The 133,072-nt window shown below is 36.7% G+C and overlaps 6 protein-coding genes across 6 annotated transcripts; 2 read left to right on the forward strand and 4 right to left on the reverse strand.

Moving 5' to 3' along the window:
- Positions 1–5,043: 5,043 nt before the first annotated feature.
- On the reverse strand, positions 5,044–12,201 carry LOC134755018 (lipase 1-like). Its single transcript, XM_063691496.1, has 2 exons — positions 12,130–12,201; positions 5,044–6,222 (listed from the first exon to the last, which is right to left on the reverse strand). The coding sequence occupies exons 1-2, from the start codon at positions 12,199–12,201 to the stop codon at positions 5,044–5,046; spliced, it is 1,251 nt and encodes a 416-aa protein (XP_063547566.1).
- Positions 12,202–18,710: 6,509 nt separating this feature from the next.
- On the forward strand, positions 18,711–38,263 carry LOC134755199 (protein obstructor-E). Its single transcript, XM_063691721.1, has 5 exons — positions 18,711–18,856; positions 31,942–32,151; positions 33,721–33,909; positions 34,258–34,468; positions 37,243–38,263. Exons 1-5 carry the CDS (start codon positions 18,814–18,816, stop codon positions 37,295–37,297), a joined length of 708 nt encoding a protein of 235 aa, XP_063547791.1. The 5' UTR covers positions 18,711–18,813; the 3' UTR covers positions 37,298–38,263.
- A 1,410-nt stretch (positions 38,264–39,673) lies between these two features.
- LOC134755019 (probable endochitinase) lies at positions 39,674–47,020 on the reverse strand. The gene is made up of 4 exons (XM_063691497.1): positions 46,744–47,020; positions 42,404–42,543; positions 41,789–41,942; positions 39,674–39,765 (listed from the first exon to the last, which is right to left on the reverse strand). The coding sequence occupies exons 1-4, from the start codon at positions 47,018–47,020 to the stop codon at positions 39,674–39,676; spliced, it is 663 nt and encodes a 220-aa protein (XP_063547567.1).
- Positions 47,021–63,720: 16,700 nt separating this feature from the next.
- Positions 63,721–74,733, forward strand: LOC134755269 (protein obstructor-E). The gene is made up of 6 exons (XM_063691783.1): positions 63,721–63,878; positions 69,059–69,221; positions 70,071–70,189; positions 72,547–72,747; positions 73,442–73,637; positions 74,553–74,733. The coding sequence occupies exons 1-6, from the start codon at positions 63,830–63,832 to the stop codon at positions 74,695–74,697; spliced, it is 873 nt and encodes a 290-aa protein (XP_063547853.1). The 5' UTR covers positions 63,721–63,829; the 3' UTR covers positions 74,698–74,733.
- A 4,075-nt stretch (positions 74,734–78,808) lies between these two features.
- Positions 78,809–99,736, reverse strand: LOC134755200 (protein obstructor-E). The gene is made up of 5 exons (XM_063691722.1): positions 99,590–99,736; positions 82,544–82,602; positions 81,569–81,731; positions 80,644–80,838; positions 78,809–79,856 (listed from the first exon to the last, which is right to left on the reverse strand). Exons 1-5 carry the CDS (start codon positions 99,636–99,638, stop codon positions 79,636–79,638), a joined length of 687 nt encoding a protein of 228 aa, XP_063547792.1. The 5' UTR covers positions 99,639–99,736; the 3' UTR covers positions 78,809–79,635.
- A 7,146-nt stretch (positions 99,737–106,882) lies between these two features.
- LOC134755197 (protein obstructor-E-like) lies at positions 106,883–121,201 on the reverse strand. Its single transcript, XM_063691719.1, has 7 exons — positions 121,117–121,201; positions 112,403–112,483; positions 109,335–109,448; positions 108,810–108,874; positions 108,386–108,524; positions 107,839–108,052; positions 106,883–106,993 (listed from the first exon to the last, which is right to left on the reverse strand). Exons 1-7 carry the CDS (start codon positions 121,160–121,162, stop codon positions 106,936–106,938), a joined length of 717 nt encoding a protein of 238 aa, XP_063547789.1. The 5' UTR covers positions 121,163–121,201; the 3' UTR covers positions 106,883–106,935.
- Positions 121,202–133,072: the final 11,871 nt, after the last annotated feature.

Genomic DNA, 133,072 nt, shown 5'->3' on the forward strand with positions numbered 1-133,072 from the left:
CATCAAAACTTGAAACATGTATACTGAGAAATGCGTCATTATACCATTACTTTTAAAAAGTTCCTTACAGTGATGCATAGGTTTAACTCCAGCCAGTAAACGGATCGCACGTTTTTGGAGAATTATATAGTACTCTCCTGGCATCTGTGGAATTTCCCCAAATCAGTGTACCGTATGACATCAATGAGTGAAAGTGCGAAAAATATACGGCTTTAAGTGATTTCTTCGATATCAGAGGTTGTAGTTTTTTTAAAGCATATATAGAACTGCTTAGCCTGTTACAAAGCTGGTCAACATGGCACTTCCAGTTAAGATTCGAGTCAAGTATGAAACCTAGAAATTTTGTTTCATTACATAATGGCATTGGACCGTTAGTAATACATGGAGGCGCTGTGGTACTGCGACCCGAGAACATCATCACACTGGATTTCGTTATATTCAGCAGTAGGCCATTTGATGAAAACCATGTTTGTAGCTGGTCACAAGCCTCATGTATTTCCTCGGCTAACTGCGCATGTGTTTTTGCCCTCACGACAACAGTTGTGTCGTCTGCAAATAACACAGATAGCCCATTTATGATTGCAGAGGGTAGGTCGTTCATAAATAATAAAAACAATGTATTACCGGCCGCTGACCCTTGAGGAATGCCCAAATTTATGTAACCAGTGTCTGAAACATGTTTTTTGCCATTGAGTGACATTTTCACTACTTGTTGACGGTCAGACAAGAATGATGCAAACAATTTGTGTGCGGAACCATTTATGCCATACAGATTTAATTTATTTAAGAGCAAATTATGGCTAATAATGTCAAAAGCCTTAGACAAATCGCACAGTATGGCGGCCATCTTGTACCTGTCGTCTAGACCAGTCAAAATGCATTCGACGATTTTGTGTGCTAATTAAGAAAGAAATGATAATTAAGAAATTTTGAGCTATAATAGTCTGAGTCTTTGCTAAGTTAACTATAAGTCCACTAATTCTAGATATTCTATAAGTCTCAAAAAAACATGCGAGTAAATCTGAAGAACATTGGCATAAAGGTGATGATACTGTAGATAAAGTGTTGAAGTAGGTATTTAATCGAATAAATTAAAATAAAAAAACAACAAAGGAGACAACACGCCGGTTGCGGAACGCCGGCCAATGTGTTGCACCCAGAAGAAAGGAAATCATCCACCTTTATACGCTGCCGATGACCAACTAAGTATCTACGAAAACATCCAACAGTATACTGCAGGAGGTTATATATTTCTTAACGTAATTGTTGCTAAATAGATAATAAATAATTTTTGTAGTGTTATTGACTTAAAATATGTTTACTGCAACTGAATCAATTAGCAATCATCTTACTGCAATTAAGTATTAACTTAGTATATACATACATTCCTCATTGCAATAAATTATTGAAGTTGATGACTAGCGACGTCCGTTGTGTAAATCCGTTAATAAGTCAAAGTCAAAACACACATGCAAAGACTTTACACTCGAAAAGAGTCGAATCGATACTTAGATTCGATGTTCGTTAAGACTAGATCTACATATATGAAAATGCTATCTCATGGTCACTGTATATGGAATCTATTGAGTCGTTTCTATTGCTCTTGACTGTATTCGCCACACAACTATAATCTGAAAAACTAAGGATTCGGCTGAAGAAAATTGATGTGATTTAAACAGGGCAAAAGAAACGAATGATATTAATGTAGAAGTTAGTTAACTACTGGTTATTTTGATTCTAAATATAACTAACATTTATGTGGAGTGCATGGTTTTTTACTGCGGTTCAATGCCAATAATAGCTTAACTCTGCTTAAAGTTTGTAGTAATATTCCGTTTATCTTAAAGGCCATTACACCAGTCAGAACCAACTTATTACCTTACGCCATAATACTCGTACAAATGAAGCCATATAAGAATTAAATGCCATCGAACTGACTCCGATTAGCTAACTGCCCAACGCCTTTGTGAAATTTGGGACGAATTTTTGAATATTTATGTACTCAAGGTCCTGCATAGATTTATATTCGCGTCCACGTGTGGCAAATAGTGGTATTCCTCGTACATCATATATTATGTAAATATCATTACGAAAATGCGGACGCGTCGCGAATCCTTTGACGAAGTTACGGTATACTTTTAACGGTTTTCCATACAATATCCTTAAAACACTTACCCCCTTATTAATAAAACTACGGGCCTAATTTAGTTAAAATATGTTTTATCGCTTTCTTACAAATACATGTCAAAATGACAGATAAAGAAAAACGATTCATAGCTAATTCAGGCCAGTAACGCGTTTATGAAAAATCACCATATTACGTGCAGTCGATATCATCAATCATTTTACTATGGAAATTGACAATAACACCGACGCGTTCAGGCCGCTGCAGTAGTGTCGGAGCAGTAACGCAGCTGCGGTTGCAAATGGACTGTCACCTTAACTCCATTATTACTATTATTAGACATGGTTTTATAACGGTAGCATGTTATATAGGAAAATCCGCTTTCCCGAATTTTCTGTCAAAATGAGAATAAACATATTCTTTTACTGTAGAATATTTTTTAGTTTTATTATTACGAGTATATAAGAAGGAAAGAATTTGCTTTAATTAAAAAAAAATGTTTCAATAAGACGAAAGTAGAGGGGTGCACAAAGTCGCCTTTTCATAAAAACGTAGTCCTCATTTTTCCTCTGGATATTAAGAGGATATACCAGCCGAACCGCTTCTCAGATTTTAGAATTTTAGGTAAATTCCTCCGTCGCGCTGACGGAGACGGCTCCTAAAATTAGAGCGACAAGGACAACCTGCAGCTTAGGCGAAATATCTCAGCAATCGAGTTTTCAATCTCGACAATATCCTCCTCCAAAACTTAATCAATCGTAATGAAATTTTGGGAACAGATTGGGAATGAAGTTATCTGTGTCGGACCGTTTTGATTTTTGCGTTTATTGTTGACAATTTTGTATGCTAGGCGTCTGTTTACGGCGCATTTATTTGGTCGTTTTTATCGCTGTTTGAAGTAACCTAGTTCTTATAAAAACAAGAATATCACAAAAATCAAAGCGTACACACAGATATATTGAACCAGTAATATTGAACTCATATAAAAAAAAAACACCTAGGGCCAAAATCCAGAGAGGAAAATGTCTAGAACGTTTGTATGGAAAAATGACCACTAATGTTAGGACACATTTAGTTGTATATCAACCACAGCTACAATAATTAAAAAAAAACACGGGTTTGCTTTTTTGTTAAACAATTATTATAAGTTAGGAGTATTTAAAAAATTGTATGAATACAGTTTTTCGCTCCAATTTTTTACAATAGTCAAAAAATCGAAAAAAGTCAAACGTCCCGGCATGATTAATATACATCAAATTATGAAAAAATATTTTCCATTATGCTAAATAATAATATTCAGAAAGGAAAATGAGGACTACGTTTGTATGAAGAAGCGACCGTCCCCTATCTTCTTAAACAAAAACTATTCTGGTATAAGAACTTCATAAACAGCTTATATAGTTATTTACACAAGTCTGGTGTTTTTAATCAAATGTTGTGTTAGTTTCATTCCACTCGTATAGCATCTGAAGATATGCACCTAATGGTTATGTTAATCTATGCACTATGCAGTATGTGCTAAACCAAAGAAGTTATAGTCTGCATCTTCTCAAATGATTTTTTCGCCTAAGACGGTAATCTGTTAAATAAAAGCCATTGTTCCTTTTCTGCGAGTGGTCGCCCATTGTGTACTATTGTCTCTGACAATGGCACGCGCCGTAGCACGCACTCAGACTTAATGGTACACAAAAGGAACAATATCTTTTGGTTAACAGATTACCGACTTAGGTGAAAAAGTTATTTGAGAAGATGCAGACTATAGTACCTCCGTGGTTTGTTTGTATTTAATTACGTCGTCTCTACGCTTGGTAAAGTAGATCATGAACGGTCACAGCCGTGTATAGCGGTTTGATCATGAACGATTAAATTTTGTACTCGTTTGAAGGTCAGACCAAAGGATCTGGCGTAGCGTTCGAGACTCGTCAGATATTTCTACGAGTAGGTACATATACTAAATTCCAGATACGATTAGATAGAAGGAAAATGCCTCTTTATTAGGGCGATATTTTTGGTACATGTCAATCAAGAAGCAATTTGCCGCATTTTTAAAGCCGGTACTCGTGTTTGACATAATAGTGGGTATTACTGCAATGTTCTGCCGCCAGACTGCGGCACTAGCACCAACAGTAAATCATAGAGTAATTTATACATACTGTGCCTTTAACAGTTTTTTAACAAGTTTTCAGAGATTTTTATGTCATTGATGCATCAAGGCGGTTTGTTTACAGAGGACCTACCGGGAAACGTAAATCCAAAAATTCGCTATCTGCCCCTTTATCGCTCGAATATGCCAGAGTGATAGAGATGTTAGATAACGAAATTACTGTTTTTTTGTTTAAGTAAGTAAGTAAGTAAATCTTTATTGCAAACCATGGTATGTAAATAGATGTTACAAATTATGTAGTTTCACATGGACCCCGGTGGGGTGTAGCAATTTTTTTATAACTAGCTTATACATAATTATACAAAACTAAACTTAACTTCTATCATAATGAAAGCGCTAGGTAGGTGTTTCGCGGTAGACCCCTAAAATTGTGGTTGTGGCGCCCCCTACACAGAGTTTTGCGTAATATTCCCTATTGTATCTAAATTAATCTCAGAAGAGTCACCAAATAATTTGCGATGTTAAAATAGATATCCTTATTAAAAGCTCCGTATATTATTATTTACTAACGTATAGAACCGGCATCGGCACAGAGAACCAGAGAACTATTATAAATACTATTTTGGCATCAAACCATATAATAGAAGCGGAGCGGGAATCTCGCGACCTAAACGCGTAAGCGCAATGAATTTTACAGATTGTGATTGCGACAATTTTATTGTTTGTATGTCGTCTAGTAATAATAACTCAGTGGCGTGGCCCCGTAATTTAAGGATTTATTAATAAAAACTAGTTTCCAGAGAAACATGAAACACTAAGAATTAAAATTCCTTATACACTCTAAAATCTTAGGAAATTCAAATTTCCAAACATCCTTTCCCCACAAATGATTATTATGACTCCACGTTTTATTAGGAATAATAACATTTTCTACTAAATTTGGTAGTTTTGAAGCCAGTTCATTAACGTCCTCCAATGGAGAAAGAAAATCATTTTGTCCTGTCATCAAAAGCACTGGTGATGTCACTTTAGACAAATCATACGCAGGTGGCCGAGGTATGCCATATCTTTCGAGGTTCCCTGGCGTTCCTTCATCGTATCGCTGGAAATTTTGCGAGGCTATCAGCTGTCCTAAATGCGCCAGACTTTTAGTCGATACTCCTGAGAAAAGATGACCTCCTGCAACGGACAATGTTCTTGACGCTATAGTACCGCTTTTATATCCTGTAGTGACATAAAGGCCAGTCCCGCAAATAGCATCAGGAGCAAAACGGCAGGAGTATTCCATGATGGCGTGAGCTAACTGGTGCTTGGCTAGGACCTCACTGAGGCCGGCTTTGTCTAAAGCATCCTTTAAACTATTCACAGAAGGTGCTAGCAACTTTAATAATGGTATGCCGAAGTTTTTTAAGTAAACAACAGGGGCTAGATGTACTGAGAGCTGTATCTTGGCATTATAATCTGGTTTTAGAGAGGCCATCGAGAAGAAATCCGTAGTTCCTTGGGAATGTCCGATGTAGTTCACTTTCGGAAGACCAGTACTTTTCATTACGTAGTCTATTACGGCCGGAAGATCGTAGAAACCATGTTCGTCAAACGAGTAGTTCCAGTATTCGGGGTCTTTGTTTGGATTAAGAGCTAGATGGTTCCTAGAGTAAACGTTACCTCTATGGTTAGCGGCCCACACGTCGTAACAATTCTCGGTCAAAACATAACCTAACCCATTCTGCGGTCCGGCTAGAATGAACACGTCAGAGCTGTCGAAGATGCCATGAAGCAATATTATTGGATATCCGGTAACGTTTCGACATTTTGGCAAAATTCTGAATACGGTCAGAATGTACCCGTCTTCGGTGATGACGTGGTGCTCCTCTGTTGCGTATTTGTATTTGTTGGCTAATTCTGTAAAATTGAGATAAATGTCTTCATCAAATCTCAGCGATTTCTTCAACGACCGCGCGTCTGGTATAGCAAAGTTTAACAATCCAGGTACCTTAGACGTTTCAGTTCCACAAGTTACAATTCCAACATGTAATAAATAAACAACTGTAAAAATTATTTTTTCCATCTGACGAGGCACGAATTACTAGTACCTATAGAGGTTCTACTCAAACAAAGTTGGTTCACACCTATCCATCCGCTTTTATAACATCAGTCCGACCTCAAAGTAAGGCCTCAAAAAATCCCTGAAAACTAGAATATAAATAAAATACAATAATTATTCATAAGTGTCTTATGGTAAATTGTTGAATAAAAAAACTGTTTACAAGCAAATAAATATTCACTAAAACGAAAGCGCATCAGACCTGTCAATATTACATAACCAGCTTCTTTCAATGACGATTTGTTGCAGTAATACTATCGTAAATAAAAATTAAATATTTTGCTCATATTTATTCATACATGCATTGGCGCGAGCGAGACGCACAATGACAAATGATAACAAAAAGACATTATTTTGACATCAAAGTGTAAGCTCAAATTGGCCTCCTAGTAACTAAGCTACTACGAATTTATACAAGTTTAGCTATAATTTTTTACGTAGACCAACCACCACCAATCTATATTATTAATTGTGCGTATTCATATCTTACGTTTGGGAGGCGTGTGTGGGGCTAAAGCTAACAGCCCAGAGGCCCTGCGATACACGTGGCGGATACTCCATTATTCATGACAAAACTGTGAATTTTTCGCAGGTTGTTGACGTTTAATTTGTTTATATTTATTAAAAGTAGCCATTATTAGATAATAAAACATTAAGTAAACATACGCAGACTAAGTCGCTGCTAGTTTTGATTGAATGCTACAATTCTCTTCTATATGATACAACATACCTACAATTACTTAGAGGTAGTGGGTCTTTCTGTCTAATATAAGTAGGTACCGATCACTCGTACAGTAATTTAATTAGCTATACTAATGTTAAAAAACCAGAACTATTAAGGAAATCGAAACTTGAATGTAAGTATTTGACAACGTCGGGAATTTGTTGGTCACGACTAATCACTGATTGCAGCTTTATTACGTTAGCTACTAACTTGAGTCTATTAGTGTTTTTTTACATTAACTATCATCCTACAAAAATATCATTCCCTCGGCAATACCTATTCGCAAATTCCCAGGAAATTCCGCTTTATTAGCATCTCATTTTTGGTAACTGTGTAATCGTGCCAAGTTCCATCTACAACAAAAACAGCTAAGCGGAGTCTCTTAGGAATTTCGAATAAGTATAGCCTGAGGTCTGAGATTTCAGGGGAATGAGAGTAGAATGACCCACCTAATGGTTTATGGATTGCATTGTATGATGCCTTGCTAAGTTACCACACAGTGGGATGCGGCCCTCTAAGTTCAACTTTACTTCGTGCGGGAAAAGGATAAGCAAAAGTAATGCAGTTGATGATGATGAAGGTCATTTGAAGCATTTGAATATTTACAAATCCATATATAGGTATAATATTTTTTAAACGTACCTAGTGTTGCTCAATTTAACAGTGAAAATAATTGATTTTATGACAGTCCGACTCGTACAGATGTAGTGAATAATTATTTTCCATCGTGTTTTCACGGAAACGTACGAACGTGTCTTGCTATTGCAGTCAGTCTCGGTACATAAAGTACTGAGGTTGACTGAAGTAGCATGACAAATACGAACGTTCCCGAGAAAATACGATGGAAAACAATTATGCACTACATCTGTAAGCTCAAAGTTTAACTTTCCAAACGAAACAAAGCATATTTACAACTTAGTATGTATGTAGCCCTTGTAGGTAAGAAAAATAATAGAAGGCGAAGCAATTTGTCAAGTGGGTTTTTCTTACTCTTTTTCTATAAACATTTAAAAACTGAAAAATGGAACACAAAAGTCTCAACAAGTAGCTTTCCCTTCTATTTTTACCTGCATAAGCTACATACATGCATGCCAAGTTTCATGCTTTCTTCCGGAAATTAGGGAAATGAGCATGACTATGATACACAAATTAGGGAAATGAGCATGACTATGATACACAAAGTATAAATAGTATAACTATTAGCGCGACTGAAGTCCTTTTTAGGATTCCGTGCCCAAAACTTCGCACTTGGCCGGTTTTTTCCCTCTGGCGAGGCGATCCTCGCGCAACACAACAACAAGACAAGATGCGCTAGACATGGCCACATACTCATACCTATTACGATATTACTTTCAAATTTTGCTAGTGACATTCTCATCCATCACGTCAAAACTTGTCAAATTAATTTTGTATTAAGCAGAAACATCTGCAAACGATACCACTTAATGCTTAGAAATAAAGGAACCAACGGACCCTGACGCGTCCTGACGATATGGAAGTCCCGGTAGCTCATTTGGTAGAGCGGCGGGCTGGGAGACTCACGAGTTTGACTCAAAACTTGAATTTTCTTTCAACAGAAGTCTCATTAATCCTCCTAGCTTTGTCCCGTACTGTGACGGGGTCCGCTTTCCTGCTTATCTCTCTTCACTTCACTCTATGCTGGACATCGGTTTCCGCTAACCCACAGGCGCTTACATCTTTGGCGACGACATTGCGTCACCGCTGCCTTGGTTTGCCCCTCCTGTTTGGGCCTGGTAAGGCAAAGTCTAACTGGGAGTTACGATTTCTAATAATTAGAAATAAAAAGTAACTTGCAGAAACCGCATGCAAGTTGCATCTCAGCCGCTGCAGTAACAATTGCGCAAGCGTTACGGCGATTGTTAGTTATTGATTTGACCTCAGAATGTCTGATGTGACGGGCACTTAAGCATCGGATTGAGTTAACGAGATGCAATGATTGGTGTCATGGGGGATTATCGAGGAAGAAATGGTACTTACATATTATTATGATTTAGCGACGAAAAAAGTCCAAAACTATTTTAATTTCGAATTTGTAAGAAAATTTAGACCTCGGCACACCCAACACCCGGACGTCTACACTGCTAACAGGACAAAAATATTTTTTAGGCAATATGGTATGGTATAATTGTGTGCATGGAAAACAGCACAAATGATACTATTGCTAGCTGGCAGCGTAGCTAACTTTGTCCATTACTGGTACATGTTTGCACTCAGCCGGCCAACAAGCATGTCCTGGCCTTATCGACCTTATAGAAAAAAACTTTATCGAGATCGGTTATCAAGGAGTTATTCATGTGAAGACTGTCGTGCATTTCGATCGCCTGTGCCACCTTGAATAATAAATAACTAGTACCGTTCCGAAGCGTTATTAGGCGCATTAATTTGAATTTAATTTATTTAATACCGAAATCATTTCACGGCACAGACCACAGTTTAATTTAAATTATGTTTCCGTTGAATTATTCGCATTGAAAGGCGTATTGTTTTATTGGTCACGGCGAGACAGTGAAGAAGCGTTATAATTTTATAATTAGCGAACAAAATTGTCGTATTCAGGAAGCTTATAATTTAAAAATCGTGAAGTAACGTTTAGAATATAGGTTTATTTAGTTATTGCTATAAAAAAAATAACTATTTTTTAATTTATAATATTATTTGATTATACTCACTTTCTCCAAATCTATTCTCAGCAGGTGAGATTGAGGTCAAATGCTTAGGTTTGTCAATTAAAAAAAAATTGGTTGGCATTTTACTCATTATACACCTAGGTATTATTTATATTATAACAAAACAAAATATTGTAATAAAAACTTATTACGAGTAGTATTGTATTCGTAAATTCAGTCTATAATATTCATTAATATTTACGAGCTAGCAATAACATTAAATTTTACAATGCCCTCAGCAAAACATACTATTATACCCGTCATACTACAGAATAAAATGTGTCGTTTCCAAGCAAAAAGTCCCACTTCGTCGCTTACCATGCGTACGCTCTGACAGATTATTCGTATAAAGATACAAGCAAATCTCGTCCTAATGGTAAGCGGCAAAGTGAAACCTTTGACTAGACTTCGACACAAATATAGATGACTATTACTTATACCTATATATATAGTCAATACACTCGGGGGTATACACACCGTTTTTTAACGCGAATATCGATGCAAACAAGTTTTCGCCCAAAATTTTATATCACAAAGTAATAACATAATTTAAATGAATCCAAACTGTATCTATACAGAAATTTTAAAAAAGCTAAATTATGGCACCATGGGTACTCTAGAACAGGGTTAAATTAGACAGGAAGACCTGGCAGACAGACACCACGGCAAGTAAAAGCTTGTACTGAATGACTCACACGAACACTTAAGATATATAGTTTGTCAAAGGACTGTCTCATTTCAAACATAGACAGAGAGAATCATACTAACTTTTTCTTACAATAGTACTAGCAACCAAAAGAAAAGGATGAGTATAGTTTTTAGGGTTCCGTTCCTCAAAAGGAAAAAACGGAACCCTTATAGGGCTTATAGGATCACTCGTGCGTCTGTCTGTCTGTCTGCCACAGCCTATTTTCTCCGAAACTACTGGACCAATTAAGTTGAAATTTGGTATACATATGTAAGTTTGTGACCCAAAGATGGACATGTAACGTAAACAATAGTTATTTGTTATACAAGGGTGCAAAGTTGTATTTTACCCGCGAGTGTAGAATTGAAACACACGAGAAGTAAAATACATTTGCACCCGTGTGTAACACAAAACTTTTTACCTCCACAGGCGTTAGATCATCTTCATCACTGGAATCACTAATTTTTTTACGATATTATAACAGAAAACTCTGAAGTTGTGTATTTTTACGCGAGTCGGTGAGAAAAGTTTTTAAGTAAAAAATTTGTTGACAATGTTGACATTTCTGACGTATGAAATGACAACGATGCGTTTTAAAATTGCATCGACTCAACTTGTGCGTTCAGAATTATATTTAACATCATTATAAAAAAAACAACGTTTCTTATGGAATTTTAAGGTGTATGACTTAAAATCATTAAATAAAGCTAAATTTGGTGTTTTTTATTAGATTCTCAAACCATTTATTTAATGATAATTAATATCGAACGAACCATTATAACGAGCGTTTTACGTTTTGTTATCTTCGACCCATCCAAGGTCAAATCACTTTCCCCACTAGTGGATAAAACGCGTTTTCCCCGCTTGTTTTGAAGGATAAAAGACAACTTTCCGAGCTAGTGAGGGGAAAATGGGACCACTTTTAAAAGTAAATGAGAAAATTAAAAAATAAAGTTTCTCAAACTATATCTTGTTACATATCAAATGAAAGAGCTCATTGTGAGAAACTCAAATATATTTTTTTATAATTTTAGGATAAACAGTTTAGAAGTTATTCAAGAAAATATACAAAAAATTACCATTCCCCCCTCCCCTTTATCTTCGAAACTACTGGGTCTAAAATTTTGAAAAGAATACACAAAATAGTTCTTCACAGGAAAACCTATTAGAAATGTGTAGTCAAGCGTAAGTCGGACTTAATTACTTAGTTTTGATCCGACCCCTACAGGGTTTTTAAAGACAAAAAATACACGATGTACGGAACCCTTAGAACGCGAGTCCGACTCGCACTTGGCCGGCTTTTTTTATTCTTATTTACTGACAATTTGGTTTGACCAACTATACTAAGACTTAGACAAATGATATGGGTAGGTAATTGCATCTTGTACGCCACATTGTAACCCTCACACCTCACACCTTCGGAAAAACCTCGTATCGTGCTGGCAAAAAAACCAATGTAATATTAACTATGTTTGTGATACGAGATATTCCAAATAAGTGACAAATATCTTACATGATTTTTTTACAGAGACTTGTATCTATTTCTAGAACTAGACCATACACGAATATATAGAGAATAAGAATGGTGCGACTATGCAACGCGCCGGAAAACTGCTCAGTGTGTGTGAAGCCCAATCTACAAGGGTGCGTCCGAGTCGAAACCGTCCCCGTCTAGGTTATGGTTCGCGTCAACTAACGAGCTTCCGCATACTGGTCATTGCGCCGCGCACCGGCGCGTACGCACCGCCAATAAAATTAACCATAAGCATTGTGATTGGCTGCTACTTTACTATTTTTTTATTTTTTATACTGAGCGCATCACTACAGGACTCAAATATGAATAATATATAAGTAAAGCCTTGGTAAAGCCTAACCAGAAATAGGCCGCCATGTTGCGGAATTTCATTAAAACTAATTTCTTACACTGGCAATAATTTTAATGATAGGTTGTCACTTTTGTCAGTGTCGTTGTGGCGGTTTACTTGAATAATGCTTAAGTGTTGAATATTAAATAATAAATGACAAAAATGCGCAAAACTGTTCATAGTGCGGAACATTGTTAATAATGTAAATAATAAACTACTGAAGAATAGTTCGGGAAATTAAACTATTTCGCTACGAAACATTTCCAGATTAACATCAGAGCTGACAGGTATACAAATCAAAATGTCATTATGGTCTGGTTATTACGAATTAGTTATTGTAGTGTGTAGTGTGTAGTTGTGTATTATACAAGCGAGGAAACCAAATATTAACACAAGCGATTGACCATTGACCATCAACCCCCATTGAAGTAAGTGCCAATCGTAGCTATGATGAACGTTTTGCTATGTTTCCCCTCGATTGTCTTCCCTCGGATAAACAGGCCGACCTAAGACAACCTTATTGAAATATTTTTATTAAAAGGCAAAGCATATACGCAGTGTAGATAAAATAAGACGACTAATTATACGGCGTAGGTGTAAATAACAAGCTGTACTCTTGTTGCTACAAGAGCTTAATGAGATCATTAATCGGCGACAAGCTCGCTCGGAACGGGGAAAATCCTCTGCGCACGATCATGGTCGAGGCCGCTTACTATATGTATATGATTGGCTTGTATCCGTCTCAATGGCTCAGTGCGATCACTGCGATCTGTAGGTACTGTTATATTCTTCTAGAAAGTTTCAGCCACAGAGACTTGGACTTTAATTTGCCTTTTCTGTTTCCGACGGATAGTGAAATTAATGCCCAAAAATTTGCTACAAATTAAACCGGTTTAATGTGGCCTAATTTAGTATGCTTGTAAGGCGCCATCGCTGAATTCAACCTAAGACCAACTGAGCCGCAGCTGAAATCCGAGCCAAACTTGATCATTTGGTGATCTAAGTAATATCTAAAGATTTTTTGACCTTTATAACTTATTAATGATATATTGGCTGATAGCGTACTTACATACGCTGCTAACTAACATTAATACAGGTCTTTCAAACTTTTTAACCCGCGTACCCCTAATCAATATCCCGTATGACTGAGAACCACGTGACGAAAAAATAACAGCACTGTAATTATGAGTCTGTTAAACTTGTCGCTTGATGGCCTTTACCATCGCAGGTGATAAAACTTGCGCTGGCTCACGTACCACACTTTGACAGCCCCTGCTCTTAAGTAAAGGTAAATTGCATCTTATTTCAATTCAAAGCAATTGACAAATCACGTTAGAGTTCACGTTTGCGATTAGCGTTACGAAGTTGAGATAACTATGAAGTGCTAACGAATTCGAACGAGTAACGAGTGGGTGTGTTCATTCCTTGCATCAATGTCTTGCCATTCCTATCACCGACAGGCCACCGGAGGTATATTTTGGTGGTAATACAGGTTATGAATTTGTTTTGGATATGATCTATCAATGTCAAAAGAGAATTTTTTTACCCGATTTATTTAGACACTTTTAGTGCATAATGTCTACATAATTAACTAGTCGTAAGGTGGCAGATGGAGTAAATAATTCCTATCAAAATAAGGGCTCCTTGCGCGTACCAGTATTAGCCAACTAACTCGGAATTAACTCAGAGTTAACAGTACAGTGTAACTAATACTATTACTTATTCTGTGGTTTCAGCCTGTATAATCGGTTAACTCGGAGTTAGTTGGCTAGCCCTGGAACTTGCAAGTGGCCCTAATGTGATTTAACCAATAGGGACAATTAGTACCAATAATAATTGATAAGACTACGTCGTAAACATATCTACCACCACTAGCTAAAAAGCTCTAATAGTGAAAAAGCACGAAGATATATTATGTCTCTATATGAAGAACAATTTGACTGTGGCAGACACCATAGAGTAACTTATACTAGAGCGGTACTGTCATAGTAAATTTTGTAACCCCAGTTAATTCACTGCCATCTGTCGACACACTTTAAAACTAAAAATGAAGATTTATAAAAATACGATAGAATGTATTTAAATATAGATAAATGATTTTTTTTATTTGCATTAATTATTTTTATGATTTTGACCCATGTTCTTTCACTGATATGCGTTAAAATTGTTAAATAACAAACGAAACCGTCAACGCCATCTATACGACTGTAGGCCAAAACTAGTAGCACCCTCTGAACGAGAATCAAATTTTCTTGATTTTCGAGGCACGTTTTTTCCTTAGACTATATTCATTTATTACGGAGTTATATCTATCTTTGCAGACACTTATGGACGTGAACTGTGTATATCTCTATTTGTTTGCAGATTTGATCTCTATTAGTGTCTAATACTTTTAATGCTGATATATCGATGCTGACTGCTGTATTCTCTATCTCGGGTCCTCGTTTCCCTGGCTCGACGGAGACCCCAACTCGCCTGCTCTCGCGCAACCAAACAGAATACGCGGTCAGGTCATCCATCCCACACACATCAGCTGTTGTAATACTATTAACACGGCTTACTTTCTTATCTTCCGAACACCGTAAGGGTCTATAACGTATGACGCTTTAAGGTTTATAAGCCTATACGGTTCTGAATGACGTTGCTGGCGTAATTAGAACTAAGTTCAACAATCTACAAATGCACTTATCCTGCGTAATAAATATTCCTGGTTAACTTTCGGCTTCTCAAATAAGTATAAGCGGACGCATGAAATAAAATCGTAAATTATTATTTTGCACCAAATGCACCATTGAAAATAACATGTTGTTTCTGGTATTAATGACGTCTATGAAACAATTATCTTAAAATAGTTATATAAATTACCTACTGATACAGGCTGTAACAAAAATAGTGGGGATCCGTGCCTAACAAATAATTATTACCACGCGGATTGTGTGTGGAAATAGCGGGAAATAGGAGAGGTATTTGGACACTACTAAATAAATGGATATACGACCCTATAGCCAAATGGCTTCAATTGGGCGCAGCACTTATGGGGGATTCCTGAAGCTTTGTTGGGACAGATCTCCTGCCTCTAGCTTGCCTTAACATCTCATACTGAGTGGTCTCAAAGGCTGCTTCTCGAAAACATAAGTGGCGAGTTCCTATATGTTTAAAGTCCAATGACACCTCTCTAACTCCAGCCTTCTGTACCGGTGATCCATCTTAGATTTCACTTTTTATGGAAGCAAAGATAGATATAACTCCGTAATAGATGGATACAGTCTAAGGAAAAAACGTGCCTCGAAAATCACGAAAATTTGATTCTCGATCAGAGGGCGCCACTAGTTTTGGCCTACACTCGTATAGAGGGCGTTGACGGTTTCGTTTGTCATTTATCATTTTAACGCATATCAGTGAAAGAACATGGGTCAAAATCATAAAAATAATTAATGCAAATAAAAAAAAAACATTTATCCATATTTAAATACATTTTATCGTTTTTTTATAAATATTTATTTTTAGTTTTAAAGTATGTCGACAGATGGCAGTGAATTTACTGGGGTTACAAAATTTACTATGACAGTACCGCTCTAGTATAAGTTACTCTATGATGGAAGCCTACCTTGTGACGGCAGTTCATTTGAAATTGAAATATTTTTTGCAGACTGTGGCCCATATTTTGTAAGTATTATTTTAGGTACAATATTTTCATACAATGTGATATTTATATTACGGTTAGTTAATTTAAAAATGACACTAAAATTATTCAACAAAAATTACAATTAAAATATATATGCTCGATAGCCGCTCTAAGATGAAGCTGCATCCAGTGCTTCTGAAAAGGCCAGTCTAGCCTACTGCTCATAACGGACAGTATGGCATTGGTAGGGAATAGGGAACCATTATAACGGCTATCAAAGACCTAACCAAACATCAGAAAGAATGGGACAGTCTGACGGGTCTAACTAAAGTACTCAAAGCTCTTTATACAAGGAGTAGATTACGGTTGGAGCTAACAGCTTTGGAAACTTAGCAAAAGACTCTAAATAATAACAGGGGTGTTTACTGGCCATTACGGGGTCAAAGGAATCCTGGCCAAGATGGGACACGCTGACAACACCGATTGTCGTATGTGTCGCGAAGAGCAAGAGACAGCAGAACACCTGATGTGTGAATGTCACGCCCTCGCCAGACAAAGAATAAAGGACTTTGGAGCAGGCTATCTGGAGCCAAAGGAATTCAAAACGCTACCCATAAGCTTCATCATCTGGCACATGGAGATGGTGGAAAAAGCTCTTGAGTAGTTGACGGATCTTTCCTAGCAGGTAACTGCACAAAAGATCCTATGGGTCGAAGTGTATCCGCAAGGGCCCTCGAAAACTATAAGATAAGATAAGATGGCATTGGTACTGCCGCAAAAACGCTGCGCCAGGCAGTAGGTATATGCCATAGATAGTTGTACAAAGAAGTTTAGATGATAAGCTTGAGCCAGATGGGCCAAATTGTCTGTGATCGAAGAGAATACATCGCGGCCACGCGAAAACGCCTTTTCATACAAGCTTAGTCTTCAATTTCCTCTCTCAATATTGACTCAGTTTATCTACCACATCTATGCCCCTATGTTTGATTCTTTTTTTCGAATCTTTAATTATTATAAGAGTTAGTAGCATTTATAAATTTGTATGAAATCTTTTTTTCTCTCCTAATTTTTACACAAATATAAAGAAACTAAAGAAGTCAAACATAGGGGCATAAATATGTTAAAATGTTTTCCATAATGTCAATATCTAGAGAGGAAAATGACGACTACGTTTGTATGGAGAAGCGGCCGCAGTGTATCCTCTTAAGACATTCGCTAAATTCTTTAGGATGGGAAATTTCATAACGCACACCTAATTTTACATTATTCGGGCTTATTCCACTGCCCGACCGTCTGACTGGAAGCCACATTTCCATTGTTTTTGTGATAGTGACTATTATTTCAGATGCAATAAAAAAAGTATGTAAGCGTGAGTTAAAATAGTGTCATGGTGCGGAATCCTCCATTAGGGTGGTTAACGTTTGTATAGGAAAAATTCAAACGCTAGCTAGAAGAAGCGGCACCCCCTTATTTTGTTTCACTTATTATGTTGATAAAATACGCCAAGTTTTGTAACCTTATCTCAACTACAAGGTGGTGCTTAAACATTTTGAAATATTTCAATGTTGTATTAAAATGAAAAAAATATATATAATTGTCATTTTTTGGATTTTTATGTAAGTACTTGTTTTCACATTATTTGAAAGTGTGATTTAAAAGTTACTAAGTAAAAAAACATTTTTATTTCTATTTTTATGACTCTTTAAGGTGAAATTCAAAAAATCTAACGAAAAAAAAAAAGAAAAAAAATGTTTTTCTGCTTCAAAACTTATAAATCACATGTTCAAATAGTGTGAAAACAGATAGGAAGATAGATTTTTTTTTGGGTTTATGCAACAAAAATTTCAGTGGATGAGCACCCCCTTGTAGTTGAGATAAAGTTACGAAAAATGGTGTATTTTATCAGCATAATAAGTGTAACAAAATAACACTAGGCATCTATTTATGCGTACTAACCCATAAATAATACAAGCTTTGCTTGTGCGGGGCTAGGTTGAGCTGTGTAACATTTTCCCCGTATATTACTTATATTCGTATAATATTTATATATTTTTTTATATTATAGGACATTCTTACACAGATTGACTAAGTCCCACGTAAGCCCAAGGAGTCTTGTGTTATGGGTACTCAGACAACGATATATATAATATATAAATACTTAAATACATAGAAAACACCCATGACTCAGGAACAAATATCTGTGCTCATCACACAAATAAATGCCCTTACCGGGATTCGAACCCAGAACCATCGGCTTCACAGGCAGGGTCACTACCCACTAGGCCAGACCGGTCGCCATCGTAACTTGTAATGAAGACCTGCCATTAATGTCTTCAATGTATAATACATAACAGTAAAAATATATATTTCAATTCGCGCGTATCTCTAAATCTTTGACATCATTGCGCATTATGTCCAAAAACCAAAAAAATATATAGGTAAGTAAATATAAAGATTACATCATAATAATTCTATTGTTTTAGTATTACAATGACATTTTTAACTTGTCAAGTTACCGAATGGTATTCATATCTCATTAGCAATACCGCTGTAGTGACAATTACGAGTAAAACTGACTCTTAGGACGTGCGAATATGAATAACTGATAAAAATAACATTGGTATGTTTTTACAACGAATCAATGTTAGATAGGTCATTAGAAATTGACCTTTAGGGCATGAATAAACAGATGGGTCGTAAGGATAAGTTCGGTGTGTCATCTTTTCGGGTATGGGGTGTGGAGGGTGCGAGGGGCGCGCGCGGGCGCCGCTTTTCACCGCGCGGCGGCGCGCGCGCAGACACCCGGTATAAATGCCTCAGGTTGCCATTCTCCCGCTCGCAGTGTGTGCTTGATCGTTAGTGTGACCACAACCGTGCAAGGACTTACAAAGATGTATTCAAGGTGTTTAATAGTGCTTGCTGCCATTGGCGTGGGTACGTACTAGCTACCGACGCGGCCTAAAGGAAATCTAAGGGTTTTCTTTGGGTCCGAGGACCTCTGTTGTGGCGATGCGAGCGGTTTTCACTGCCGGCGACTTTTCTTTTTAACGTGCTGTCACGTTTGCTATCGCGATTTTAGCGGCAGTGGAACCGTTTTCTGATTCCACAATGCGATGCGATTGTGTGCAATGGAACAGTTCCAAATATCCTATTTGAATACCTATATATAATGAAACAGTTAAAAAGGGTTCAAGTACTTAGATAAACAAAAAAGGTATGGGATATTTGAAATTGCAATTATCTTATGATATTTTTTGTCCTTATACAGGTGACTTGCTTGATTGCAAAATTTTCCTGAGTATTGGAGTTATACGATTTAAGAACAGTTTTTGTATGGCTGCTAAAATGTTTATTCATAGACGAAATGTGAGAAAATTACACAAGAAAAGAAGTTTATTATGCGTCTTTTAACCCTTTTCTTGGCAAATAAATGAAAATACAAAGTTCAAGCTTCTTATGCAACTAAAATACCTAATCTAAAATCTAAAATAAAAGAAAATACATTGCCAAGGAAACGGTTATAACTTTTTTGACTTGGGTTGAGTGACTGAAGTCTGACTCACGCTTGAACCGCTGCGCTGAACGTTTTCCGAATCGAAAGCTGTTCGAGCGCCACGAGCTTTACTCCATATCACTTTCACTCACTTATCATTTTATCACAACTGGTTCGCAGTTGTATTTCAATAACGGATCAAGTCTCATAGTTGATGCAAATTACGTTTTAAGTTTCGCGGGTTTTGTAACAAGGCGCTTTTATTATGTCGTTGGGATGAATAACTAAATGCAGTTACGTCATATAAACGTTTGTGACTTGGAGGAGATCCAGGAAGAACATTCAACTGTATATATTCAGTCGTTGACTTGAATTATGCGTAATGCTACGTATATTGAATGTAAAATATATGATCTAGTCTAGAACAGTCTAAAGCAGGAATATTCCGTTTCAATTCTTTTAAAATGTCATTGTACAACTTTATACTAGAAAAAGGTTTAGGAAACTCATAGCCTCCTAAGTCCCAGCTTTTTTTAAACGTCATAGTCCTAGAGGCCTCTAGTTCATTTTTTTGCACATAATAAATATTTGCTGTCAGTCCTGAACAGACTATTTAACAACTCTATGGACTGTCAGAATACTCCCGCGAACATTCAAATTTGAAAGCGGGGGGCATCTAAATATTTTGTACCGAAATATGTACAGTCGCCATCAGATATATCGGAGCGGCCAAGGTGCTCACAAATATCTGAACACGCCTCTATTGTCAAGGCGCTAGGTGTGTGTTCAGATATTTTTGAGCACCTCGGCCGCTCCGATATATCTGATGGCGACTGTACTATTGGTGTTTATTACTATAGCAATTTACTTAATGCTGGGACTGAAGGGTGACTTTTATTAAGTACAAAATTTGGTACCGCAGGACTTAGGAGGATAGTAAACTTGATCATTAAGAAAAATGTGGTACATCCATCTTTCAAACTGTTATTACCTACTTATTACCCATTTCCGTTATCCTTTACCATTTCATAGAAACCACTCTTATAACATCAATTTGATCAGGGGTTGAGGGTTAGAAAGCCAGTAAAGCAACATATTTCCTCATTTCAAGTTGCGGTCATTGTCCAGGATGATTTAACCAACAGGACTTCCTGTTACTGTCAATGTTTTGCTCTGTACGTGTGACACGTTCATAGTTCCCACGCCGTGTTGCGCAAACGCGTGATTTACTTTCCAGACTGTAACAATTATCTAAAAAGTATAAAACATAGAACTCTATCACCTAATTACATCGACCGATCGCATACAATGGTGTCTTCTTCTATTTGCCATGTCCCGTTATTTAGGGTCGGCCCTCCTCGTTCGAAGGCGCCAGGTTTTTCTGTCCTGGGTTGTCGATGTGTTGATCTGCTCCCGCTCCATGTCTTTGGTTTTGGTAACATCGCATACAATGGCGTAATATATTATTAGCACTTTGAATGCATGTGATAGTTATTTTCTCAAGCGAAAATACAAGAATGATCCTCAAGTTCACTTATTCATCAAAATGCATACTCGTATAACGTTTTAATAAGAATATAAAGCTAAAGTGTAAGGTAAGGTGGGGTAAGACTAAAGGATGACTCACGTTAGACCGGGCCGTGTCCGGGCCGGAACTTCCGGCGCCTCGTTTTCTATGGAAAGAATCACGTGATCACCTGTCATGTCATAGAAAAGTAAGCGCCGGAAGCTCCGGCCCGGACTCGGCCCGGTCTAACGTGAGTCGTCCTTAACATAGTTTATTTTGCTCGGGGCAAGACTAAGAGTACCGTAAAACCTCCCAACTATGGTCCAAATTTAACTCTAATATCATCGTTCAGGTGTAACTTTTATTTGATTTTATAAGTTGTAAGGCAAAATAGTTTTACAACGAGGATTCCATACAAGTGATATTCTTACCCCGGTGATAGTCTTACCTTATGTATTTTCATATCAAGTTAAAGAAAACCAGAAAATAGTATTACAATTTGAATCACAGAGTTCATAATAATTCACTAAACCCACTAAATTTATTGGTATTTTTTCATCGGAAATAACAAACTTTTTATTAACAAACCAAGTATCTGGATTACAGTACATGTTTTTAGTATCAAATATTTGTCAAATTGTGTGAACGCCGGCGACGGTCAACCGGTGACGTTAAAATGTAATACATAGTACCATCAATATAGAGTTAGACCAAGACAAGTCTGCAACGATTTTTATAGAACACGCAGTGTAAGTGTTATTTTAAACGTTAAACTTCTTTGAAATTGTGACGCATAAATAACACTTGCACCGCGTGTGCTAACAAAATCGTCGCAGACTTACCTATCTAGGTCTAACTCTACCAACTCATTTCCTAAATTAGCTAGATCTACGATCCCATAATAAACTATTACCTACCACAAATAATATTATTAATAGCGATAAGTACAAACTGATACGATCGCAGATTAAGTTTCTAAGAGCTGATTTATTCAAGTGGCGTGTAGGCATTCAATTAGTTCGTGTATCGGTGCGTACGCATTCCACTAATAAAGAAAACTGGTGAAAATGATTCATCTGCATGAGTGCGCGCGTGCCGATCAAACGATAGATCGATTCACTCTCTTGAGGTGCATCTCGGTTTTTATGGAGAGGGGTAGGGCACAGCGAAATGCCTATCTAAGATATACATACTCCTATATTCCATCCTCCCGCGGACGCTCCGGCAGTGGAATGAGCTCCCCATGCCGAGGTTTTCTCGAAGGATAGTATGGGGCTGTTCAAAAAAGGACTGTACAAGTTCTTAAAGGTTCAACAACGCGCGACTAACACCATTGGCTACGGTCATTGCTTACCATCAGGCGGGTCGTATGCTTGCTTACTACCGACGTGGTATAAACAATAGTTACATAAACCCAATGAAAAAAGAATTCGATCGACGCAAAGTGCAGATTTGCGCATACTGCATCAATTGTCTCCTGGCAACCTTTATGAGGTTCTTTAAGTTTTTCCACCTTACTGAGGACCGTTCTGTGCAGCGATTTTGAGTCCACTCGCTAAAACCGTGAATAGTCCATTTGGTTACCTCCTTCTTACAGTAGGTCTCGGTCATAATAAATTATTACCTTTAGATCTCCCGAGAATACGCTGTGACCTGTGAGGTGCATACAGTATTAGTAGTAGTAGTAAATCACTTTATTGTACAAAACAAAAATTATTAACATGAAATTCATATAAATTTAGGTACAAAGGCGAGCTTATCCCTATTTTTGTTACAGTTTAGCCTTATTAATGTCAGGCTGAACAACACATAATTAATTGACAGTTTATTTAATTATGTAGCCACCTTATCACGAAATTGCCCACGTTAACAGAGTATGACTCATTCAGAGTACCTAGAATTCAGAATATTATTAATTACTTAACAATATTTTAAAAAGTTGTAGTCATCAAAAATGCACTTTACGTAATGATAACTTAATTACCTACCCACTGCAAATTATATTACCAGTTAATATCTGCAAAATGTATTCCACCTCGAACAACAAAATGTATACCCATTAAACCTTTTCAACACGGTATTATGTTTATTATATCATAACGTGCTATCTGAGATTCACGAAATTAGATTTCGTGCTCTTTTCTTAGTTAACAACCTATTTTTGTTACTTAAAGTGACGCTCATCCCTTAACCTTTTCTGGCAATCATTATCATACAATTTTTTTCGTATTTTTTCTTATATTTTTTTATCTAAGCTTAATCTCGCCGTTATTTTATTCAACAATTTAGTTGAACATTGCGTGGTTTGAGAAAGTGTCATACATCTTGTATAGACGCCATCCATAAACCCAGCCATAAAATGCGTAAAAAACGCGGAAGAGTTTCATGTCAACCTTCCATTGCATTATTAGTTTTCTTTAACACAAGGTGACCGGATCTGGCATACGGCACAATGCAACGGAAACAATCGCCAGTTCCCAGGACTCGTGATACTCACGCCGAAACCAGCCTGTAATCGTCACTTATTCATTTTTGAACTTGTGATTACGTTTATAGTTAATAAAATTATCAAACGGCACTAACTGATTGTTTGATAAAGTTTGTCTTCAATTTTTATTGCAGGAAAAATTTTCGTGTCTATAACCACCTTAAGAATTTTTATTATGAAATAGAATTTTATAACTACAGTAAGTATAACTTTTTGTATTGTATTTTTAATCAGTAAAAATGTATCGGAAGAATGTCCTTTATAATTAATAAAATATTAAAGAAATAAAATTTACTTACTTAATTTGTAGAAAGATTACGCGCAATATCATTGTATTCAAAACAAAGCGCTGGAATAACTATAGAGACATTCCACGTATTTACTTATCATTGGATCTCCCGTGTACACTTGCCCTTTTGTCTAGATAGTCCCACAGTCTCGGTGATTGTCTGTCCTTCGACTATAAATAACCTCACACAAGGCGTTCCTTTTTCAAAACTACAGGCTAGGTTCTTTTCCGTGCTGTGTTTGGTTGTGAACTCGCTACCGGTTTCTCGAGGAAATGTGGTTTATTTTTACGCAAACGTTTCTATTTACATGTATGAGGAAAAGTAATTCAGTGCGGTTACGAATATTATTTAGTGCTGGCACAACTTAATGTACATCGATTATAACTAGTAGAGCTTTAGTGTAGAAGACATCAACGCGCGGAAGTTAAAAGCATTTTCCTCTTTTTGTTTTTGTTACAAATACAATGTTGTTTTCTGAGTTTATATCTTACTTTAAATCCATATTTGCTAGTTGTTAATAGCTCTATCATAAGAAATTTCAGGAAAATATGATTTACCTACATTTTATAACGTAATCTGTTGATGCAATTGTTAATTAAACCTTAACACTTAACCAAAAGCCGCAGTATGAGATTAACTTTACCTAACGATTACCCAACTTGGGCCCTTCATCATTAAAATGTCTTACGACATTAGTGAATAGAAATATACCGCATGGATTGCTGTAGTAATATTTGGTTTCATGATGCCAACTACATCATGGGAGCCCAAGAGACATGCTGGTGGGAGAGTTCAACCGTGTTTCAAGTTAAGAATTATTTGAGCTATTAAAACAATGATTACCTAATGCCTCATTTTTGTGACGAATTATTGTACAGTCGAGTGTAAAAATACGGGTGCATACAACTTACTCAAAAATCGGCCATGTGCGAGTCGGACTCGCGTTCCAAGGGTTCCGTACAGTAAAACGTGAGTTTTTAAAAACCCGTAGGGTCGGATCAAAAATTAAGTAATTAAGTCCGACTCACGCTTGACTGCACATTTCTAATAGGTTTTCCTGTCATCTATAGGTAAAGAACTATTTTGTGTATTTTTTTCAAAATTTTGGACCCAGTAGTTTCGGAGATAACGAGGGAATGGTCATTTTTTAGCTATTTTCTCATATAACTTCTAAACTATTTATTTTAAAATTACAAAAAATATATATTTGAGATTCTCAAAATAAGCTCTTTTATTTGATATGTAACACGATATAGTTTGAAAACTTTATTTTTTATTTTTCCCATTTACCCCCCAAAACTGGCCCCATATTGAAAATTCATTTGTTTACGTTACATGTCCGTCTTTGGGTTACAAACTTACATATGTGTACCAAATTTCAACTTAATTAGTGTAGTAGTTATGGAGAAAATGGGCTGTGACAGACGGACAGACAGACAGACAGACGCACGAGTGATCCTATAAGGGTTCCGTTTATTCCTTTTGAGGTACGGAACCCTAAAAATATGACTCATAGTTATTAATTCGCTGACATAAGAGCTATGGGACATATTTTTGAGTATGATGAATGATGAGTGCACCCATATTTTTACACTTGACTGTACTAGGGTTTATTTAGTGAACATTTAAAATCATTTTAAAGATGGTTCAACGGCATAACATATTATATACCTATACGTGCTCGTATATGCCTTCGGTATAGGTTTTCTAGTGGTTATAAACTCTAGTGCTTTTGCGAAATTTACGATCTTACGATCGATTCTCCATACAAACGTAGTCCTCATTTTCCTCCCTGTACATTGGCATTAAGAAAAATATTTTTACAGATTTTTATGTATTTTAGTCATAGCTATGCTCGACCGTTTCATTTTTTTTTTAAATTATTATAAAAGTTAGGAGCTCAAAATAGGTGTCATACAATTTTTTTAATGCTCCTAACTCTTATAATAATGAAAAAATCCAAAAAAAGTCAAACGGTTGAGTCAAATAGCTGTAATTATAATACCTACATCAAATTGTTTAATTTTTTTTTCAATAATGTTAATATCCAGAGAGGAAAATGGGGACTACGTTTGTATGGAAAGGCGGTTTCGGGGCGGCCGTCCCCTTTCATCTTAAAGCTTTAAATACTAACAATAAAGGATGACTCACGCTAGACCGGGCCGGGTCGGGGCCGAGGCGTCCGACACGTTAATTTCTATGACGGCTGATCGGTGATCACGTGATGCTTTCCATAGAAAACGAAGCGCCAGAAGCTCCGGCCCGGCCCCGGCCCGTTCCAGCGTGAGTCATCCTTAATTTAGGTATAAATAATTGGGCTATGTTGATATAATCATCTTATCGAATACCTACAATTGCCGACATTTGTGATACAAAAATACCAAAGTTAGAGATGCAACCAGAGAAATAAGAAAAAGAAAATGGAGGTGGACATGTCACATATCAAGATCGAAAATAGACAAATGGACACAAAAAATAACCAACTGCCATGGTTCCCTACATACAGCAAGAGAGGTCAGGGACACCCGAAAATTAGATGGGAGGACGATTTCCCACCAAAGTGGATGAGAACCGCTCGACACAGACTGACTGGAAAAATGGAAGAGAAATAACTGGAAGGCTTTAGAGGAGGCTTTTGTCGGAAACCCCAAAAACATGACTGTGAAAATTCATAATCAATTATAAAGAAACTAATGATACCCTTAAATGAGTCAGTGATTAAAGGCTAATTGTATTGTATTGTGATACAAAAACATATACCCACTAAAATACGCGTCGAATTCTAATATTATAATAGATAGGTATTACTGACAGGATCAAACAAGGGTTACTTTTCGGTTGATTTAGACATAATTAGGAATTAAGAAAGAGCTGACACAGACCGACAGACTATCTATATTTGCTATAGACCAGTCATTGATACCTAAAGTCTTAATATTTTTTTAAATTTATATTATACTTTATTTTATGCTGCATATCTACATTACTTATACGGTTTTGCTATTCGTATAAATTAAATATATAGTCTACATTTAGTTTTTACTTAGTTGACATATATGAAAAGCTAAATGCTGTTAAATGATATTAAATACTGATATTAAACTCACGTAATACAAGTACATATAGTGATTTGACTTTAGGTCACAAATCAAGAAAAATATGAAATCAATTGCTGGCATTCATACGTCGGTAATGTTGGCAAATAACATGCATACGATACTAACATATTATTTTAATGACACGTCTTTAAAACCATAAATGCTTAGAGCTTTAGTAATTTTTTTAGTCATTTATTCAATATTGCATTGTCATGTACATAATACATTTACAGTCTAACACAACAATACCGCGTCAATCACCAGGCTCCAGTATACATCACAAACTGACAGACAGACGAACCAACGCCGGCTAGAACCCAAATATGACGGCCGCGACTTTCACCGCCAACAATAGTTATCTAATGTTATATCATATTACATCATTTCGGATACAATCATTTCTCTCTCAATTAGTTAAATAAATTACCTTAGAAAGCACAGACATTTTTTGTTACTGTAGAAGAACAAATCTAATTACAATGACTTATCTTTTTATGTTACCAAAATACCATACCTTTTTTTTGCGTTCCTCTAAATTTGTCCATGAGTATAGTTTGTCAAAGGACTGTCTCATTTCAAACATAGACAGAGAGAATCATATTATCTTTGTCTTACACTAGTACTAGCACCAGAAACAAAAGGATGAGTGTTGTTTTTTTTGTTCTTATTTACTGACAATCTGGTTGGACCAACTATAATAAAGGGGTCCACTGACTATCAGTCCGCCGGACGATATCGGCCTGTCAGTTGTTCGGAACTGTCAAGTTTTTGTTCTGACAGGCCGATTTCGTCCGGCGGACTGATAGTCAGTGGGCCCCTTAAGGAACTAACGAAGTTATAATTTGGACTTATATTTCGCTGGTCAAACTTCTTCAATGATGTATATCAACTTGTAGTAGGCACGCTGATAGCGCCTACTACAAGTTGATATACATCATTTCGAAGTTTGTACAGCTCATATAATTAGAATCGAACTTCACTTACAGGTAAGTTCGTTTAATTCCTAAGTATAGTTTACTTTGTGGGCCATCTTGTAGACAACGACACCGAAAAAATACTGTTCAAAATTACCTAGGCTGTGATATTTTTGTATAGCCCCAATTAATCCGCTTTTCCGTAAATGGTTTGACATCAAATATCAAAATGTTTGAAGAAACGTCCGACACGTAGGTATCTATTAGAACTCTCAAAACGCGTCATACCAAATGTACGGAAAACAAGCAAATATGTGTTATAATACAGACCTTATTTTGTCAAAAACAAGAAGCTAAGGGTTTACAAACAAGAAGACATTCTAATTGGTTCAACGGCAACGTATGCTAAGTTCAAATATAATTCGAACTAGTTCTCAAAGGTCACATTACTCAACGCATCAAACGAAACCGAGAGTGCCGCCTCTGGGTCAGCTTTGGGCTTTCACCCGCGTTGCTCAACGTTACACGTATTAAATAACATGCGATAATGTGGCTTTTAACGCTTGCTGAGGCGTTTTCGGGTTAAGTATTCTCGAATTTGCAGGTTGATGCGCGAGATTTGTATCTGTCAATGTTTTGGTGCTGGTGAATTTTTAAATTTTAAGATACCGTAAAATGGGGTGAGTAGGGTTCGCGGGGAGAGTTGGTTTATGAATGGGGAGAGAAGAGATGAAAGGGGGGTGAGATGGGATTTAAAGGCTACTGCTACAAAAATAATGTATTCCAATTTAAAATGGAGCTATAGTAATACTCAACAATCTTCCAAAATCACCTTTGTATGAAAACCCATCTCACCCCAATTACGAGGGTCTACGGGATAAGGTGGGTTTTCCTGTTTGTCGTCAAAGATATGAAATGGAACTACCCAAAATGAAATAAAAACTAAAATACAAACGTCCGGAACACTTATTATATACACCATTCAGTTTGCATATGTAAAAATAAAATGTTATCGAGGTTTGAATGTCAGTTTTGCTCCTACTCACCCCATTTTACGGTACTAGACAAGTTTTTTTTTTTTTCGCTAAGTATATTATGATATTTTTGATGCAGCGGTTGTTTGGTCCATAACTAGTAGAAATCAAAAGTTTTTGTATTGCATGTGCTTATAATTATAACAAGTGCGTAATACGATAAACTTAACCTACAACCTAACTTAGGTACCGTGTTTAAATTGTGTTAAACATGTACACTCAAAAAGGGGCTCTAAGAAGTGATTATAAAAGCTACAAGTCAATCGGCGAACATAATTATTATTGTTTGATTGAACACACATCTCGGTTACGCAATGGCCGAGTGGGTAGGCAGATCAATATTATGTCACCGCCGACGGCGACGGCAGGGCTCTAATGTTCATTGCGCCACCTTCACACCCGGCCGGCTGCCCCACATTACTCGTATGACACCCATTCTTTGCACCCACTGAGCTAAAGAAATAAGGAGCCATTTTAACGAGCCCGCGCGTATTCACTACTTGTAAGTAAAACGTCGTTAGGCTTTAGACTTCTAGGGATCCAGTTACTAGGACAAAACCATTAGTTCAAAATTCACGTGGCTTGTGGAAATATGTTTGTAAATCTAATTTCATTATGGGCACCTATTAAAAGTGACTTGTTTAACAGTAGTCAATTTGACTTCATGATTATTTTCTAAGACGATAAATTTTGCCGCCACAAAAAATAGCTTGCTAAAACTTGTGCTGTAAAACTGTTTCTTTTCTCGGCACTTTGTAATACTTTGTCACGGCCAATTACGCGTTTCTGTGCATGATAAGCGTTGCAGAATATAAAGCGTAGAAAGTAGACGAGTGTCTAATAGAGTTCAAGCAATTAAGTAACAATTATCTTATCATTGGGGGTAATCGGCGTGAAACGAGCAAATTAAGCGAAACAAAACACGCGAGTAATATTGTTTTTTTTATTATTAAATATTGCAGTAAAACACAAAGTAAATTATGAAGGAATTTGAGTACGCTAACCTGGATCGCCTTGACGAGTCCGATACAGAGAAAAGTTGTCTAGACTGTTAATGTTTATGCGGATCGCTACGGTGTTTATTGAGCACATTGCATCTGCGTAGCCATTTAGAACTGTTAAAGTCGGACAGTTTATACCGTATTTTAAGAATGTATTAAGGAGATGAAGGACCACCTATATGTGGTCATATAGTCAATACAATTTTGTATATTTGAATTAAAGCCAATAATAATAACGTGTAGAAACATTGTTATGGCAGGTGTCTCAGCAATATTATTATTATAAACCTTCTTTATTCCTTAGGTAAACTCAGTCTATTGTTACATATTTTCATAAACAGTTGTTATTAAACTTTGTTGAAGATAATAATAGTTGTTTATTTTATTTTATTTAAGGTCTCTTTCGGGTAAAGGTCTCCTCCAACTTTATCCAGCAACTTCGGTCTTTGGCTGCCTCCATCCAGTTTTTACCGGCCACTTTCAATATTTCGTCTGCCCACCGTTCTTTTGATCTTCCTGCTCCCCTTTTGCCTAGTGGGCCTTTCCAAGTTGTAGCTTTAATTGTCCACCTATTGTCTGTGTAGCGGGCTATCTCAGCAATAACCCAATCTTATTAAGACCAGCCAAACTTCAACACCATAACCGGCACTCTTCTCTACTGTATTTACAATAGCTCCTATGCCAGCTGGAACCGATTTACGGGTATCTATTTGTACCCGTGAATGGGTTCTAGCTGGTGTGTTGGCTTCGGCCCCACGCATGCCTCCTAAAGGTCCGGGACCCCATGGTCCTGAGATATGGAAAGACATAAAAATAATAATTATTATTATGAGAATCCCTAATTAGCTAAAGATAATTTGGTAATTAGTATCAAAACACTAGAACAAATCGCGTTTTGCAATAAACCTAAATAATAGCTCATCACGACCTGGAATGTCGATCTATTACATAAAGTAATTAACAGTTTTCATCACACGCTTAAAAATTTTGTAACGGCCAGCCACTTTTTATACGGGCGTGTTTTCGTAAAACAATCAATGAATTCTCACTCAAAAAATTGCTGGTCCATAAAGGATGACTCACGGCAGACCGGGCCGTGTCCGGGCCGGAGCTTCCGGCCACCCTTAAAACGATCGAGAGCTTTGTAATCACGTTCAACGGAAGCACATGCCAATCACATTGTTGACTGAACCTACATAGCGTTGCGTCTTCACCAGAATATTACAAGTTTTTAATAGTTTAGTAATCGTTTAAATTCACTTAAAAACTTATAAGCGAGCGGCAAACTTAGGTAATCTCTGCATGAATAACATTTGCAGAGGCCGGCGAGAAGCGCATTGAGAAACTTCCTAGATGCCTCCGGTATCAAATGTCAACCGATGCACGGCGCGTGACGTAACGTGACCTGCGCCCGCGCACACATATTACGAAAATGACGTGTTAAGATGCACGCTATTTAACTTATTGTTAATTTTAATACTTCTATTTTATTTTATTTTGTTATTCATCCTTTAGATAGCAGGTCAATATTTTTTATCTACACATATGAACCCTGCTCTTAAACCTAGACAGCATAATAGTATGTAAAGTTAATTCTTTTTCACCATTTTGAAAGCAAGCACAACGCAGTGCAGCCGACAAGCGCTGTCTCAAAACACACACTTGCTCCTCCGTGGACCAATTGTCACAACGATTAGTCGCGTTGCTACATCGTCATCTCGCACAAAGGCGAACACGTGGACACGGCGACAATCGTGTTGCAAGTAACAAACAGTGATAACAGCCTCCTTGCGCAACCCACCGGGTCGCATTCCTCAGAGAGAGTGGCCCTGCCCGCGCGTTGCAAAATGACTCCATAATCGCTGGCGCAAACTGTGGTTTATTTTGAAATTTCAATTAAAATTCAAGAGGATTCGTGTTGATACGTTTCCTCATTGCAATGACAGTTTGACAAATGTTGAAAATCTTCCAAACGGATAAAGAGAAGCGAGTATCTCACCTTTTGATAATGCTGGCGTCTTTCTATTGTACTTAGATCGCACATTAAATTTATGCTGGGAACAAATCGACCTCTTGAAATAACTCCTATAAATTATGTAATCGTCACATAACAACTTCAAATTCCATTGCACACAATTCATATTCGTTAAACTTGCCGACCAACCAGGTTCCTAACTTTATTTTCCTTTCACAGCGATGGGCCAAGAATCCTTTAAATGTCCCGACGATTTCGGCTTCTACCCTCACCACGTATCATGCGACAAATACTGGAAGTGCGACAACGGTGTAGCTGAGCTGAAAACATGCGGAAACGGTCTCGCCTTTGACGCCACCGACTCCAAGTACCTCACCGAGAACTGCGACTACCTCCACAATGTTGAGTGCGGAGAGAGGACACAGCTTGGTGAGTATATGAAACGAATTACATACTGTGTCACATATGACACATATGAACAGATCTATAGTATAAATTATCTCAGATGATTTTTTCGGGCTCGGGCACTAATCTGTTAAACAAAAGCCACTTTTAAGAGCAGTCTTCAGCACGTGCCAAAGCAACCATGACATTTAAAAAGCAACTATCGTGATAGTATTAAGGTTCAAATTTATGTGACAGCTCATTCAGAGAACAATCAGGGCTGTCTCTTCTTTGGAGATAACAAAACGTGTTCCCTCCGAATGGGCTGTTTCATGAATGTGTACCATATAAATGTGACTTTCAAACGGGCTTGTGCAGTGTTACTTATGTCGGGGCTATTAGCAGTAAGCAGTGTAACCACTGCATAAAGGAAACAATACCTTTTGTTTAACAGATTAGGGCCCGACCCGAAAAAATCATCTGAGATAATTCATACTTAAATAATTATATAATTAAATTCAGAATTACAATTTAAATAATTATATGGATCATCCCAGTTTTTTTTACTTTATTAAAAACTGATTAGCGATTGACCCTAGTCTCAACTCAGACTTTTGCTTTAAACCTAGTTCGTATCCATCAGGGAAGGGAGTACAGATGACGGGAGCGAATTACATTGCTTAGTTAGCAGTTCGCACTAGAATTAATGACGAGGGTATTTATTCATGTGAATACCTGAGTAGGTATGTCGGCAGCGAAACGACACATTTGCCCTCACGCCTAGAGGGCCGGTAATGGAACCGGGAAGGTGGAATTAGGTCGTGACATTCCTGAGAAAACCTTGATTAACTTATAAGTGGATAACTGTTTGTGTCTTACTGGAATTTATCCAAGTGGAAAATAGCAAAGTAAATAGTAGGTATAGTAGTTTGAGTAATTTATTTTGGAATGATACGAGCAGAGCAACAAAGCATGTACCATGTATCACATCAGTAGGTACCTACCTAATAAGTAAAAAAAACAGATTTACTGTATTTGACCATATTGACTAAAACTAAATGAGTTCCAGTAGCTATTTGGCAAACATATATTTCGTTTAGAATTGCAAATAAAGACACCTGTGCTGAATTATTTACCCGGTAACGCGACGATCCGAGCTAATTTTAGGTCAAGGTTACAATTTAAATTATGTACACTTTAATATACATGTTTTTTTCGCACACGACCAGACCAGGATGTCGTGAAGGTCGACGAGATGTGGACAATGCGGTCTGACATTTTATTTTATTCTCAAGATTATAAGTTAAATGTTTTTTCGTCGACCTTGAACAAGTTATGGTGATTTTTGACGCCCGCGATTCATTTACATGAAAATGTCGATTTATTGACCTGCAAATTGTAGGTATCTTGACTTTATCATGTTGCCAAATTGATTGTCTAATTTTATAAATGATTTTATTATTAACAGTTTTAATATAGACAATAGCGTCTAGATGTTCGAAATCTTGGAATCAGTTAGCTTAAGCTGTAATTGGGATAGTCTAAGATGTGAAAAGCAATGGTGACCACCAATGCTTGCAAATTTCTGCGTCCTAACCCAGCAATATCTTGCAGAGCCCCCAATCGGGACGCCCCACTGCCAGAGACTGTACGGTATCTTCCCGGACGAGCAGAAATGCGACGTTTTCTGGAACTGCTGGAACGGCGAGGCTTCTCGCTACCAGTGCAGCCCTGGACTCGCCTACGACAGGGAGGCCCGTGTGTGCATGTGGGCTGATCAGGTCCCTGAATGCAGGAACGAGGGTGAGCTAAACAATTTTCTATTTGAACAACCGCAAAAATATGCTAGTTTCCTACCCATGTTTTAAATTCCACTGAAATAGTTGTAGTCAAAGTCAAATTACAGCATGAAAATGGAAAATACCTAGTTTAAAGGGTGGGTTTTACAGTTGAAACATACTCAATTGACCAGGAGAATGGTGTATTTTTTGTTATTATAAAATTAGTAAATAAGAATCATTCAGAAATCAGAAATAATTCATTGTTTTACAATTCATGTATCTAGCTTGCAAATGTCACTTTAAAATTTGTATTCATCTCCAGGCCTTAAAAAAACATATTTCGCGACTAACCGTATCCATCATTCCTCAGAGGTCGCGAACGGTTTCGCTTGCCCCAACCCCGGCGAGGTCTCCAACGCCGGCTCCTTCAGCCGTCACGCGCACCCCGAAGACTGCCGCAAGTACTACATCTGCCTCGAGGGCGTTGCCCGCGAGTACGGCTGCCCCATTGGCACGGTGTTCAAGATCGGTGATGCCGACGGCACCGGCAACTGCGAAGACCCCGAGGATGTTCCCGGATGGTGAGTTCAACTGTTCTATCAACGCATACCCTCCAACTCACCCGGTTGAAGGTATAATAATAGACTTCCAATTAACACCTGATAAAACAAAGTAAGGTGACAATAGTTGAGTTTATGCGTTGGTTAAGAGGCTAAGTTTTTAAATTATGTCCGAGCTAAAGCTTAATTAACTGAGCAACTTGGACACTTATCCCGGTGATCACTTAATGGATACTTGATCAGTTGAGACTCTGTGTGATTACTGTCACAGAGATATTAATGCTATATTAACCAGTAACCGTCATCCCTGTGACTAACTACTTCTTCTGCACTTAAATTAGAGGTTACGCATTATTTGGATTGTATTGGTAGATTTGGTAGGCCGGTATAGGTAGGCCGCCCGGTTAAATTCCTTCCATCAAATATGCGGTTTGGAGCCTCGCATAGTTATTACGGGACATATTTAGGACAGTCTTGAAATTAACATGACTTAAGACTTAACCGTTTGTGCATAGGCAATGTTTGGAGGGCCGCAGTCAATGCCGCCAGCTGTAACGGCGCGCATGACAATGACCGCCTGTTCATGCTGTAACTATATACATTCATACATGGCCCAACAAAGCCATTTACGTTGACAAAAATATTGAATACTTAAATTTCACACCGAACAAGTCGGACAGTGGACGATGATTAATTATATACACGATTAAAGAACTGTACGACTGGTGCCATTCAGTTAAATAGGTTGAGCCAAAAGTCATATCGATAAAGTAAACGCTTCGTCTCGGTATGCAAAAGGACACGACCCATCCTTAAGAAAATGTTTTGAGGACAATGAAACCTTTCAAACTCAGTTCATGGTCCGACTGTGTCGAACAATCGCTTCGATCGAAGATGCGCCGCGCCGGCACGAACGGTCAAGTCAAGGTCGAAACTAGTTTTTTTTCGTTTTGCGAGTTCCGAACTACATTGCCGGTCAAGAAAAACAAGTGTTAGATAACGTTACTTAGAAAAGCGAACGGGTACTATTCTTGTTGGCGTTTCAAGGCGGTTTACTCTAACGACAGGAATTTGTTACACAATTCTCTCGGCGACCGGCCACTCATACATTACACTGTTAACTTGTAGAAATTTAGATAGCTTTTTGTAATTTACTAGTAAATGGCCAGTTAGGTTAAGCAATGGAAATGCCGAAACGTCTAGCAGTAAGGTGCGCGTCCATTTTCAGCGAGGACTACTACGGAGACCTGGATCTGAAGGCCATCCGCAAGAGCGAGCTGCTGGCCGGTCTGCAGAGCGACGGCCAGACCCGCGTCACCCACAAGACCCTCAAACCCCGCCCCCAGAAGGAGAACTAAACACTCTCACCCACCAATATTCTTAAATACTCACATCCTCTAAGCCCACGGCGCGCATATCAAAACGAACGCAACTTCCTTTTGGTATGCGCAGCCGCGTACCAGGTTCAAAATTAAAATTTAATAAGTGTTCCGTGAACAAAGTTTTGTACGGAACACTAAAAAATCGAATGTGTAGTGAGTTATGCCAATTGATTTGTATTCATTTCTAGTTGCCAAATACTTTTCTCGTTGGAGCCTTTCTTAACAGTTTCAGAGGCAGGTTAGGAAATTATTTTAGTTGATCATATCGCGGTAGAAATATTTATTTTTTATTGTATTTTAGTATTGATAGTCCTGTAAAATCATACATTTTGATGTTATCGTATAGTATTACAATGATAGCTGTTCCGAGAATACCTCCGGGAGGAAGCTTGCATTTACAACTCCGTAGTTCTGTTTAACAAGACCGGATATTCTTTATTAAAAATCATGACCTTGTAAATATATCTTTTTTTTTACTTTTGTACTGAATTTCACTGCGACTGAGTGTTGTTGTTTAATAGAAACTGTAATACCTAAGTTTTATTTTTAGTGATAAAATAAAAAAAATATGAAAAAGATTTGTTTGTTCTTTACTTTACTTGTTTACTAGGAAGTAGTGTACACTTACACTTACACTACTTCCTAGTGACAACACACACGGTTGTTACTTTCACGATGTCTATTCCTAATGCACTAAACACTTTCTATGGAATAACATTAATACCCACTCATACTCACTCCACTTCCAGCTCTTAATTGTTTCTTCTGTGTAAAGTACTGGTAACAGTTGACCTAACCAGTGTTTCTTAGACCTTTCCTTGGTTATCCAGGTATGTTTAAATTTTACCATTAATCATAACTGTGTACTAGTTTAACATTGCTGTTGTTCTTGTAAACGTTTAAGTTATTTATCAGTAATGATTAAGACACGCTTTCTAACTGGAGATCTCCACTGGACTGTGATGCGCACGTAGATTTACTTTCAGTTGATGAATAAAACGTTAAACTTGCGTCAACTCTTACTCGTTTAAAAGGTATTCTTTTTTAATCTTTGATTTATCACATACCTTATAATATTGAAGAAAAAAGATTTAGATACGGCTAAGGATGGTTGTATGACCAAGTCGACATACATCTCATGATTGAATGATTGAGTATAGGTACTAAGAAATTGGGACAAAGGACCGTGTGCAAGTTCAAATCCAACCTCGGGCAAAGGTCATAGTAACTACAATTCTTATAATTTCAGTAAATAAATAATAACATTTAAATTAAGCATATATTTCTGTATGTCCTCCAGGACTTCTAGGATTGATTCTTTCTGGTGCGATTTCAAAGTCCATTGGAGACTATTTTCACTTTTTATCCTAATTATTATGTTTACTAGACCTTATTAAAACTGTACCGTTTCAGCGAGGACTATTATGGAGACGTGGACCTGAAAGCGCTGAAGAAACTGGGATTCTGAATGATGAGAAGCGGCTCCAAAGACAGACTTAAATTCAATCTCTTCGACTTGTTATGATATGCCTCTTCAGTTAGTTGACAGTTACTTAGGCTGATAGGCACTCAAGATTTAAAGCTGGCATTTAGGTATTGGGCTCAAAGGGGTTTAGCTACAGTATTGATTACTTAGTGCTTCACACTCGGAATATACTTGGATATTGTAATTTGAGCTACCTAATATGCCTGCGTAACTCTCGTTTGCGAAACATGTTATAGAAAGAAATATAACATTAAATAGTGTTATTATTTAGTTTAAGGGAACTTAATGGCACTTATTTAAGCTTTCAAAATTACCTCCGAGGTTTCGTGGTCTCGGAGAAGTCTTCTGCGTTAAAATAAAGAATAATGTGTGAAAATGGTGAAAGTTTAAATCAGTGAACACAACATATTTGACAAAGTTTTCTTCTTGGGGCAAATGTTTGAAACGAACTTAAAACTTCACTAAAGGTTCGAATTGTTGAATTTGGCAACTGCCATGATGGTACTTAACTAATATATACATTTAATTGTGGAGAGAAGCCACACACACAACAGCCTGGTATATACCTAGGTACATGAGACTGTCGCCGTTGTTTAGAATCAAGAATGCTTATCTCTATTACTTTAATGTGTGTTATTCGCTCATTCGTCTTGTGTTTCATATGCTTCTGTTTAAATTAAAGATCATGTACCCGTCTGTCTGAAGAGGCGCGCAAATCATTATGTTTTCAAACTAGTTTTTAATTGTGTATACTCATTTACACGGATTTTTTGACAATAATTTTATCATCTGGAAGATTTATAATTGTTGCCAAAAAAATTACTTGCATTGCAATGTTTTGATTCTGACGCCTAAAGTCGGATTTTAGTCATATCTTAGTTTACGGTTAGTTTAGGCTAGATTTACGAGTGAAATTGGTACTGTAAATAAACTTTCTATTTTCTATAACACCGCTGTGTTATTACCTCAGATTGACATAAAAGTGATTTCTCTGTATCATTATTGTCTGTTTCCACTGTTATTGGCAATAAAACAAATTACCATGGACACTAAATGAGTTTATTGACGGTAAAGATTGAAGAACATTAAAAAGTTATAGAGATATTTCTTTAGGTTGAAAAAGGTACAGTCAGACGCAGAGGGAGGTGACCCTCCCTGCATACAATCAGTCCATGCAGTAAAATCAGTCACCTCTCTCTGCATCTGAACGTACATAAAGTACAAGTTCTTGTCGCTAAGTATATTCTAACATATCGCTGCATAAAATTTTCTTAGATTATACAATATCTTAACATTATGTCTTAAACCCTCGCGGCAAGAAAATGTTGATACAATTCCTCGCCAGTCTGCCTGTGACCATGAACGTAACGTCACGTTCGAAACGTCAGGCCATAAATAAACGTAAGTTTGTACGCGATTAAGTCCCGTATTAGTTTTAAATTATTATGTCTTAAGGTAATGTACATTGTTTATACACAATTTTGACCAATGGTTCACATCAAACTTTTAATCATACGTACTACAAAAGTAAGTAGATACCTAATCAGTTAATATTTAGACAGTTCTTTGAACTACTTAATTTTTTTTATTGCGAGTGTCAAGTTCAAATTTATAAGAAGAAACCCTGTTATAAATAGTGCTTACAGTACTTATCAGATTACTCAAACGCATACGTGATTAAGGATGACTCACGTTAGACCGGGCCGTGTTCGGGCCGGAGCGTCCGGCGCTTACTTTTCTATGACATGACAGGTGATCAGATCACGTGATGCTTTCCATAGAAAACGAAGCGCCGGAAGCTCCGGCCCGGACACGGCCCGGTCTAACGTGAGTCATTCTTTAGTTTAAAGACACGTTGAAAGAGAGTCCCTTATAGATAACTTAGTATCGCTAACTAATATTAACTTACCCACTCTAAGTATATAAAATACCTAGATGTACTACATAGATAATAGTCGTTTAACGAGACTTCACAAAGAAAAGTAAGACGGCAATAAAAACTACAGTTAAATGCAGATATTGACCCGAAGTTTTTAGCTGTACAGCGGCCCACACACAGTGTGTCGCTCAGTGTGCTGCACCGGTTGTCGTCATGGGAATCACAAATCACTATCATAAAGTAGGGATGCCACTGACGCATCGTCCACAAAACACGGCGAGCACGCTTAAGGCTTATGCTGAGACGCAGGTGACGCAGTTCCACGCAGTGCAGGACAGTTTTTGTAAAGTATGGAACCTCCTTTAGCTACGCACGCTGCGGCACAAGGCGGGCAAACAAAGTTAAAGTGCATTAAAAATTATCTTTTTTGTCAGAGTCGCTAAGGGTGTTTTGTAAGGGTAAGTATGTAGATAGCCTAATTAAGCTGTGTTGACGTTTGCGATGCGACCGAGCTGCAGCTGGCGGACGGCGTCTTGGCGCGACAACGCAACGTGCGAGTGAGACGACCAGCCTGGAACAGTTATAATACAATAAAAAAACCGGACAAGTGCGAGTCGGACTCGTTTACCAAGGGTTTCGTACTTTTTAGTATTTGTTGTTATAGCGGCAACAAAAATACATTATCTGTGAAAATTTTAACTGTCTAGCTATCACGGGTCATGAGATAAAGCCTGATGGTGACAGACAGACAGACGGAGAGTGGAGTATTAGTCAGTAATAGGGTCCCGTTTTTACCCTTTGGGTACCCACGGAATAATAAAAACTTTAAAAAATCTGCCTATATCGTCACCTGTGACTATGACTGTCACTTTCGCACTTACATACATGGAGACTGTATAAAGGAGACAAATCTCTATGTATGAAAAGTGTCCATCAAAAAACAGTAATTAGGCGGCGCCACCATACACCGAAATACTACCAAAAACAACCTACGTAATTTGGTCGGGTTATTTGTTGCCTTATATGGTTCATGTTATACTCATGTCCCAGAGCCTAACTAGCGCCGCCGGAGAGATTAGGAACTATTATTTAAAGCTTAACGCGGTCACTTTTACAACAATTCTGCCATAAGAGATTGCGATCCTTTCTATACCATCCATACTTACATACTTGTAAGAACGTGACAGGCTTGGTGACAGGCGATAAAAATGCTACCGTGCTAAGCCCCTGGCCTCCTTTCGTATTAAACGCCACACGTATTAAACAAGAAGCATATGGATGGAACTAATCACGAAGGATACTAAGAAAACATACAGTATAATAATTATATTAATAATACATTTACAGATACAAATGAAAAAGTACGGAATTAAGAACTAAATAGCGCAGCTACGGAATTCCATGGAGAAATTATGAATGCATTCAAATTCATAAAGACGAATTAACTAAGTCCCACAGTAAGTTCAATTAGGCTTGTGTAACTTGTGTTGTGGGTACTTAGACAACGATATATATAATATACAAATATTTATAAATACTCAAATACATAGAAAACACCCATGACTCAGGAGCAAATATCTGTGCTCATCACCATCACACAAATAAATGCCCTTACCAGGGTTTGAACCCGGGACCATTGGCTTCATAGGCAGGGTCAGTCACTACACTACCCACAGTACCCACTAGGCCAGACAGGTCGTCAATATAAAATAAATCATAATCATAATCGTTATTATCATTGTGATTGACGTTGCCTGTCACACCTTCTTGGAAAACGTCTTGGAAAAAACTTTAAACTGTATTAAAAATCAAAACACAAGTTATTTTTAAAAGTCGCTGAACAAATGTTGGTCGGTATGAGGAGTACAGCCTACTGTTCAATTTTTTGCTCCTATTACAGGCCACACATTTTATAGTAGTAGTGTATTGACTGTATAGCCAGCATCAATAGGAGCGGACTATACGTACGACTCGCAGTTATTTCTAAGCACCGTTCATTCCTTTAATATCCATAGTAATCATAATAATATAAATCAGCTCAACGTTCTCAAACATAATATATCTGCCAAATGAAAAACGATAAGTAACTTTAGATCTGTCTCTTTTTCAATATTGACCATAATTCACCGAAGCGTAAACACCTAGTCTACGCTTTCTCGATGGGTTCAAAAACTGCATTGCCATATAATCTAGAACTTTCTAAACAACTCCTAGCACTACGCTATTGCAAAAGTCAAGTCATAGATCATTGCTACTCTTATTCCTTAAGCACCGGGTAGGCAATGGAGTAAAAACAAAATGGTACGTTCTAGGTATATGAGTTGTAGACGTTATTGACAATCCTGACTGAAGTACAAATGTAATGCTTTTTCAAAATTTAATCGATCCGTCCATGTTTGACGGTCTTCAATCTATAATCTTGAGGCTGCATTGCGATTATATCAAGGTTCGTTACCTTGATATAATCGTAAGATATAACATATAAGACCTATTTTTATAAGCCAACGCTAGCATTTGATATTACTTGTATTTATATGGTTTCTTTTCTAGGTTTTAAAGCTTGGAGTTAGCGTCATAACTCATTAGATGCTCACTCTGAGTGTTGTAGATGGAACTCTTCATGAGTACAGTCTTGCCGTCCGTGGAAGCGGTACCTCCTGCAACAGGAGCTTGGATCTCAGCGGCTCCGGACAAGTTCACTGATGCAGAGCAGTTCACGCGCGCCGGGTAGTCGCAGATACCCAGCTCCTAGAAATATGAGATGGACATTTACAAAAGGAACGTGAAATAAGGGCAACGTTTTTTTCGTTTGGTTTTTGCCACTGTGTTATGATAATATCTAATTAATGTTTAAAATGAGAAGATTAAAAACACGGCTTTTCCTCATACATTCAAAATTGATAAAAGTTTTTTGGAGACAGACAACAACGGAAAGAAGTTTGACCCATATACCAGATATAAACTGTATGAATTTTGGAAATACCAAGCAGCTGAGTTTTGGTTAGAGGGGCCATACCTAACAGGGATATTTTTGTATTGGAGGGTTTCAGACGACTTTAGATTACTAAAATTATTGAGATATCAGTACGTATGGCTTGACCTGTGTGTTGAAGGCTCGGTCCTTGGGTCAGCTAATGTGATGATATTGAAGACATGCTCCTCGCAGTCTCCTTGTCGTTAGTAATCGTTACGTCATAATGATAGCTTACCATATTAAATACTAGGTCGTTCGGGCACTGGAAGCGCACGGGCAAACGGTTGACGCAGACGAAGAATTCACCGCAGCTCCACTCGCTGCGGAACGCTTTGAAGTCGCCCGCGCATCGGATCGGCGCCGGCACAGGGCGCTCTATAACAAACCAGAACAATGTTATTAATAATATGTAATGAAGACTATTTTATTTAACCTCTAGCCGTCCAGAGGAGGAATTTAAAAAGTGATATTTTTTACGCTAGATGTCACTACACTACATGTAAATAAAGAAGAAAGTCATGGAGAGATTCGTTTAATCTAAAGTAGGACAAAAGTAGGGTAAACTAAAGTAACACAAGGAGGATTATTCTGTTTGTAATAACAGGTTGTGAATTTAAATAATCTGTATTTGCTATGGATATTACCTGTTATTTAGTGTCCAAAGTCGTTTCTTCGACCAGCGGGGCTAAGATGGACGGCTGCCTATCATTTGTCACCAAACCTGTCACGCTCTAACAAGTACGTAAGTGCGAAAGTGACGCATGATATGACAAGTGACAAAAGGGTGACCATGATACCGCTGCAGGAACATCTTTTTTGACATTGACAGATCATCCAGATCAAATTCATAACCTGTTATTGCATTTATTAAAATGGTTTAACGATTTAGTGTCATATAAGATCGAGAGTTCGGATCTCGCAAAAGACGGTAAATGTTGACTTTAATCTAAAGTTATGTTATTAGCGGACGCTTCTGCTTATCAATTTCAAAGGTAAATTCCACATTATTCTTATAAATAGCCATGATTAGCAAAGCCTCATTTAGGTCTATTTCGTACTTCGGTTGTTTAAAACCCCTTTACATCATAATGCCATTTCCATTTGTAATATGATCGCTGGTCTAAATTCTAAATTACCTTTCAAGGTAGACAATTAATTGAGCGGTTTTGGTATAATACAGCGTTATTCGTAGCGAAGAAAATATTTTTAAGTTTTGGAAACAGAATATTTTAGTACAGTCAAAGAGGATATAATAAGATAGCGGTACTGTCATAGTAAATTTTGTAACCACTGTAAATTCACTGCCATCTATCGACATACTTTAAAACTAAAAATGAAGATTTATAAAAATACGTTAAAATGTATTTAAATATGTATAAATGTTTTTTTATTTGCATTTTTTATTTATAAAAAATTTTGACCCATGCTCTTTCACTAATATGCGATAAAATTATAAATAACAAACGAAACCGTCAACGCCCTCTATACGAGAGTAGGCCAAACCTAGTGGCGCCATCTTTCGTGATTTTCGAGGCACGTTTTTTCCTTAGACTGTATCCATCTATTACGGAGTTATATCTATCTATGGTACAGTCGAATGACTTTATAAACGAAGTCGTAATGTAAAATCAATTACTCTTTGAATTTATAAGAAAATGTGCCATCTTTTATAGCAGATAATAAAAGATAAAGATTAGTTAATGTAGATGTTATTGACACGCGTTCTGTTGCGCAATCAACCTGTTCATTACTTAACGTGGTTTCCACAGTTGACGACACCTGCTAAGCTTAGTTCACAATTTCATTTCCTTACACAATACACAATTACGTGTGTACCAGGTGTCGCTAACCTTTGACAAGAAATTATATTACTAGGTAAACTATGAACCAATATTCTAAGAGCTATGAAAACAGATCACATTGTATTAAATTTCAAAGAATAGACCCGGGGTTAACCGGTTAAACCTGGGGTTACCATAGTTACCAGTACACTTTGACACTGGGTTAACGGTTTAACCGGTTAACCCCGGGTTATATATTGTTGATAATTGACATAAGTACGTATTCTGTAGAAATATGTGATAAAACACCCTATTAAGGTGGTTCGACTAGGTTACCCAAAGCTTAAACCCCGCTAGATGGCGTCACTTTCGCAAATTTTCAGGTTTTATTTTTTTGTGGAATAGTGTTGGTATCTGTATACTTAAAAGTATGTTTAGCGCACTCTTTACATAAATATTGAACTATTATAATAAACATTGAATACTTCATTAGTGCAAAAAACACTTTTAAAGTCGACAGAGTGTTTCTGTCATGCTATTTCCTACTATTACTCACACATGCAAAAAGTGTTTCCGTGATGCTTGTAGTAGACAATTTCATGCAGTGTAACTATGCTGCAATGGCGTTGCGGTATGTTCGTGGAAATACGTGCAAGAGGATTTGGGTTCGAGACTGGTACGTCAGGGGTACTTTTTTTTGTCCTTTTTGTATTATCTTATACCTTTTATTCTTCGAATTCTTGTCCGATTCCGATATAACCGAAATATATTTCAGTGATATCGGAAACGGCTCTAACGATTTCGATGAAATTTGCTGTAAGGGGTTCGATCTAGCTAGGTCTTATCTCTGGGAAAACGAGCATTTTTGAGTTTTTACTTATGTTTTCTTATTCTCCCAGATATTCAGTATTATTAATAAATTAGTTTATAACGTTTTATAAAAATATGTGACGTTTTGAACTAAAAGGTACCACATTGTCGGTTGTCGATTAGGTTGATTTCATTTTGAAGCTTTATGGAAATATGACAACAATAAGTAGGTACCCGTTTGGTTGAAAACGCCACATATATTGAAAACCTGACTTTCACAAATCTCACCTTTTTGGGTTCTTCCAACTCAGAAAGGATGGAGAATACTGACGATTCTTAGTAGCACTAGCCCAAGGAAGTCCAGGTTTGTAAGTGTTAGGTATCAGTTTTTTTTAAAGGGCTAAATATAGTTCTACAAGTAAAGCAATCCCTTACTGCCCAGCCTCTATAGTATTTTTCAAACTGGAAGGGTACGATGATAGATTTCATCTCCATACAATTTTTAACCTAATAATGCCAAATGTTGCAAAATTATATTGAATTGAGATCTATCATCGTACCCTTGCAGTTTGAAATAGTTATTTACGATACAAGTGCGGAAAAGAGAAAATTCGCAACTCGTGTCGATTAAATCACTTCCTTCGGTCGTGTTTCAATTTATCGCCACTCGTTGCCAATTTCCTACTTTTCGCACTTGTATCGTAATGTACTAATAATAAAGTAGTAATTGTAAAATAAAATTAAAACTTTTTTTATATATTTTTTTTGGATTTAAGTAGGTACAGTGAGTAACAACATTGCATGGCCTTCTAATTATAACTATTATAGAAAACGGGATATTTATCATGTTTATTTATATTATTTATTTCTCGATATTTTGGCCGGTCTTGCAAGACCAGTCGTTGTGGAGATCCCTGGGGAGGTCTATGTCCAGCAGTGGATGTCTTGTTGGTGTAGATGGATTCACACAACAAATGAAATAACATTTTTTCATATTTGTTATCCGTAGTTGTCCCTGTACCTGAAAGAAAAATAATATCATGATAGCACAAAATCTCTAATGTTATAGGAAGAAAGATGATGCAACAATATGGATTCTAATAAAGTTATCATTTACTTACCTAGTAATAATTGTGTTTTTCATTCATAGACAAAATTCCATAATTTTCATCCCCAGGAAATGTTTTATTTTACTTTATTGCAGTGAGGATGTCCTGATTTTTTCTGGCTAATGAAGGAAAACATTTTATTTCCAAGAATGCCTCTTCATTTTGCACAATACCTAAAAAAAACCTAGAGTTAGTGACACATTGACTATTCGGCAACCAAAACAGTAATAATTACATTATATAGGTATTGTTCACTGATTATATCTACCATTACGGAAGAAGTGAGAATTATTTTCTAAAAAGATCGGCACGAGAAAATTACAATGTACAATGAAGGAATGAAACTGTACCTACCTTACGAAACTTCACCATCATGAATTCCGCTTCAATTGAGTCTGAATTTTTCTGGATTTTCGCGGACCAGAACACCGATGATTTTTGTAACTTGATTTAGACGTTGCTATCATTTTCAATTTATACCAACAAATTGACACAATATACATGACCCTATGTGTCAGTGTCAACACTGTCAAATAAAAATGCACTAAACATGACGGCACTGCAAATCCTGCCAGGTCGGCCAGGCAACGTCGCCAACGTCATAGAGTGGCAACGCCGCACGCAACGTATTTGTACACGACATTTGTGACACACACATACGTAAAATTGATGAAAAAATTACGTTGATTTATGTATGATTTCTGTATGAAACAAAGTTTTTCTATTAATTTAGCGCAAACGAATATTCAAAAGTAGATAAATGAGCAAATATTTGTGTAGTAATAGTGTGTAGTGCCTTAATTAAAGCAGATTGAATTTTGTATGAAAATCGAACCACCTTAACATTATGAATTAGTCCGAGTAGGTATATTTACCAATTATTCTCCTATTATTACAATCCACCCTCCGCGGGTAGTCGCAGTACCCTTCACTAGAGAACAGCAAGCCGCTCGGGCACTCCTGCTCAAAAGCGAAACCGTCCCAGCAGTTCAAAAATGCGCTGCATAGCTTCGGCGAAGGAATCTGAGCTCTCTTCCCAAGGCATAGATCATTCTGTTCAACGACTGGGTCTCTCGGCAGGAGCAACAGCTTGTTTTGCATGATCGGGTCTTGGGCAATCTGGTGTATTACTTCATCTGATACTGGGATCATGTAGGTCATCGGACGACCGCCGTACTGTATTGGCTATAAAGTAAAGAGCACGTGTGAGTGTTTTAAAAAGGGATTCTAACGCCATTTTCGCACTTGTATTTAACTAGCGACCCGCCCCGGCTTCGCACGGGTGCAAAGCTGATGTATTATACATATAAACCTTCCTCTTGAATCACTCTATTTAAAAAAAACGCATCAAAATCTGTTGCGTAGTTTTAAAGATCTAAGCATAATAGGGGACATCCACCAAGACAGCGGAAGCGACTTTGTTTTATACTATGTAGTGATGATTTAAAATATTTTGTAAGTTTTAGGTAAAATAAAGATTGAACAGCTTCTAATTCTAGCACAGCATAAATGCATAGCTTTTTGGATTCGAAAATTTAGGCAGGTACTAAGTAATTTATTTTATATGGCATATTAATACTTACACGAATAAAGTTATGAAATGGTTGGAAAAACGATCCAAAAAAGGGGAACTTGTCCATTTGTTCCGGAAAGTCACGAAGAGGATTGTTGTAAGTTTGGATCAAGTTGCCCTGTTCGTCGTAAACTGAAACAAAATTAATGGTAAGTGCCTAGGTTTGGCTGATCTAATGCTCTACTTAAAGGTCCTGGTGCTCGGCATGTTAAGGATGACTCACGTTAGACCGGGCCGCGTCCGGGCCGGAGCTTCCGGCGCTTCGTTTTCTATGGAAAGCACCACGTGATCACCTGTCATGTCATAGAAAAGTAATCGCCGGAAGCTCCGGCCCGGACACGGCCCGGTCTAACGTGAGTCATCCTTTAGGGTCAACAGCGCCATACAAATGGCTGTATAGTGGCAAATGTCGATATTTATTTAAGCGTCCATAAATATAACTACACTATAAAAAGCAGTGATACTTTGTACACTATATTTTTAGGGTTCCGTACCAAAAAGGTACAAAAGGAACCCTTATGGTGCGACTCTGTCCGTCCGTCTGTCTGTCACACACATAGCTAAATATCTCGAGAACTACTTAGCTTATTTTATTTGATTTGAAATTTGGAATAGTAATGAAGAATACTAACCCAAACATATTGAAAGTGTAATTTTTAAATATTTTTTTTAATAATTATGGAAAATGCCCTATTTAAAGAGGGGGCAAAATTTCAAAGTCTAGTTGCTAGGTCGAGTGGGATATCATTTGAAAGAGCTCAAACTGAATATTACAAAACAAACTGAATATAAAAAGTCTATCGTGATTATAATTACATGAGAAAATTTAAAGTTTTTACGGAACCCTCGGTGCGCGAGTTAAACGAACGGTATTTTTATTGTTAAAATTCCTTCTTACACAATCATTACGAATCCAATTTTACAAAAAATACAAAAAGCCATACAAATGTGGAATAAAACACTCTTCATAAATTGACCCGTAAATGCTTGCGTACACGTGCAAGTTGCGGAAATATTCCAACATGTTGGAAAACTTCTTGGAAATATTCGCAGGAAATAAATGACACTTTATTGTGAAAATGGAAAATTTCGATTCGCATACAAAAATATGCGAAGTCCGAAAATCTTCCATGTGGAAATTTAGCAATTATGAAAACTTTCCGACATAGCATCGTCAGTAATGCTCAATAGAAGACACCTTGGGTTTTGAACTTGAACATCCAAAACAGGCCTTAAAAAGTTGAAACATTCCATAAAGTTCATTGAATTACGTCCTCGAACCTATAGACCTATCCAATTCATCAAACACAAAGTCATCCTCGCAGCATGTTCGTACCACCAACAATATAAATCAAGCATAAAGCTGCAAATCATCCTTTATACACCGCACCACACCGCACCGCACCGCACCGCGTCCTGTCGTGTTCTGGCAGTGCGATAAAATGTGTAATTACACAGGGCGAAACTAAATTCTGCTCTAAAATTATCAAAATCAAAATTTTATACTTAACCTCTGCCAATAGGGTATTTGACTACTAGTCAAATCAGTTTCTTTTTCGAACTGTCAAAACGATTTTGCTACTATGGAATTTATTTGAAACACCGCATGTGACGTCATAATCCAATTACCTACTCGTATTCTTTGTAGTTTTATGCGGGTTTTAAAATATAAATTGTGTCTAAAAATAACTCCTGTCTACGTTTCTCTCTTTATTTCATGCATGGTGTTAAGTAAATAATTTATTTTAAATATAACACTTCGTTGCAGACTTTTCTTAGTCTAACTTTACACACGTTTTATTGCTTGTAGTCAAAAGGAAAGAACGTGAAGTACATTAACGTACACTAGTTTATTTATATAATATACCTATCCTTTACTGAATTATACTTAAAAGCTACAACATGAACTGAAAACAATATAAAGAACTGTCTGCCTTTTAATAATCTTACTAAACTGTCGAGTATCATCTCAACGATTATGTTCTTCTCAGATGTTGATGCTCACACCCTGTATACTCTCGACTACAACCTGAACACCCCGTTCAAATGGACAGCGGATAATGAATAGTGAATTTTTAATCCTACACCATTACTCATAAAGGACATAATGTAAACGTCCGAGTGCTCGACGCGGTACTAGTATATGTCATGGGCACTCCATGTCAAAGTGACATGGCTTAAATTCTAACTAAGAGGATTTTTCTTTATTCGTTTAAGCCATGTCACTTTGACATAGTGCCCATGCCATATACTAGTACCGCGTCGAGCACTCGGACGTTTACCTTAATATGTGCCATTTTCAACCAAAAGGTACCAAATTGTCGCTGGTTAATAAGGTTGATTTCTAATTGAAGCTAAATGGAAATAGCGCCTTACTGACAAGCGATAATAAGTACCCTTTTGGTTGAAAATGGCACATATTTACATAATTAATTTACCATAGGACTGCCTCCGGTTGACTTTTTTTTAGATTCTTTGATTTTTATAAGAATTAATAGCTAAAAACTACCTATTCCATACAATTTTTTAAATGCTCCTCTTACAATAATTATAAATTCGAAAAAAAAACAAACGAAGGGGTATAGCTATGGTTGATAGATATAAAATTGTGTCAAAATATTTTATATAATATTAATATCCAGAGTGGCAACTAATGACTACGTTTGTATCATAGAGTAACTTATACTAGAGCGGTACTGTCATAGTAAATTTTGTAACCCCAGTAAATTCACTGCCATCTGTCGACACACTTTAAAACTAAAAATTAAGATTTATAAAATACGATAAAATGTATTTAAATATAGATAAATGATTTTGTTTTATTTGCATTAATTATTTTTATGATTTTGACCCATGTTCTTTCACTGATATGCGTTAAAATTGGTAAATAACAAACGAAACCGTCAACGCCATCTATACGACAGTAGGCCAAAGCTAGTAGCGCCCTCTGAACGAGAATCAAATTTTCTTGATTTTCGAGGCACGTTTTTTCCTTAGACTGTATCCATCTATTACGGAGTTATATCTATCTTTGGTTTGTATGAAAGGGCGATATCGGCTAGTGGCCTGGCCCCCTTTTGTCTTAACGTAAATAAATACGTGGCAGTTCAAATGCAGCAAAACATTGTTATTTTATTTAAGAGGTATTCTATACTTTAATTGTCTTTACTGGTCCAGTAATTCAATTCAATTTCTATTTTTTTAATTAATATAATTACATATACAAGTAGGCACTTTTATTAAATATTTATCATTCAACGCCGTTGTTTAAAAGTTGATGCATTCATGAAATGCCAACTTATTAGTGATTTTTTATGCCAGTCTTCAAATACCCATGCACCTTTACCTTGTTGAACAAAGTATTGTTTTTAGAAAAAAAGAGATATACAACATAATTTCGGCCTCGTATCCAATTCGTAATTAGACATAAATCGATATAACATTTTTGAATTTCCCAAAATTTTGAGATTTCCCGGGAATTTGTTCACCAGTTCCGGTACTGGATGAAAGTGCCCGGTCCCGGGAATTCTCGGGAAAAATCAGTCTCGGGAATTCCTTTTATTTCCGAGCTGCATACGTATACATGTATATCCTCGGAAAGGTCAGAAATGTTCAATAAATAAATTACATAAGCGGGCGATCAAAGCGACTAATTACTCATTTAAAATAAATATTTAAAAAATAAAAGGATACTCACAAAGCAACCTCTTATGACGATTCCCATTCGATGTTTTTTCCAGCAAGGGATTCGCACAGACCAAATGGACCAACGCAACTAGCACAACTATTTTCATCATGATGACAATGTACAATCAGGGCCTAAGGGTCCAAACGCAGCCTGGACAATGTCAGGGACAACTCGAGATCCTAGCTTTTATAGCATCGCCAGTACAAACATGTACCAGTATATGAACATACGTGGGCTCTAGTTTAAGCCAGGATGAAAGTTTATAAGGATACGACGTTTACGATATTTTTATAGTTCTCATACTTTTATAGGCAGAAGATAACTTTAGGCATATTATTGTTACGATTACTGTCAATTGGTGTAAAAATGTTTATTTACATAAAATCTTCTAAGCATTCAATTTCTTGTGTATCCTTTTTACGTACCTATATAAGCGTACAGTCATAACCATAATAACTGTAGGTAGATATTGTACTTTTCCTTTCTGAATTAAAACTCTGCTCATATTTTCATTTCTGTATTTATTTTGAAAAAAGGCAAAAATAATGAGTTCTTTTACGGTGCTTCTTTACTAATCACAAAATAATTATTTATTCATAATACTATATTTTTTTTCATAGAATATACTAGGGAAGCAAACGTTATTGTATTTATTATGTATGAAAATTAAAAAATAAATAAAAAAGCATAATTCGACCTTGGTCCATATAACATTTATTACTCCTTATGACCCCAGGAATGCGTGGTTCAATTTTTTCCCTTTCCTCATGGGCACCGTGTATACAATTTTGGTGTAGTTGTTTTTTGGTATAGAACAGCATATTCTGCCAACCGCCAGTTATATATTAACAAATATATCAATATGGAATACATTAACTACAAGTATTTTGTATAACTTAACATAAACAAACAATAGTAAAATATTGTGTATTATTGTTATCGACATGTTTTAATTCTTTTATCAACACATCAATATACTCGTACTTCAAAAACAGTAAATTTCTATCAACATAATGACGAACTGTTTTGTTAGAGGAAAACTCTTACCTACCCTTGAAAATGTTATTATTGCATAACAGCTTGTTAAGATTTATTCATAATAAAACGTAGGTACACTATTATAAAGATAACTATATTTTTCAGACTTATTTAGGGTGTTTTATTTCTATAAATGTACAATTTATTAGAGAAAACAAAAATAAATAAATAAAATTATAAAGATTATTATTGCATAGTTATAATATCAATATCGATTTTATGATTACTTTCATTCAAATTTCAAACAACTCTGATAAATAAAGCAATTTGATTTTCTATTCTAATATCAGTCAAGAGGACGTTTTTATCAATTATAACTAAAATCTGGGACACCGAGCTTCGCTCGGCGAACATATAAAAGCACAAAAGTGCGCATTTTACCAGAGATAAGACCTAGCTGTAGATTTTTCGCCCCCGAAAATCCCCATATAGCAAATTTCATCGAAATCATTAGTCGTTTCCGAGATCCCCGAAATATATATATATAAGAATTAATTGTTCGTTTAAAGGTAAGTATACATATAGGTATGATTCCACACAGACGAAGTCGCGAGCAGAAGTTGTTTATATTTCCAATTCAATGAAATTGTTATTTGAAGTTAGTACCTACAATCACACACATTGTATGCACCACAAATACACATTTATAGGTTTTTATGGAGTTTACTTATCAGTTACTACAGTACAAATATGTTCAATATAATTTAACCCCGTTTTTCTTATCTTTAGCAAGTCAAGTTACTCCTAAAAACTACTTTTACGAATGCCTTATTCTGAACCCCTAGTGTAAATTTCATTAGGAAGCATGACGTCAGTAGGTACGCGTTTGCGTTGTCTCATTTTTTGTATGGGATTTTAAATAGCGCGCCAAGCGGGACGTTTTGGAAACTCAAAATCCCATACAAAAGGAGACCTAACGCAAACGCGTACCGTAAAATGGGCTGAGTAGGGTTCGCGGGGAGAGCTGGGTTATGAATGGGGAGAGAAGGTTTGAAAGGGGGGTGAGATGGGTTTTAAAATGGGTAAGGAAAATAATGTATTCCAATTTAAAATGTAATACTCATAAAAAAAAGATCCAACAATCTTCCAAAATCACCTTTGTATGAAAACCCATCTCACCCCAATTACGAAGGACTACGGGGTGAGGTGGTTTTTCCCGTTTATCGTCAGTTATGAAATGGAACTCCCCAAAATAAATGTTATCGAGGTTTGAATGTCAGTTTTGCTCCTACTCACCCCATTTTACGGTACGTCACGTCATGCTATCGAATTAAATTTACACTATGGGATTGGATTGCTAGGTTTACTTGTAAATGAAGAATTATATCAAACACATAACATGGCTACTTAATACATACCTTGGGCTATACGCTCCTCACGCCAGCCCAATGCGGATCCTTTGAATTTCTTCGCAGATATATGCAGGTTTCCTCACGATGTTTTCCTTCAACAAGTGGTAAAAATCAAATGATATACCGTACATAAGTTCCGATAAACTCATTGGTACGAGCCAGGATTTGGACGTCATATATCCACTCGGCCACCACCGCTTATACCATACCCTTCTTCTTGGGATGTATACCATAAAATATATTCAATACATGTTTTCCAGATAAACATCGTGTATTTCTTCAATAGCATGTATTTTAGAAAGATATCTGGAGTTCTATCGCGAGTCTATAGAACGAATCAGGTACTAAGCATCCTGCTACACGATAAGACAGTGTAATCGCGTATTCTCTTTGATTTTTGCTTGGACGAGTCAAGTTCTCTAACGAACCACTTTAACGTAGGGGATGAACCCGTCACACGTTTAAGGGGCGGGAGGGGGGTCAAGAAAATGTGACATGTTGTGACTAGGGGGATAAGGAGTCACAAACTTTGTGGCGTCACTTTAACTTCACCTGTAACCGAAAATTGTTTTGAGTTTTGTCGCAGTACAGTTTAATAACTAGTTTTTGTATCGTAAATAATCATTTCTACCGTGTCATAAAATGTCTAATATTGCTTTTTTTTAACTTATTCGAATTGTTGATTCGATGAAAATTTACAAAATATGTGAAGTCACACCAGGGGCGTGGAAGTTGCCAAATGTGACCGCGACCGTAGCACGGTCGCATTTTTATCACCTGTCACCATGCCTGTCACGTTCTAACAAGTATGTAAGGCATAGTGACATTCGATAAAAATGGAACCTCATGATGACACCGCTGGTGTGACAAGGAGGGGAGACCCATTTTATGAAAAAAAAGTCAAAGTATTTATTTTATCAGCAATTCAGCACTCCATTATCACCGAAACGACACCTATTCGGGCGTGACAAAAAATAAATGCCTCGATTCGATTTCATATCCACTGTAGATTTGTTATACTCCGTTCACATTTTCTTATATCACTGCTCCTGCCGAATGTATAATTCTAAGAATAAATAATTCATCAGGGGACCGATTTTAGAATTACGAGCGTTCGATTTCGTGTGGCTCCCTTCAATATATCTCCACTACTAGGCATTTAAATTCTACTAATATAGTTGAAAACAAGTGGCCAATACCAGTAGATTCCCAATGTTTATTGCTCGTATTTCAAAAATAACAATTCGCCGTTTTCCACAGATTTTCGAGTGAATAATCGAGCGCTAAGAAATTCAAAAATCGGCCCCCAGGTATTAATTGCTCTCCTCGCTGTTCCTGAGCTCCTGACGCTGCCAGTCCTGTGACTAGCACAGAAAAATACACCTGTCCTCTGGCATTATCCTCGGATATTTCTGCTACTTGTCCTGCTCACTGGCCTACTCACAGCGGCATAGTGTACATGTAATAATACTAGTTAAGGATGACTCACGTTAGACCGGGCCGTGTCCGGGCCGGAGCTTCCGGCGCTTCGTTTTCTATGGAAAGCATCATGTGTCGTGATCACCTGTCATGTCATAGAAAAGTAAGCGCCGGAAGCTCCGGCCCAGACACGGCCCGGTCTAACGTGAGTCATCCTTTGCCTAAAAGGCTCCAAATCAAGCTTATTTTAGGAAAATCTCGCTGTGAAAAGGAAAAAAAAACATAACACGATTCAAGATCAGATAGGTACCTATGTAAGCACTTTGACAAATTTTTAGGGTCGCCTTAAGGTATACACACTTGTGTTCTCCAAGCAATTGGAATTTCACTTAAGATCTTTCTGTACAACAGTGCTGTATCGCAAATCACTGCAAAGTACGATTTGTATCTTGATGGAGAGCACAAGAATGCCATTATTCACTTTTATCAGAGGGAAATTGTTTTTTTTTTTTATTCAAATCTGGCGGGTCTATTATGGTCGTATATTAATAATTTATCACTGTCGATAAAACAGTCGTCGTGTTCTGATAGGTAAGTGTAATTTATAGCGATAAGTGAAAAGCGCAATCAGTAATTTCCCGCTGCGTCAGATATTTGTAATAAAAATAAAAGTTTATTATAATTGTACTTAAATACCGAAATAATATTGATTTGCGGCTTAACTGTTGCCTGATAGCTATAGATGTTACCAAAAAGTGAAACAATTGACGTGTTTTCCTCTGTTCTATTCAGTTTTGTATCATTATATATATCTTGATGATACATTTTTAAAATATTTATATGAGCAATGCATCCTACTCGTTAATATCTATAAATATTCTAGACGTAGATTCGTAGCTACATAAAAATAAAAGAACCGAGGCACGTCACTTATATTAATATTGCTTTAAAACAAAACATAAGTTCTAGCCACATAAAGTCCATTTTAGCATGGATGACACAATCGCTTGCTACGAGTAGGTAGTTAGTGTTTCCTAGAACGCTGTGGGCGAACAGTGGGTGCTATGTTAGAATGCTCTTATTAAGGGATCCTCGGATTTGTAAAAAAGGGTCTAAGTGACTTGAGTTTTACTGTAACATTTGTCGTTTTGTCTACTAAACGAAGATGTTCACTTAATTATACTAACGCCTACGAAGCCCTTCATTAGTACTGTTAATTGCGATTGAATTCTCATCCCTTTAGAGAAATCTATTTCTGGTACAACCCCGCACGGTTGCAAATTTACGTACCTACACGATTGTTAGTCTATAGGTAAACGGTGCGTATAGGATTTTCTTTAATTTACACAGCCTTTAATTTGCTACTACGGCTACTAGGTATTGCAGCAAATTTTTTGCAGCTGATTGTTGAAACCAAAATAAATATTTGTTTACCTAATGTCAAGGAAGTCTACGAGAGCCAGGGGCCTGACACTCTTTGATAGAGAAAGATAGCCTCATCGCGATTCCTATAAGAGGAAAGGGTAAATAGTGCCATGGTTTGTCCTTATCACCGACCGGGTGCCATCATAGGTAGGAGGCGATGGCGAAATACCGAAATTTATAAGAGTGAAAGAGAAAAAATCCTATGCTGCCCAAATTTTATATGAATATTCTTTCTCTTACCCCCGGTCGCTCGGTGGCGCATCTATAACTACTTGGATATACTATGTCTATGACGAGAGCCTAAAATAACTTGACATAATATGGCAGTTTATGGTTGGTAAAATTGAGCAATGCGTTTTTATTGTTGTTGGGTATTTGACTGTATTTAAAATAAATTATTTTACACCATGCATAAAAAAAGCACCAGAAGATTATTAGAGAAACGTAGACAGCAGTTATTTTTAGACACAATTTCTATTTTAAATCCCGTAATAAAATTATAAAGAGTAGGTAATTTGATCGTGCGTCACATGCTAGCGTTTCATATAAATTCCATAGTAGCATATTGTTTTGACAGTTCGAAAAAGAATCTGATTTGACCAGTAGTCAAATACAATATTGTATTGTCCAAAAATTGTTTTTAAAACACACCAGATTATTGTATTGTTATCTGTATCATTTAAACAAGTTGTAGTTTCAAAATGATACGGCTATTAGAAGTAGGTTAAAGTTATTACGATAATAATTATATTGTTACAGTTAACAAGTAAAATTAATGTACATATTTTAATAATAGGCAATTTGTTTTTGGTAGCGACTGAACTGAGCACTAATTCAAAGCGGAAAGTCTTGATATATGAAAGTGTGATTTTTGCTCATGCTATGCCTATTCTACACAACATGTAATCCTGTCCTGCATTCCCTATACAGATAGGTACATAATGTACGATCAAAATAATAAAATAAAAAAATATATTTATTGACAGAAGCAAGTACAAAATAGGTTTTGAAGTCCCTGACTTCTGAGCTAGGTAAAAACCTGTGTTACAGAAGTCAGTGTCCTCTCCCAGACAATGGAAACTGTATAGAACAAAGGAAATAATATATTATGGCTTATTAACTACATTTACATTTTCAATTTTTACTTTTTAAATTTAAAGTAAATAGTTTTATTATAAGGATTGTTTCTATGCTAAAAACAATACCTTTCTATTTAATATACAGATCATAATAATATTAATATTTCAAGGAACAAATGGGTACTATTTAATTTACATCTTGCATATTTTTTGTCAAACCATTCAGTAACTAACTTCATTCACAACTTCATACGTGTTATGGCTACCATATAGCCAGCCAGCCCATATAGGTAACTGATATAACCATGTGACGTCAACACGTGTCACTTTCTCAAGTTAATTTTGCCCCAGTTGTTTACGTCAACATTATAAATTCGCGAGAAACATCTATATTTCGCTAAGTACAAACAGAATTACATTTTTACTTTAAAATGCAGTATTTGCGTTATGTATACTTTCCAACATGTGCATAGTAAATAAGTTTTACTGTAATTTGATCGTCATTAAATAGTCAAGTGTGATCGTTTTCTACATAATGTAAAACAAAACAATATTGAGATATCCAGTCAATGCATTAGTGTCTAAATGTTTCCTTTTCTACATAAGTGCTTTCCGGGTTGCATTGCGTCGTATAGGAGCCTGGGGTCCCCTAGAAAACTTATACTGGTAATAAAATGTCACTTTTGACAGCTGATATATCAAATCCTTCAGAACAAGAAATTAAAATGAAAATCAGGCTGATGTTTACTAAATATTTTTTACTACCTCAAAACATATACATTTATTATAAATCTAATTCCTTTAACGTATCTATTTATGACCTAAAGTAACAAATTTGAAATCGTTCTTGCTTGACACGTTAAATGTGTATGAAGTTATTGTTAGTTTATACAAAACATAATAATAAATAAATAAGTATTATAGGACATTTTTTACACAGATTGACCAAGTCTCACAGTAAGCTCAAGAAGGCTTGTGTTGTGGGTACACAGACAACGATATATATAATATACAAATAGAAAACACCTAAGACTCAGGAACAAATATCTGTGCTCATCACACAAATAAATGCCCTTACCGGGATTCGAACCCAGGACCATCGGCTTCACAGGCAGGGTCACTACCCACTAGGCCAGACTAGTCGTCGAAACATTTGTATACAAAACCCTAACAAAAGTTACAAAGTTTCCAGGTGCTTATTCAACTTTGTAAAACTATGAGATCGCTCTCGACTTTTATATCAAACGCTTATACGTTTACATGAAGGCCAATTTGAACAACATTCCGATATCAAAATGATGTCTATTTATTACCATTAGCGCGTGCGTTCCTACATTATTATTATTATTTATTTATTTAATAAAACAAAGAGTATTCTTAATAGTTATAATCATAGCCGCGCAAAACTCGATTAGGAGTTTGACTGTGGGGTCATCAGTCTCTTACATATGTACTTAACTTGTTAAATAACTTAATTATAGTATAGGCGCGAGCGAGACGCACTGGCGAAAAATAACAAAATGTCCTCATTTTAACATCAAAATCTAAGTTCCAATTGGCGTCTTGGTCTCATTAGCCCAGTCTTCAAATATGCCTAGAAATAAAATATTAATTGACTTTAGAGGTGATCAGTTTTTTCACAAGCCAACGGATCGCTGAAAGTAGAGTATTTGAACAAACGATTCGCGGAGTGAAACCGACTCCAGATGTACACTTTCTCGCACGCTCGACGAAAGCAAGATTTGCGTGCACGCAACATTGCCTAGTGCCCACTGCTGGGCCTAATGCAACAACATTGCCCAATTGGGCCAATTTTAAAGGCGATTAAAAAAAACATTATGAAGTGTTTGGAAAATATGACACTTCTAAATTATGTTACGCGTGGTTTCCGTTTTGATTTGGAGGGACAGATTTCAAATTGTAGTCGCTTTCGTAAAATATATAGTACCTGCATTATGTAGTTAGGGTAACTATATGGGCAAATTGTTAATGATAGCCATTAGACAAAATAGAGAGATAATTTTAAGATATATTAATAATTATAATATTTTCCATCACACCTGCGAAGATCAAAATAAAATTTTAAACAAAATAAATGTTTATTATCTACGGTAAAATTACAGAAGCGTTTTGCGCATCTCTAATTTGATCTGTCAGGTCATCAGCTGTCAATACAATGTCAGTACAATATAACCCTGAGTTAACGGTTAACTCCGAGTTAGGGCCACTTGCACTTGCTTGGGTTAAACCGTTAACCCAGAGTCAAATTGTACTGGTAACCATGATAACACCAGGTTTAACCCGTTAACCCCGGGTTAGTGGAATGGTGCAAGTGGGCCTAGTGGCTAACTCAGGATGGTGCAAGAGTCCCTAAATGATATTAATGAGGGACTCGTCCCAATATACTCATTTTGATTTGACTTCAAGAAAAAGTAGAGAATTTCAATTCATCGGAATGTTATATTTTTATATGTGACATGTTAATTGGGTGACATTTGTTAAAAAAAACGGCCAAGAGCATATCGGGCCTTGTTCCGTGTAGGGTTTCGTAGTTACCCATCCACCATAACAGGCTGCCTTGAACGGGGGCTATAAGTAAGAAGTTTCAATGAATGTCTTTATTATTATGCTCTACTTTCACGATTTTTTCCATATTTAGTAGAACGCGAAAATATTGACATCATTAAACATAGAACCAGGGCTCGGAACCGGTATTTTTTAAAAACCCCGAAATAGCCCAATATTTTGAATTTTTTTATGCTCATTACGTAGGACTGAATCATGTATTTAGAAAACAATTTTGAGTTATTAAAACGTCCTATTAAAAAGGAAATTATAAACAAAAGAACGAAAAAGAACGTAATAATGATAGAACTGTATGTAATATAAAGAATGTACACGATATTATCCGGCCATGCATGATTTGATTTGGTAATTATATTTTGACCGAATGGACATATTCAAGCAGTTATTTTATTTTAATAATCTGTGTTTATAGTACTATGTAACAAAAATACAATCATTTATTACAATGTGTGTTTTCGCCGAATACATTCCATCATATTTATCTTGAATTTTTTGTCCAGGGTTTTTTGATAATCTTCACTCGCTTCCTGCTACAAAGCCACAATTGTGTTTATATTTATCTTTACAAGTTTTTTTGCACAATAGGATGTCATCTTACCAAAAAATATTTCTACTTGAGGTAGTCAGGAATCCTTTCTACTCCAAGCACTGAAAGGCGTTTTTGTATGGGAGGCAGTTTTCTGTCAAAAACTGAAATTCACCAAAGTCAAAACACCTCAGAACTATCTCAATCCGAATACAAATAGATTTTTTTGTAGCTTTTGTGTAAAGACAATTTAATAAGGTATAATTTGGCTTATCTAATTAAAAATAATAAAATGTTTTTAACAGGAGAATTTGGTAAAGCCTATCAGAAGACCGTAGACAAAAAAAATAGGTACTGTGGAATATTATAATACGCAAAATCACAGACAACCTAATTAAAAAAAAGTGCTGCTTGAAAATGCACATTCATTTAAAAGACTTGCCACATCATGCGTGGCCGGGTTTTATCGTTTACAGTCTTTAACTTTTACTGGTTTCTAAATAATGGAATAGGCCATTTTGCGTGCAACAAACTCATTAAAAATGCAATAAAAACGTAATCATTCCTATAAATAGCCTATTAATTAATACGAACTCACAACCCAGATAACAAGTTGCTTAATTACCACACACATTTGTTTGTTATCTGTATTCTTTAAACTCGTTGTATTTAATGTTAATAACTTATGTTTTGGAGAAAACTTCAAAAATTAAAGGCGAAATTTTCATGTCGAGTAGGTACCTATCAGTTAGTAAAGTACAGTCAGCATCGAAATTAGCGAATGAAACAACGCACTAAAAGTATCTGCCTCTCTGGACTACTTTTCCGAATAGTGATAAATGGTATATATATATCTACAGTTTGTGCAGTCACATCTACAGATATAGGTATCTATTTTTGTCAAGCTATTAGAGAATGGTAGATACTCTCGACGCATAGTCCAATAGCTTACGATGCTGGCTGTACCCAATACAACAACAATGGTAATGTCAGATAGCCTACTGCGAATATAGAAGTTCGTAAATTTCGGGCATCTCATTTTTACTCCAATTAAGGCCTAATTATAGTGACGGAGATAGTTGCTCGTTTACGAACTTCGAGTTTCGCGGTTATAACCCTGAACTTGCCCTGAACTCCGAAGTACTGCGGACACATAAGAAATCGACAACAACTGATTAAAAGATCTAAAAAGTGTTTGATAATCGAGAAAATTTATTCATTTCGCTTAACACATTTGACGGCAGTTGAAAGGGTTATAAATTTGAAGAATTTGAGGTGTTACATTTATTCCGATTTGTCTCAACGTTTCTTCAATCAAAAACGTCACTTGACACAGAGATCGGTATCATATCGCTGTGACATCTTATAAGCATTGTTCGAATTGGGCCGTATGTTAATGATAGGTTGGGTTGGGTATAAAGTATATGTATATGTTAATGTCATGTGTTTCAATGTATTTGGTGTTGACTCGCGTTCGCCACACACAGGCGTAGGCGCTACGATACTAATTTTTTAATACAGTTGCTCAAAAAGTGTTACTTTTCGTGGCTGTCTAGCGTGCGGAAAGTTGGTTTTCGTGAACTATATAGTACTTTTTACTTTCCAATTTTTTTAAATTTTTACTTGTTCCAATTCATGACTACTTATTGATGAGTGATAATATTAGTTACCTATAAACGTCGTAATCAACATAAAAACCTACTGTTAACGTAAGAATACGAAAAATATGCATATTTCATATTTTATTACTTACCTCTTCATCATTATAAGTATTATAACACGTTTATTTTTTAATGTTGAAAAACCGTTCTTAATAAGTTGTCTGAATTTCCGCACTAGCATCGAAATGTACTATTATATTGAAAGCGCGACTGCTCATTTCAGTTACGTCCACGTTCGCCGCTTGTGTATTCTTATAAAACTGGTTTGAGTATTTTTTAGGGTTCCGTACCCAAAGGGTAAAAACGGGACCCTATTACTAAGACTCCGCTGTCCGTCTGTCTGTCTGTCACCAGGCTGTATCTCATGAACCGTGATAGCTAGACAGTTGAAATTTTCACAGATGTATTTCTGTTGCCGCTATAACAACAAATACTAAAAAGTACGGAAACCTCGGTGCGCGAGTCCGATTTGCACTTGGCCGGTTTTTTAATGTATTTAAGTGCTTGTATTTTGTATATATATCGTAACCTAATCCCACAGCACAGATCTTATTGGGGCAGAAATATAGGATATGAAAATACGACGAAAACGGCGATTGTTTCCATAGACCCTAGTTATTTAGTTCAATAGACCCTATCTTAATATTTCGTATTCACTCTGTAGGCATTATTTATCTTCGTTTATCAGTGTTCTGGTCAAACTACACAAATTAGCGGCGCAGAAGGCGAAGTATTAAAAAAACGGACCATTTAACATTGACTATTTAACTGATTTTAGTGGTTATAAAAAGAATGGTTATTATCAATGCCAGTATTAATTCCAAAATCCATTTCCATACAGGTAATGATAATGGCCCGATATTGGATGCCCTGTCCACTACACGGACTTTGTACAGCGGAGTCTGCGAGTGGTACATACCTAATACTCTTTGCCATTGGTTTTTCTGAAAGCTACAAAACGTAAGAATTAGGAGAAAAATGTCCTAAGTGCAAGAAAGCTTAGCGTGTATATACAAATGAAGAAAAAGAAGAAGGTGTGTGAAGAAGGTGCGGAAATCAGTTAGACCACCGGAAAAGTTACAAGGCGGACAAGGCGGCGCGGAAAGTTTTGCGTTACTAAGGGTGGCTCCACACAAAAAAGGTTTAGAGCCTTTGTGTTGCTCTGTGTCTGCGGATTCTTTGGTCTGCGGCTGCTAATAAAAAGTAAAAACACTTGTTGAATAAAAAATATTTTTTTTTTATTCAACAAGTGTATAATTTTGATTAAGTATCATCATGATTAGGGAGACCTCTCAACGCAATGTCATTACAAATCAATTAAGTACAATAAGCACATTCTTTCCATCCTAATTTCCTTGCTGAACACGTCTGACAATAACAGGATCTAAAGTGTTCCGACTTCATTGGACTGAAGAGTGCCGCTTCATACCGAAGCTGCTGAGAGGGTACGGGACAGCAACACAAGCCAGCCTTTCGCCGAGACGCTCACTTGCTAAGAATCAAAGACAAAAACTGTTATGTTCAGTGCGCGGGAGTGCGGTGCCGGCGTCTGTTCAACACACTCATATAAAAAGTGTCATTTTATTACATAATAGTGTATTTTAATATCAAAAGATGGCGTTTAAATTGAGTATAGGGCTAGTCTTCCTCGGGTGTCTAGTTGGTAAGTTTTATGTTGCATTTGCGTTGCGAATTGTTGCTGCTTATGCTTTTGTTTTTATGCGTATTTTTGTAACGGTTAGTGACCGTTATTTTATATAAGATGGGGATTACGAAACTTGAATATCGTATGTGTGTGTGTAACTATACATATATTTAGAACTATTGTGCCGAGCACTATCTTCCCGATTAAAGATCGCTGCATTCGTAACTTGATTGTTACCGTTCCGGACAATATTGGCATTTTTAATAAGAATGTAACAGGAAAATGTCTTTCAAGGCATTTCCATCAATCCTGCGATCGTCATACAGGTGTACACTATTTCCGCGATCCGCCCTAATAGAATTCGGGGCGTTTATCTGTTCTAATACACTTTCATGGACTTGGACACGTGGTAAATCCGTCAAGAATGTGTCTACGTTTAATCAGCTGACATGATATAGGTAAATTAGCTAGAACAGGTTACGTCTGTATACAATCAGCATCGAAACGGATCAGATTACGCGTCGAACGTATACTACCATTCTCCAGCACCATAACACCAAGATATATGTCTAAATTAATACTCGTATGTGGAACAATAAGACTGTAACAGATATCTACTTTTGATCACGAACTGTAAGATTTATCTGTACTTAGTTGAAAAAGTATTCCAGACCCTTTACATCTCTAGATAATTTGATGATCTTTTTTATTATTATATACATTTTATCTCTGACACCTAGAGACTTTTACATCTCTAAACAATGTTAGTACTTCTGTTGTTTGTATATTTTTTTATTAGCTTTTTTTGTGTAATTTGTCATTTATATTTATGTAATTGTTTTTTCTTGTAATATTGGGTTAATTTTATTGTTTGTAAAAATTGACATGCAAAAGTGCCCCTGTGGCCTAGTTGCTGAATAAATGTTTGATGTTTGACTTGTGGCGCGTTGTTTCATCCGCTACTATTGCGTAATACAAATGTGTCAATCCATTTTCCCAATTCAACTATGACCTATTACTTACGCGACCTTTATTTTGCTTTATATGCACGCCGTCCGTTCGAAAAGATATTGACCTTGTATTCTAGATATGCAATTCCTAGAATGGCCACAGCATTCAGCTACGAATACTAATTAAAGGCCATTAAATACCTACATATTTATAAAACTAGTTTTGTATTTAGACGCTAACGGACGTAAGTCACTGCAGCTCGGTGGTTATATACGTTCTTTTATAATCTCGAATGAAAGTTATATTGTATTTAAAATTTTAATATAAGTAAATTAAGAACCATTGCCGAAGTAATGACATTCACGAATCGTTAAGTATTGAGCAAGTCTTTTTATTACCATGTTTGTGGACTACATGTACGTACTAGACTTCGGTAATAAGGCTCAGTGTGATCAGCAGTGAGCCATAGTAGAAAAATATTGAATGTTGAACGAATCGGAATTAAGGATGACTCACGTTAGAACGGGCGGTGTCCGGGCCGGAGCTTCCGGCGCTTACTTTTCTATGACATGACAGGTGAGCCTTATTGGGATTAGTCCGGTTTCCTCCCGATATTTTCTTTAAGGGGCCCAATGACTATCAGTCCGCCGGACGATATCGGCCTGTCAGTTGTTCGGAACTGTCAAATTTTTGTTCTAACTGACAGGCCTATATCTTCCGGCCGACTGATAGTCAGTGGACCCCTTTACGTAAGCGAACAACACGCGAATGCGAAGCGGCGCGGCGGACCCACGATGTTTCCGTTCGCAACGAGATCGCCCACGTAGGACACTTTTATAGGTATCAAAGGATTGATTCACCCCGCACCGCATCGCATCGCTTCGAGTTCGCGTGTTGTTCGCCTAGGAAAAGAAAGCGACAAATAATATATCGTCCTCGAGAACAATCATTGATCTAACTACTTATGACTAGTGTAGATAATTTGATGTATTCAGTGATACTCGAATTAAGGATGACTCACGTTAGACCGGGCCGTGACCGGGCCGGAGCTTCCGGCGCTTACTTTTCTATGACATGACAGGTGATCACGTGATACTTTCCATAGAAAACGAAGCTCCGGAAGCTCCGGCCCGGTCACGGCCCGGTCTAATGTGAGTCATCCTTTATTCGGTAAGTATTTCACCAAACATACATTGAATAAAGATGTAAATTCTCGGGTGTAAATTTTTAACATCTATTTACATTTTTTTCTAAAACTTGTATTTAGTTATTAATAAAGGAAATGGCATTTTGTTTTTGGTTGCTTTGCACTTCCTATCGGATGTAAAAGTAACAGTTGTTTATTAAATAAATAGTACCTACCTAATTTGAAGTAGTAGTACTTAATTAACACTATAAAACTATACATTTATTCTCGTTTAAAGTTAGGAAGAGGACACGATCGATAAACGCCCTCAAAACTAAAGTTTCTATACATATATCTCACACATCCTCTTAACAGGCACAGTTTTAAAGAATACTTTCGACGTACGTAGTGCGTCTGTCGACTTAGTTCTGGGAGGTTAGGTAACAGAGAAATCAGCGCAAATATGTTGCCTCACCCTCATTGTTGCCTACAATGCTCTTACGTTTGGCAATAGATTAATACCTATTAGCACCCACTCAATACCGGGCTTCGATAATATCTGGCGGAATTATTATGGTTGCATTTTAATCACTTGTCGCTGTGGAGAAGACATCAGCGGGCGCGTGATGGATACAGTTATTACAGTCGCCATTAGATATATCGGAGCGGCCAATGCGCTCACGAATATCTGAACACGCCTCTATTGTCAAGGCGTTAGAGTGCGTGTTCAGATATTTTTGAGCACCTCGGCCGCTCCGATATATCTGATGGCGACTGTACATGATAGCGCAAATATTATAATATATATTGTCACTAATGGAAGCTTTATCGCTTTATCTAACGAAAGCTTTTTAGTTTTCGGAACGTGATGCCGTTTTTAGGGTTCCGTACCCAAAGGGTAAAAACGGGACCCTATTACTAAGACTCCGATGTCCGTCTGTCCGTCTGTCCGTCTGTTCGTCTGTCCGTCTGTCCGTCTGTCCGTCTGTCCGTCTGTCCGTCTGTCCGTCTGTCCGTCTGTCCGTCTGTCCGTCTGTCCGTCTGTCCGTCTGTCCATCTGTCTGTCTGTCACCAGGCTGTATCTCATGAACCGTGATAGCTAGACAGTTGAAATTTTCACAGATGGTCTATTTCTGTTGCCGCTATAACAACAAATACTAAAAACAGAATAATATAAATATTTAAATGGTGCTCCCATACAACAAACGTGATTTTTTGCTGTTTTTTTCCGTAATGGTACGGAACCCTTCGTGCGCGAGTGCGACTCGCACTTGGCCTGTTTTTTACATTATTTACGGCGCACGGCGACGTAATTATGATAAAGTCGCATCAGACATGACACATGACTCAATTACTTTTGATCTATAACTTTTAAAATTACCTACTTATCTAATACTGTCATTTATAGAGTTAAACATTTATTCTCGCAACTCGCAAGCAATGCATTCAATTTGCGACAAATTATTATAGAATTATCATAAGCGCTACAAAACACTATTTATGAAAACTAAATATATATTTATTTACTAATAGATTAAATACAGACATCATAACAATGACCTTCAAAACTGTCAAACCAATCGTCAAGTAAAAAAAAACTATCGACATTTTACATTAGTGCTAGCGGTAGGTACGCCAAAAAACGCTGCAAATGGTGTTAAAAGTATGAAAATCGGTACGATTGATCTACCTATAGGCCATTTGAATCAATGTGACCCGTAGCATAAAAAAAAGGAGAGCAGTTATGACATCGTTTTTTTTTGTATGGGAAAAAAATTGTTCAGAAACCTATTGTGTGTGGTATCAAATGAAAGGCTTTTTAAGCCGATTCTAAAAATATATCACATCATAACATTTCAGTTTTTTTTTAATTAGAATAAAAATAATTTTCAAAACATAATAAGTTTGGGCTTCTCCAGATACGATACCGTCCAATTTTTTTTTGTAAAATATACCTCAAATTATACCTAATATCCTCAAATCTAACCCTAAGAAAGCAATTTGAATTATTTTACATTTAGTTTCTTTTTTTTCAATTTTTCATGAAACTTATTTTTAATCTTATTTAATAACTTACTGAAATGTATTGATGTGATATATTTTTTGAATCGGCTTAAAAACCTTTCATTTTTCCATACAAAAAAAACGATGTCATAACTCCTCTCCTTTTTTTGATGCTACGGGTCAAATTGATTCAAATGGCCTATAGATCAATCGTACCGATTTTCATACTTTTTAACACCATTTGCAGCATTTTAGAGAATTTCGGGGTGTACCGCTAGGACTACATCGTTCTGCACCGATTGCCTTCGTTTTAAGAGAAAGGCTTATTAGAAAATGGCCGACCTTTAGCTGTCTCATTGTCACCGAGCAGGAAGTCCGAAGTTTCAATGTAAGCCGCTTTTAACATTAAACTGAAGAAATCAATGTTTTATGGACTGTAAATAACACACATAGTCTGACCAATTATTTAAATGTCGGTAAAACTACACTTTAAAACTTTAATTACACTTTACCTATGTTCATAATTAATTAATTTAACTAGATTTAAAACAAAATATATAGTTTATCTATAATAATATGATAAATATACGATACACTTTTTTATTTTATTTCATTTAAATATACTTATAAGTACGAAATTTAACATAATTCCCGTTTTCATAAAGATTCAACGATTGTTAATGTACATTGTACAGTCACCATCAGATATATCGGAGCGGCCAAGGTGTTTACAATATCTGAACCCGCACTCTAACGCCTTGACAATACAGGCGTGTTCAGATATTTGTGAGAGCCTCGGCCGCTCCGATATATCTGATGGCGACTGTACCACTGCTGACTGGGAAAATTCCGTTTAGCATAATGGCCAGTTGCACCATCCGCACTCGACAGACTGATCAACGTCACCCGGCGCGCCGCGGCGGTTTACTATGAAACTTTCCATACAATATTTAGCGAACTCTTGAACGATGACAAACAGTTTGGTGATTTGATATGGGGCTGTAGCCGCGCGCGTTAGTTAATGTCTTTGGTGGTGAAAGGGTTAATATTTATGCGCTTTGTACATTATATTTAGGATCTAGGTACAAAAACTTACCACGTCCATTTTGTCATACAGTACTAGCATCATCCGCTCTACCAAAGAAACAGAACCGCAAGCCAGCAAACGCGCCGGCGCGCGCGCCGGCCGAGGCAGACCGCGACGCGGAGATAACCAACTCCTGCCCAGACGACGGCTTCTTCGCCGACGCCGAGCAGTGCGACAAATACTATGAATGCAGGTAATGCTTCCTCTACACTATCGGCGATGATCGTTGATAGTATCATCGGCGAGATCATCGTACAAGCATCCACACGATGATTTCCTTTGATGCGTGCCTAAAAACCGACAACTCACGGGTCGCAGGCGATGATAGACGATGACTGGCGGGGACTGCCGAGTATGCCCTTTAAACTACCGTGCCCGCCAGTCATCGTCTTTCATCGCCGATAGTGTAGAGGATAGCACTTGCGACAGTTGTAACTGGCAACATCAGACGTGATGTCTACTATGTGCCCCTACGGTCATCTTCTCTTGATCAAATCGATCCACCTCGTAAGAGCGTTTCATCACTTCGTCTTAACTCCGATGAGCATCGAAATATAGTATTATATAATCTGTGGTATTCACTACTCTATACTACACCTATTCCTACATCCTTGGGTTGGACCAAACTAAATCTGCACAGAATTTTCAATTACAAAGTGTGAAAGACACTTCCACACTTTGTCGCGTCAAAGCCGGCGCAAGCAAAGTTGGCATGGTAACGATGGTAAGCTGCAAGCCGCAACCTATACAAACCCATCCAAGTAAAGTAACTGTATGAGCCAAAGGAAGTTCTTTCTGGAAATTGCCTATAGAAAGTGGTTGTTTTATAATGTATATTACCTACCTAAGTATTTTTCCTGAGCAGGGTATATTTAATAAGCATTAACTAAATTACTCGTGAGATTTACGAAACCAAAACAAAAACAGTTAATTAGCAATTACGCATACGGATCCATTTGGCGTGTTGGAATGCAGTCATCACATCAAAAAGAGTAACGTTGGCAATACAAGTTTGGCTCAATTCTCTCTTATAACTTTACAGACGTGGTGAGATCATCGAAAAGCTGTGCCCCGACGGCATGGTCTTCAATGACTACAACCCAGATGATGAGAAATGCGATCTGCCTTTTAACTTGGACTGCTCTCAGAGGCCCAAACTACGTAAGTTATTTATATAAACTAATAATTGCAAAACGTTGACACAGACCTTGTAAGGGTGGATGTTTTTTTTATATATCATAGGACAATTTACACATCAATCTAATCTCATAGTAAGCTCAGTAAAGGCTTGTGTTTGTGGGTACTAGACGACAATATATATAGTATTTTCGTATATATTGTATATATAATATTTATATAGTTACATAAAAACATCCATAATTCAGGAACAAATAATAATGATATTAGTTCCTGAGTTATGGAGGATATACGATACGGGTAAAGAGTTGGTTAATTTCAAAGCCTTCTTATAGTTACGGATCACCCGGTATTGTATTGTCCTAGCTCTAAGTATACTGTCTTGCATAGTAGGTTTTAATTAATTGTACTGTATAACATAAGTATTTAAGTTTTAGTTACTAACACTTCTATGGGTCATGCCTAAAATAAATAATTATTTAATTTAATTTATAGTGTGGTCACTAACCGATTTAAAGCAGAGATATATTTTGTTTTTTTTATGCTTATTCCTAAACGCCTAAATAATTACCTAAATATAGTTTGTGCCGCCACTGAAGTGCATTGACTTTCGGTTGAACTCAAGCTTTGACCTAACATAAGTTAAAATAAGTTTAATGAACTGTTTTGCATTTGCACGCTTGATTTTTTTTCTGTTGGTATGTGTAACTTGAGAAAAGCTAAATATAGTCAGATTTTTTGCGGTATCGAATATTGGTTTTAAAATGCAGTGTCGTTCGATTTAATTTATATTTTTAGGAACATTTAAGTTTTATTTATAATTATGAATATTATTAATTAATATCCTTATTCCAGCCATAGATAACTCGATTTAAAACACGCTTTACATCATAACAAAATGTACATCTCAAAATTAGTGCCCTGTTGATTTAATTTTACTACTCATTTAATACGTGGTTGAAGTTAGTAGTGTCATTTAGACCCAAGGGTGTATAGCGGAAAAAATAATGTGTGTTCTATAACACGTGCCATCTGGTTTTCCCCAACGTCGGGACGCATCACAGAATACAGATTATGGCATCACGTGGGGGTCGCCTGCTCGGAGCAACTTTCACATCTCAAGGGGAGCCGCTCCATTGTACATGCCCGCTATTAATAGATTACCTTTTAATTATTAGTCGGTTGAGAATCGTTTGACATTTCTGAGTTGGGCTACTTGGGCTTAACAACCTACGATTTTCTCACTGTGAACTACGTAGCTTCATTTAATTTCATCTTTCTTTTTGTCTTAACAAATCTTATTGGTAGGGTAGGGGCATAGAGTAACTTATACTAGAGCGGTACTGTCATAGTAAATTTTGTAACCCCAGTAAATTCACTGCCATCTGTCGACACACTTTAAAACTAAAAATTAAGATTTATAAAAATACGATAGAATGTATTTAAATATAGATAAATGATTTTTTTTATTTGCATTAATTATTTTTATGATTTTGACCCATGTTCTTTCACGGATATGCGTTAAAATTGTTAAATAACAAACGAAACCGTCAACGCCATCTATACGACTGTAGGCCAAAACTAGTAGCGCCATCTGAACGAGAATCAAATTTTCTTGATTTTCGAGGCACGTTTTTTCCTTAGACTGTATCCATCTATTACGGAGTTATATCTATCTTTGGTAGGGGTATAAACCTAATGACAGCTCATACGTTGAAATCCGTCAAACTATAAAGGTTGTAGAGCGTGACAAAGAATTGGATACACATCATACATTCATACACGCGCAAAACATTTTTCTGCTTTGGCAGTCAGACAGTAAATAGCAAATGATCTATAGCTAATGGAAATCCATTTCTAAAGAATGCATATGCCTCTTGATCTAACGAATTAAGAATGTCACGACCACTTTGTCTATATGTCACTTTTTTTAAATATGTTTTTAATACACAACACATACAACAATACATTTAGGTTGACATAAAACTAGAGGTAAATTGCTAAGTAAGCATATTGATATAGTTTAGTTATTTAAAAAAATACATATATTATATTCTTACAGGCAACAAAAAAAACCTAAGAATAATCCATATAATGGAGGACTGGTAAACTACATATAAATCCTACATAATAAATTGAAAGAATAGAGGTCGGCTATGTTTTATGATACAATAATTTTATAACATCAACGCAAATACTGGCAATCCCTCGAGTTTAGGTTCGTTATGCTCGCACACGACAAAAACCCTCCGAGGGCTTTTAAACGAAGTTATATACGAAAGTATGTAAGAAATTCTGATAGGCCATATAATTAAACTTGTTTACTTGTTTCACAGACATTTGTTTACAAATACTGACCTACCTATTTATATTCTCAACAGAGGAGCCAAAACCCATGCTGCACTGCCAGCGCCTCAACGGCTACTTCTCCCACGAGGATCCGAAGGAGTGCGGCAAGTTCTACTACTGCGTGGACGGCAAGTTCAACATGATCACGTGCCCCGACGGCCTGGTCTACAACGAGAAGACCGGCATCTGCACCTGGCCTGATGAGGCTAAGAAGAAGGGATGCGGTGCCGCTGGTAATTGAACTGTACTAATTACATACCGTTTTTAGGGTTCCGTAGTCAACTAGGAACCTTTATAGTTTCCTCATATCTGTCCGTTTGTCTGTACTCGGAGGTGCAGTTGAATTTTTTTTTTTGCTTTAACCCTATGGTGTAGGGTATCGTTGGATAGCTTTTTCACAACGATTACGGGTTCTTAAGAATTGAATAAAGTAAATATTTTTGGAAATAATTGGTTCAAAATATAAAAAAATTTTAGAACAGGAAATAAAGATTCGAACCTAAACTTTTATAGGACCCTTACTTTTATATTTAAGTTTTCGGCAAACGAAAATATCACTAGGAAACCTGCTTAGGTACATCTGCAAAGAAATTTAATACTGAATGTGAAATCCTCGACCTCTGAAAAATAATTACGGTCTGGTTACCGCCACCCGATACATTCTTATGTTTCGGTCAGTGATGATTGTGATGAACTATAAACGATAGAGGTTTTGGCTTCATAGCAGTATAGCTAAGCTAAAGTGGTCCTCAGATATATTTTCTGAGAAGTCAATCCCTAGTTTGCACTAGTCTACCAAAAAGGCTGTAGTTAAACTGAAACTTTAACCCGGAAAGAACCCGGATTTCCATATGAGTTTCATTTTCATTTTAATTTCTAGCTTGCTTTTAGCACAGATGTCTTCATAACCCCACTTACCTTACGCAGATGTGTTCCAATTCGACTGCCCGCCCGTGAACGAGACCTTCGGCCTCACGCACCCTCGCTACGCCGACCCTGATGACTGCCAGTTCTTCTACGTGTGCATCAACGGCAACACGCCCCGCCGGTCCGGCTGCAAGCTTGGCCAGGCCTTCGACGATGTTAGCAAGAAGTGCGAGTGGGCGAGAAAGGTCCCGGAGTGGTAAGTACCTGCCGGGCTAGCACATGATTGGCGCGAGAGTATCTCGCCGCGTCATAGACTACCAGTCTCCTTTTAATTCATACAATTAGTTAAAGACGGGTAGTCTATCTCGCGGCGAGATACTGTCGCGTCTTTCATGTCCCTACTGCCCATATTAGCTAAAGTTCTTAAATGCGACAGGCGCTACGAAGACCTACCAATTTCAGTTCAGTTTCATTACAATTTATACGTTTGAACCCACTGCTATTTTACTTTATACATTTAGCGTTTGCTTCATATCCGGTAATTCTGATTTTTTGCAGACTTGTTTATGATGTTGGCCCAATGAATAATCCAAGTTTGAGACCGCGAGCGCCGAACGCAACTTTGTCGAAAATCGAAAAAACCACAAAAAAATCGTATTTTATTTTAGATTTGGGTGATTATAACCCTAAAGGTCAAATTTTTGATAGTACCTTCTCAAGCGTTTTTATGTACTACTTTATGCACACCTCCACATAAAGTAGTACATAAAACGACGACGACGTATAAGTATTAGCTTTACTTGAGTCTAGTCTACTAGCAGGGCTCGGAACCGGTATTTTTTAAAAACCCCGATATATCCCAATATTTTGAATTTTTTTATGCTCATTACGTAGGACTGAATCATGTATTTAGGAAACAATTTTGCATTATTAAAACGTCCCATTAAAAATGAAATTATAAACAAAAGAACGAAAAAGAACGTAATAATACCGGTATTTTTGTATGGAGCAAATACCGGTTTCCGACCCCTGTCTACTAGACTCGGGTAAGGTACTCGTAGTTATAATATTCTAAACATTCGTTGACAGCTTCCTCCATTGTTGCCTTCAGAATAGGAAAGTGACCTTGTTAATTTGGAAAGTAATCCTTAACTGTTTCCCTTCCTTGCAGCGCTGACTGGTACAAGGGTCAACTGACAGACGCCGAGCTGGACGCCCTGGAGAACCCACCTACACTGAAGCCCAAGCCCTCGAGCTCGCAGCCGAGCCGCCGCAAGCCGCAACGCCCCAGCAAGGGCAAAGCGCTCGAAGAATGATTTGTTAGAGCAATAAACGGGTTAAGTTTTAAGTATGTGCGAGTTTTTTTAATAACTATAGATTAGATTAGTTTTTTTAGATTAGAAATTTTATATCCTCAAAAGTAGTGGTAACTTTTTTCCTCCAAAATAAAATCCGAGTAACTACGCACTGAATTCAAGTGTCGTTTACATATGTGATTATTTGATTATCATAGAAACCCCAGCATTTCGGAAGAAAAAGTTAATTACTACTACTTCTGAAGCTGAAGTTATAATCTTAAAAAACGGGGTATAGGAGTATCCTGAGAGCGTTTGATCAACAAGCAACACTATTTTTAAGAAAACGTAATATCTAAGGTCAATATGCAGAAGACCGGCATATAAAATTTTTGGTTTGGAAAACCGTCTCGTATTTATTTGTATTCGTACTTCGCTCTGACAGACAGAAAGGAAGCCCAAGTGTTAAAAGCAACGAAAGAGCTTGTAGACATCTTACAAACTTACCTGATTCCGACGGTCTTCTCCACAATGACCTTACATTTTTCGTTAAATCCTCCTACAGAAATGTTTTTTTTTTTTTTCGCTGAAAGCGAAAACTCTAAACAGAAATGATACAATTGCCCACGACAACGACAACAGCCACAAAAGACATGTTTTGGCCCACAATAACTCATTTATCTAATCAGTAATATCAGTGAATATTACGATTAAATTGAATTAAAGGAGTTGAATAATGAGCCGTAAGAACTAGGCCACTCAAATTATAAAATTACATATATCTAAAAATAGCATTTTGAGGAATTAATTCCCAGCAAGCTGGAAATCGTTTTATTTCATTTGGTCCTAAATGCGTGTAATCCAAGTTTGCTCTATCTTAGGAGGTGTGTTGTGTTTTTCTTGGATTGCTAAACCATTCGATGTAGAAGCCAGAAGGAGCCAACCATCAATTACAATCACACTACTAGCAAGGTTTGGTGGATCAGACACTGGTAAAAAGGCGTTTACGGATTTAAAACATGATTAATTGTTTATACCAAAAACAAGGAAATTCAAAGTGGCTGCCATTTTTTACAAACTTTGACTACGAATTTATATTAAGGTACCTTTCGGATCCTAAGATCTTTTTTTTTCATGATTAGAATAAATTTTCCGTCGGACGTACCGTTTTTGATCTACAAGCAAAAAACTGAAAAAGAACCTCATGGGATGGAGCAAACTCTGATTACACGCATTTAGGATTATTTTGTTGCGATTATTTTAAAAACTCGTGTTCTAGCATTAGTAAAGATACCTACTATTGAGGTACAAAGGCGAACTTATCCCTATTGGGGATCTCTTCTAGCTAACCTTCGATTAGAAGTCTTTTGAGTAAAAGTGTAGGAAAACCAATTTTGCTTTATTACTCCGTAATTACAAATTTTTAAATAACAACCATGAGAAAAAATAAGATGTCCCAAAGTTATTTTCCTATTGGCTAGGCTTATTAGGCAAGTACACCAATTCCGTATAAGTACTTTGAAGGAACTTTAGGAAATAATCCAATACATATGAAATTTTAGGGATACTTCTTGTTGCGATTGAAAGAGCTTGTAAATTTAAATAAATGTTTACCGCGTATGCCGAAGTAAATAATTTGATCCGTTTCGCCATTCCATAAAAGGCAAATAATTTTAGACCTTTTTAAGTAAGCAGGCCTTGATTAAAACAGCCACTTTAATTATAATCTACAATTTTCTGGCGATTGGACCCCTTTAGGTGGGCCAGGACAGATTCGTATTAAGGCAGTTGGGTTTTAGGCCAGAATCTAAGTAAATACGACTCTATTGAGGTCTGATTTGCTATAGGTATGTTTCTGAATAAAGCAGTTTTGACATACGACTTATGATATGGAAGTCACTTTCTCTTTAAACCAATTTCTGAGTAGGACAGATTCGAATAAAGGGGTCCCGTGACATGACAGTATTACGTCAGATTGGTAACGAGTTGGATTAGGACTAATGCAGTTTCTTATCTCATCCGATTAGCAACGATTCGATTAAGAAATTGAACAGAATCTTTTAATGATGAATAACGTCACACTAAATCAGTAGGTAGGTAGGTTAGGTTCGTTAGGTTGCTTTAGATGCCCGAAGGGCAAACCGCCGAGAAATAGGAGCCCCGCATAGCGGGGCTCCGTCGACTCAGGGTAAGAAGGAAATGTTCAATGGACAAGTATCTATTTTGGCATAATGGTACATATTTTGTGGATATTTTTTTTTTTTTTATAACAGAATCCGATCAACATCGAATCGGTCGTACTCGGAATTACACATACTAAGATTCCAATATGTAATTTTCTGTCCTACTCAGAATTCGGCATAATGAGAATCTGAAGTGCTAGGAATTTGAGATTTTAATAACCTAACATTTTAGGAACTTGGATAACTTAGAAAATGCCCTATTCGTAATCAAACCTATTTAGAATCCGAATTAAATAGAAACTGGCAACCTTAGAGTCGTACTTACTCAGATTAAGGCCTAAACCTCAACTGATTTAATAGGAATCTGTCCTGGCCCGCCTAAAGGGTAATGTTTACCCGAATCAACTACATAGGATGTTTTTTGTAAGCTAGATGTTATTTTAGTTTGGATATTTTTGGCTTTACCTACGATTTCCTACGAAGGCCCTACAATCGAAATAGCTTCATAGATGTTTGTCTATATGTAAACATACGTAATATTACAAGCTCTTATTTTTATTTATTTTTCATTTCTCATGCTCTGAAAGAGGATCATTGTTGTTCTAAAAGGTGTGCAGAAAATGATACGTGTCTGCACTAGAGCATTTTACGTTCGAAGTACGATTTTTTGAATTTTTTTACGATAAGCAATTGAAATTTGAATTTAAATGTATTTGTTATACAATTTCCATTCTGATATTTGACTCTCCATTCTATAAATAGAGACACTTTTGCCTAAATTGTTAACTGAAGGTAGGGTACCTAAAAATACTATAATAAATTATACTTGGTCATGTTTTAAAAAAGACATGCATTTTACTTTCCTCGTATTCGAAATGAAAAGTAGAGTGTTTAACTCGGGTGAAAGGCATCATTTCAGCCTCAGACTATTGGCGCTCTCACTGCGTTCGAGCGCCAAAAATACCTCGGCAGAAATGACTGCCTTTCATCCCTTGGTTAACAATCTACTATAACTTACCATGTACCTATAATTATATGTATGTAGCTATGTATGTACGGGTCAAATCTTCCAAGTTACTTAAATTTGACCCACTTCCGACTTCCAATGAAAATTTGCATATATATGTCAGTCGGGTGACAATGCAATATTATGGTAACATCGAGCTGATCTGATGATGGAGACAGGAGGTGGCCATGGGAACTCTGTGTTAAAACAACGTAACCTAATTGTGTTTGGGGTTTTTAGAATTGCCTCGATGAGTATTAGTTGCCTGTGGAAAGAAAAGTACAATCAGCGATAAAAGCTTGTACCAAAAATGAAATATTTGCCAAACACCTAATTAAATTTAGTTGTCTAGAAAACCTTTATCAAACATTGGCCTCAAAACGCATGACACCTGGAAGTGTAGCGGCTAAAGCTACGGCCCGCGAGGTAATTTGATACAAATTTTTAGTTATATAAAAAGTATATCCTCATGCAGGCTGGTAGAATTGCCTTTTAAGTGATTATTTTGAATGATAAATTTTTTATTACGTTAATTTTGACTTGATTTGTTATTTTTCATCACACGGCTCTCTTGATTGTTCAAAAACGGATGAGAAATTTGCATTTTATCCACGTGTGGCAAAGTAAACAAAGGCAAATTTTGAGTTGTTTCATTATGTTGGCTAGTAGAATTGTCTTTCGATACGCTCGTGGTTCATTTTGTGTTTCACTCGGTAGCAAATGCCTTCAAACCCTCGCAACGATCAAGATTCCCTTTTCCCTTTTAGGATATTTCTCTTGCTCGGGTATCAATATTAGCACGAAGGTTCAAACAACAACTTTGCCTCCTTATAAACAAATAACTATTATTATAACTTTATTCAAATTTCCCTTGCAAATATTGTATAGGAAGTAGGCGTTAAGATATTAACATGTTGCAGTTTCTAAATGAAATTCTCGTGTATATTTAGATGTTTTATTTTCCTATTTACATATCCATTTTTTTGCTGATCTATTTACAGACGTGTACCTACATGATAAATACATATAAACTTTGACGTACAAAAACATACATATCTACGGTAACTAATATCACGAATTATCTGCATTTGGCAACTTTGTTACAGGTAACATACAAGTTTTAGGAAGCTTTACATAGGTAACTTATACCATTTTTTATATGGAAATAAATAGGTTTCAGTTAAAAAGTCAATTGATTGCTTTGTAATTTTGTAAGAGACGTTTTCACGTCGGTTTTAAAATTATTCATAAATGAACGGTGTATTAAAATTAATTGCTAGAAATAATTACATTGCAAAACGAAAATTACGCACGTGATATGTCACGTTGGACTCTTACATTTAGCCTCGTAAGACCCACCATATAAAGTTTTCCAATTTTTAATTTGAACCTTGTTCTGTAAGTAAATTGGAACGAATTACCTTTGTTTTACAACTCAATGAAACAATAGAAATGCTACTTTATTTGTTTCATAAAAGGTTCAAATTAGATTGCAACGAATATGTACATTTTTAATGTACATGTACTCACGAGGTTAGAATTCATGAAATTATGGTTACCTACCTTCATAGAATGGTAGGTCATAGTAGAAGGGTGGTTTAGTTTAGCTTTATTTTTATTAGTTTATAGTTCGTCGCAGCGAACTAAATTACATTTATAAATAGTATATAATGAAGTATTTTGACCCTAATTCGTGGACAAACAGTTCGCTTGGCAGAAAGAATGAACACAAAGTAACAATTTTCGTTTCGCAACACAATCATAACGCAATCACGCGTGTCCGCAGTGAGGTACGAGCTCGGGGTCTTCACAAGTGAGGTTCTGGTCGTCGAACACCTTGCCCTCCTCGCAGGTGATGAGACGGGGCTGGCCCTCCACGCAGGTGATCAGGTGATGGCAGTCGCCGGGCACGGGGAAACGGGGGAAGGGCCAGAACTTGGCGGATTGCGTGTTGGCGGGTACTTTCGTCGGGCACTTGAAGCCGATGACCGCTGTGAAAATAATAATAATTAAAAAAAAAACGTTCTTTATGATATTAGGACACGAACGCGTAAACATTTTTGGATAAGCTCAACACTGGGACGAGCGGTTTACTGGGAAGAAAGACGTTGTTAGACTTGTTAGTAATGTATGATAAACATTGTTTAAAAGTGGCACTGTGCTCTTACTGCTACGTTCGATCAAAGATAGATATAACTCCGTAATAGATGGATACAGTCTAAGGAAAAAACGTGCCTCGAAAATCAAGATAATTTGATTCTCGTTCAGAGGGCGCTACTAGCTTTGGCCAACTGTCGTATAGATGGCGTTGACGGTTTCGTTTGTTATTTAACAATTTTAACGCATATCAGTGAAAGAACATGGGTCAAAATCATAAAAATAATTAATGCAAATAAAAAGAATCATTTATCCATATCTAAATACATTTTATCGTATTTTTAAAAATATTTATATTTAGTTTTAAAGTGTGTCGACAGATGGCAGTGAATTTACTGGGGTTACAAAATTTACTATGACAGTACCGCTCTAATGGTTCGATCGAAGAGACGCATGAACTGCAAAACGAGAGTAAATCTGACAAAGTTGTATCAGTTGTGCTTAAACATGCCACTATAAATAGTATAAAAATATCAAAGCTGCAAAATGACTGTAGCAAATTGGTTGCAAATTTCTTAAACTAGCAAAAGGAAGGCCTGCAAAGTCAGGCGAGCATGTCAGGATAGTACCATGTTTGCTATAGCAAAATGTTTTGTGTCGCTTTGAAACTGTCATGCTCACCTTCAGGGTTACAGAACGGCTGCAACAGATCAGGCCAGTTGCATCCATGGGTTCGGTGGTCGTAGACCAGACCAGGGGTGCAAGGCTCCTGCTCAGGGATACCGTAGGCGCACTTGACGTAGCTGGTGGAGCACTCCTCGCTGTCCGGGTAGATGCCGAACTGGAACTCGCAGCCGGGAGAAGAGTAGGGAACCACTGCAGAAACGACATTTGTATACAAGTGTCTGTTAAATAGGTAAAAAACATTGTTTAGGCCATTTATACTGGCGTATTTATAGAGACAAATTAAAGCCAAGGCTCCTGGACAGATGCGTATTTACCCTATGCCCATAAGGAGGAATCGGAAACGGGGAACTTAACGGTCAGTTTTGGGAGGCTATGGGGCGGTCAATGTTTAGCGGCCCAGGGCGCCAAGTATTATCAAAATACATACGGTGCCTCTATTGCCTCTGCTCCTAGAACTGCGCTATGTTGATGGCTGGGGAGGTGTGAATGTTTGTCATTTTAGCAAATTCTCATAAGCATTCAAGGCAATCCTTGAGTCTGTTGCCGTCGAAGAACAGGACCGTCTCGCCGCAGGTGTCGATCGTCAGAGTCCTAATCAAAATCAGAGTACAGTCGCCATCAGATATATCAGAACGGCCAAGATGTTTACAAATATCTGAATAAAAGCCTTTATTACCAAGACGTTAAAGTGCATATTCAGATAATTATAAGCACCTTAGCCGCTCAGATATATATACCTGATGGCGACTGTACCACTTAGTCAAACTGGCATTTAGCTTTTCTGTGTTCTCAATCCATCATTTATGTAGTGGCAGCCGTAGTAATTACGGATAGCGTCCTTAAAATCAAAGAAGCAGACACGTTTTCACCGTCAATATCCCAAAGATTCTCAACAAGAATCACACATTGTCAAACTCACAATCAGCTTTCCTGTTTCCGCAATCGACCGCCCAATGGTAGTTGCAATGATTGTGCACAGCGCCCTTGCCGTCAAACAGCAGACCATTTTCGCAAGTCTCGACCGTCAGGGTCCCGTTGGTGCAGAGGAAGAACTGATCGCATAGTTCGGGGTGGGCGTACGCCTGGAACCAAGGAATAAATACTTGTGAGTTTAATGTTGAAGGACTGTGCACAAATTAATAGATTAAGATGGTTTAGGTACTGCTTTGAGTAAAAGAAATCGCAATAAAAGAACATTTTAAGCACATTAAACTCATGTTCAATTGTGTGTGTTTGCTTGACAGAAAGTGGTGATAGTGTGAATTCAGGGCTCTCCACTAGTTAGGAGCATCCCCCAGGGAACTTAGCTAGACGGTAAGGGAATGCCTTATAATAGACAAAAAGTTGGTGCATCGATTAGAGCTTGGCACAAAAATTACCGAAATACGTAATTTCATTGAAACATGTCGCTTGGCTAACTTGTAATGGTCATTCGATAATTATTGCTAAGGGAAATTCGCTGGGCAATTAATTAAAACAACGTAGTACAATTATCGCTGTCGTCTAACGAGGTTATGAATCACACTTTCTTTCAACAGTTACGTGCGTTCGCAATGCGTTCAACATTCTTTATTTGAATCAAAAGGAACAAGAATGGAGTTACGTCATATTTTATAGTTATAAAATATTTATTACAACAATTATTATGGCATGAAATACCCAGATTCGAAGTTTATCATTCCTTAAAACTAGGAATGAAAAAAATCGAATCTGAGTATATAATAGGTAAGGTGGACATCCGAGGGTGTGCTCCCATTTGTCCCCGCCCCACGTGACCACCGCCATACATGACGCAGAAACGAATGGGAAATGATTCAAATCTGTGCCATCAGTGATTCTTCTATAGTAGTTTTCCTTACTTTTTAATTTTTTTATAGTGTGAAACGTTAGTTACCTGTACTCCATAATGTTCCGGGCACTCCGGCGCATGCTCAAGCAGGATGCCAGCGTTGACTGTAAAAAAAAAACAAGTTTAGTTGTATAATCACTGTACTGACCAGAAAACGTTAGTTAGAACAAATCAGTCCCGTTGTGGCAAATGTATAGGTAAGTGCGACAATAAATAATTAAAATTGCGATATATGATAAAACCAACTAGCCTGGAAATAAACGTTCAAAAAGCATGGCTGGTTGCGCACCAAACTAATATCCGTGGTAATAATTACTAAAATTTTATTGTAAGGTGATCTAGTTAAATTAATCAGCTCTTCAATCGTGATTTTAGAAACCGAACCTAAGTGAGATAAATCCCATACTGTTGCACCATTCGCACATAATTAATTAGGCCAACCGAAATTGGCAATGTTCAGGGGGTTATTACGCACTCAACCCGAGGCTGCTTTCAATATAATAGCACATAGGCGTGTGTAATCGGTCGCGTGGAGCGTGACCAGGTGTCGACATCGGGTCGACAGGGTAATAACCCCTATTGCTTCATTGTAGCTGGGGTTTGATCGGGCTAAGCGAGTCACGACGAGAATTGGCTCAAGAATGTTTCTTTATTAAAGCCTTTTCAAAGGGCTGTCCACTATGATCGTGGATACGCTGTCATATCATGAATTTGTGTGACACAGATCACAAATATACTCCCCAGCAAACAGCGGTTTATTTAACTTCTTATAACAAAGAGGCTTCCTTTTGTTATGGTACAAATTATAAGCTCTCGTGAAACGGAATATCAGCGCTGGAAGAGGCCATTTAGAGGCACTTTCTTCTCCATGCGTTTTTAGGGTTTCGTAGTCACCTAGAAAACCTTATAGTTTCGCTGTCTGTCCGAGGCTTTGTGATCGTTAGTGCTAGAAAGCTGCAATTTGGCATGGATACATAAATCATGCATTGCGAGGACTAGTGAATAACGAATATAAACCTTATCTGTCAGCAGGACAATTGCTTTGACAGCGTCCGCCACGACCACTTTAGTGGTCGCTGGCGTGGCAGGCACGACAGCACACGACCTATTTACTGGCTCTTGGCGTTCAAAAGGTTAAGCAAATCTTAAAGAGATCGTTCAAGACGACATTCGGAATCTCGGAAATGCCAAATTTGACATGACTTTCTTAGATATCTCGTTATCGTTTGTGTATCTAGTTGATATCTAGATCATTGTTCTAATTGGCCCGAATGTATCGGAGGCGGTTAGCGGCAACGTACCGCCGCGCCAAGGTTGCCCACTTGTTACTTTCGCTCCGCCCGCCCGCTAAAATGCCGCGTGGCCAACTACTTTAACCTTCTAAAATTGTACTTTGACGCCTTCATCTGAGAATGTCACCACAATTGTTGACACTGAGTCAGCTTTTGCCTGCCATTAATAAGCTCTTTGCCTATGTAATTCATTAATTATAAACTGTGATACGTTGTCTTGGCTCGGACGACATGTTTGACATACTTATTGATTTAAACTAACACGATTTTCACTCATAATTTTAAAACTAACACAGGCCATAAATAAACGTAAGTTTGTACGCGATTAAGTCCAGTGTTAGTTTTAAAATTATGACATGTTTGACGTATAAAACATCATATATGACCCCAATGATAGTCACACTTTTATCATCTGTCATCGAGACAGGTATATAAGTACGAGAGCGACGACTGACGAGACAGAAGATAAAAATTCAACCATTATATCCATATTAAGATTTAAATTCGGCGTCGACAAATGCACAATTACTCACTTAGTCATCGCTTAAACTCGATGCACATATATAAATGTCTGCTCTTAGTTCTAATAAAGTCATTAGAGTGTAGCCGATATATGTATAGTTATTTGACGGCGACAGTATTTGTAGGTAACATTCATTTAAAAGTCGAAAGTCATTGTCCCTGTCATCGCTTGTTCTTAGACAATCCGTTACCTAAGATTTATTTGCCGATAAGATTAGATTAGATTAGATTAGATGATTTATTTCATGAAAGACAATTTACATAATAAGTTTGCATTAATGTCAAAAATATAAGAACTTCTATCATGATCGTCAAAATAAAAATAAAAATGAAAATAATAACAATACTAATGAAAATAAAATTATAGCTCCAATAAGGATTGTCAACACAATTACAATAAGAGTAAGTAGATAAATACTTACAAATCCAAAATATAAGTAAATTTACAATGTCAAAACTTACACTAAAACAATAAAAACACAACACACAAGAACAATAAAAGAAAGTCAATTTATCCCAAATGGGAACAGTGGTTACAGTGTCATATTAATGGAGTAGGTATAAAATAATACAATAATTCACTTCATTCAATGGTCAATAAATTACTGCTAATTTAAATGTCGCATGTCGAAAGTTGGACGCATTGTTATGTTATGTCACTGTTCTTGAGGATGGGAACTATTCTTTTGTCGATAGATTTTTTTAAATAGGCTCACCGAAACCCGTTAAATATACTCAGTGTTAGTATGTAGTTGTAGTAAAGACTTACTCCGCAACTTAGGACTCGAAAGACCTGCTCTAGATTCAATGTTTTCATAAAAGACTATATTTGTATTTTCAGACCGTCGGCCAATTAAGTAACTAAAGGGAGGCAGGTATTTTATAATTATCGTAATTAAATTTAATGTACTAACTCATATGCTAGTACATAAAATTATGAGTTGTGCAGCATTTTATCTCGGCGTAACGGTAGGTTATCGCCTTAAGGGGCCCACTGATTACCAGTCCGCCGGACGATATCAGCCTGTCAGTTAGAACAAAAAGTTGACAGTTCCGAACAACTGACAGGCCAGAGACTGCAGGGGGACAGGTAATCAGTGGACCCTTTAAGTGAAGGGGTCGCCGTAAGTATAGCAAGGTTGCGGAAAGTGCTTTCAGCTAGTCCTGCCGCCATCAGATATAATCGGAACAGCTAAGGTTCTCAAAAGTGTCTGAAAATACACTTAAACATAAGGTGAGCATAATAGAGGGCTTTTGGTCATTTGTTACCCAATATTTTCATATCCGTAAAAATATAAAAGCCTTACCGAAGTTTTTAGGAGTTACTCGTTAATAGAATACCAATTACTCGATCATATCTAATATCTAAGCCAGCTGAAATTTAAAAATACACTCAAGAAAACGTAATTAGGTAATTTTGTATGAAAATTGCATAACCAAAAACAGATCTTAATTCATAACTATAGTTTGTGGTTTCAGAAACAGTTGTTTTTTATTGAGGTCACTATTTAATTGATATGATATAAATATCAAAATTCCGGTTTTGTTGACCTTTGGATTATTATCAGCGAGTGACATTTCCGATTAACTCAATTACTAGTCAGTTGATTAAAATCTTATCGTGTTGCAAAAATCCATGTCCCATGATATTATTTCAAAATCTAAAAAGAAACCTTAGACCTTAAAGGGGCCCACTGACTATCGGTCCGCCTCGGCCTGTCAGTTAGAACGAAAATTTGACAGTTCCGAACAACTGATAGGCCGATATCGTCCGGCGGACTGATAGTCAGTGGGCCCTTTAAGATTTAGATATACGTATACAGTGAAACCTGGATAACAGGGACCTTAGGCATCCTGTAAATTTATCTCACTTAAAGAGCTACTCCACTTAAGGATGAGTCACGTTAGACCGGGCCGTGTCCGGGCCAGAGCTTCCGGCGCTTACTTTTCTATGATATGACAGGTGATCACGTGATGCGTTCCATAGAAAACGAAGCGCCGGAAGCTCCGGCCCGGACACGGCCCGGTCTAACGTGAGTAATCCTTTACCCAGTGTGGCAGATAGCCAGGTATAACTAAGTATCTGTCTCATTTACAGAGGGTTTCTTTAATACAGGTGAGACTATAGGCTATTTCAGTTATATCGTGGTATGATTATTAAATAAAATAACGTATTTTGTAAATAATATAGGTACATTAAAAAACTTATCTATAAACTGAGAAACTACTTTGCCGTATTCGTATTTGTGACTCTTTCAAAGAAACAAAATTAGCCTACCCAGTAGCTTTTGTGGGCGGTACACGTCATATTTTATTCTCCTTCGTGATACATTCAGAAATCAATTTCATTAATAAAGTTAAGTCTTTATCTGACAATAACTTATGAAATTTTACGTGCAATATGTGTACGTTAAGCGGTCTTCAAATTGCATGCGGATCCGCACGCCGCTCCAGTGTGCGAGCAGAACATCGCTATATACGTGCATACTTCCGTCTCGCTAGTCACTCTTACATAGATGCTGAGATGCGCAGGATTATTTAATTAACTTGAATGCGTTGTGTAAGATGGCGAAGTACAGGTTTCTCAGCCTTCCGCCATTTCTCAATTTCATTATCGAGTGAATAAACGCAGATTTCCGTGGAGCCACGCCCAGATTGTCTTTATGCAAGTTATTTAAAAACTGTGCTAATAATTTAAATTAAATAAAAAAATATTTATTTCATTACTCTTAATGAGCTTTGGACCTTTAATGAGGAGGCACACTGAAAGGTCAGGACAGATGTCGCCACTGCATCCGAACTTTGTTTACGTTATGTTGTCAAGTGTCAAGAGCGTATGTTTTACTAATAATTATTATTTATCAACAAAACTGTATTCATTTCTATTACTGTACGGGAACTGCAAACCGAGCTTCCAAGGAGGAATGCAACAGTTGTTGGAAGCAAGCCTGATTTGATACAAATGTTAATAAGGTAATCACTTAATATATTTGAGGTTATGTAACTACGGAACCCTACACTGAGCATGGCCCGACATGCTCTTGGCTGATTATTCTTATGTGTATAGTTAATTACCTCGTTTGTATTTATGAATAAAATATTTAAATTAGTCTAGTCAGTCCTTGTACAGTTAGCATTAAATATATAGTAGCGGTAAAGTAGCTAAATACCAGTAGGCTGAGCACATGATTGGCGCGACAGTATCTCGCCGCGACTGTCTTTTACTAACTGTATGAATTAAAGAGGATCGGGTAGCCTATGTCGCGCGAATCATGTGCTAACCCGGCTGGTACCTATATCCTTTTTTTTTTGTTTTCTATATTTGCTTGCATTTATTTAGAATTACAAGTAAGGAAATCATAAAAAAATTTATACAGGGTGACCTTATCCATTCGACAAACCCTGAAACCCCACGTAGGGTTACTTCTCAGGAATGCTTTAACGTTAATATATTTTTTTAATGGGAAAAAAGACATAAACATCAATTTTCAAACAAAAGTTATTTCCAATAATCGTTGGCAGTGTTTTTGACAATTTGTTTAAAAATGTGCGGCAGAGTCAGAATCTTAAATAAAATAGAAAAGATAAAATAAATAATACCTTAAATAATATATATCATAATAAAAAAGATAATCAAAAAGGTCGAAGAAATTAAAAAAAAAAGTAAAAAATCGTATTTTGTTAATTTCTTCGTAACCGCTACACAGAAGAAATTAACGTTATGATATACTGGTTCTAAATACCCTAATGCATATGTACATTTCAACTTTGTCCAATGGCTAAGGACATCCTGTATATAAAACTTTTTATTTTAAAAGGGCTTTACTTGGTTAATAACTAACTTGTTTTGTCGCCTTCATGTTGTGAATGTAAACATCATTAATCTTTTAGGTACGTAACGACATTTTTCTTGACAATAATTGCGTGTTACGGTGCATTTACTAAGAACATAGCACTGTAATATATCGCGTATTATATCAGAAGTGTGAAAAGCGATCTTCCTCAACGAATCAGATAACGGGGTGAACGTCACGACTGCTATTCAACAAACAACACAGGCACAGCACATCCGTTTTGTGCACTGACTTTACCATATTTGTTTGCATATTGCATTTAATTTGATTTTTAGTAACCCATTTTTTAGGGTTCCGTACAAAAGGGTATAAACGGGACCCTATTACTAAGACTCCGTCCGTCCGTCCGTCCGTCTGACAGTTGAAATGTTCACAGATGATGTATTTCTGTTGCCGCTATAACAACAAATACTAAAAACTGAATAAAATAAATATTTAAGTGGGGCTTCCATACAACAAACGTGATTTTTTTGCCGTTTTTGCGTAATGGTACGGAACCCTTCATGCGTGAGTCCGACTCGCACTTGGCCGGTTTTTTAAGCAATTGCAGACTACAACTTGACCTCTGTAACATGCGGAACTGAACTACATCTGTGAGTTCTGTGACGTACTTGCAACAGATAACAATGGGTGGAAGTGAGACAGTTTCACGGTGATCGATATTTAATTTTTCTTAAAACATACATTAACAATTGAACACTTATTTTATTTTTATTAAGTGCATTTTACATTCAGTGCGTATTATATTATGTCTATAAAATAAATATGCACATCACGACTGGCTACTTTAAAATAAGGTTTATTATTGTTATTATAAGTTCGCCTTTGTACATTCTTACTAGTTGTGTGTTATTTTTAACCGCCTTCAAAAAAAAAGTTCTCAGTTTGACCCGTATGTTTGTATGTATGTCTGTTCGCGATTATCTCGCGTTTGGCTGAACCGATTTTAATGCGGTTTTCAGAAAAGTGTTTGATACATTCTGGAGAAGGTTTTAGTAAACATAGAGCTGAGCTGATCCTGAATCCTGGCTGTACCTAGTGGCCTTCAAAACCTAAGTCATTACCCGGGTGTTTATTATATAATTTGCTTATTACTAGGTATTCATTACTTTTTTGGCAAAAATTTGCTTTACGACGGAATATGGACTGGACAAGGATAGAGGAGGGGTATATAAAAATTATTTTGTGCTTTTCAGTGGGTTGGTTTTTTGAAGGCGGTTCCCTTTTTTTAAAGAAATAAAATTAAGTTATTACAGTTTTCACTTATTTTTTAGTTTTCATTTTTGTTTTTTTTTTGTTTTTTTTTTTACTTTTCTTTTAATGTATTTTTGTACAATAAAGAGTTTACTACTACTATTTATTACTACTTATTGTCCTGTGTTGTATCATTGCTAATAACAAAATAAAAATACTTTCATTATTTAAAAATCTGGTTATTCTACTGTTTTGTATCGCTTGCGTTGGGCGGCGTCGAACCGTGCTGTGCATTACATAACGATCGAGATGGAAAGCATCGCTGAGACAATAGACTCAACACGTCGCACAATGAGGAACGAACGGGACATTTCAACGCTTCAAACGCTGCGGGCGTTTATGAGCTTTCGCGTTACTGTAACACATGTATACATATAAGTACTTACAGTAAAAACCTGTAAAAAGTGTGTGAAAGGATCACGTCCGCATCTTAAGCGGAAAGCGTATTAACCGTGACTAAATGTTGTTAGTTTCCAAGGACGAGTGTAAAATGGCGTCAGGAGATCGTTTTAAACGTGATCCTATTACCGTATTAAATAAGCGTTGTCTACTGTATTATAAACCTGGGGCCCTATTCGAGATGCACAACTGTCAGTTTCGGCTTCAACATCAGTTCAACAGTGGAATGAATCATTTGTTCATCAACTGTGGAAAGTATCATTTGGTTGTACACCAAAACTCATTCATTGAAAAAATTATGCAACAAAAATCAACTTTGTTTTCTTACTACTATACGGTTTAAAATGGCTCTGAACTCTGCGTGGTTCGGTTTGGTTTCGTTGTCACCTAACTGTGGATTGCTAATGTCAAATTTACCTATTCGACAACACACGATTTCTTCCATTCAACTGAAGTTCAACACGAAACGTCACTTAACGCATGTCGAATACCGCTCCTGGGATAGTTTGGTCCCCATACCATGAGCAAACAATGAAGCGGTACCTACATAATTTGATATTCATTATAACGAGGTGGTTTTAATATTGACAAAAAGTTTTATGCAATGTTTTTGTAATATTTTTTTACGTCCAATTGCCTACAGTAAAGTACCATTTTCCATCATACGCATCATATTTCAACTAAACGCTGCATTAATAACCTCAGATAAGGACAATTACGTTACGTAATTAAGTATACCTTTGATTTTCTCACTCAGCTTATTAAATAGGTATGCCAGGAAACTCATAAGGGCAATTAATAGTTTTTATCATATACAAAAATAAACATTCCTGGCCAAGGACGGTTTTATCCGCGAGCAAATTTTACCGGAATTATGAATTTTCTATAGAAAATTGTCTTGCGAATTAATTGAGCAATAGCAGCCCTCGTGATTTTATTTTTGGTGGCAGAAATATAGAATATTTTTTACTTCAGTTAGAAGCTAAAAAAATCAATACCTTACTTAATATTAATTAGCCCAGATGGAAAAGTGTGTGCGTGTAATCTTTACGCACGATTGAAGTAAAACTTCTTTGACAAAGACTTTTATCGCCATGTTGGCACTTTGACGTGTGTCCTTTTGTGCCTGTGTCACTACTGAGTACTGAGCGTTACTTCAGAAAAAATAGGAAGTAGTTTTAGAAATGCAGCTGTTAAAACAAGGGGTTAAAGGTTACTACATGGATCAGTTCATGGATTTGTAATATTGATAATTAAAACTAACACGCCGATGCCGTTGATAATCCTTTGTCACCATGAATCAATTCCACATTTTTTTGTTAGAAATAACTAAGTTGAACTTAGGCCATCCATTTAAAAAAGTTATTCTACAAAAACGATTAATATGTCAGAAATAGGCTATTTAAGCAGGTTTACAAGTTACAGCGACTTGACCTTCTTACTAGCTAACGTGCTGGCGTAATACTCCTCAATAGCTGTTTAATTACTGTCCATTCCTGAGCAGTTATGCAAACGTTTCGCTCCAAGCGAGACAAACAAATGCACGCATGTCATTTTTCAGTCGAAGCGTAATCAAGTAGGAGGCCAATTCGAACGCACGAATTATGATACAATGGTAAATTCCTTCATCGCGTTTTGTTACTTCGGCCCTTGAATAGGGTAGTTGACATTTTTAGTGTTCCGTGAAAAACTTTGAAAAACGTAACACTAAACTTATGGGATCACCTCGGTCTTGCAAATCAGTTAAATGCGTTTTTCTCAGAGACCGTAATTAATTAGACGGTGAAGTAAATTGCATGAAATCTCGCGTATTGAATTATAATATCTGGGAGACCGAGCTTTGCTCGGAAACATATAAAAACTCAAAAATGCGCGTATTCCCAGAGACCTAGCTAGATCGATTTTTCGCCCCCGATTACCCCCATATAGCAAATTTCATAGAAATCGTCAGAGCCGTTTCCGAGATCCCCGAAATATTTATATAAATATATATATATAGATAGATAGATAGATATATACAAGAATTGATCGTTTAAAGGTATAAGATTTAGGTTGGTAATTAATATTTTTCAATTCCTGATCACCGATTAAATTTTTTCGTGTATATAAAAGAATTTTTGTTATAATTGTTATACATATATAATAATAAAAAATTCATACGTTCCACTGCTGGGCCCATGTCTCCTATCATGCACGATATTTTTTTAAACATGAAACTCAAACAAGCTTTTTCAGTCAGGGCAGGGTTGACAATACCAAGTGCATTTACAAAGCGATACGTGAGCTGGCTCACAATATTTGTTAGTTGCATTTTTTGTTTGTACGTACGCGGCCGTGACATGAATTCAATTGAACGCACATTGACACGGGAATAATAATATTTTTACAATTTATCCTTAAGAAAACAGCTTTTGGCGTTGCTTTCTAAAGTAAACCCCTTATTCTTAAATCTTTACAAGCCTCAATTAGTTAATTTATGTTTTGTACCTTTTTTACAAAGACTTAAGTTTAAATGACAGAGTCAAACATTTAACAGCTCATTGGGGCTTGTAGTGCGTTTATGAATAACGCCATAAGTAAGATTATAACTTAGAAATAAATAAATACCTAATAATTGTATACACCTTATAAGTTGCCTAGAAAAATAATTAGTCCTATTATAAAATGCAGTTATACCAACAATTATTAAATATGTAAATTGTCGTTATGCAGTAGATTAAGTACATAAGGATAGTTTTCTTTCTTACTTTAACGTGTTCAGACATTTGTGAGCACCATGGCCGCTTAGATATATCTGATGGCGACTAAATGTTACAAGCAGAATTAACTTAGTTTAGGTAAAACCACTCCGAATTGTATAATTAGAACTCACTAATTACTAAAATATAATTAAACAAAAATCAACCTTATTCTGACAATAATGCGGTTCACTATGGCTCTGAACTTGTGGTGGTGGTAGTGAGTTTTGGTTGACACGTGTCGATTTGATAATAGGTAAAAAATATTTATTACATTTATTGCATAAGGCAGCCTTCAAAATGATTAAAATACTATGAAACATTGAATAGTTTTCTGATAAGGTTAAAAATCTTTGTACACAAGTACCTATTACACGATTTCTAATCGAGAATCCTCTGAAGTATCCACGTCCGTCCGGTTCTCGAAGGATACGCATCGTTTCCTTTTTACAGCGTTGTTATATGGAACTAGTTAAATCCTAAAGCGAATATACAAGAAAGGTTGTGACGAAGGCAACGTTCACTTTTGAGTAGTCGCTACATCCCCTTATAGATGTCATACATGCAACGATATTATAGTATTATTGTCTACGCGGTCAAGACGATAATACATCAACAGTAGGAACTGTTTAATGAATAAGAAGTGCGTTGATGTCTTTTGTACTATATTTTTATCTACTGAGATACTTACCTACTTTTGTTGAATTATTTAGGTTTTATAGTAGAAAAAGTATTATTTAAGTTTACTCGTGTAAAACGTATTGCACATAATAGTGATATAACCGAGCATTTCAATCTCGTAAGCTCGTAACTTAATAAGACCTCTCAAGCTTCGTGGTCAAACATGGTAGTCCACTGAAAAGCTCTCTATTATATAATTCTATTTTATCTTAAAACCGCATATAGCATTTTCGATTCTGATATTCAAATAAATGTGCTAGATTTCCTGTGCCTCACGGACATAATAACTTAACTCTTCAGGGCTACACTTCTTTCAAGAAGCATAAAACTTCTCATGTACAAAACCTTACTAAGGCCCATACTCACCTACAGTTCGTTATTTGGGCGTAAAATACTAAGACGCATTTTCGGAGCTGTGATGGAGGATGAGAGATGGCGAACGCGTTATAACCACGAGCTAGACCAAATATATGTATAATGAGCCTAACGTCATTAAGACTACAAAGATTGGACGCCTGCGATGGGCAGGGCACGTGTTACGAATGTAGGAGGCCAGAGTACCCAAACGCCTTCTAGAAGGCCGACCGGAGGGCCGCAGAGGTAAGCCCAAGCTCCGATATTTGGACGGCGTACCAGGACATCAGGACCTTAGGAGTGAAAAGTTGGAGAAGGAAAGCCACAAATAGATCGGACTGGAGAGATATTTGCTTGACCAGGCGAAGGCCCAACCGGGACTGTGTAGCAGGGCCCGGCCCGCTATCCCTTATCGGGGTTTTATAAGGGTATTGCATAAGGCTTAACTCACCATACCCTTTGCCAGACGAAACCCTTTGTTTTGGTTTTATAAACCCTTATATAAAGCTACCACATTTGAGTAATCGGTAGCCCAAATACCCTTACAAAACCCTTATCATCCGCTCACCAACACCTTGCATATTGCTTATAAGGGTTAGCCTTATAAAGGGCTTCCCTTTTAGCATATAAGCGTGCTAATTTAAGTCGTCTACCTTGTTCATAAAGCACACATTACTTCTAATCCGAGCGATCGTCGGCGGCGACGGCGGCGTTCTTTGACTAGGCACGTATTTTCTTTCCTTTTCATACACTACCGTAGATATATACTAATCCTGTCTCTTTCACGCAAAGGGAAACCTTTATAAAAAGCGCTTAAAGATAAGGGTAACCCTTATTAAGAGCTAGCCTTATAATTGGTTAGCTTTTCAATAAGGGTTAGTCAAAGGTAAGGGTATGAATGGGCTTGCAGTTTAAAAGGGAAAGTCTTTCAATGTGTTAGCCGTGTTTAAGTGTCGCCCATTGAAAGGGTTTTATCGCGGAAAGGGTTGTCCGGTCCCTGGTGTAGTGCCGGAGAGTCAGATGATGATGAGATGATGCATTTCCTAACTTTGATACTAGATGCACTTGACAAACTGAACTCTTAAGTATGTACGTCGCCGATTTTGGCCATGCGGCATATCGTGTCACTGTATGGCTTCCGGTATAATGTCGAAAGCTTGATGGTTTAATTAAAGTCTGGATTTCATATTTCATTATAATTATATTAAAACATCTGTTTTTAAGTTATACATAACTTTGGTTGCTCAAGAAAAATATAAGAAATTTACCTAAACACTTTTCTTCTGGACATTTTACTTACTCAAACTCAAAATTTTATCCAAAAATATATACTTTATAACAGTTCGTACGTCTTTAGATCATCCAATCCATACATGTTCACTTAGATTTTATTACATATTTATTTATTCAAGAACATGTACCAAAAGAGTGTATTATATAGATATATTTATATTACCGCTATAACAATAAGCTTACAACTATCGCAGACCCAAAAGGCCTCGTATTTATAATTAAAGAACCATATAAATATATCATTTAAGTTTTGTTAATTGAACAGCATACGCCGACACGCCCGATTTTTTTTTTTGTCGTTCGCACAGGTGTGGGCCTTGAGCCACCTTTCCAATCCGTTGGGCAACCGGCCGGAGGAAACTATTAACTCTATTCGCTACAATTAGATATATAGGCCACTGTTATATACAAGAGGAACAATGTAGCATGTGGAAAAATATCAACTTAGTCGTATACTTTTTTTAAAACTTAGGTATGCTTCAATTGTAGCACTATTTTTGGAATTTTTTGGAAAATATTTTCCGAGTTAAAGTAATGAGTAAATGTGAAATATTTAAATTAAGAACACGTGCCAATAAATCTTAAACAAAGGCCCCATTTGACTAAAAAAAGACAGAAGGTGACGCTACTTTTTTAATGATAGGGGCAAACATTTGAAAGACCGTAAAACAAAGATCCGAACCGCAAAAATCGCATTACATCGACATTTTTCACAAAAGTAGCCACGTCAGTATTCGACACTTTCTCGGATCAGACACTTCTTGTCATATTTGTACGATTTTTAGGTAAAAGTTAGATACAATATTGACATATTTATTTAATCGTATGGCATGCATGTTTAGGCAATCAGAGTACAGCTTTGAGGTTGTTAAGCCAGGTAACCACGTCGGGTGTCAGGGCATCCAGGTCCTCAGCTGGGCCAGGATAGGAGTGAAGCGGGCAGCGCCGAAATATGTGCTATGGTTTGGTATATTGACATAATATTTGATAGACGGAGACATTCGCACGGGCAAAATTATAATAACAGGGTCGTGGCTCTTGCTTGGGAGAAGATTACATAGTACGATTACGAAACGACTATAGAGAAGTAGTAGTCACAAACATAATGTATAAGAAACGTGCACTTCGGATAGAGTAAACATTGCGTAATGTTTAGGTGTGACCCATGTGCGGATTTAAGGAATGTTGCTAGAGTCAAACCAAAAAAAGTCTGCAGATATTTTGACAGCACACGCAGTGCAGGTGCTATTTTAAACGTCAAACTTCTATGAAATTATGACGTATAAATAACACTGGCACTGCGTGTGCGTTAAAATCTCTGCAAACTTTTCTTGCATGGTCTAACAGTGCTGTCGTACCGTTTACATAAGTCGTTTCACGAAAGCTGGCGGGGATTTTCTATGAAATTGTTGACAGTTCAGTACAAATCTCGCGCCATCGCTACCTGTTAAGTATTCACCTATACCTACCTATAGGTAGGTACCGTTGCATTTTGAACTAACAGCATCAATTCTTTCAGCTATTTACTAATTCCTCCATTTGACGGTAGAATAGAATAGAATAGATATCAACAGATGAAAGTGTTTTTAACCGTTAACGCAAAAAGGAAAGTACTTATATTTAAGTTACCATATACAGACAGTGTATATCTGCAAAGGGACGAACCTATTTGAGTACATTTGAACTCACCATATGCGAGCGCTGGTATAATTTTGTCCAGAGTTTTTTAATTGACAGTAATTTTATTTTTATAATAGGTAATAGGATAAGTAACTTGTTTCGTAGTAGCTCTGTGTCTGTGCTATACTATGATTTTAGATTTGTGCTTACTACAGAATGCATAAAGCCTGTGGCAACTGGTTGTATGATGCAACTGTTCCATGGAGCTTTTACTTCAACAACTTTGCATTGGATGTAAGTAGTTGAGACAAAAGTATGTTAGGTATATTGAAAGCGTGAGTGTTCTTGAGTTGACCTCCGAAAAAGATGCAGATGGTATTAGTAATAATTTACTAAAACCATAAAAACTGTCTACCATCCACCACCACCATCCATTTGAACCATCGCGAATGTATCCAAGATCGATTATAACTATTATAAGAGACACTGATATGTTCTGATTGTAATTACAGGTTATGAATTTGATCTTGATACCCATAGCTATGGTATGATATGTTATGGATATGATCTCCATGTTCCCGAATAAACGGCAACAGTTATTCATGTGCAACAGACAAATATACAAACTCAACAGCCTAACCTACACACTATATAAAATCTTTTACTAATTTACCATTTCATTTTCGTGTTTAGGTCAAACGGGTGTTTACAAAAAAAAAATATATCTTGAGAAGTTTTTAAACAATTTTAGTTTTAGCAAAGATAGATATAACTCCGTAATAGATGGATACAGTCTAAGGAAAAAACGTGCCTCGAAAATCACGAAAATTTGATTCTCGATCAGATGGCGCCACTAGTTTTGGCCTACTCTCGTATAGAGGGCGTTGACTGTTTCGTTTGTTATTTATAATTTTAACGCATACCAGTGAAAGAACATGGGTTAAAATCATATAAAAATAATTAATGCAAATAAAAAAAACATTTATCCATATTTAAATACATTTTTACGTATTTTTATAAATCTTCATTTTTAGTTTTAAAGTATGTCGATAGATGGCAGTGAATTTAAAGTGGTTACAAAATTTACTATGACAGTACCGCTCTATCTTATTATATCCTCATTGGTTTTAGTATAGAACTCACATGTAATTGACAATATACCCTATTATAAACTGAAATACGAAAAAGTGACCATGTCCACCGGTGGCCGAGGCCGGTATCGAACCCGCGTCTTCACAAGTTCCCTATTATCATTCAAGTAGGTCTGTATATTTAAAAAGGGTGTTAAATTTAAAAAAAAGGGTCATAGTAAGCCTGAGGACTACGCATGTCTACCATACATCTAGTTTTGAAATAAATTCATTAGATTAGCAGCTGTTAAATCCATACTATCCATCCATCGATACTTAATATTATAAATGCGAAAGCGTGCCTGTCTGTCTGTGTGTTACCTCTTCACGCTTAAACCGCTGAACCGATTTAGTTGAAACGGGAAGGACATAGGGTAGTTTTTATCCCAGAAATCATCCTTTAAGGGGGTGGAAGTGTGTATGGGAAATCAATAATAAACCGGACAAGTGCGAGTCGGACTCGCGTTCCAAGGGTTCCATACATTACATAATTTAAACGATGTATTTTTTATGATGTGAAACGTGAGTGAAATATCTTTAAAAAGCCCGTAGGGGTCGGATTAAAAACAAAATAACTAAGTCCGATTCACGCTTGACTGCACATATCTAATAGGTTTGCCTGTGATCTATAGGTAAAAATCTATTTTGTGTATTTGTTTCAAAATTTTAGACAAAGTAGTTTCGGAGATAAAGGGGGAATGGTCATTTTTTGCCTATTTTCTTATGATAAAAAAATATATATTTGAGATTCTCACAATGAACTCTTTCATTTGATATGTAACACGATATAGTTTGAAAAACTTTATTTTTAAATTTTCTAATTTACCCCCCAAGAGTGGCCCCCATGTTTAAATTTCATTTGTTTTCGTTACATGTCCGTCTTTGGGTCACAAACTTACATATGTATACCAAATTTCAACTTAATTGGTCCAGTAGTTTCGGAGAAAATAGCCTGTGACAGACGGACAGACAGACAGACAGACGCACGAGTGATCCTATAAGGGTTCCGTTTTTTCCTTTTGAGGTACGGAACCCTAAAAAGCAGATTGCATAAAAAATAAGCTACCCAAATTAGTAACCACGCAGACGAAGTCGCGGGCAAAAGCTAGTATTCTTTATGTATAACTACATATGCCATATACGGTATGTTAAATTAGATTAGATTCTTGTTTGCTCTTAAGAAAAAGCAAACAAGAATAACTAGTTCTGCTTTGTTACATATCCTGTCCATAACACGCAAAGAATTAAAAACAGGAACATACACATTGCCACATATTAACAATCCAGTTGCAAATATTAGTACCTCATGAAATTTAAGTTAAAGATTATCATAATTGATTCTCTGTTACGGATGTCTAGGTAATCATAATCATTACGAATTGGTCATGGCGTGGTCTTTGGTACGTTGAAAGTCAAGCCAAAATTAATTGTGATCACGAAAAGAAAGTGCTTTGTCCCATTTGAGTAGTTATCTAATTAATTAATGAGTTTACTTAGGTTAAGCAGACTTCCCCTGTTTTTGTTTTTATTAAATATCAATGTATAGAGTAAATAAATGCAACTAGCTTGTTTACTTCTCCAGAAACTAAGTACCTACACAGCACGAAACTCAGCAATCATTTCGCTAAATCAACGGGATGTTATTGGAAAAAGGGCTAAGGTCCAAAGGGTTTTCACACACATACAAACGTACGTACAAATGTGTATGCGAGTGTGCTAAGCTAATAGTTTTGTTGACTGTACTTTATTTATGCACGTACAGCGACACGGTGTATGCAAGCCTATTTTAAGCAAGTTTTGCACTACTGAAAAACAAAAGCACAACGTACTTTTGTCAAAGGCGCTAACTACACACTGCCTTGTAGGTATCGATCACATTTTTCCGGACAGTTTTAAGCTTTGCATAAAAAATATACCATCAGCTGGCCAGTGACATAAGAAACAAAAGTCTTACCAAAAGCAACGCAGGCGAGTAGACAAGTTATTCCGGCACTGGTTCTCATGTTGCACGTCCGCGCTTGCTAGTCAGAGCGGCACCACTGGCCGTGTGTCGCGAGTGCGCACGCGACTCCCTTCCAGTGCGCGAAAGGATTAACCCTTTGGTTACAATGGGGTTGACAGTCAATGCTTTCAGCCAACTCTTCTTATGGTAAATATTTTTTTACTTAAACTAGAGAGATGTACATAGACTAGAGATTATATAAAGTTTTGTTGCCTTGAAATAACAAAGTTCGTTATTACTTTGTCGATCGTATAGAACCGACTAAGTTTTTTCTTTACCCTGAAAGCACCGCGCCTACCTTTATTGTTTGTTAATATTAAACCTACTTATTTCAATATCAATATCTTATGCTCTCACTCATAAATCATAATGTATAATAAATGTTACAGGAAAAATTGTCTAACCTACTTTTTTGGACCAAATAAAAATTAAATGTCTAGTTTTAGCCGTTCTTTGATTCAGGTTTAGACCAGCCCTTACACCAAAAATGCAGATGAATCACGCGCACAAATAATTAGAACAGGCAAAATCCGATTTACTCGTATCCTCCTTTATGTGACATTTCTTGTTATTATTGTTATCTACGTGCCCCCGCCAAGACGAGACAAAGGGCAAAAGGCAGTGCCTATCTTTTCTCGGTACGTTTCGTCGTATTTTCGAACCCTCGTAGTTTCGGCTTGGATAATGCTCAACAGGTGAAATTTTTAGCATACCATGTACTTAGTAGACTTGTCAAAAACAAGTTTTATTAGGCTATCTATTATACTTAAAATTTTATAGATACCTTAATTTTCACTGTCCGAACCAATTAAAATGCGTGTCATAGAAAAAACAGACTACTTCCTGAAGGCTGAAATTTGGCGTGTAGAGATGGATCTGTATGCAAACACATCTGGTGACCAGAAATCTGTAACTTTCGCCCTGCAACCCCTTACGATGGGGGTACCTAAAAATACCTATAAACCTGAAAACATTGGTTCCTGAAGTCCTAGAATCGTGAAATTTTGTGTGGTATACAAAATGCTGGATGGAATGCTAAAAAAAAAACGACAGTCAAAATAGTTTTCGAAGTACAGATTTGAACCAGGTTCACGTAAACCAGCCAAGTAGCGCCCTGTGTATTGGTAAGAGCGTGCGACTTTCAATCCGGAGGTTGCGGGTTCAAACCCCGGCTCGTACCAACGAGTTTCTTGAAACTTATATACGAAATTATAATTATCAGTCGCTTTTCCGTGAAGGAAAACATCGTGAGGAAACGGGACTAATCCTAATAAGGCCTAGTTAAAAAGCTATCTGATCCCGTAGTAGGTATCTACAGCTTTTTAGTGTAGAAGCTTTATGCGCCTAGTCTTGGCAACACTTTAGGTACCGTAAAATGGGGTGAGTAGGTTTCGCGGGGAGAGTTGGGTTATGAATGGGGAGAAAAGGTTTGAAAGGGGGGTGAGATGGGTTTTTAGGGCTACTGCTACAAAAATAATATTTAAAATAGAGCTATAGTAATACTCATAATAAATAAAAATCGATCCACCAATCTTCCAAAATCACCTTTGTATGAAAACCCATCTCACCCCAATTACGAGGGACTACGGGGTGAGGTGGTTTTTCCTGTTTATCGTCAAAGTTATGAAATGGAACTACCCAAAATAAAATAAAAACTAAAATACAAACACTTATTATATACACCATTCAGTTTGCATATGTAAAAATAAAATGTTATCGAGGTTTGAATATCAGTTTTGCTCCTACTCACCCTATTTTACGGTACATGAAATGTTTTTGGTGAGATTAGGGATTACAATTTAAAGTTAAAAAAAAGTTATGTTCACACAAAATCGGTAATGGCATTTCGCAGTTTTTACATGGCATGACATAATTCTTCTGGAGGCCCATTCCACCTTAATAACTGGTTACGGGTTTAATTTTGTTTTGAAACGACCTTGACGGTCGTGTTTGTGGTTGGTGCGCTTCTCACTCGTCGTGCGACTTTTACTTCATTCCGCTTGTACGAATCAGCGTGCGTGAGCGATCTTCAAGCTCCTATCAAAACAAGATTCAACACCGTGACAAACTGTAGATTAGAATCGGGCTCCGGGTAAGACTTTTGGCGTTTTAAATTAATATTAATTGCCGTAAAATGTGCCTACTTTGCTCCCCACTTGGTAATTGTACTCCAACAGTTTTTACATGTGAAAACTATAACACAATTTAAGTGTTACAACATGATAGTAGCAAAGAGGATGTAATAAGATAGAGCGGTACTGTAATAGTAAATTTTGTAAACACTGTAAATTCACTGCCACTGACATACTTTAAAACTTAAAATGAAGATTTATAAAAATACGTTAAAATGTATTTAAATATGGATAAATGTTTTTTTTATTTGCATTAATTCTTTTTATATGATTTTGAACCATGTTCTTTAACGGATATGCGTTAAAATTATAAATAACAAACAAATCTGTCAACGCCCTCTATACGAGAGTAGGCCAAAACTAGTGGTGACATCTGATCGAGAATCAAATTTTCGTGATTTTCGAGGCACGTTTTTTCCTTAGACTGTATCCATTTATTACGGAGTTATATCTATCTTTGATAGTAGTGATGGTTTACTTTAAGTAGGCATTATACCTATATCAACATACCTACCACAATGTAATAATTTAAATTATATTTCAAATTTTGGATCAAAGTAGGCACACTTGTAGTTTTTAGACGCTCCTAATTATTAAATATAACAACTACCCATGCCAGGGGTGCGAAACTCCTCGCTTCGGGCAAACTTAGCTCCATTCGGCTCAGCATTGCTGCGAGCAATCATTAGGGTTGGCACAACTTGACGTCCCTTTGCGTGCACGACCACAGATAAGATAATGACTTGAATTTTGACAACCCTAAATAGCCGAAAGGGATAGTGCCATATATTAGAAAGGGATAGCATGATTCGACCCTGAACCGCTGTCAAACTTCGGTTTTGTATGAAGTTTCTTTTGTGTACGGTAGTACTATGATTTATTCTGTGCCCATACATGACCCGCTTAATCGTCGTCACTACACTCAGTTCAAAGAAAACATTACCGAAATACCGAACACAAAAACTTATACCCGAACCAGTATACTCGTTACATTGTGTTCGTACTATACTATGACCAGTTTACACAGAGATACGAAAACTGGATCTGGTATTTGCTCTGTGCATAACTGTGGAGCCGTCCTGATAGGTATGTATAGACATAGTACTTATATACAAGTAGTTATAGACATGAAACCGAGCGAACAGGGGTAAGAGAAAGACATATTCATGTATTGACAGTTTCATGTATGGCAGCATAATCCTTTTTCTCTTTCACTCTTATACATTTCGGTATTTCGCTATCGCCTCCTTGCTATGATGCCATAACCCGACTGAAAAAATGCCCGGTCGGTGATAAAGACAAAGCATGGCACTATCTTCTCTTTCCTCTTATAGGAATCGCACTAAGGCTATATTTCTCTATCAAAGAGTCCCTTGCCCTTGGCAAAAGGCCCTTGTATACCCACAACACACATTAAGCTGACAGTTGACAGCTATCAAAAAGTACGAAGGTCGACATTTTTCGTCTCTTGTATTTCCCCCCGCACTTCGCACGTAGTCGTGGAGGTAAATAAAAGTGTAAAACTGGCCAACTTTGCCCTGCCCTTCAAACATCAAGAATCGAATAGCCATTGGAAAAATTAACGAATATCCTAGTACAAAATTCCTTTTTGTCCATCGCGAATGAGCTCTTCTGTCCGAAAAATGTGGTAGGTTCTGGCGTCTGGAATCTGCCGAATCCTACACCGGAACAGGCGTCGCAACAGAAAAGTGTGTTGCCAACATGATTTTCTTTTAAGATTTTTATTATTGTATGTATGTATGTATGTATCTATGGGCCTAAGCCGCCTGAAAGTAAATTATATTTAATGTAATTATGTATATTTAAGTATTTTGTCCGTGATACTGATGGATAAATGTATGGTACATTGACGGTAAAATTAATACTTTTACGATACCAAACTGAATGCCCTACGCATTTCAGTTATTTGTTTTACAAGGGGGCAAAGTTGTTGTTTAACCTCTCGTGCATGAGCAAGCGAAAGATTAAAAAATTGACCCACGAGCGTAGCGAGTGGTTCGAAAAATAGAACCTTGAGCGTTGTTTCAATGCACGAGGGTTAAAAAAAATTTGCCACCGAGTGAAACACGAATTATTTCACCATACCAACACAAGGAAAATACTAACTGTAAAATATCAAACAAAATCAAAGCAAATCGATTCTAAATGAATGTAATTAAATATTTATCATTCAAAATCATCATTTAAAAGTCAAAATTTCCATTTGATTACTTTGCCTCACATGTGAATTAAATGCAACTTTCTTATCCGTTTTTGAACAATCAAGAGAGCCTTTACTAGCTGTAACCTGTAACTTACTTTCGTAGCTACGTGTCTTAAAAAATTGACTGACGTATTCGTCTGTCGGACCCGTTCTCGTTTCTTGTATTCTTACATCGGTACTTGCGCAACCGGCGGGAGTGACCGGGCCCCGATCGAAACCACTCTTAAACTGGACTAAGTGGTTTCAAGCTTTTACCGGTTTTAGACCGAATCAACCGAATGAAGTGTGATGAAGTTTTGATTGTTGAAAGGTTTTTGTGAATTATAATTATATTGGGTCGTGTGCTGAATAAGGTATGATGTTATTTTCTGTTCTTAGGGTAGAGATACGTGATCGTGAGGTTCTTATTATACACGGTGTTACTTGAGTCACTGAAAACCTGAGACACCCCAACAGATTTTTTTTATTTTAAACTCATCTTGAGTATTTATTCTTTAATCCGATAAATATTTAAAAAAATATTCGTTGTTTAGTTTTCTTAACAATTCTATTCGACTGGTAATTCTACACAAGATACTTCGTTGTTTTGGTGACATCAAACAATTGCTAGTTACCATCGTAAACACTGTTAACTGACCATTTGCATACCTTACTGCAACGACATACGTGTCAAATGCTAGTTATTGATATTGTTGCATTATAAACTTGTAGACTGAGCATGTAAAAATAATAAAAATTATTTTATAAATTACCTTCATTAAAATATAGCGCAATCGATTCTCCTATTGATTCTGAAAAAACTGTTTTTAGGTTTTCAGTGGGTCATGAAACACCGTGTATAGGATAGGTAACAATCTCATAGTAGAGCCATATATTATGTAAATTAAGAAGGAATCCTCTATCTATACCTACTATTCCAACAATTGGACTTAGGTACTCGTAACCGTTTTATAACAGTAAACTGAAAGCATAAGAAAGGCGTTTTGTGTATTTAAGTACACCGCCATCTAGTGATAGCTAAAAGTAGACAATGCAAAAATAATAAATAACGCAATCTACATCAATGTACGCGGCGTTATTTTATCTCTGATTTAAAGCTAGGATACTAATTTTTCGCATGTGGCATAGATGGCGCTGCTAGATCGCTTGTTGTGTAGGTAAGTTTAGATCGCGATTTATTTACTAATAATTATTATGCAGAAAACAACTAAACGTAAATTTGGAAGTTACATTTCGATAGCTTTGACATGCGCTAAAATGTTTTACCATGATTTTGCTTCACCATTACAGAAAATAAAAATTTGAAAATTCATTCAGGATTATCGTACTCTTGCATAACAAATTCCAAATCATATCTGTTATTTTAATGGCTAATAAACGTGGTGTGATAGTTTTAGTTAAATATAGTCTGGAAAAACCAACAGAACTATTAAAATGTATTATTTAAAAATACTTAGGATCGGTTGCACCAAACCGTCTGTCACCGATAAACCGTTCGCTAAATATAATTGTATGGGAAGTTATGGGGAAGTTTCATAGATCTCTGCTGTGGCTGGTGCAACTGGCCCCTAGTATAGTAGTTATCGATACCATAGAGTAACTTATACTAGAACGGTACTTTCATAGTAAATTTTGTAACCCCAGTAAATTCACTGCCATCTGTCGACACACTTTAAAACTAAAAATGAAGATTTATAAAAATACGATAGAATGTATTTAAATATAGATAAATGATTTTTTTTATTTGCATTAATTATTTTTATGATTTTGACGCATGTTCTTTCACTGATATGCGTTAAAATTGTTAAATAACAAACGAAACCGTCAACGCCATCTATACGACTGTAGGCCAAAACTAGTAGCGCCCTCTGAACGAGAATCAAATTTTCTTGATTTTCGAGGCACGTTTTTTTCTTAGATTGTATCCATCTATTACGGAGTTATATCTATCTTTGTCGATACCATAGGTCGTACTCCTGTTGACACTAGATGGGGCTAGTAGTCTCTTATTTGGAGATGGCATTTCAGTAGGCACAGTCAGCATTAGTGATGAATAGGAATACAAATAGCACTTTCTGAATTTTATGAATTCAAATACGAATAGGCTATGATTATGGCACAAACTTAAGTTTGCAGTAGTCCCCATACACTAACATAGTTACTAACTGCAAATATAGCTTTGCCTTCTTTTCTTCTTTACTTGTGCTATGAAACCGCTAGCCGGTTCGGTTACTAAAGGGGCCCACTGATTACTAGTCCGCCGGACGACATCATCAGCCCGACACTTAGAACAAAAATTTGACAATTCCGAACAACTGACAGGCCGATGTCGTCCGGCGGACTAATAATCAGTGGGCCCCATTAATTAAGTATAAATGTCAGCAGAAGAATCGAGGGAAATGATAAAAAGAACATTATTTTCAAATTCTTGCAATAATTATGAGATGAGTCATTTCGTGACACTTTATTTTCACTGTGTTCTTTTAATGTATGTCTGTGTTTACGAATAAAAAGTATCCTATTCTATTATATTGTATATGTTGTTGTATGTGTGATTTCATCTCAGAGGGCCGACCGCGAAAATCGAATTTCGTTATCTGCCTCTCTATCGCTCTTCCATATTCGTGCGATAGATATGCAGATATAATGAAATTTTCGTTTTTCGCGGTAGCTGCCCAGGTGCCGAAGAGTATACGGTTCAAACTTCTTCGTTATAAGTACCTATTTTATTCTAGTTGTAAATGTCATTTAAAATTTGAATTTATTCATTGAAATATAAAAAGTTTGTAGATAACACCACTTCATTTTCCTCTCTGTTCAGATTGCCACTACCAGTACGCTAGTTTTGGTATGAACATTTTTCAAATGAAAAAAAACAAACAAATTATAAAATTAAAATTTATTTAAAGTACAATTCTAAAGCTAATAATAACTACGGCACTTTACGCTTTCTTGGGGACTTTGTTCTTGTCAAGCTGGGTTCCTTCGTAGAAGTTTTCGCTGAAACAAAATAAATTACATTTTAAAATGTACTGTTAATAAAGTGTCCTAAACTCCTAATCTTACAGAAATTGCCAGTCAACTCGCCTAACTGTGGCAAGATTATCTAAGATAGGCGAATGGGATCTGACGAGCAAATTTTAAGCAGAAGTATATTTTCAGAGTAAAGGATGACTCACGTTGGACCGGGCCGTGACCGGGCCGGAGCTTCCGGCGCTTCGTTTTCTATGGAAAGCATCACGTGATCACCTGTCATGTCATAGAAAAGTAAGCGCCGGAAGCTACGGCCCGGTCTAACGTGAGTCATCCTTAATTGAGATAAAAGGTAAAACCCCACGCGATGGCCATTTCTTCCGTCGGAAGTTTCGCGCGGCGCGCTATATCTTTTATACCCTTCTAAGTTCCTGGCTTTACACCACCTCTTAACTACAAGCTCTAATACATGGTCCGGTAAGCAACATGACGAACAACGGACCAATAACTAATGTCAAGAGCAAGATTTCAGGGCTTTTCCCTAGTGAAGTTTGTGAGGAAGCTATTCTTATATTCAACAGTAGATGTTATAATATTTGACTGTCCGTCTGCGGAAATTCTCTTTAAGTCCGAACCTTCATTTATAAACTCTCAGATTGCCGATTTCAGTCCCTACAGAAGTATAATTTCTGACAGTTCACATTATGGGGTAACATATGTTTGCCAAATAGCCCATCAATGAACTATAATATAGCTTGGGCATATCTCCATACAATTAATAACTCTAAAACGCGAAATGTCACCTAAACAAACACTGAAACAATAAGAGTATTCGGCAAAGACGAGTAGACGAGAGAGTATTTGACACTCACCATCCTTGGACCTTCTCAGGCTCATCACACATGAACGTGTCCTCGTTATAGACCTTGCCGAGTGGGCAGCTGCCCTTCTGCGGCTGAACTCCGTTCCGGCAGATGTAGAACTTCTGGCAGTCTTCGGGGTGCGGGAAGGTGGGGTGCGGGAGCGCGCGGCCGTTGGGGCCCATCACGTCGCCGTCGGGGCAGGTGAAACCGTCATCAAGGACGTCTGTGAACACGAAATTTGATTAAAGAACTGTTGGTTATGTGCAGTGCACGTCGATCTTTATACGATCACCATTTGACTCTATATTATATTAAATTATCAAGTGTCACGTCACGGTACTTTATGAGATGGACGAGGATTTCCATGTCCAATGAATTTCTAAATAATGAGAATTAAAATTAATTCCCTGTGCTTAAGGTAAGATGATCGCATTGGGTATATTGACGGACTTCATCCAGTCATAGATCCTTAGTCGAAGGTCGGCACAGACGGATAAGAAAGCTCAGCATGTACTTGTCACTTGGCTGTGGATCAGGGTCTACATAGAATACGTACCCTTAGTGGGGTGGTCGCACTGGCGGTTGACGGCCTCCTTCCAATCGCAGTTAGAGCTCTCCTCGTCGAAGATCAGGCCGGGTGGGCACGGGTGCTCGTTGGGGACCCCGTCCGAGCAGTAGACGAACTTGTCACAGGCCTGGGGGAATAATAACGCATGGTCTACATTGTGATCAATGTTTAGGGTTATTTTAATTGTATTTTACTTTGGACGCGTTGGAGCGTTTTTAGACATAATACCTAGTATAATTAATAAAATTTTAAGCTGAAGTTGTACTAACCATGACAACAAAAATTTGAAGCAAATAATGACACATCAATCACACAAGCTAAGCTAATATCTTTTGCTATTCGCTAGAAGATGTCGCTAGTATAAAAACGCGTATGTTTTCTTTAATCTTTGGAATGTTTTCTGGGTAAATACCTGTGGGTCCGGATGTTTGAAGTAACCATTCTGGCGGGGGCAGTCCTTAGTAGGGTGGGGCTCCTCTGAAAATTTTAAAAGAATGACGTTAATAGCTATATGAAATAATATGATTGATGTCTTTATGAAATTATGTTTTTGTGAAGATATGAATCTCCTTCGCTTCAACCCTGTGATGTGGGCTATTGTTTCGTTTAACAAGAACGAAAGGAAGCATAATACTTACAGGCTGTTTTCAATACAACAGCGATATTTTTTTTTGCTGAGCGTTAAATTGCTCTAAGGCCGCGGACTGGACGCAAGCTGCCCGTGGCGCGGCGAGCGGCAAATCAAGGTCGTTCATACATTTGGCCTAGCGCAATGTATGAATGTCCTTGATTTGCCGTTCGCCGCTTGCGTCTAGTCCGCGGCCTAAAACCCTCTCTATTTTTTTCTACTTCCTACTAGATGTCGCCAGCAGTTGCTGTTACGACGTCGACGAAAGACTTAAAAGTTTATACTTAGTGAATCTGTACAAATACTTACGCAGTTCTTTCCTGTCCCCGCAGTCCACGTTGGAGGGGATATCGCATCGCTCCTTATTGGGGTTCTCGTCCATGAACACTAGACCATCGGGACACAGCTTCGTCTCCGAGTTGCCTGTGTAAAAAAACGTGTCAATAGGTTAGGAATAGGCCTTGTATTAACTGAAGAGATTTGTTATCCGACTGAGCAGATCCGACATCCGACATCAACAATGTACAGACCTTGAATCAGTAAATAAATGAACTATGGCTACTATGCACAACATTTGTGGTCTTAGTTGTTACACTATGTTACGTTTAGACTATTATGGACGGATAAGACTATAGAACGCTGTCTCCCATTTAATATAATAATTTAAAAGTGCATCCCTACTGGCATTAATAGGGGCACTTCTAAAAAATATGTGTACGTACTGCTGCAGTAAGTAATGCTGGTATAGTCTGAATCCGAAAGGTAGGTACTTACAATATCAAGCCGTCTTATACACAGGAAAAATCTTGTCAGCGCATTCTAGCAACAACGCTTAGAAGGATAATAATTTCATAATTTATTTATTAAGCGACATCTAGTGAGCTATTGTAAGATTATTACCGTTAAATCAGATAACTTTAGTCCACAACTTACAACTATGGTCCAAATTCAATTTCCAGTAAAATATGTAAGTATAGTATTTTTTAAATTATGATGAATATATAATATCTAGAAAAAGCTTTAGTGTATCTAAGCTCTAAAATAAATGTAACGAGTACAAATCATAAAGGCTCGTTAAGAATCAACGTTAAAAACTGGATCATAGTTTTACTTAAGGACTATAGTTACCCGAGTTTACGGTACCTAACTTTGTCATTTATAAATCACTTTTAATTTTAAATAAATATAATATATATTTAAATAGAAATAATACTTTAACAAATGTATGTAAACAAAATGGATAGATAAGTCTAATTATTAGGTACAAGACTGTAATTTGATTTACTGTAATTTGATTGCCTTTACTAGGGAAGTGGGACGTCGTATTAGGGAGACTAGGGGGTCTGACGCCCGCGCGGGTTCGTACCTGGTGCAAAGGTTGTCCATCGCAATTCAACGTGGTAACGCGGCTAGTGTGATGGGCACCTTTGCGCCAGGGGCAACTCGGGGGGGGGACTCTTTGACTAGGCTTAAGTTTAGCCTTAAGTTGTTATGGAATTGTTTTTTTTTGTATATTGACATTTATTGAATAAATGAAAATACCAAATAAAAATTGATTTATATAAAAATTATGAAATGCGGTTGCCATTTATTTTAGTATGTTACTGGTCATTACCTATTAAAAGTACATTACGATACAAGTGCGAAAAATAGGTAATTAAAAACGAGTAGCGCTAAATTAAAACACGACCGAAGGGAGTTGAGAATTACCTATTCGCACATGTATCGTACAACGTTTTACAGTACATACTTATGGCCTTTTAAATATTAAAAAAATACACAATTCTAGGGATTGACAGGGCAAACTATGCTGACGCCATCTGCTAAATACTTCGACATAAACACCCTACGTTACAAAAAGCACAGTTACGCAAAAAAATTGCGTAAATGAATTATAATATCAAATTCAAATCATTCCAAGGCCAAGTGCAATTAGTTCTGCTCAATAAACAGCTTGTAAAAATTCCCTAGCCATTTTAGTAGTAACAGTTTCTACATACAAGTGACGTAGGGCTATTTGGCTACGTCAACGTTGTCGAAAACGTTGTAATAACGTTATTTCGTCCATTTCAATTCTTACCAGTATATGCGTGATCCCCGATCAAGTTTACTTTTTTACTGCCCTAGAGTTCATATACCCACTGGTTAAGGAATCCAATAGTCGTGTAGTCGGAAAGTGATTGCGTTGCTCTGTGTAGAAACGAAGTGTTCACACTCTATTTGCGGTAGTAAGCACATAGTTAAATGGCGAGACTGCAAGTTTTGACACTACGAACGTTGAATATTTTTACATGCTAAAGGACATAGCATGGCGAACAGCTAATGGAAAAACCAGTATGGATAAACTTCGCACGAGATGAACTGATGACACAGGGCGGACACGCTATACATCAAAAAGCACTTGCGTTTCTATGTGTGAACGGCCCGTCTGTGTACACGCGTCATGAGTCATAGCAAAGAGTAAAGTAAGTATAAAAGGTATATAGGATCATTGTCAAGAGGGCGCTGTTCATTATCATGTATAGGGTGACAGTTCATATAGTATGAAAAAATTTGTTCCAGTGAAATTCCGCAACATGGCGCGTGATCATATATTCCTGGTCAAGTCATAGTGAGTAAGTTGCTTAAAAATTGTACTGAGCGGCCGGCAAACGGCCGTCAATCTGCTGTCGCGGGGCGAGGTAATTCGAGTCGGGGCGGGGCGGTGCGTGACCGTTCTGTATGATAATACTATTACTTATTCTGTGCTGATGATCTGAGGCCCTTCCGTGAAAAACGAAAATCGAATATTCGTTATCTGCTTCTCTATCGCTCGAATGCAAAAGCGATACAGAAGCAGATGATGCTATTATCGTTTTTCGCGGTTGGGTTTCTGAATTCATTGATAGATAGTGTTAATTTCTCACCTACTATCGCATGATGTCAAAAAATAAGGTCGACTATCGACGCCATAAGTGCACCCATAGTGTTTGGTAAGATTATAAGCCCGCAGAAAAAGGTAGCTACGTAACTATGAATTATTGCGACTTTGTTTAGCAACAGCTTTTCCTTAACGATGATGATAAATACCGTGTTCGAAGATGATGAATCGAGTAACATTTCAAATGAAAACTTGTTCTTATATTACCTAAGTATATATAAGTATTGTGGAGATACACCATGGACACAAACACAGCCAGTCTTTATTTTTGTGGGGTTGTGTGCATTGGGTCTATAAGATTACTTTGGTGGTTACTGCCTTTTAAAAGGCTATACGGAGGTAGAAGGTTAAAGTGTACACGGTACTACCGAGGTCGACTGTACATTGGAATTATCTGTTAATAACGTCAAGTGCTTTCACATATCAACAAGTTAACCTTTTTAAGCACGTTACTGACCTTTACTGCACTTGTAATAGAGGTCACATTGGTACGGGTCGGGGTAGAAGCCGCTCTTCTCGGGACATTTGAATTCTTGCGCTGAAATAAAAGAAATAACTATATTTTAGGTTTATTTAGAGGGCAAACCTATAGTACAAAGAAAATAAAAACAAAAACAAAAAAATGTTTCCCAAAAATGTTTTTGTAATATTCATAACGCTTATTTTATGTTGTGTAATGTAGCAAGAATACCTTAGGATTCCGCGCCGTGCCTAATTTAGTCTCCCAGCAGTGTCGTAACCGAGTTTCCACTTCTAGCGAATAAACGTGCTTAAAATAATTTAGGAAAATGCCAGAGACTAGTAAAAATGAAGACGGTAACCATACAATGGCACGTTCCAAGTCCTTATGTTGGCAAAAAACCTAGAAGGCTAGGCATTACTTCAGTGGATGGCGTGACATAAGAACGTCTGGCACTGGTAAGGCATCATTCATTTATTACGTAAGACGATTAAGGGTGGACCATGTCTTATATTTTCTTACAAGGAGGTGGAAGGGAGTCTTGATAGTTCTTACGTAAGATCACAGAAATACGCAGTTAAGATTATACTTTGAAAAAATATTATGTAAAGATGAATGATAAAGAAAAACCATATTTGATTATTGCCAAAAAATATAAATTACTAGTTACTTTGTAGGTACAAATAAACCTTCCTAAAAAAGTTGCTTTGAGAAATAAAAATTAATACAAACCAAACGTGTATTAATTTATTTCCTTTAGATTTATACGTAATAAGTATTACACAAGGGGGAGGGGGTCGGCCTATTCTTATTTTGTCTTACATATGGGAGGAAGATAGAAAAAAAAATCACCTTACATGATAAATGAATGGCACCTAAGACCTCCGCGTTAAATCCATAGTTCTTATAGAACAAGGTCTAAAGGCCCCAACGCCATTTAAATTACTTATAAGGGTCTTAATGACTAAGAACAGAAGTCAAGCACCACCATCGTTCTAGAAAATCTAGAACAATCATGAACAACACATGTTTATATGGATATTGCGAGTTTTTACTATTTCATATTAAGTTATTTATTTATATAACTCAATTTTACGGACCGTATATTGTTTGTTATAAATCGTCTATAAATAAAATGACCTGAGACCTGACAAACCTGATCCAAAGAAGGCACTGTGGGCCAATTTTTGAATTTCGAGCGCTCGATTTCGTCACTCGAAAGTCTGTGGAATACGGCGAATTGATAATTTTGGAATACGTGCTAGATACCTATTGGGAATCTAGTGGTATTGATGAGTATTGATCACTCGTTTGCAAATTTATTAGTAGAATTTAAATGCCTAGTAGTGGAGATACATATATTGAAGGGAAAATCACGAAATCAAGCGCTAGAAATTCAAAAATGAGCCCCAGTTCTTAAGCTCGCCTACTTTCCAAATTTCATACTTTTAGAATGTGAATAGGTTTAAATTTTGCGTCCATGTTCGCTAGTACCATAGACAAAACTTCAAGTACACATACTCGTAGTCTGTCAAGCCATCTCCGTTAGTAGAAAAAAGCGCAAATTTAAATACAAAATTTTAATTTCACGCCTTTTTCTACTGACAGAGTTGTCTGACAGACTATATTAAACATAATTAAAATAAGAATTTAAAATAATGATGGGTCTTCTTTGGCAAGGTACCACCTACCTTTTATAACTTGTCGCAGATAAGGTATATTGTGAAACCTGCTTATTACGTATTGCTGTACGTCGATTCATTGGTAATATTGCCATGTAACGTATTTTTGAATGCTGACGGAATCACAAATGAGATAAAAACTTCGTATACGTATCGTATCTCTACCATAGTATACAACGGAATTGTACCCCGTAAACTGGGACATTATAACTTGAGAATTAAATTAGTTTTACTCCACTTATTTACTTATTTCGATTTTTCAGTCCACGAGTATAAACAGTATATAGTTGTGTTTATTTTTGGAGGTTACGTTTCTATTAATTTTTAGGGTTCCGTACCCAAAGGGTAAAAACGGGACCCTATTACTAAGACTTCACTGTCCGTCTGTCACCAGGCAGCATCTAATGGACCGTGATAGCTAGATATGGAATTTTCACAGATGATGTATTTCTGTTGCCGCATACCAACAAATACGAAAAAGTATACGGAACCCTCGGTGGGCGAGTCCGTCTCGCACTTGTTCGGTTTTTTATTGCTCCCTAATACCCTACCTATGGAACTACCTTGCAATACTCAAACAAAATCAAATAATGATTCACAATAAGGCGCCATCTCTTTTAAAACAGACCAAAGGGCCGATTTTTGAATTACGATCGCTTTATTTCGTGTATTTCGTTCAATAATATGACCACTACCAGGCATTTAAATTCTACTAATAGAATTGAATACGAGTGGTTAATAGTTAATACCACTAGATTCCCAAATTCTATCACTCGTATTTCAAAAAAAGCAGCTCTATTGTTAATGTTAAAATGTTGCAAGTTTTGAAATACTTATTTTACAGGACTTGAGGTTTTAGTTTTATAAATGGTGCCACGTCCATTATATGGGTGTTTACATAATATATACATGTAACTAATTACTCTAGACCAGTGGCTTACTTTATGAAAGGTTTTCTAATAGGAGATGTAGTTAAGAGATAAGTATAAGTAAGTTTAATCGAGGAAGGAATTAAAAAACAATTCTAAACCTGGTACTATTAGGAGGAAAGGAGCTGAGCCTGCTTTCTTATTTGTGAATTTTTATAAGTTGAGTTGGCATACCTTAGCGGATTACTGAGATAAATTTGGGGTCTCAAAAAAACAGGACGACCAAATAACTCGACGAGTTTCACGCAGACGAAGTTACGTACCGTATGGTAATATAATATTGAGAACAAGGGTGCGGCTACCGCTGTGACTCATATTTTGTTACCCAACAAAGACATTACGAAAACGAGATAAACTTGCTATTTAATTTATATTCCAGGGAGCTTAGCCAAGATGACAATCGTTCGCGGAGAATCGAATCGAAACGCTGTCTGTCTCTATTTCACTAAATATGTAGCGCGAGAAACAATGTTACGTTTCGTTTTCTGCAAAAGATTGTCATCTAGGCCCACAGGTAACCTTGTGAAGGTTTAGTAATTGGTTCTATTAAAGTGGTCCTATCGGTTAATTTACCTATATTATTTTCTACGATAGTATGGTAGTGCTATTATAATATTTTTAATTAATTATTCAGATGGTTAATGAGGTAGAATGACATTTGTACCTAGATGTATGAATGTTTGCTGGTTGCAACCACCATGTGAGTGGAGCACTATATACAATATAGCTTCAATCGTTTTGTACCCAGACTATACTTTCGCCAGTCCATATAAGGAATTTTGAGTTTGGCAAAATGTCCTGGCACGCTATGGCACCATATCAAGTCGATTCGTGGTCGATATCCGTGACAACACTCAACAGTTAAATTGGTCTTGCGACACTGGCAGTTAAGAAATTACTGAAGCATTTACTGTGGTTTACAGTACAACGCCTTTGTATGGTGTTGGCTTGCAAGTCGTGTGGTAACCCAGTAATGTACGCCAAGTAGGGAGAAAAATGGGTACAGCAGTGACGAGAGTCAATTTTGTCGTCGAATGTCGACAGCACGTCAAAGTACAGGTGTTTTATTGTAGGTATTCAATATAGTACTTTAATTAACGCCTACAAATAAGTATTTCACGCCGGCCCACCGCCTACAGCTGTACAAAGCGCAGGTTCGCCCGCACATGGAATACTGCTCTCATCTATGGGCAGGGGCACCCCAATACCAGCTTCTCCCTCTGGACCGCATCCAACGAAGAGCGACTCGAATTGTCGACTGCCAGCGTATTTCGGAACGGCTTGACTCCTTGGCGCTGCGTAGAGATGTGGCCTCGCTCTGCATTTTCTATCGCGTGTATAACGGGGAGTGCTCTGAGGAATTGTTCGGATTAATCCCTGCCGCTTCTTTTCGCCATCGCCCTACGCGACAACATTACCATCCTTACCACTTAGATGGTTGGCAGTCCTCAACTGTGCGTTTTTCTAGAAACTTCCTGCCTCGCACAGCTAAACTGTGGAATGAACTGTCGCCTGCGGTATTTCCGGACCGATATGACCTTCAAACCTTCAAGAAAAGAGCGTACTCCCATCTTAAAGGCCGGCAACGCACTTACAACCCCTCTGGTGTTGCGGGTGTCCATGGGCGGCGATAATCGCTTACCATCAGGTGATCCGTCTGCTCGTTTGCCTCCTATTTCATAAAAAAAAAAAAAAAAAAAAAAAAAAGAGACATGTCCAAAGTAAATGAGGCTACTGTTGATTTATTTATTTACCTAATGAAGATTTTAAATTGTTAAGGTACTATGTGAGCAACTTTTATTATGAAAGCACCCCTGAAAACACAAAAAAAAATCATGTTCCATACTTTCTTCCATTCGACACTATTGTATGGAGACCAGGGTTTTTTGTGATTTCAGAGTTGCTGCTATAGTAAACATTAATCATAGAAATGAGTAGTCGCGTATTAATAACATCTCGTTGTTATCACCTACAACTGTTATATAACAAAAATTGAATTAGGTATATCTTTAAAAAAAAATAACTTCTGGGAACCATTTTTGGTTAGCTGCAATTTGGCGAATTAACTGTGAGAAGATTTTTTTTGAAACTAATGAAATTAAACGATACCACTATACATATGTTCAACAGAACTTGTGTCATAACATATCGCGTGACAGTAAAGTCGTGACAGAACCCAGTCGAAACAAGAAACACTCGAACAAGTCGAAAAAACGCCCATCACTAGGATGTGAGCGTGAGTGAAAGGAGGACGACTCGATTACTAATCGGCTCATCGGTTAATGCTCGACTAAAGGTTGTGTAGTCCTTTGACCTTTTACGTGTCTTTTTTTAGAGTTATGATTGAATAATAAATAGAGAATCGAAGTGCATTAGATTTTTTTAGGTAGCCGATCAATTAAAGCAATGTTTTACAAACACGCATCGTTGTTCAAAACTAGATAATATTACGACGAACGATAGAAAATAGCAGGATAAAGATTTTCTCTTATTATCAAATGGTGCCGTAAGTCCTTATCTTGCTTTGTCGAGCAAAAATAGCAATAGTAAAGGGAGTTAGTGATACTTATTATCCTCGGTGAACCACCTCCTTAGATGCAATAATAAAAATTGCTGTAAGAAAGCGAAGCTACAATAACTATCACCTTTGTTATATATGTATTATTGTCTTTCTTATATGACCAGTTGTATAGGTAATTATTACCTATCGTTTGACCTTTATATTGGATTTTAAAAATGGCTCCTATCCGTATTCCTGACTCCTACAGTTTCTACAAGATTTATCTAAAAAATACAGTTTAGTGCAGGTATTTATAGATGACCTTTAAGATTACCGCATACTATGATGGATACACGCGATTGTATATTACGGGTTAGAAAGCGTTTCCGATTGATGTTAAGTAATTCCAATTACCACTATAGGAAGGAAGTTGTACCCGTATAGGGCTAGTATACATTGTAAGTCTGTAGTCGGAAAAGGAGTCTTATACGAATAATATACTTGTATTTGTAATACGAATAATAACTCGGGAGAGTGACAGTTTAAAGAGTTTATGTGAACGAAGTCGCGTGCATAGGCAGAGAGGTCAGCGTCAGCGTTAAATTCCTCATCCGTACAAAATCCGCGTACCTACAGACTAATAATAATGACGTTAGTGAGTGATGTGTGCAACCCATCATTTGACAATAATGCCGTAAACGAGGGTAGTTTCTGGCGCCCGCGCCGAGTCACCGGGCGCGGAGGGCTGCGTCCCGCAACTCCCGCAGTCTGCGCCGGTCCGTCACCGTCCACGCAAGCTCCTGATGACACTCCTCAGTACGGAGTGAAACATGTCGAGCGTTTTTCGACTTAAAATACGCGAGTGACTCGTTATTAATATATATAAAATACCTACAGACTATAGGTACCATATGGTCTCTGTACTCTATGGTCAAGTCCTAAATTTTTTATGTACATTTGTAATTTCATAATATACCACGATGTTAGATCCTACTTCTATATCTGACCCTAGTTTATGAGGGACTGCCATGACTAATTAAACCCTGAACCTTACAGTTTTCTGTGTGTAATTGAAAACAGTATTTCTTTGTAACAATGGCTACACTGAGCATTATCTACTCTTACACGTTTATTTTTCTTTCTTTTTCAAATAATAATTAAAGCTCAAAAAGTAAAGAGGAACCGTTTTAACTGCGTCATTCTAACATGGTAACCACACATTGGAGTCTCGCTCTTTCTCGCTCTGGTTTTGTAGAGCACGCTGTAGTAAGTATTTTTATGTAAATGACATTTTATTACGTACATAAAAACTCACCTCGAACAATTAAAGTCAGTTGGCATTGCTAAAACCAGACGGAGAATGCCGCTTCATTTATATTCAAGGTGATTAAGGACTCCCAAACTAGCCCCCGCGAAGGTGGGTTACCAGGCTCGGGCCTGTTTATTCAGGGTGAAACATGAGTCATGATCGAAAAAAAAAACAATTAAGTTTACATTATAACAACAAAGATGTATAGGCCCATCACCAAAAAAGGTTTTACGGTCCCAGTAAATTACACCTCAAAAAGCACCGTAGTGCTTCGCTAAAGTTGACTAGGGGAAACGTCCCATTTATATATATTTTAAATATTTATTTATCCTTTTCTAACAATTCAAACCTTGCTACCTCTATTTGGAATTACATATATACACTTAATTGAAGAAATCAAATAGGACGGTCATTTGCAGTGGGACAATTACCATATATACGTACATATATCCGCACGTGCATTATATATTACAAAAATAGCACTGACATACATACTCATTTGTGGATCGAACGGTCATGGATAAACAGGTATATCTACTTACATACCTGCTGTTAGTACTATACTAATAAATCTAATATTTCCTGTTGTAGATTGTAAATAAATATTAGTTATACTTACCTAACATTTCCTGTCGTAAGTCGTAAATAAATATTGGCTACCTACTTAGGATTTGCTTGCACATTCAACTAACAATTGTTATTGTTATGTCTCATAATTCAAGCAATTTGTCGTAATTAGTAAATACGTAATATTAACTTGTGCAATTAAGTTCTACGGCGATTTTTGCCATTACTAATAAACACCAATGAACGGTCACAATTCTCTATTTATATTGTTAATTTTTTAAACACTTTTAGATTTAGAAATGGGCACTTGCCCATATTTATATGTCATCTATTTAAGTTTATAATTTATAACCATAAGTAGTGTGACTACTTAAAAACAGAAATCAAAATAATTAATAAAACAATTCGATTTATCCCCCCTTAGTGATATCTCAAGTTTTTAGAACAGATCGTAAAATTATACTGTATGTATCTGACTTTAACGTTCATGTTTTTTCAAATAAACTTTAGGTACTACAAAATCCTCCCTCAGAAGCAATACCTATAATATTATGATTTATGATGTTTACAAACGACCTAAAATCTCATTAAAATTGAAAAGGCGAATAAGTGCAACCATGTTACATTAATAATGAAGATTTATCTATAAATTATCATCAGGTTAAGTCACCTATGTATTTCAAAAATGTACCTATTTAAAGAAAGTTTAGTCTACCACACGACAGAAAATCGCATCAGACAGGAAAGTAAAAACTGTTTACCTTTATCAACACCAAATTACCGGCATACTCAATCAAATTACCTTTTTTACACCGTTATTGTGTAAAAAATGTGGTGGAGCTACTGCGCTAAATTCCCTTTCGGCATTGTATAAACTCGGAAGGTGACTAACTGGCCACCGAGACAAGACGCTGACATACATTTACATAATTGTCAACTGACATAACACATTAAGTAGGTACATAACGCCACGAGATAAAAACCGGACTCACGCACGAAGGGTTCCGTACCATTATCTATAAAAACGGCAAAAAAGAATCACGTTTGTTGTATGGGAGTCCCTTAAATATTTATTTTATTCTGTTTTTTAGTATTTGCTGTTATAGCGGCAACAGAAATACATCATCTGCAAAAATTTCAACTGACTAACTATCACGGTTCATGAGATACAGCCTGGTGACAGACGGACAGACAGACAAACAGACAGCGGAGTCTTAGTAATAGGGTCCCGTTTTACCCTTTGGGTACGAAACGCTAAAAAGTACATAACGCAATGAACGAAAAAATATTGTTGATATCTAAATATTCATACTTAATCTGCTTTAGTGAATTGAAATTATCGCCACACCACACTCATGAATAATTTATACTGACGAGGACAATCGGGAATATCAGGGATCAATTTGGCCGAAACGGTACTCTTCGAATTGTAAATTTATATTTGACTAATTTAAATATCTCCTCACTGCTCCAAATTCAAAAGCCCTAGTACGACTAAATTTATCAAAATGTCCACAAAAATGTAGATTGACATAAGAACAAAACACACTTTACCTTTACGGCTTTCAAAATACTTAGGAAGGTAAAAAGGTAAAAAGCTTGCCACCTCACTAAATAAATAAAAAAGAAATTGCTAATTATTAAATTCGCATTGCTTTGCTTTTCATGAAATCTATTCGGAAGTATACAGTAAATAGCACAATTTTAATGAAAAATAAACTTACCATATACGCACGCCAAACTGGCCACTATGAAAAATAAACTCTTCATTGTGACAGGAAATTTAAAAATGTTTTTTTTTTGTAGTGCACGTGTGGCTCTTGTCAGAGGTCGCGGTGCATTGCCAGCGCCTGCGCCGGCTTCGTCGTCAGCTGCCTTCGCCTACGCCGCATTCCAAAAATAAGGTTACAATACACGTTAAAGTAAATTCACTTGTTTCACTTTTATCGTAAATGTGTAATGGCCCTTATGTTAACGACAGTATTAAGGAACTGGAGTCTTAATGGATATTATGAATTGTAACTAAATAGTTTCTAGTATTAAAACTGGATGTAATTATTTATAATTATTTATTGATCCTGCCCAGTAATTGCGTCGGAAACGTTTTCGTCTTTTAACGAATACATCATTATTCATTTAACTTTATTGCACATTGGCACATTATAAGAATAAAGTGCAAATGGCGGACTTAATGGCTAATCTCTACAACTTTTACCAGTCAACCACTTCATAAATAAATACAGTAACAGAATTTCATAAATATACTATAATTAAATATACTAATACGTTACTTCATGTACCCAGTGCTAAAAATACTAAAACTACTTTCTTTTTTAGGATTCCGTAGCCAAAATGTTTAAAACGGAACCCTTATAGATTCATAATTCCGTCTAGCCTTATATCACAGTACTTATAGCTTAGAAGTTAAAATCCATATAAATATGTACCTCTGGAATTAAAAATGGTGGACAAAAAACCATTTTTTTTTATTTAATTGCTAAAATGCGACAGATTTCGAAGTTTTGCTAGAACAAATAAGTTGTGAACAGATAGATACACAGACATACAGACGGAAATAATTTTTGAATAAGTTTTCAGTGCCTATTAATTTTGCAATCTTAGTGCAAGTGTTTTGACACGGTTTTTAATAAGTAGTCTTGATTTTTGAGGTCCCAAAGTATGGAATGTGATTCAAAAGAAATAAGTAGTTATTCCACCTCGGATGACAACCAGTTATGTTTGTTCTAAAGTAACATTTTCACGACAGATATTTACGTAAGAACTTTACTTATCGATCCAATTCGATAAGTCGAGAAATGTTTCCGTGAGCAACCTCAAGTCAGTCTAGACTATAATTTTGACAGCTACAGCAACTTGGGATCAATTATGCGACTTACGAGGGTGTTCACATTTGCAAATTCACCATTAAGTTACTCGCGAAAGTTACTTACGTCAGTAAAACTTACATGTTTGAACCCGCCCTTTGAGCAAGCGCTGTATTTAATTATTGGAAAGCTTGATCGTCTCTTGGTAAGAAACAGTCGTGCGATTACACCCTGCACATTGCTATCGAATGTTTATAAGTAGGTATGTACTAGAACGAATCAAGCACTGCATGTGCCTCTACATACTATATACATGCTTATATATATTATATTATTATTTTAGAACTGGTTATTCAAAGATAGATCAGTAATAGATGGATACAGTCTAAGGAAAAAACGTGCCTCGAAAATCACGAAAATTTGATTCTCGATCAGATGGCGCCACTAGTTTTGGCCTACACTCGTATAGAGGGCGTTGACTGTTTCGTTTATTATTTATAATTTTAACGCATACCAGTGAAAGAACATGGGTCAAAATCATATAAAAATAAATAATGCAAATAAAAAAATCATTTAATATATTTAAATACATTTTAACGTATTTTTATAAATATTTATTTTTTAGTTTTAAAGTGTGTCTACAGATGGCAGTGAATTTACTGGGGTTACAAAATTTACTATGACAGTACCGCTCTAGTATAAGTTACTCTATGTTATTATTAAGTATTAATTAATTAATTTCCTGGCTTATTGCTTTATTTCAGTCTAGCAGCTAGACTCATTATTATTCTTATACAATACATGTAAACATTGCATAATATACTTACAATAGTTTGTTTTCCAATAAATTACAAGTACTTGGTACTCTAGAGAAAAAAGTTCCAAGTGGTTCTTTAAATAAATAAATATTATATGAGACTTTTACACAGTTCGACAGGCCGACACAGCTCAAAAAACCTTGTATAGTAAGTACTAGACGACGAAATATATAATATTCGGTACACGGCGGGAAAAAAACTGATGTGGCGGGAAAAAATTGAAGAAATATGAACCTTATTCAGTTTTACTTTAAGTTCAAATTTCTTCAATAAGTAAAATATCTCGAGTCATCAACTTCTTCCCGCCGTACACTGAATAGTTAGATATAAATTTATATAGAAAAAAAAGAATTACTCTTATCGGACCACGGGTCTCGTAATAATCGGTGAACATACATTAAAAAAAAAATAGCCACAACCGAATACAGAACCTCCTCCTTCTATGAAATTGAAGTCGGTTAATAAGTGTCCCGTGAACCTGTTCACCAACCACCAACTAGGCTAGAAGGCCGACACACTTATGACTACTGAGGGTTGTATTTCCTGCCTCACAATAGGCTAGATGACAATTTTTTATTGATGGGACCCATTGCATTAAAGCAATACAAAAGTCAGAAATGATAGTCAAAGTCCGACAGTCGTACTTCACTCGCTAAACGCTACTTACAAAACGATATATGAACGTGACGTCAAGGTCACTGAGAGCGCATCTTGAATTTATGGAAAATAAGTAAAATTGCCCTTTTGTAGGTGAAATATTGCGTTTATGCATATAATTGCCGTACAATATTTTTTTGGATAAAATGCAAAGAATCGAATGGTATCTTTAATTAATTCCTTTTTGGAAGTTAAAAAAAACTATTTTGAAACTCTTAGATCCTGTACTTTTTTATCATTTCAATATATTATTTTAATATCCACATTATTGTAATAAATTGCTCATTTGCTATCTCTTTTACTAGATTTTGTTATAAAATTCAACACGTGTCATCATCCCTATTGGCATGCTGGCTACGCACCCTGTGGCCTTGTACGCAAGCGCATAGCACGGCGGCGCTGAAAGTCGACCGGTTATGGCCGTGTGTGATGTCAATAATTGGGTTTTGTCATCACCCTATATCGTCCATCACTGAGTTTCATGAACATTCTATGACTACTTTAATTAGTTAATTAATAGGCTAACCTTACCTTACGTAAGTAGTTAAGTACACTCGACAAAAACTATGTTCTCGGAAACATGTCTGAATCAAAGACGATGATAAATAAAAATTAGGTATATTAACTACGACGACTCAAATGTTGCCTACTTAAATAGTTTTAGTTAAAAAAACTGGCCAAGTGCGAGTCGGACTCGCGCACGAAGGGTTCCGTACCATTACGCAAAAACTAATTCTGTTTTTAGTATTTGTTGTTATAGCGGCAACAGAAATACAAAATCTGTGAAAATTTTAACTAATTTAATTTTAACCGACGGAGAGAGCGGAGTCTTAGTAATACGGTCCCGTTTTTACCCTTTGGGTACGGAACCCTAAAAACCGACTTCTATATTAATTATATAAAATTTACATGTATGTGTAATATGGGTCTTGTTGCCTGATTTAACTATTTATAAATAAAATCTTCTAGCATTGGCGCTTTATTTAGGACTGTACCAATGAACCACTTACCGCCGCTTAGGTTGGTTAATTGGCTTCTATCAGGCGTGCCATATCTGCATTGTGATAGTGTTGCAGTACCTATGAGCGTGGAACAATAGCGAATTGTAAACGGGTTTTAGCTAATATCTTTTTCTAGGTTATCTCCTCAATAAATAAATATATCACGTTTTATTTTCTCTCGCACTATTTATCGTCAAATTAACTTAAATAGCTCCTATCAGGCCGGGGTATGATATTGATGGTATCTCATGAGTTACAATTATATTTCTACGTAAGAATATCAGTAAGTGATCTAGATCCGGGGCCCGGGTGTCAACTATGTACATGTAGCTGTCACATAGAGGTCGACATATTTTCTCCTTATCACAATCAAAGAGTGTGACAGACAATGTAAAACTGGTTGTGAGTCAGGCTTTGGCGCGCTAGCATGATGTATCCATACTATCCATCTATCTACAAAACAGTATGCTTAACTCGTTCACGTCTTTCCTGTAGACATCACAATATTAAGAATCTTAGATAATGATTACGCTGCACCCTTACAGTACCTAAACAATGACAATAGGGTATTTTCCACGTGTTGAATTTTATTTATAAATAGATAGACCATAGGCAATTTATCACAATAAATTGGAAACTTATAAAATATATGGAAATAATAAAAAAATACAAGACCTCAGTTTCGAAAAAAAACTTTTTTTTAATAACTCAAACAGGAAAAAATAACGGTACCATTCGATTCCTTACATTTTATTTAAAAGAATATTGTATAGCCACAATATACATAAACCAAACATTTCACCGACAAAATCGCAATTTCCTTGTTTTCCATACATCGAACGGCTTCTAAGCAAAGCGGCTTCTAAGCAAAGTGACACAGTGACGTCACGATGTTTTGCCATTTGTGTTAGAGCGTAAAGTGGCGATGCAAGACTTTGACCATCATTTGTGACTTTTGTATTGCTTAAAACAATAGGTCCCATACAGACATTTGATCCTTAAAACAAACCTGATCGAATGACACCATTAAAATAAATGCCGGGATTCGAACCCAGGACCATCGGCTTCACTATCCACTAGGCCGTCAATTTGTATTGTAAGTACGTGTTATTAGAAAGAATCCCTAGCATACGTACATGCTAAACCGCCTAGTCCTCGTGTGGCCTCATGCACGACCCGCCTGTTACACTCGTGATTATTGTATGCTAGGTAACAGTAGGTAACCAGTATTGGGTAACCGACGACCGCACTGTTAACAGTTACTCTACGTAGAGTTGTGTTCCTGAAAGTTCCTTTAATTATTTGGTGGTAAAGTATAACACTTCTAAAATTTTCTGGAAATTTCAGGACAACCATGAGCTTGTTTGCCACCTTCGTTATATATACAAGATAGCTTTCTGGTAGACTATCAAATAACAAAATTTGAAATACAATATTTATCTCAGACAGTGAAAAAACACCCTTTACGAGTGCATTAGTAACATTACGACATGTCATTAAAACATAATTACTTCGGGTTTTATTTATTTAGCAATTATTCTACTATACTATACTATTACTAATGCATTAGCAAAGTAGGTAAGGATTTTTCAAATTCTATGATTTTGTCTCGCACGGTCCGGTTAATGCATTTTCAGTAGTGCACAATGAATAGAACAGCAGACAATCATTGATAGAAAAGGCGCTATTAATTTATTACGTGACGCCATTTAGGGGGTGGGGGGGGCAAATATGTCTTATTTTTTTACCCCTTGTAACCCCGGTGTGAGGGGGTTTTCACAGTTCTTACGTAAGATCACAAAGATGGTTCGTTTTCTGCCATATTTTGATGGTTTTAACGGTTTAAGCACCATGTGATATTAAATGATAATTTTATTGCGATATATTAACATGAACATTACACATTGCATGTAGGTATTGACAGTGACAGCTGGAAGCGCGGAAGCCAGTTAAAAATGCGTTCCATGTCATTTACAATCACGGGAGTCTTTACCAGCTGGTGTGGTGAAATATAAAAATAACATCAAAAATTACAAATTAAAATTCGCATGTACCTAGTCTAACTGAGTACCAGAGTATGGGGCAGTCCACTCGATCGGCAATATTCGCCAGGATGCTGTTAGCACTGCCACGGACGTGCCTCAACATCGAGGCTTGCCTCTTCCTCATGATGGCCAAGTTAAATAAAAGGCACGGAACCCTCCATTAAGGATGACTTACGTTAGACCAGGCCGTGTCCGGGCCGGAGCTTCCGGCGCTTACTTTTCTATGACATAACAGGTAATCACGTGCTTTCCATAGATAACGAAGCGCCGGAAGCTCCGGCCCGGACACGGCCCGGTCTAACGTGAGTCATTCTTTATGGAGCGGCCAGCTGGACGCTTTTTCCTTTTTTCTGTACGGCCACTATCTCGTGGTTTTGCGAATTAAAACCGAACAATAAAACTACATACTAATTAAACGAGAACATTGCTAGAGAAATAAATAGCCTTTTAATCGCGATATCCATCTTCGCTCTCTCTTAGACTGAATTAATGCATTTCAGTGCGGTAAGATTATGATGTTTATCACAGACTTATGTTTAATGAGCAATCTTTTAGAAAGTAAATTAATACTATCTGCGATCGTAGGTATTCAATTCATGTTATTTTTGATGCCACTCGTTACGAGATAAACACTTTATCACACGATAATCATGTCCGCATTTGATTGACGGGTGTTCGCAAATAATCCTAGTCCTGACCACGTGCATTGTGATGTAATGTATGTACCCAAGTGCAACAAACCTGTTACTTTTTGTTTTATTAATTTTTTTGGTGATAATCGTAGAAGCATTTCTAAATAAAAAAACCTAGGGCTGGCTCATTCCTAGGCCAACGAATAGGCATAGCCATCCATCGGGATAATGTAGCCAGCCTCATGGGCACCCTTCCGCAGGGGGACTTGGGGGACCTTTCATAGGTTGGTATTTTTTCTATATTGGTTTATTTTTTAAGTAGTTTTATTTAAATGTTAGTTTAGTTTTAATTTGTATAGTTTATAGGTAGTTTTAATGTTTTTTATATTTGTTATGTAGTACGTGAATAAATATCTTTTTAATACAGTTGCTCAGAAAGTGCTACTTTACGTAGCTGTTTAGCGTGCAGAAAGTTGGTTTTAAATTTCTACTTGTTCCAATTCATGACTATTTATTGATGACTGTTAATATTAGTTTCCTTTAAACGTCGTAATCATTTATTACTTATCTTATAACACGTTTATATTTTAATATTTAATATTGAAAAACCGGAACGGAATAGCTATGGAAGGTAGAGGTAGGAATAGCTGCCGAATCGCCTGTCAAAGAAGAGGCGTTTTTTCTTACTGCAAGCGTGTTTTAAGTTTCCAAAGTTTTTATTTCTTACTTGTTATTTTTATTATTTTTTCGCAACTGTATTAAAAAACGTCGTTCGATGCTAGTGCGGAAAGTATGTCATTACTTCACGAGTACCGAGATATCATGCCACGCAGGCGAGTACTGTTCTTAGAATTATAATACAAAAATTTACATTTTGTCTCGTTTTTGTGATAAAAAGTTCTATTGACAGGTGGCGGTCATGATCCAGTTGACTGGTGGCGGTGTAACTTTTTTGAGGAACAACCAAAAAAATATTAGCTACTATTTATGAGGGTTATTGCTCGTTTATAAATTTCAAAACAAAAAAGGGGTGTTAAGATTAACCTAATTAAATACAGTTGACAAAATGTAGGTACCTACCTCGGCTAAGAAAGATGCTCTGGTTCCTATACCAGGCTCAGCCTGTCTCGTAGGTAAACCAGACGTAAAGGAGAGGAAATACAAAACAGAATTAATTTTAAACATTTACAATAAATTAATAAGAAACAATCATTCTAAATCTATCTTAAAGTATACTAAAACTAAATTAAAGTAATTAAAATTTAAAGTTATCCATCACCGTGCGACTCGATCAAATTAATTGTTGCGATTTAATGTGTGTGTGTGTGTATGATAGTAGGATTTAGTAGATTCTGAAGCCCTTTTCCTTTAACCGTTTTCCTTGTTTTGGCACATAACTAGTTTCGGTTACTTCCCCAATTTAATATTCCGCGTCGAAACAATGTAAGTAACTCCTTATTTAAATAATAGCGGGTTAATGAATATGGAATCGCGTCGCTGCATTTAGCTTGCATGCTTTTTAGAATTGTTAAAACCATGACGCCCCTCTACGGTTATGACCAGTTAACTTTTTCGCAACGCCATATTAGGGCAGCCATCCGTCTGCGTTGCCCTCAGCACAGCACCGCAGCATTTCGTGGCAGTTTTAAATACTCTGTCACGACGTGTTGGAACAATTCCACCTATATGGAACTCATTATCAATTAAGGTAGTTAAGTTAATTATAAATATTGTATATACTTCCTGTCTCATTCCTACTAGAATGAAAGCTTCCTAAACAATTTTCTTTGGCTTTTAAGATTTCTGTATAATAACTATAAATTACTGATTCGGGACTGTAATTTAAATTGCAAACTGAAATAAATGTCATATACGAAGGAAAAAATGACCAAAGCCTCCAGTGTCCAGAGCTGGCAAGCCTTCGGGAAATTGTCATATACTTGAAAATTTCGACCCATGCCACCGTGACCGGATAGCCGAGAGGTTCAGGCACCTGTCCGGTAAACGGGGGACGTTGGTTCGTTTCCAGCTCTGGACACTGGAGGCTTTGGTAATTTTTTCCTTCGTATATGACATTTATTTCAGTTTTTAGTTTAAATAGTAGTGTGCCTACTTGAAAAAACAAATTAAAATATTTTCATAGAAAATAATTTTATTTGTTCTTAGTGTAATTTAAATTATTATTTGTGATTGTAATTTTTAATTGAATAATATAAGCTTTAATATTTACATAGTATAAAATATATAAGTATTTTACCGTGTAGTTGCATTCTCTCGATTCTCGAAAGGGTTTCGAGATCCTTATGAGTGAAGACCTTTTCAGACAAGCTTAATAGTATAGTTATTTTCTCCTCACTAGCTCGGAAAGTTGTCGTTTATCCTTCAATACAAGCGGGGAAAAACGCGTTTTATCCACTAGTGGGGAAAGTAATTTGACCTTGGATGGAGCGTGTTTAAGTAGCTTGACAGATAACAAAACGTAAAACGCTCATGATAATGGTTCGTTCGATATTAATTATCAATAAATAAATGGTTTGAGAATCTAATTAAAAATACTAAATTTAGCTTTATTTAATGATTTTAAGTCATAAACCTTAAAATTCCATAAGAAACGTTTGTTTTTTTATAATGATGTTAAATATAATTCTGAACGCACAAGTTGAGTCGATGCAATTTTAAAACGCATCGTTGACATTTCATACATCAGAAATGTCAACATTGTCAACAATTTTTTTACTTAAAACCTTTTCTCACCGACTCATACAACTTCCAGAGTTTTCTGTTATAATATCGTAAAGAAATGAGTGATTCCAGTGATGAAGATGATCTAACGCCTGTGGATGTTACACTTTCCTCGCTATAGTGAGGTGAAAAGTTTTGTGTTACACACGGGCGCAAATGTATTTTACTGCTCGTGTTTCAATTCTACACTCGCGGGTAAAATACAACTTTGCACCCTTGTATAACAAAATAAGTTATTCTGTAAGTCCCATGTTTTAATTCAGTATAAATTTTAACATTTCTTAAAAAAAGCTCCTTCTTTTCTATTGTATTCAATCATCAGGTTCATGTAATGTGACTTTTTCCATCTGACTCCTGATTTTTTATTGGGGGACCGTGAGTGGGTTGAACAACGACATAAAAAATAACCTCTGACCTTATGTCGTTGCATTTATTGCCGCTATACAAGCATTATTCAATCCTTTCTCTTCGCAGTAACTGTGCATATCCACTGTATGTGTATTTGAAAAACCATTCTAATGTATACCTTCTGCTCATAACATTAAGATACACGTTCAAAAAATACATTTGGCGTGACAGAAAAACTAGCTAGCAAGAAGGTCTTCCAGTCTGCGGGCGAGATATTCCATTGGTTATCGCGAGCGCGGGCTAATCGTGTTCTCAGGCTACCAGTGTAACCTCGTAAATCCGTTTGTACTTGTACAAGTACAAATTCAATTCGAGTTTTGATCTCTTATAGAAATAAAAGATAAAACCTAATTCAAAAGCGCACAAATTGGCCTGGGTCATACAAGGGTAAAGTGATTTTTGGGATTCTACAGATTAACCTCTCAAAAACTCCGCTTTAAGCTGGATTTAGACAGTTCGAGAATTTGTATGCTAGTTTATGGTAGGTAATTGTTATTTGATGACATCCTACACTTCTTTAAATACTACAATAGTATATGAGTGAACGCAATCGATTTTTCATTCATTTTTGTATAGTCCGTTTTTTTAAAAAAAAATTACGAGAATATTTCCAATTTTTTGTATACTTTCCACAACTCACCTTTCTGCTATATGGTGGATCAGATAAGTCGCAAACATACTATTTCCGAACGCAACGTCATCAACACTATCGTCACATGATAATATGATGACTTATCATGTAACCACAACCAAGCACAGCCATTCGCGACCAATAGGGTGTCAAAATTTTTTGTCTAATGTTGTGGTGCTCCACCTCCTTTAGCGACTAGTAAAGCGCGAGGCCTGGCTCCGTCTATGCGAATCGTATTACCTACTTTTTTTTTTTTTTTTATTTATTTATTCACTTTAAATATTCATACAACTTTTGCCAGTATGCCACTATTGTAAACCTCTTTGGTTTATGTAATAGTTGGCGAGTTCGCGCGGTCCGATCCGCGTTTGCTTAATACTGTTAGGTATATAATTATATTATACTATTATATATATGTAAAACTAATCTATACACATCAAATCTCTGCATCTATTTTATACATTACTCTAGACTTAGGTAGTATTTTTTTAGTCTTGGCATACATCTGCCGTGGTTTTCAACAATGTTAATGAGATCATACAGTACATTTTTAGGTAAGGTGTTTAGTATACATGGGAGTAGAAAGTCAGTTACTCTTTTACCGTATACATTGTTACTTTTTGGAGTTGTATATGCAGGTAGATAATCTAAGGTACGCAAATTACTGGAGCGAGTATTTTTATCTAATGATGGTATAATTTCACACTCCTCTGTAACTAAGGACAAGCAAAACCTATCAAAAACGTTAATAACTTTGCAATGTTTAAATAGACCCTTTTTATCATTTTTATACTTTTCTTTAATTTTATTTGGTACAATTGTTTTTAAAAGTGCTGATTGTAGGTTATAGATTTGTTTCAAGTAGGTTTTGAATGTCCGCCCGTAGCTTGTGATACCATAACATATAATTGAGTCGGCGAGTGATAAGTATAGCATACGTAGTGTATTATATGGGAGTTTGTATTTAAGCAATGATAAGTTGGCCATGACGGATCTAAGTTTTGAACATATGTGATCTATGTGTGGTCCCCAATTGAAGTTATTATCTATAACTAGGCCTAGATAGGTGTGGTGTTTGACAAGTTCAAGTGTTTCGCATTTGCAGTTATTGCTAGGGTTGTGTAAGCAGTGATGTGCATGTAGCTTATAGTGGTTTGTGTGAGCCTGTTCTGTTAGTCGCTAGTCGTTTTAATAACTCCCCGTATGGAGGTCGGCAAAATTAAAAAGAATAATTTGTAGCTCTTGATAGAGGTCGACGTCCTTTCAATGGCTGTGAACGGTGTTTTGAGATTAAAAACAGCTAATGGCGTTATCTAGGACTAGGAGTAACTAATGTTAAATTGATAGGGGCAAATCCGTCGACCGACTGAGCTCGTTATGCACTCCCATTCGTCAATACTCGTAACGTCAAAGACAGGTATCGCGCCGTAAAGAGAGGCCACGAACACAACACGTTTTGTGTGGATACAAAATGTAAAACAAAATCCATGCATAGTTTTAAAAGCTCCTACTCCTAACTCTCATAATAAATAAATAAAACCGGCCAAGTGCGAGTCGGACTCGCGCACCGAGGGTTCCGTACATTACATAATTTTAACAACGTATTTTTTATGTGAAACGTGAATGAAAGGTAAATGGCAGTTTAAGATTTATGACGTATTAAAAAAACTACTTACTAGATCTCGTTCAAACCAATTTTCGGTAGAAGTTTGTATGGTAATGTACATCATATATTTTTTTCAGTTTTATCATTCTCTTATTTTAGAAGTTACAGGGGGGGGGGACACATTTTACCACTTTGGAAGTGTCTCTCGCGCAAACTATTCAGTTTAGAAAAAAATGATATTAGAAACCTCAATATCATTTTTGAAGACCTATCCATAGATACCCCACACGTATGGGTTTGATGAAAAATATTTTT

Source organism: Cydia strobilella, chromosome Z (genome assembly GCF_947568885.1).
Source record: "Cydia strobilella chromosome Z, ilCydStro3.1, whole genome shotgun sequence".
In the NCBI taxonomy this organism is placed as follows: domain Eukaryota; kingdom Metazoa; phylum Arthropoda; class Insecta; order Lepidoptera; family Tortricidae; genus Cydia; species Cydia strobilella.

Bases quoted from the DNA above. Each gene is read 5' to 3' on its own strand.
- LOC134755018 (XM_063691496.1), bottom strand. From the start codon at position 12,201: ATGCTTATGGTTAATTTTATTGGCGGTGCGTACGCGCCGGTGCGCGGC. The intron at 6,223-12,129 runs GTTAGTTGACGC...GAAACGTCTAAG, and splicing joins TGACCAGTATGCGGAAGCTC to GTACCTGGATTGTTAAACTT.
- LOC134755199 (XM_063691721.1), top strand. From the start codon at position 18,814: ATGTATTCAAGGTGTTTAATAGTGCTTGCTGCCATTGGCGTGG. The intron at 18,857-31,941 runs GTACGTACTAGC...TTCCTTTCACAG, and splicing joins GCTTGCTGCCATTGGCGTGG to CGATGGGCCAAGAATCCTTT. The intron at 33,910-34,257 runs GTGAGCTAAACA...ATCATTCCTCAG, and splicing joins CCCTGAATGCAGGAACGAGG to AGGTCGCGAACGGTTTCGCT.
- LOC134755019 (XM_063691497.1), bottom strand. From the start codon at position 47,020: ATGATCCCAGTATCAGATGAAGTAATACACCAGATTGCCCAAGACCCG. The intron at 42,544-46,743 runs GTAAATATACCT...GGTTTGTTATAG, and splicing joins TAATAATAGGAGAATAATTG to AGCGCCCTGTGCCGGCGCCG. The intron at 41,943-42,403 runs GTAAGCTATCAT...TCATATTTCTAG, and splicing joins ACGACCTAGTATTTAATATG to GAGCTGGGTATCTGCGACTA.
- LOC134755269 (XM_063691783.1), top strand. From the start codon at position 63,830: ATGGCGTTTAAATTGAGTATAGGGCTAGTCTTCCTCGGGTGTCTAGTT. The intron at 70,190-72,546 runs GTAAGTTATTTA...TATTCTCAACAG, and splicing joins CTCTCAGAGGCCCAAACTAC to AGGAGCCAAAACCCATGCTG. The intron at 73,638-74,552 runs GTAAGTACCTGC...CCTTCCTTGCAG, and splicing joins GCGAGAAAGGTCCCGGAGTG to CGCTGACTGGTACAAGGGTC.
- LOC134755200 (XM_063691722.1), bottom strand. From the start codon at position 99,638: ATGAGAACCAGTGCCGGAATAACTTGTCTACTCGCCTGCGTTGCTTTT. The intron at 82,603-99,589 runs GTAAGACTTTTG...TTTTTTTTACAG, and splicing joins ACTCGCCTGCGTTGCTTTTG to TCAACGCTGGCATCCTGCTT. The intron at 80,839-81,568 runs GTGAGTTTGACA...TCGTTTCTGCAG, and splicing joins CGGAAACAGGAAAGCTGATT to TGGTTCCCTACTCTTCTCCC.
- LOC134755197 (XM_063691719.1), bottom strand. From the start codon at position 121,162: ATGAAGAGTTTATTTTTCATAGTGGCCAGTTTGGCGTGCGTATATG. The intron at 109,449-112,402 runs GTCAGTAACGTG...TTTTTTACACAG, and splicing joins CTATTACAAGTGCAGTAAAG to GCAACTCGGAGACGAAGCTG. The intron at 108,525-108,809 runs GTATTTACCCAG...TTATTCCCCCAG, and splicing joins TCAAACATCCGGACCCACAG to GCCTGTGACAAGTTCGTCTA.